Genomic DNA, 144,179 nt, shown 5'->3' on the forward strand with positions numbered 1-144,179 from the left:
GTACGCTTTGCCACCGCCCTCGCTACGCATTTTTGGGGTGGTTGCCGACGCCGAAAACCTGTTGTCAGGGGGACGCGAAACTTTCGGTGGAAAAAAGAGGGTGCGCGCAGAGAGCGGAAAAAAAATAATAATAACAACAAAGGCAGACTACCCGGAAATGCGAACGAAAACCCAACGCGTTTTATGCCGCATGTTACGAGTAAACCGAGAGAAAAAATAAAAGCTACAACGCAGTTACATTTATTTTTATTATTTATTTTTTTATTTTTTTGCAAATCCCACGAAAATCCGACGGCGCAGACTCGTTCGTTGTTATTTTCCCCGACGAAAGCTACGCTCTTCTTATTTACGAACACACCGATTTGGGTTACGAAAAACGCGGGCGTTGCAAAATAATAATACAATATGCGGTTTTTGTGGAAACCTGCTCGTCAGTCTTGTAACGTGCTTTTCTCTTCGTATTATTTATATGATACAAGAGCTTTCGGAAATATTGAAAATCCGCAAACGTCTCGCGGCGGTGCCTGGGCGGCCAACGTCCATTTCCATGATTTTATACTATTGACGTGTGTATAATGGTACTTATATTTTTATATTGTGTACACGTTTTTTGAAATGATTGCATTATTGTAATACCAAAATTATCGCACCAGAATGGAGGTGGGATTAAATCAAATCACCAAATTTCAATGTTAACATTTTCGTCATTATATTAATTTTATTATAACTAGTTACAAGGTGAGGTATTGGAGGCGTGCATAATATAATATTATGCGCTTAAGACTCAATACATAGTTTAATGCTAATTAATTTGATACATTAACTCTGGCATAACAACTGTTGACGTAAGCGTTATTGAATGAATAGTAATTTTTAATACATAATAATTAGTATAAAGCTACGGATCTATACAAATTAAATATATTTTTGAAAACATAAAAATATATTGTCTAATATTTTTCCCTTAGCTAGTGTAAATAAATTATAATAATAAAATAACAATATTATTATATTTTAATAATTTTACGTCAAATTATTGCGATACAACCGAATAAGAAAACTAGTCTGTTTTTTTAACGATCATTTAAAATTTAAAATATTCAAAGTAGATACAAGTATATATTGTATACTTAATAATTCGTTCTAGTCCCATTAAATAAGGCTGCTAAAGTGTCTAACTTAGATCATATACAATTGATGGAGCTACTTTAATCATTTGCTGTGTCCAACATAACCCCCCACTTATTAGTTATTTTATAGTGATTGTTGGCGAAACGCATGCGTAATAACTCGTTGTACCTTGAAATCAAATGGGTGATGGGGGGTTATGTTGGACACAGCTCGGTATACGAGAAATACACACATAGCTCCATCCATTGTATTTGTATATGATCTAAGGTGTCTAAGCCATACGATGATGGTTATTAATCTCCTAGCGGATGTGTCTAGAATCTATTTGAATAGTAATATTTTCAGTAGGAATTCGAAATATTATTGGACAGATGTTTCAGACATACCGTGCGGGTCTTCGATGTCACAATTCACTGTGCATTATATGGAACCCGTATTTAGGGTTGACATGCCCACGAAATGTACACCTAATCCCAGTAGAATAGATGTACAGCACAAAAACATTTCATAATTGATTACGATTGACAGTCACTGTTGTGGAAGAAAAATAAACGCACAAGATTTATCATTCCTCCAAAACTAGCCCCCAACACTGAACAATACACTATACGGAAAAGACCATTCAAGTGTTAAATCCATTAAATACCTACCAACATATTTAGGGAATATAAGATAATATATGATACTTGAAAAATGATAAATATTTGAAAAAATATGTGCACAAAAATATTAATTTTACCAATGATTATTGCAAGTATAATAAGACGTAAAATATTAAAACATAATAATTAGTAGTACTAATTTAGTACTGTATTGCACTTGTATATTGTACTTTTCGAAAGGAGATATTTCTTTTATTATATTATTTCCTAAACCGTCTCAATTAAGTTACTAAACATGAAATTCCACTGAGCCACATTCAAATGCACTTTATTATAACAATTCCATAAGAATACATTTGACGAAAATACGCATCTTTTGTAATATTGTGCATGTTGTACCAAAACTTAGAGGTCTAGTATATTACTATATAGCGTATAAAAATAAGGAATGTTGATACCTTCGTATTATACGAGTTAAGAAGACGTTTACACCATGCAAGATGTACGTTACCTGCAAGGTGAGATGATGATTATAAAATAGTTTGTAACAGTCAAAAAAATATTTTTTTTTTTTATTTTATTTTATACAAGCAGTGTAATAGGTACGTCCAAATTTGTTTTTAATAACTTGACGTCAAAATGCAATTAAGTAGCTCACAACCTTGAATATAACATCCGATACACTTGTGTCAATTGTCTCTTATCGCTCAGTTGACTCCACGGAAATTGCCCCTCGTTCCATTGTACATTAGAACAATGTTCATGTCGAATTCCATTGAATCAGAGTCTACACAGAAAATGTATTTGTTCAAAACGTAGTTCGTAGACGCTCAGACCAAAAGTGAAATACAGCAGTATATTACTTAATCACGAACAATCGTTTTTGTAATAAATTTAAATTTTTATCATTTTCAAGGACCGCAGTCGTTAATATTATATACGTTTGAAATCGAGACGCACAATCGAAAATAACAATCGTCGAGCGAGGTAAAATATGACACAATAATACGACATGAATATTGTGCGATATTATTAATTTAAGGTTGAAGTTGGTAACCATATTAGTATCGATAGCATAGCACTGTATAATAAATTGAGCGTTTGAGGCGGGCAAAATTGTTTTTTATTATATCGCATACCACATTTGGACGAAAAATAAGCAAAGAAGAAGAATAAAGTAGAGCAACAAACTTTCATGCCAAAAAATACGAAAAAACAACTCGAGCGGAGACCAAATAAAAATTTACTGTGAAACTCAAACACACACAAATAGCGGTTTGTTCTGAAAACGAACCGATATCCTCGGGTCGTATATAACAATAATATGATGTCTAAAAAGGCTAAAAGTCTGTATAATAATAATATTGTTGTTGCCAGTTGCCACGGGGTAGGTATATATATAGTACGATACCCGGTGTGCAGCAGTGCTGGTTGACCGAGTAAAATATTTTCGTCGGGAAAACAGTAAACCGTTTTTCGGATCGGACCAAAGGCTCGTGGTGATTAATTATTATATTATACTATCGCTGCAATACGACCGCGACCGAGAAGAGGGATTTGGGTTGTGCGAGTGGGCGCGCGCACGCGCGTACCGTGCAGGACGGCGGGCTGTCGGAAGAACGTTTGGAAATTAATTTAAAGCCCGAAGAGGGTGGTTTTTTCTCTGAAAAAAATCACCCCATCGCAAATATACCGTGTATAGCGCTATAACAGTGCAGTGCGTATCGCCGGGTTTTGGTTCTGGGAAACGAATAACACAAAACCGCGTGCGTACAGCCTGTGCATGCGGACGACGACGTGCTCACGTAATGGCTAAAATATGAGATTTAGTCGTGTGTGTGTGTGTGTGTGTGTGTGTGTGTGTGTAAAATATATAGGAACATAATATAATATATATACTTATATACAATATAATATTATATATTATATATAAAGGAACATAATAACAGGACGTGTATATACATATAATATTATGTGTTATGTATATAGGAAAAAGACCGTTTTGGCGGACGGACGGAGATGAGTCGCTGGAGAAAAAGAGACCGCTGCAGCGGCGGCGGCGTCCGGGCGCAGTAAAAACCGCCGGAGCAGGTGCCCGTCGGCCAGACGAGATCTCCACCGTCGCCTCCTCTTCTGCTGCTGCTGATGCTGCCGCCGCTGCTGCACATGTGCACCACGTTTATGTGCGTTTTCGTCGGCGTTTTTAAGAGGCCGCCGCCGCATTATTTCCGTCCGTACGCGTCTCTCGATCCGTCTATTTCACACACACACACACACATACACGTGCACTTGTATAATATTGTGTACACGATATATATAATATAATATATAAAATAACATAATATAAACACATTTATATATAGTTTTGAGCTGCGGCGATGATGTCTTTTATGGGTATATTGTATACGTACACGACGACGACGACGACGACCGAGACGGACCCTTTTTATGCGCTTGTATATTATACGTGCTGCCCTTGACCCCTGCAGTCTCGCCGCACCACTCTCGCGTAGAGACCGATCATATCACTGCAGCCGTCTCCGATAGATAATATTATTATGTACTTATACGCGCGGGCTTTTCAAAAGTCAACTCCGCGATCCGTTTAAGCTTTCTCGGTGTCAGTTTTTTAAACCGTTTTTCGAGGTTATCTGCAGAATCTATATAATATTCTTATTATTGTTGTCACGCAAACCTTACGAATATCAAAATATATTCGTTACCTATATTATAACGTACTCGTATTGGTGTGTCATTGACGGTGACGTTTAACGATTTTCGACTGCGACAGTCATAAATCCATGAGTCATGTAATAACATGTTATAACTTATAAGAATAATAGTTATTTTTCATGAGTTTAATTGCCTGCATAAAAAAAAATCAAAGGTCATAGAATCCACAGAAATAAGTCAGAAACGGTGTAAAATCTTCTAATATATTTTCCACTCACTACCATAGTCCATGGACCATAAGCTTTGATGTTTGATCGATAAGAATTAGGAAAGTAACGATTCTCTTCCTTAATTTTTTCGTGGAATAAAAATAAAGTAAGGTACCTACACCGAGATTGTTTATGTTGGTCTTTAGGAAGAGAATATTTTCTCATTTTTAATAATAATCATTATTATTATTATCTTAAAGTACATGTTTTTTTTACACCATTTAAACAGTATAAACTGTTTTTATACTACTATTGATCACACATACATTTTACTACTCGTATTTTAGTGACTTTATACACTTATAATATCATTGTTTTTATCAAATCAATAATTTATATTTGTTAATGTAGTGTGCACTCTATATCTCTATATTTCTATGTAGTATGTAAGACAATTTTATAGACATTTAGTGACCACTGGCCAATGCGCACTGAAAATACTTGAAAGGTCAAATGGCTATAGTATGTAATGTGTACTTTTAGTTGCCTTATTTCACACCACAGGACCTACGATTGCATTAAACTCAATGAAATAGTACACGAAGCCACACGTAGACTACTTTTATTATGTATATAAACTAAAACAGTTAGGTAACTATACAACGACCATGAAAATAATGAATTCAGAAATGAGATGACATAACGAATTATTATTAAATCTGTGTAGTGTGTCAATTAAAATTATAATATAAAATATGTAGGTAACTGGTCAAAATTTAGCAAATGCCAAATACTAATATCAGAATTCTGTTAATTTTTACTTGATAACATTTTCTTTATAAATCATGAGTTTAGAGTTACCTACGTGTGTAATGACTATGGCAATTAAATGGCATACAATTTGGAAAACGTACAAAAAACATTAAATTAAAATACCTCAGCAAAATAAATGTTAACCCATCGTATTTTATAATTAAATTCAAAACGATTATGATTACATAGTACTAACCGTAATTACAACATGTTCATAAACTTTACGGTATTATTTATTTTTCGGCATGATGTATTGAAGTGTGACCTAAAGTTTCTTAGTATTCTGTGAATAGTACGTATAAACGGTGATCGATCAAGCACGTTGTAGTTGGCACGTTCGTTTTATGGTGAAATGACAAACGTATAGATTGAAAGACATACAATGGGTTTATATGGTCTGTTTGCGGGATTTAAAGAATATTTTACCAACATCGCCTGTTTTATAAATTCGTTTTACGATGACAAAATACTATTATATATGGTCCCACGTTTCAAACATTTTAGTATATTATATTATGAATCTTTATGATTTAGTTCAAAATAGTATAGTGAAAATATTTTTATTCAATTTGGGTACATTTAAAAATAAATTATGAAAAATCATTTACCGAAGTTTGACTACCTACCTATTATATTCACAAGAATTTAAAAAAAAATAAAACGTTAAAATATAATTATGATGCGTTAGGAATTTTTTCAGTGGAAGGTTCCTTTATTAATAACAATCGTTTATTATTTTTCGACGTATACTTTATTATATGGTAAATTAATAGGTATATAATGTACCCACCACAGCCCAACATAATATAAGTAGTTATTAAAAAAAATGTATACTTGAAAATGGATTGGTTTAGTTAGCTTAGTAGTTCACTATAGTCTATAGTACCCAACAGTAAAATACAATCCAAATGATATCCTTTCCACGAATAAATCATAAAATCGAGGTAAAACGACAGCGTTGTCGAAAATATCTATACAGCATATCTATATAATATACTATGTTATACACTTATATACTACTATATAATAATATATACTAATGGTAAAAATAACAGTGTACGCGGTTCAAATAAGTATACTTGAATGATTTTTTTTGATTTTTTCGTTATTATTATTATTTAAAAATCAATTTATTCGTGTTGCTGGTGTATACCTATATAATTAAGAAGATCGCGCGGTGTTATTGTACCGACGCGACGTCCACAATTATTATGCATCTTCAAATCTGTTCGGTGCTCTTTACCAAAATAAATGTACCGCACATACCACGATACCTATAAAACATAATATTATAATATTTTATCATCAAAGCCGCTGCAGCGTCCGTCCATCTGTGCGCCTGCGCAAACGCGTGTGTGTGAGTTTTGTGTGTACTGTGTGCATTATATGTGTGTAACGACTTTCACTTTCGGTCGGCCCCATAACCGTCAATTACGATCCCCCCCCCACCTCCCGCACGATCGTTTCAATTACCGACAATAGCCCACACGGCCGATATAGGTATGAAAAAATAAAAAAATAAAAAACCAAAATAATAGTTTTGTATAGGTATATCATATACATATATATAATATATATAATATACAAGTACACCTATATAGTATATAATTTTTTTTTTAACTCTCTTTCTTCCGAACAATGCCAGGAGCGGATTTATCCCAGAGAGAAGGCATTTGTATAGCTGCTCCGCGTGTACCTATACCTAAGTGAACGCGTGTGTGTGTGTAGGATATATAATATAATAATTCTGTTGGCAGCCGGATTCGGAGTCAGCGCACACCGTCAAGGACAGAGCCTTGAACCTCGCCGGGCCACCAGACGACCGCCGCCGCCGCCAATACTTGTCAGCATTCCAACAATGCGATATGTATAATATTATATACATTTTTTTATTATATATATTTTTTTTTCATTATTATTTAATTCTCGTCATTTTCGAATACGCGTAAGTGTCTCACTGCGGTGCGCGATCGGCGAAAATGCCGTAGAGTCGTCCCGGGAATTTAGGTTTTATCTCGTCTCCGGCGCGCGTCGGCGCAGACGCTGGAAGGGCGCCAATGTTTTCATTCGACGCGCGCACGTCCCGGCAAAGTTTGCGCGAAGGATTTCGTCGGACCGCTGTTGTAGCACTGCTGCAGAAGGGGAGAGAGAACCACGCGATAATAATAAAATATTCGTCCGTCTTCGGAGGGACGATTCCGCGCACATGGTACCCGAAAACGTGCAGGTTTCCGCCCTGAAACTTATAATATAATGCGTCTTTTCCCCGTGGAATAACGTCATATATGTTTTCCAAAAAGACGATCGATGTGTTTACACAACAACACCGTGCACTGTGCGTCGATTGTCCTCCGTTCTAATATATACCCGCCTACCTGTGACCTGCCTATATAATATATTTACTTATACCTATCGATACTATACCTAACTACCTGCACTACAATGTATAAAAGAATATTATGGGTAAATGCGTGTATAAAAGTACATACGTATACGTGACGAGAAGCAAGCGAGATCAGTTCCATTCGTTTGTTGTTCGATTCTCGAATGCCCACGACGAGGGTAAATAATAATAATATTCGTGGTTTTTGTGTACTGTCCGATAAGGTTTTGGCCGTTCGTAATGCTCTGGCTATCGCGTTATTTAAAACGGAGTTTTTGTGTATCGTGTACAATGTGCAGAAAAAAAAGTTTTACCCATAGACCTTATAGACGGTGTGATAGTGTCCCTGTGTGATGGTGCTGTCAAGAGAAGTAGATTTACAGTGATGCCCATTCTTTGGAACAAAATTATTTGTTTACATTTCTACACAATAATAATTGTGATAATATTGTATTTGAATTAATAGTATTAAAGTGTTCAATTCACATTTATCGCAAATAGTCAAATAGTTAAATAATTCCATTTTTGAATATACTCAATAATTACAGAAATTATAGGGATAATTGTTGACAACAATGCACAGTATACAATATTATTGTGCCACGTAAATAATTATCATGCATTTAGTGCTTCGGTATTTCATGAGACGTTACCTGTCGTGAAAGGTGTGAACTACACAATGTTCCGTCTAGAAGTATAGCTGTATAAGGTCTATGGTTTTACCACACAGAACTCGAACGAACCATACATAATGTAATATGGACTGCTAGTACGATAAGCGTAATATAGTTTCAAGCTAAATTTAGTCGAAGAAAAACACAGAAACTCGGATAGCACTATAGCAGAGATGTTGTACGTGTATCTACTTCAGGATTTCAAAAAATAAAATAATAATCATTTTTTACCCGTCGATATTTAAAGCGCCAATCTATTCCGGTGTCCAAAGTATAGAAACACATCTGACGAAGGTCAATTATTATCATCGACTAATAACATGTACTTAAAAGAAAAATAAAACAATTTTTCATCTGGAAAAATATCGTTGTTTCACGCACACGCAATGGTCGGTGAAAACAATTTACGCGCGATGCATTATAAGAAACTTTTAATAGCTTTCCTGTCATGAGACTTATTGGCATTCTTCGTCTAGTGCAAGCTACATAATAATATTATGCTATCGGCCAACGACAAAATATTTGTAATTTTGTATTAATTTATTGAACGTGTTATTATATATAATTTATATTGAAAGTTTCACACTATAATCGTAAATACTTTTTTAATAATGTTCATTATAGAGTATTATAGTCATTAATTCTGATATCATTATATTATTATATATAATGGCGTCGTAATCGTGCCATCATTATGTAGTTGATTGAAAATAATCCGAATTCCAAAAACAGTAATTTGAAAATGTAAAAACAAATATTCTTTTTAATTTATCGAGTTAACGGATTATGAACTGGCCAAATTGAACCAGATAAAGTCGTCAAATTTTTGGAAGTATTCCATAATATTGAAAACATCAACGCAAGTAAATTGTCTGTAAAAACTGTTTTAAAACCTTGAAACCCGTAACAATCCAACATTAATAAAACAAACGAGCCAAAATGCTTCGGTTTTTATTATTATGACTTGTAAATTAATTTTTGGTACTCTGGATCAAGTCCAAGGAGCTGACGTAATTCTAATAAGTAATAAGTAATAACCTTAGATTTCAAAATACGTACGATAGTATCACAAATTTATTCTATGCTATTCGTGACATCTTAATGTTGCTCGAAAAATACTTCACGTCTAATAAAATATATATTTAGATCCTTTCTTTTAAACCATTTTTTATTCAACTTCAATTTTTGTAAACACAACTGAACAAATCAACAAACACAATGAAATGATCGAACGTGGTGGTCTATACAAAGACTTATGAATTACACAAATTTTGTTTATTTTAATCAAGCTTGTATATAATTAATCTACTATTTTACAGTTATACAACGCACTACTGAACGTATTATCAACAACCATATTTAAACTCACGAATAAATTTACATAAAACGTCGCTACTATTTTCGACATTTTCGTTTGGGTTTTCATTGAAATGAATTCTGACTTCTGAGAAGATGACTTACAAAAGCAAAAAGTCTAAAAAATATTTCTTTTGCTACTCACGTATTTCCAGATACGATGAACATATTATTAGAATTTAGATGTGTTATATTTTATTCCATAGGAAATACGCATTACCTTATTACACGACGTATCCCGCCCGCAATAGGTATTCAACATTTTACATTTGAGTATTAACTATAATTCCGTACTTCAACGTATCTGTTATTTTCTGATTAAAAAAACTCCGAATAAAATTACGATTTTAATGAATTTTTTTCAGATTGAAATTCGTTCAACCAATAGCATTAAATTGTTTTGAATAGTTACTTTTTCAAAAAAATTAATTGTTTTATTAATAAAAAAAACAATAACCGTGAATGTAATTTTATTTTATACAAATAACAGTTATTATTTTCAATATTACATCAATTACAGAATTTTTTTAAAAAATCATATAATTGTAAAAACTACTAAAATAACCATTATCTTTATATAAGCACGTCATATTATAAAGCAACCGTCTGTTACAAAAGTATAATCATTCTCGAATTATAATAATTATTGTTGTTAATTAATAATTCGTATTGCCCTGCAGTACTGTTCTAATCATTATATTTACAACTAATGTATTAAAATAATATATATATTATGACGGCAAGTGATAACTGATAATACGATATTCTAGGGCTTACTGGTATACCTCTGTTTAGTGTTTACACTATAATACTATATATAGGTAGATAATTTTTGTCTACACAACAATTTGAACAATTGGGTTCGACTAAAAGTTCAAAATGATTTCTGTGTACTTGTTAACATGACACTAAACACCTTAACATCTAACGAACACGAAACTCTTCGTGTAATGTCATTAGTAGTTTTACAGAATAAAAAAGACGGGTCGATAGACTTTTAAAAATTACACATCTCTTGTTTTTACGTGCTATGACTTCATTATAATACAAAAATATAATAGATGCACGACTAAACATTATGTGTATATAAAGTAAAATATTGACAAAACATTTTATACCATTTTATAGCCCCCGTAGGGTTTGGAAACTAAATTGTATGGTGGTCCAGATAATTTGAAAAATAATTTTCAAGTGCCAGAAAAACTTAAATAATAAGTGATAATTAATGTATTTATTTTTGTGTTAAAAATACAGTTCAAGCTGTTTAAAGAAAATTATTTAATATGATAGGTAGGTATAATATTACTTATTAGCCAAGTTTTTTTAAACTTGATACCTACCTAGTACCTACTTTTGGTGAACAACTAATACGCAGAGTATTTTCAAGGTGGAGAATGGAGATCAGTTAATCTTGAACGATATTTATACTTTAAAAACGTCATTTTGGAGAACGAAATTCACATATGTATGTGGAGCCATAATACATTCAAATACGTAATAAAAATTAATCAAAAATCTATTATGTGCACTGTGTGAAAAGCCAGCATTGAAAATAATATTTTTGGCAGTCCAGTTATTTCCTCTCTGCGGGCCGTCTATTTCCTACCCCTGTTATGGCCTATATATATTTAAGCTAGTACTGAAGGTATATGCTATTAGGCTATAACCTAAATGTTTATAATATGTTTATAACTAAATATACGAAAACCTGTGTTTATAATTATTATAAATCATAATTCCATCGTATATGCAAGTATGTTTGTTTGTTTTTTACTTAAATGTCATAATATATATACTTGAAATGATAATAAAATAAAATGATTTGTATTAAATTGTCTGGGTTCACACGAACACAATACACACCTAAATATAGTGTGAATTCAATACTTTAAAGTTGAAATCCATATTAAAGAGTTGTTTGTGGAGACTACACGAGATTTTCGGGGCGAAGACGAAAAAAAAGGTCACCGCTATATTTTATCGATAATTCACTGAACGCAGGTGGTGATTGTCGTGGTGATAAAACCAAGAAAGGTTATAAAAAGACGCACTACACAGCAGCGTTGTTGTATATTATAGTCGTGATGGACGCGAAGCAATAACACCAAGAATGGGTACGAAAAAACCATTCGATTATTTTCGTCTCGTTGAACATTCCCACTAAACAACAGAGGTTGTTTTGTGCACGGACCACTGTAGTTGTAATATGACAGTCCAATTTATTTGATATTATAGGGATTTTATCATTTTGTTATTTTTTACCTTTGCGAAGGCGAGTGTAAAACGGTGCACGCGCAAGTATACATAGGTTTGTACTTAGTATAATATTATAATAGGTACACGGTATACAAAACAATACGTGAACTGCATGAGGTTAATGTAATATATTATATAAAACCGCGTGCGCACAAATAATAATATTAAAATATACGCCCACGACGTTTGTTTAGCGAGCAAATTAAACCATTTACAGGAACACCCCGCAATATCAATTAAAGCATTATAATATTATACCAGGCCTGCAGTGAAGGCTATGCGCGTTACGTAGTTGCCTTTTGTAACTGGAAATTCGGTCAAAACTCCGGACACACGCCACTACAATAGTTATTATTCCGAAACAATTAATAATATACCACCTGCAAAAAAAACTACGGTTTGATAAGAAGTGGCAACCCTTTTAATAAGAGTTTTGACATGTTTATGATGGAAAAACACGCGCCGGAAAAGGTTTCGAGTAAATACCTTTTGACGACACATTTTGTACCATTGCAGGGATACGCATAATGTATTGCATATAAAGCCATTTTCCCATATAGTTATATATACATAATAAAATGTGCGACTGGAACACAATATTAGAAAAATAAAATATATTTAATTGTTACATTCATTATTAGGTATACCAATATTTTTTTAAGCCTCAAAATGACATCTGTAAACTTTTTTGAAGTTTGTATTAAAAAAATAAATCCATCCGACAGTTAAAATGTTTAGATAAGCTAAAAGTTTTCAGTATAAATGCCTCTTAAAGTTAAAACCATTTCTATATTTCAAATCGTCCAAATCCTCTTTAGCCACTCGAATGATTTCGAACACTCTTTTGGAACCATATTTTTCCGATTTCATCCCATTCCGACCCCTCTGACCTTTCTGTATGCTCACCGACTACACCCTTCGAAGAAACAGGTAGAATATACTCGAATATTTCATATTTGCAGTGGTTACCAAAGCTAAGAAATATAATTCTTAACGTTGTACCGAACAAGTGGTTCGAATTTATCTCGGTAAATATTTACTGCACTAGTGCAGTTTATCAAAATATGAGTACAGAATATCGATTGTCGCTAAATTTAAAAACGTTTATAATGTCCGGCCAATACAACTGATGAATGAAGTAATTTATGTGATGTTTAATGAAATACTTTTAATACCTTCCTTAATTTATTACGAAATACATAATTAATTCAATATTATTTTAGTACCAAATTTATATTGAAGAATGATAATTACTCATTTTTAATTTTGTTAATTTAGTAATATTATCAGAATAGGTATACAATATACATATTATATAACATATTGTTTATAGGTTACATTACTTTGTTTTATTATCGCTACTATAGGGCATGACTATAGTTCAACTAAATATAAGCTCAGGAGACGTAAATAATATCGAATAAGCTTTACGATCACATTTTGAATTAGTACATAAGTAACTATAACAACATAAGTAACAATAATAGTACCAAGGTATAAGTAAGTAGGTAAGTATTTATGTAGAAAATTAAAAATCGATTTGGTACACATATACAAAAAATACGTTGCTCAATGTTCTTAGTACACCAGGTGTAAATATTACGTAAATGAAAAGTCGTAATGTCCCTTAAACCATCTCATCTGATGTGTATACCTAACCGGTCTGAATAAATTATAATTTGTCTAATATCGTTAAGCAGAATGTAAACAAACACACGAATATTTAATGAAAAGGTCTGTTGTGCGTGCGATGTTCCAATTAACGTCAAACATCCCCTATGTAATACATACATAAATATATATATGTGTGTATGTGACGCGTATAAACTAAACTCATAGTTGCAAAATACGACTTCATTTACCTATCACGAGCACCTGGCCTACGGTTAACTCAATTCAAATAAAAATGATAAACTAATATTATGTTAAACACAAACGACGTAATATGCTTATTACATATATTATTATAATACCTATCAACTGTTCCAATATGATATCGTTACATAAACTACAAAGTAGGCAATAATAATTGAACAGCATTTAAGTACTTATATTTTTATGTGTTATTATCATAGATTTTAATAAAAACTAATAACTATAATAACTGACCGACGTTGACTATATTATAATATTTATGATAATAACAACAATATTATGTTCCATAATTATAAGGTGTCTATCATTTTATCAATAATAAACACACTACACAGGTAGATTAATAGCTATAACTAGAAAATAGAATATAAATATTCAGTACTTTTATTGTTTTATTTTAAATACATAACGAAATCAGAGTATAATACAAATTATTACAAACCAAATAAAATAATAATTATTTAAAGGAATATTTTTACTTTTAAATACATATTTTACTATATTTATTTAATATTTGTGTATATTATACATTATACATTTGTATTCATTCTTATTAGAGGTGTATATCTATATTAATATTATACAGAGTGATTCACCGAACATGCTCACACCCTTTTTTCTTCAACAGGTAATATGATTATTTAAAATCTTTAAAAAAAAATAATATTGTACGTAGGTAAAGACCATATTTTCAAATTCTCGAGATTAAGTGTAGGTATTACTTAAGGAGTGCTCTGTAGGTTAAACAATACAAACTTCTGTTTTTAAAAAGATAACCCCCCTCCCACGTATTCTACGATAAATTGTTTATCGGATACTGTTTAAATGAAGTGAACCAATAATTGTATAGTCATTTTTTGAAAATTGATTATTTGAAAAATTATTTATGTAAAATAGATCAATTCCATCAGAAAAGCGTTAAATAGAAAATATTCAAGTTGCAGACTATTGCTGTTAAGAAATATTAAACATAACTCGTAACATTTATAAACACCTCTACAGATTACTGCTGCGAGCAGGAAAGGCAATTTCGCTCTTGTCGGCTTATTTTTGAGAACTCAATATAATTACTAAGAAAAACATTTTATTTTATACCCAAATAATATAAAAAATACATATAATCACACACATTCATAATATTATGTCGGTTTGATGGGATTCAAACAATTAATAGTTTCGATCTCAAATGGATTATATATTTATAGAGGTATATCTACCCAATTAATTTTTTTGGATAATTTGTAGCTAATATCAACGCATGTTTTATTTTAGGTCGTTCCTGTATCGCATCAACTCGAAAATCGTCCTACTCAATTTTGACGGTCAGTTATCACGGCGGCGCAACAGTCACTCGCGGATAACGAGTCAATAATAATATTACTGTTACGCAGATAAGCTCCCGTCAATCCCGATTCCCGAAACATGGACACTACACGCATTCACTGTAAGTCAGCGATTCTCAACCTTTTTATATCCGCCTACTACCTATGCACAGTCATAATATCAGACAAATCAAATAATATTTAATCTAAATAATAATCCTTTTTTTTATTAATGGACATTTTCTTCATGTACCACCTATGAGCTTTTCGAGTACTACTAGTGCCTAGTGGTACGCGTATACCACATGTTGAGTAAAGCTGCTGTAAGTTGTACGTCCGTACGCATAATAACTACAACTTTCAAGTACCGGAGTACCTATGCGTACCTAATCTGCATTGACTCCACTCACGGATCGCCACTTACTGTGATCGTCGAACAACCGCCATGTCACCACTGGATTCGCGGGGTGGAATGAACGCTTGGACCACTACCTATAATACACGCGGTGGACGGGGGCACCGACCGATATGGCGTGTTACAGTGCGAGCGCGCATAAACTTCGGACCGGTAACAAAGTTATCCTCGTGAATATCTCCGTTAATTTATAGACACACGAACCGTCTGTCAACTGGTCACCTCGCACTAATGCATAACATTATATCGTCGTGAACTCCACGTACTATGTCGTATAGGACGTATATATATATATATATATTATATCATATATGTTCGTATTATTGTGAGCATATAATAGCCGTATAGATAGGTACACGTATATACCGTATAATAATAATAATAATAATATATACTGCACGCGCAGTGCGCACCGTCTTCGCGATAAGATTGAAACGACCACCGGACGGTGTAGTTTATTTTTATTTTTAGTCCGTTCTCGGTCTGTTTTATTCCCATACAGGCGATATTATGTACGCAGCCGACATGTGGTGTTTTTATAATATAATAGTAATAATAATATTATGATCTCGGAGACCACAGTTTTTTAATTGAACCGCCGTTTTCCCGGTACGGACTGCAGTGTTTTTACAATAGTATAATATAATAATATAATACCTTACATCATGTATCTACTTCTCCTTCTGTTTCCCGTGTACGGTGTACGCACGTGGTCCGGAGACGAAGAAATCTAATCAGCTAAAGCGATTTTCCCGCACTGGACAACGAGAAAAATGCTCGAGCGAAACGTCGCATTAATATATAATATCATGCGCGAGTGTAACCTGTCCCAGGTGCCAGTACCATAAAATACTACGTTTGAAATCAATATAGCGTTTTCATGATACGTTTTCTTTTTACGCACTAAAAATTCAAAATAGGTATGTGAATAATTTTTATCAGAGGGATATTCAATATTCAATACAGTCAGGAAAAGGAGGTTACCTATTCGTTAGACAAAACTGCAATTATTATTGTCCATCCACGTCTATAATGACATTGTTATAACACTAGAACGTACTTACGTAGATAATAATATAAGTACTTGAGAAACCAAAATCCGAACTATCCGTGAATTATCCACGATTGACTGTGATCTATACTAATGCTTATATTATATACTTTGCACTACACTAACATTTATAACATTTATATTCCATAGAAAAGCTGATAAAAACGATATTAATTAATTAACACGTTGAGCGTTACGGTGTTTTGCACAAAATATGGCTAACCGCCATGAGACCCAATTCCGAGTCTCAACAAATTACCAAAAGTTGGTTTTTGAGACCCATTTTTGAGTCTCACTAAAGTAATTTTCAGCCGATACTCCTTTCTTTTCTGGGTCTCAATAATAAGTATTATCTCGTCTGATTTAAAATCTACAGTGTTGCCACTTTCAGTAGTTGTTACAAGTTTGCAAATATGATAATTCGTTTTTTTAAAATCAATATTTGTTTAAATTGTCAAAACCGTATTTTAGTAAACTTTTGAAAAAACCTGTGGTGGTGGCCGGCGAGGACAGACTTTGGTGAGACCCAATTTTAAGTTTCATGGCGCTCAATGTGTTAATAATTTTATTACTTACCGTTAGAACGGTTTTGTATCATAATATAAGCAATCGTATCGTTTTTCATAATATTATAGTGTTCTTAATTTCACGATACAAATTCAATTGCAGAGTTTTCGAAATTATAAGATAATGACTTTCTATTGCCACGACTCCCGCGGTCGTCTAGAAGTTGTTTCGTGTTTTAAACCAAACCCATAATAATTTATTATAAAATATAAAACATAATATATATTGTGTATACCCATAATATAATATCAGCAATACCTACACAGCATACACGATAGGTATAATTATACCCATATAATATATATATATATATATAGGTACCGCAGCTATTATTATAATATTCAATTTTGGGTTCATTGAAAAATATCATTCGGATGACATTATCGTGTGCGTCGTTAATCATTCCCGGTGATATATGTAAATACAATACATATATATGTATATATATATAGGGAGACTGTGAATATAATAATATAATCCGGTGAAAGGGATAAGAAACACGACGCGTCATTTGACTCTAAACATTAATAATAACATTATATTGTTGTGCTCACGGAGAAAAATATTCAGAAAGGGTGGGTTGACTTTCATAAAAAAATTTAACGTTTTCTTTAAGGCCGATTGTTGTAACATGACTATGTAGGAAGTTCACATGTATCTCATTTGTGTGACGTGTTTTAAAGACGTGATGTCCATTATGATCGTTTAGAGCAGATAGGTACCATATATAATATACAAAATATAATATACCGTCGTCGTTGCCTATATGTAATATTATGTTTATACAGCTCCGGTGTGCGCCTATATAGTCAGTGGTTGTCCGAGAATAACGAATTCCCGCGCGTGCACCTCTCTATATATAATAATATAATATATGGATGCCATTCGTTCTCATCATACTGTACGCTTGCTGACAAGGATGATGTTTCGTCGAGTAAAAAACCATTTTTTTTTTATTGTTAATCGTTGTCGACCCATTAAAATCGGATCCGAAATGAATTATTATTGTTATACTTGTATAATATGTATATTGTATAGATAATAATTTAACTGCAGTAGAAAAAAAATATATAAATTATACAACGAGAAGAATTAATATGTATATGATGCACCGATGCATTCAATGGTACCTATATTAATATAATACACCTAGGTACCTGGTACATGTTTTTATAATATTATTATCGTGTTCGATTCTTGAATCTATTAAGGTTTGTAAACGCTATCCATACGACAAAGGGTAGATCATACGTAAGATGTTTCTCACATATCAAATAAATGGTTATAAGCAGTAAATTGAAGCACATGCTTTTACACTATATTTAATACTGGTATACTATACATATTATAATGTTATTAATCAAACAGAAATTGAACACGTATATTTCTAAATAAGTGTATTTTTATATGACGTTATTATCTGTATTGTAAATGCTATTATAATATTATTTCGATTTGTAAAAAACTGTACATTCAACTTTTTAATCCCGTCAAAAAAATAATAATCGTCAGACGTTTGGTATAATTGATTATTAAATTACGTTTCATAATGTTTGAACAGTTGCTACATAATAGTAATAACAATAATAGTAATAAATAATAATATTGAAACGTATTTGCTATGTATATAGGTGGAAGACCCAGCGTATAAAAAAACTAAAATAAAGAATTACGTCAAATCAATTTTCGGACGGTTAAAAAAGGTGCACCTATAATAAACATTATAATATTATATATACCCACACGCAGTTTATCGACGACGAGGAAGAGGGTCGAAAAAACGGTTGTGGGATCTATAGATTCATATATTTTGACTATATTTTTGTTCGTCAGGTACCTATATAGTATATATATATATATACCTAATACTATATATATAATATGGACCCCATACGGTGAACGCACACACAAATTATATCATTATAATAATAATATGCATATACGGGTAACCTGCGCAATCGCTCTGTATGACGCTGGCCGAGACGACCGTGTATAATAACTATAATATAATAATAATAATATGCATAATGCGATGGCGTTGACGACTAGACAAGAGAGAGAAATAGCCATTGTGAAATAACGCGCGCAGATTATGACGGTAAGATAAGCAAAGGTAAAACGAATAAAAAGAACGAAAGAAAAAACGGTCGCCTCTTTTTATATTTTAAAATTTTTTTTTTTTATTATTATTATTATATTCATTTTTTGCAGCTCGCGGAGACACATTCGAGAAGGGCTGCTTTTGAACGCGTCGCGGCGGACCCGCATTTTTCACGTACATACAATATAATAATATATAATATGTCCTTTTGTGCACACACAAGGCCCATCTTGTGAGTGCCTATATAAAATATATATATATATATTATAACATATTATACACTGCACAACAAGTTTGGCGTGTACAATATATGTACATATATGCGCGCACATGAGTATATTATAATAATATATAATGATCACGGCGATCCTTCTTCACCGCCACCACCATCACCAACCAATGCCGCCGAGTCCGCGATGAATATGGACAATCGGTCGGTCCCTTCGCATTGAGTATTTCAATATAACAATAATAACAATAATAATAATAATAATAATAATAATAATAATAATAAATGTGTTTTATGGCCACCTGTGGCGAACCAAGAAATTCCGTCCAGTAAGGAGGAATATAATAATATGTATACATCCATAGGATGCGTGCCTGCGTACTACTCACAGATGGGGTATAAAATAATATTGTGTATAATACATAATATTTAACATAGGTGCCCAATATTATAATATTTTAAAAACTATTGAAAAAACAAATTCATCTGTCGATTACACAATATTACATAATTTATAATTCATGTTAATTATTGCATACCGCTCGGTCGAGGGGAGGGGGCAAAGACAAATAACCCTCATCGTGTGCGGTATATATAATATATACATTCACTATTTAGTAAAGTGGTTGTAGGGTAGGTTTAAGGTCTGTTTTATTTTTCGTTTTCCGGCGACATAAGGAGCGTTACGGTTACGCACGAGTTGTTCGTCGAGACAGCCTTGCAGCGACTACAAAATGATTGTAATAATATTTAATAAAACGTAGCTGTAATATAGGTGCGATGTGCCCTCATACATAATATTATTATAAATATACATTTCTCGGCGACAGACCTCTTTAATTAAACAATTATTATTATATGAACTGCACATTTTACGCTAGTATAACATCTATGGTTATGGTATAATATAATACGGACAGCAGATATGTCCATCTACTTTTTAATATATTCCTGGTCCAGACCAATGGCAATACTATATAATAATCATCACACTCCGGCAATACAATGATACATCGCAGGTCTTAGTAGTATTATATTTTGTACACACTAATATACAGTAATACAGTATAAAAACTCGATTAATCGTCACTCTTTTAACCATCATCCTCCAAAAAAAAACGGCATTTGCAAGACAAGTCTTACTTCTCCATAAAATACGGAACGTTGCCGTTCAAAAAGTTCAAGCCTCGAAAAAACAAAAGAGAATGACGGATTATTTTGTACAGTATCTATGTATGTTTGTATAGTTTTTGTGTGAAAATATTATGTACACACGTTGTAAAATATGTACGTTTATGGCTGATTTTCTGCTAACCGTCATAGTTCCGACAGTGACGATTAATCTAGTTTCTACTGTACTACTAATAAAGTGATAGGTACTATACATGTAATAATACTAATAGGCGTACATGCAAGCAGCCAGCATTGCACTGTCATATAATCGATCGCTCACAATTATTATGATAATATTATTGTCATCGATATTATTATATCATTATAATATATTCTAAAATTTGGGTATAAGTGTAAGTGTACATACATACGCCAACCACGGAAAACGAAAACAAAATCCCTCATCATATAACTTCACAAACCCAATACCTTAAATCGAATATCTTACTCGATACCAAATTCATTCTCTGCAAACAAACAAGGCGTCCAATGATGACCTCTGTCCAGTGTCATGGGGTGCTGCCATAAAATATGAAAAATAACGGTATTTTTTGGTCGTTTCAATCGATATGCCTTAACACCAACGCTCCTCGATACGTTAGAAACCAGCTGTCTGTCAACACAGACCTTTAAATTCAAAAAAATCCTGTGCTAGTGGCATACTATTACAAAAATGTCATATAAACACGTATGACATATACATAATCATCCTAACAAACTTATATCCAACCTTTATTCTATCACTCTCCCTGATAATCTAACTGATCGGCGCAAATGGCCCTGCAGAGACCTTATTAATAATTAAACCCATCATCCTTCCCACACAAATAAATAAAACCTAAACAAACAAAAACTTTCTTTTAAGTAGGTATAGTGCCATTGGACCACTCTCTTGGCCCAATCCGTCCTGTCATTGTATATTTATTAAATGTACTGCAGTACTTATTGTATTAATTTTATAAAAATTAGAAATATTCGTTTACTAATAAAAAAAACTTATACATCTTATTCTGTTATTGTTTCTGACGATGAACGTTGTATTTATATATTTTAATAATAAAAAAATATTATGACGCGTGCTTGTGAACAATAAAGAAAACCTATAGCACAACCTCCGATTTTCCGTGATTTCTAATTATAAAGCTAAATCATTTTTAATGAATATTACCAGCAGCCTTATACAAATTGGCTAACCCGTGCGTTTTGGGTCAAAGCTGTTTGACAGAGAAACAGAATAATTTAAACGTTTACTACATGAAAAATTACCGTCGTAAAAACAAAATATTAAACTAATGAAAATTAAAATATTAAACACGACTAGCCCATAACCACAACAGTAGCTTATGGCTAATGCACACTGTTTGCCGTCACCATTATATAGATAACGTAGCATCAGTGGAAAAATTAAATTTTTTCCACCCTAATGGCTTTTCATAAAATTGTATAATGCGTACTATTCGTTAATAAACCCACAGCATAGATTTTCTGATAAATTTTAAATCATCCTTAATTTGCTAAGCAAATTTTAACATTGAATAACCACTAATAATTGTGTATAATATTTTATATCAAAACTATAAAATGAACAACCATTATACTAAATGGCAGCCGTCACAGTAATTAAGTTTTACATATTATATTTTAATTATTTTCAATTATTTATTACAGAAAAAAAAATTCCATCAATCATGTATGTGTATGAACCTACCTACATACCGATGAACATGTAAAAATAATGTCTACATAAAACCAACTATCAAGTATGCAAAATGTATATTGATATGATAATATATCGTCGTTCCTGAAAACATTATAGCATACTATAAAGATAAAACAAAAAACTTAAAATATTATATAAGTAGACCACTTATACAATGAAAAATTTAGTGATTTAATTTTAATGTTTTCGGACTTTTTACTCATTGAAGTAGAATCAACTTTTACAAAGTTTTAAAGGCCGAGTACATAGTGACGCAGAGTTACACACTAACTAAATATTTAGGTCTTTATGTATGGGTTTTCGCCAATATTATTAATAGAATATTGTTACGCTCTAACTCTTCACATTACCATATTATTTCAACTATCGTCAAATGTTTTTTTTTTGGTTGACGACATTCCACTTTAATGACACTCATTTTCTGACGAAAAAAAAATGAAATATATTTAAAATATAGACGACCATTAGGTAGTAGCTGCACCAAACATAAACTTTCATAAATGTTTGAATAATTAAAAGTTGATTCTAGGTACCGAATCATAAATAGCCAATATGTATTAGGTAGGTATACTGTGGGATAGTGGGAAAATCGTATATAATTTTCAACAATTATAATTGAAAAGTTTTATACAAAAAAAAAAACGAAATAAATTGTTGTTTATAACATATAAACTCAATTATCAATGATAATATTATGTGACATACATAAATACATAATGCAAAACGATTGGCAAACAACATCGCAAAAAAAACATTAAGAAATAATATAAAAAGCTTCTTTTAAATTGTCAAACATTTCAGAAGTTTTCCAAATATTATTTCTAAAAACATTTTGGAATTATATCAAGAGTAGTAATTTATGTAGATGACATTATGGCGTGTGTGGATACATTATATTAGAAGACCATGATAACACAGTAAAAAAAAATTAATTGAAAGAGCTTGTACGATATAAAATTCAGTTTTAATGAAAATGCAATATTCTGTAGAGGTGGTTAATTATCTTGGAATGATATTTAAAAAAAAAATAGAATGAAATCAAGTCCAGGGGAAAAAATGGTTATACAATAATTAAAATATCCAAATATTAAAAATGAACTTTAAATTTGGTAAGATAAATTAATAAATTATACCATACTGCATGTGTTATGTGCAAACTAATATAATAAATAAATTATAAATATAAATTATGGATTTGGTTAAATGTATGTTCCATGTCAATCAATAGTTTAAAAAACATTTTTACCAACAATAAACTTTTAAAATACCCATGATGGATCTAGATGCGTTGTAGCCTGTAGGTAGCTGTCTATGACAAAACGGTATGGACCTAACCGTATTTTGTGATAAGGTATTTGAACAAAACATAAATTGAATATGTACAAATCGAGAAAAAGTTATTGGCCATAACATTTTTTTTGCAAACAGTATTATGCGAGTATCATTAAATTTGTTCGACTAGTAAATTGGTGTATAACGATTTAATGACACGTTTTGATTAAATAATATCTAAATTAATCATCAGTGATTAGTAATTATATACTTACTGTTTACGCTCGTTTGTCGTCAGATAACACTGACAAGTATAATATAAAGAATTATGAATGAAATCATATTGACAACAGTGGGTAATGGACGTAGTAGACCAATGCGTAATGATGATAATTTATATGTATTTTTTTAATTATATTTATATAATATGTAACTAGAAATAAAAAAAAAAGCCGAGGAATTGTCTAAGTTTTAAGTAGGTCTTGCGTGTACTTTGAGTGGGTCATTGTAGGTAATAAATGTGTTAAAATCGAATTCAATGACAAATAGGCAATTGTATAAGAAATACGATTCTGAGGCATCCAGGTGTCTCTAACTTTATTTCTAAGGATATTTTCATAATTTATTTATCTTAATATTTTTTTTCTATTGATATTATGGTACCTATTTTAAGCTAATTGTTTGAAAAACATCGTTTCTATCGTTCTTAAATTATTATAAATACTAAATATTATATCTTATTATATTATTATTATTACTTATTAGGTAACTTATAAATCAAACAAAAAGATTCGTAGCATGTATACCTAAAATTAATCCAAATATTTTGAAAAATTCATTGTGTATAGAAAATAAATAATGATGTTATATGCATAAAAGCAAAACGTTTCAATCACAACAAAATAAATAAATTCGTTAAGTACTTATTGTTTAAAAATCCAATTTCGTCAAAATTTAAACTTCAAATGTCATTTTACAAAATAAGATTGTGCATAAGTGTTTTTGATATTTTTTAATTGCTGTAAGAACAACTTATGGGGAAAACAAACATCGACTTGTTAAATTTATGGTGTATCTGTGTAAAGCCGTCAACAGTAATGGTAATTTATTGAAAAAGTATACAACAAAATCTCGGGAAAGATATTCATCATAATTAAATTTATTATTTTAAAGTTTACCTCAGCCAGAAATATTTCTAACAATATAGTGTTATAACGATAAACCACAAATCAACTCAACAGATTTCTCACCGATCCCACAAAAAACTTCTAACCAAACTACCACTTCCTCCAAGCAGAATAGTTACTCCAATTTTAGCGAATTTAACCTAACAAACCAACTTACTACATATTCAAAAATGATTTAAAATCATTAACAAATCCTTTGATGTCACTACTCACCACGGCTAAAGAAAAACTAATCTTAAAAATTATCATCTTTATAACCATAGAACACCAACGGAATCACCAATAATGTAAATTAACTTCAAAATAGTGCTGAAACTCTAAAAGAAAACAATATCGCAATTCAAAAAGGCGCATAAACCGTACATGGCATAAAGATTTACTCAGCATTAAAATAACAAAAAAAAACCATGTGATCACAGCTAGGTTAATAATTCATGTTCAGGTGGCACAACTGTGAGCCTCCTTTTTTCACGTCTTTCGTGTCAAATTTACTTATTATTGTACACAGACAGAGTATAGATAGTAAATAAATTATTAAACACAAAAAAAAAATGATAAACGGAATTAAACATTTAGTAACTTTCAAAATTAGTATGTTCACATACTTACTCAATATTTTATACTCTCATATTGAGTCCAGATTCATCAGTCATCAAATATCTAATGTGATTTTTTTTTAAATAGCCGTTGAATTACATTATTTCATTAATTATTTTTTCTTATTGAAGAAGAAACTTTGGCCATCATCTTTTAGCACAAAGAAAATTAATATTTAATAGTTATTACTTATTACTTGTTATTACAAAACTATTCATTTTTTTTTTATTATTATTTACAGTATTAAAACGCATTAATTATTTTGTCTGTAACCAATAGTACCAATATGGCTATACATGAGCATAATAATACATTATGTAGTTTTATTGATATAGGCAGATGGTCATTGTTGGTAAGTTCCGTTTCCATAAAACCATTCCGCAGTAACAATTAAATATTATCGTACATCAGTTAAAAGGTAAAAGTCATAATTAACAACCCACGCTTGAATTTTAACAATACAAGTATACAACATATTAATTTAAAATATATATATAATACTATTTAAGTGGGGTAGTTTTTGTGCACATATTGTTTGTACTGTTTAGTAAATTAGAAACTCGTAATCTGCAAGCACACATTCTATTAAAAATTAAAAGTTTAAGCATTTCATTCGATTTATAATTGCGTTTGAAACAAGATAATAATATAATATTTTAGTTTTAACCAAACAGGATTTAAATTCAATTTTGAATTTCATTGAAACAATTTTGATTTTAATTTGAAAACTGTATTATAAAACTGAAATAATTTTATATGATTTTATAAAATACAAAAGTTCAGTGAACAGCAAATGTGATTATTTCACAAATATTATGTAACCATTTGTTTTCAAACTTCGTATGTGTAGTTCAAGGTATACAGCGACCATAATTTATTAAACGTCAAGTGGCGCATGCCGAGTATATAGAATTATTAAAGTTTAAAAGAAAATGTTATGAAAAGACATTAAGAAGGTACCTACTACCTATTACAACTATATACAATTATTTAAATAAATAATTAAAAATATTTCTTACATACCTTGAAAACAATCTATGATTGCTCAAAAAATATATAACATAACATACTTAAATGTTAGTGGGTATTATTCAAACGAAATATAACGATGCTTTTTTTATGAGCTTGCAGTTTCACGATAAATTATAATTAATAGATAGATGATATTATGTTTGTTAGGAATTGTTTTCAAATCTAATTCCCCAAAAAATTGAATTCTATGGTTCGATATGCGTTATTTATTATACGCTGTGGAATAATATTATTATTTTTTAACGCACAAAAAGTGATTACAATTTTCGCTGTTCTGCTATTATTTTGTTTTTGGCTTTCAAAAGTTAAAGTAAAATTAAATGAAATACACTCAGACTGTTAATTGTTTATACTTTTTCAAGCGTAAGAATTAATTTGAAGTAGGTAGGTAACGTAGACTATATAATATTACAGCCATTCTACACAAAGAATGAAATTAAATATATATTTTTTGTAAACAGATTTCCTGCAAAGCTTCGTGTAAGAACTTGAAAACATGCTTTATAATATGTATGAATAACTAGCAAAAAATTTATAAATAATTAAAATAACCATTATGGTATTCTTTATTGCCTGAAGTGTTGTAAATGTCCAAATATTTCCAAAGCAAAGTAAGATTATAAGAATTATGTATATTGATTGTGAGGATTAAATGACTAAACTGCATTATTTAAATCTAATCAGTGTTTTTAATTTCAGCAATAAGGTTCATATTATGTACAGAACAAATTATTATATTTATATAATTTTATCATAATTAGGTAATGCGCATTTAAAAACATTATAAAAATGTTTATATACAGGCAAATACTGTCAGACTCATCTTAATAAAAATATTGTTTATGATTTTATAATTAAAAAAAAAAAGGTGAGCAAGTGGCTGTCGCTCTGCTATACAGTAGGTTACAAGTGTGTCACTGTAATGGATGGTTTTAAGTTTGAATTCAATGATATAAAATCATTGTATAAGAAAAACAATTCTGAGCAAAGACCGTCTGTCAGATATTATTAAGTATATTTTATGATATTATTGTAATATTTATAAATAAATTTATATATAACCTATTTACGTGGAACCTTGTTTTGCATTTTCAATTCTTAGCTATAAAAGTTGAACATTTTATAAATTTAACTACAAAATCATTTTTAAATTTTAAATTTTCTAAAAACTCGAACTTTAATTGCTTGTAAAAAAATTGTTCCTATGATTTTTAATATTTTTCTACTGCTATTGTAACAATATATCAGGAGCCTTGTATTAAATTTTCACGCTTTTTGACCAAGCAAGTAAAATTTAATTAACGATTATAGAAAAAAAACCTAAAAAAGTTATAAACTGAAAATGTCCGTAAACATCTCAAAACAAGTCAAAATATTTTATGGTGTATAGCAAATACTAATATAAATTTTCAGTGAAAATGTCATGAACCTACGGTAATTTATTTTAGAGTTATGCCAAAAACTCAATTTTGCATAAAAATCCCCGTTCTTCCTTAATTTGCTTTTGTTTTTTCTGTGCTTTTGAAAAATACTGGGAATTTTGGCCTCCTCAATGCACCAACTAGATTCACTTTCCCATCAAACAAGATACTGAAGTTGAAAATCGAAGCATTATTTCGACTACTTATTATATAAACAGACACAAATAAAAAAACACATAATATCATTGTAAAATCAATACACTCATCACTCTGCTCAGAATCTAAAAGTTCAATTTTCTGAAAAAAAATAAGTAACTCGGAGCATAATAAAATTATTCACAATAACAAAATCACATACTTTATACTTATTGTAACACTATATTATTACTACTCTTCATTTATTTTATTATTTGTTTCCATAAAAATTGTTCAAATAATTTATTACACCATTAAAATATAAGATAACATGGCTGATTCGTTATAACTTATTATAAGTATAACAGTTAAATGTGGACAAAACTAAGAAATAAAAATAACAAATGTTTTATTATTTTTCTGACCCGAGCACACTCATACCACCGCCAACCGACCACTACCTCGCCACTTGAGACTCGTATTATCACCCACGTATTTCTGCAATAATCTGTTATCAGCTGTTATTATTTTTTTTCTTAATTAATTCTTTATAAGAGGTGATGTGTTGATTTCTTATGACATTTAAACTCATATTATATTTTGTATAGTATTCACGTGCATTTGATTGACATTTTCATTTTAACTTAATGTTGTGTCCAAATACAGGTCCAAACAAGCTTGAGAAGTGGTTTGTAAATGATAAATTTTATTTTAAGGTTTGAATATTTATTATTTATAAGTATAATATATTTTGTACCTATGTTTACTAGTAGCAAACACACATAATCTATTATTTAATCATATTCGTAAAAGAATAAGCATTGTTGATGTTGTACTACTTTTAAAAACAACTATATTGCAACAGTGATCAATATAAAACTATACCTATACATAATATTACATTATACTCGTATATTATATTACATATTGTACCTATACAAAAAATGCAGCAATAGCATCACAGTGATTAAAAAAACAATTAAATATAATTTAATTCCCGCACACACAATCGGACAGTCTAACTACAGCAATTTAAAAATGACATGTCAATATTTTTCGAATTTGTTGCTTTTAAATTTAATATTGAATTTTCTTCTCTTGATAACAATTATATATTTAAAATTATCTAAAATATGAATGTTTTGCGAGACTCTTTAAATACTCATCCCGTACAATGTTGGTAACTAACATCCATTAATGATGAATTATTTTTAACCATCAGCGAAACAAAACTTTAACAAATAGTTATAGGTGCAATACGAAAACGCGTTAGAAAAGTTCATTATCTTTTAAAAATCATTAAAGCATGATAAAATAAATGTAAAAAAAACATTGAAAGTTCAAAATGAATTATTATAATCTTTTACGATTATAATTTAATTGTTATATTATCTGTCAGCCAAAAGAATATGGATACGCAAAAACTTAAGCTGGTCTCTATATACTCCAGCAACAACAGTTTAGTTGAACCTAAACTATACCCAACTCGATTTTCGCTTACCACAATATCGTTAAGCAAAATAACAAAACTAACTGCGTTTAATTGTATCATACATATTATTTTTCTACGATAATTTACTGTTACAACAGTAGTACCTCAAAACAACCATAAATTATTATAGCTACTAATGTAGACTATGTTCGATATTACTATTACAAATTCTATAAAAATTCTAAAACATTATACGTATATTTATCTGTGTGGTTTCGCATTTGTGTGAACGATAACGCATAGTGGATGTACCTACGTCATCGATAACAGAGTATGCAGGCACAGCATAATATTTTAAATTATATTTAAAAATTAGCCGATGTATAAAAATCTTCCTGCACAATCAATAAAGTATATGAGTACTATTCGTCGCAACAATATATATATACAACAACTAGATAGCCGTCTTTAAACTTCAGTTGTGACCAATGTTGAAGTCGACCGCCATTTATAAAGCAGGCAATGTTTACATATTTATTTTACATATATTCATGTACATAATATATACTTCTAAATACATATTATATACTGTGATAATATTATTTTGTAAACATTGCCTGCTTTGTAAATGGCGACCGACTTCGATGATAAGGAGAAGGCTATCTAGTTGTTGTACCTATATATATCTATGGTCGCAACATTTTAAGTAATTTTTTATTGCATTTCGTGTCGTTTGTATCAATTTCAAAATATTTTATAGGATGCTGCTAAGATACGTCTAATTATCTTAAGCGTAAATCGGTGTCGGAGGGGGGGCTGTAACCCGCGTCCCAATGAAGTGTTTCGAGAATTGTTTTGGCAAATTGTCCCGGAATCGAACTTTAATAATTTTATTTCATTTTAAATAACAATGTGACAATAAATAATGATGTATGTATGCCTGCGGTGTTCTTTTTTTATTTAACATTTTTAGTAGAAAAACAATATATCATCTCATGTGTGTAAGAAATTGAAACTACGCCTATGCTAATTGCTAATTATTGATTTTCACAAGATGTTCACTAGTGTGTTTTATTTTATTGATAAAAAAAAGTTTCAGAAGAGAAAAACATACAAGTTTGCACATTTCTTTAAATGTGAAACAATTGTTTGAATTGTATATAATATATTCATTTTTTATGAAGTAATTTTACTCGCATTGTGTTTGTGTACTTATACGTTTATGCTTATCTTGTACAGTGTACACTATAATACAACACAACGGTGCCATACATATTATATGCGTATATAGTATGTATACAATAGTCACTACTCACATGCACTGAAGCGATCGCTTCATTTAATAATAATTTTAATTACCTATTCAAATATTATCCTTTTCCAAGCCAACAAATTTGACTTTACAATATTTTTTATGAGTTCAGCTGCACTATACACTCAGATACATTTTTTTCATTTTAAGTATATACTAGACACGACTAGATGAAAAATTAATAAAATATTGAATTTCTATTGTTTTACTTAAACAATTGTTTTGATTTGGTATTGCAGTTTTTGGGAATTTAAAATGAATCCTATAGGGTTTTATCACAGTGTATTATTCTTACAGTCTCAGAAATCATCGGACTCAATGCATATCGTTAATAGGTAATATGAATATAGGTATATGTCTTATGTCATATCTAAATATAATTTATATTACGTATTATAATAGATCGAGTCCATTACCGACTCGTTTATGGTTTATATAGTGTACACGAGAGAGGGAGTGGGACTTTTGAAATTGCTCACAGAACCCAAAAGCGTCCTTACCGTGGGACTCTGAATGACATTAAACTATACAAAGGTACTTTATATCACCGTCACGTGGCAAACAAATCAGCTGACGTTCGCCGCCTTTCTGCCGGCTACATTATAATCGTTTTGCGCACAGTTTTATGTCTATCAACTATCCTCGCAGTTATTTGCTTAGATCATAATATTATAATATTATAATATTATGATCTAAGGTTTTTTGGCGACGAGTCTGCAATTTTTATTGTCCGAGTGCACGACTTGATAATATAATACCATATAATAACAAATAATAATTAGTAATCGTTTTCATATTTTTTTTTTCATTTCACATTAACGCGCGTGCGTGTCGATTTGTGCTGCACAAACGTTTGCGTGTCTCCGGTTTTCGACGAAACATTTAACACACGACGGTCGAAGGTAAGTGATCGCATATTTTGCACCACGAGATTTTTATATTTAATTCTCTTATTCGTTATCATACAACCAAGAACCGATATAATATTATATACGCACCGAGACATAGTAACCATTATTTAGTTCATAAAAGCATTAATTGACAGAAGCGGGCCGCAGTACCCCAGTCCAGGAAAAAATAATTTTTTGGGGAACATGTTTCCAATAGATACATTTTTGTTCAAAAACTCTAATATCCACGATATAATTTTTGAACCATCCTTGTAGTTTGAAGTATTTAACACAGTAGGTAGGTACAACTAATCTATTTGATATTATCTATAGGTATAATATTTATCTGTATCTACCTATATATTTCATAAGAACATGTCAATAATTAGGCACTTTTTTATCATCAAAAGTAAAAATAGCCATGTCTTAAAACTCTTCACATATTATGTTAAGTACTTAGTCCCGTTTAAGCCTTAAACCACGGTAAAATTGTCGTAAGATTTAGATTTTTAACACACGTTTTTCGATTAGATTCATAAGAAAATGAAATTTTGTACTAACATTTAAAAAAAATCAATATTACTATAATTGAAGTCGAAATTGAAACGTTTTCACAATTATAGGCTGTAAGTACACGTTACACTATATCTACCACGACAAGGTTATATTTTCACTTCTCCAAGAAAGTTAATATCTATCTAATATCTATATATACACAATTTATTAGATAATACACTCCGTTAATAAAGTTTTGGAAACGTTTAAACGTAGGTAGTAACCACTAAGTACATATGGAATTCTAGACATTTTCCGTAACAAAAATAATAATACCTATAAGTATTAATAACACGCTGAGATGTATAAGACGCTATTGTATATTTTTGTATTATGGGTATATAGTTTGGTAAGTATATAACCAATGTTATTTATGATGATGATATACGGTATATTGTAGTTCGTGTAGGTACCACAGTACTTAATTTATAATATTTCTTTGATGTCTATATAAGGAAGAACAGTCAACAGAACGGTGAAACTACGAAAGAGTAGGTATATTGTGATAGTTTTTGCGTCCTCCGATATGTTTTGATATAGTGATGATGAAAAACGTGACGTGCGTACGCATATTATTACTGCGACGAAATGCAATGGGGATTTCGTGTGAGATTCCATTTGAGCGATTAAAAGAAAACAATTTGAAAAAAAAAATAGTAATAATAAAAGAGCGCTGAGCACAGGTAACATCACAACAAAAGGGACAATGCACCAAACTGCATACTGGCAACGGAATTTCAAAACGTTCAGCACAATAATAAAACAATAACTTCGAAACGTATTTTCGGTATCTACTTACATCAACTATATCCACACACTTTTTTATTCTTTCTTTTAACGATATTGTTTTCGAAAATAATCCGAAAATAATAAATTATTATATATATTTCGTGGATCGGACCGACCGCGAATAGCACCTGCAGTAGTCTTTCACGAAAAACAACGAAGACTAAAGATAAAAACGTTTTAGGCTACAAGCTCATATCCAAACTCGTTAGGTTTTTTTTTTTTTTAATCACTGTAATGATTTATTTCTTTTTTTGCCTTCATTCCGGACAAAAAATGAAAAAAACAAATATAAGTGTATAGTATAACACGACGAAGGTATTAAACAATTATTATATACCTATAGAGAATATACAGATGCATTGAGGTATATTACATATATACATGTATTATACCAGACCGAGATTAATGTGCTAAACAAAAACATACCATATTTTTTTAGGGTTATTATTTCGACAAATTCACACGTTAGCCGTATGGTCTGCGTCATTATAATATACTGTTCCGTACATATAAATAAGCGTTTTTTTTTCCCCGTCTCGATATAATAATATAAGCTATTTATATAAACTGATTAAAGAAGGGGTCAAGTCGCTGACGTCGAGAAATTCTGTATGTAAACCGTATGCCCAAAATGTCGTCCAACTCGCGACGATTGATGAATCATTGCGAGTACACGTGTGTTAGGTTAAGTCAGATCCCGCATGTATAAATGTATATAATAATAATGCGTGCCCAAAGCACACTTCGGACACAACTTACTAAAATGTATTATATTATATATAAACAAATATCCAATTTACATATATATATAGGAATTATAATATTATATTATATTATTATAAATGAATAGGTAGATACCATAATATCACCGTTAATTTCTTGAAAAAATTTTGACTTTGATGTGATCGACCAACCTAAAATGATCTATACGTCAACCATAAGCGTTTGTAGACCTGAATTTCAGATGGTTACCTAAGCATTTTTGGAGCCCCTTCTTTGTTTTTGGCTCCCTCCTGAAAATCAAATAACAAATAAATTATTGCCTATGCATGTTTAGGTATTAATTACATTTTTTATACAACATAGGTATAATTATCATAATAACAATTTGTAGACTTGTGATAGGTAGTTATAAACTTATAGGTACTTCTATTATAAAACATTGGTTTTTACTCGTAAATGTAAAATGTGTGTTAGGTATATTATTTATAACAACACGGAACAATTGATTATTAATTTTTTTTTATCACATATTTTATAAAATATTACGTTTTATTTAGTAGCTAGGTAACAACATGTAAAATAGTTAGTATTAAACCCCTGGGGATTATCTTTAAGGGACCTAATTACAAAATTCCAGGGGGCCAAGCCCCCCCTGCCACTGCCACTATGCACAACAGTCATGCCGACATATGTATATATTATAACTATTCACTATTTCCACAATCATATCCAAGTTGTATCTTAATGTAGGTATTCACGTTCAGTATACTCACAGTTTCACACACCATTAGGTTTTAATTTTATATTATAATGCATCGTACAATTAATACTTAATCAGAAAAAAATGTATTTCACACGTCTTGAACGAATTAAAATTGTTTACTACATATTTCTCTCTCGCACGCATGTTATTTGGTCTGTGTACAAACTATCAGTGTTCATAATTAATTCTTTAAAACTAAAATAGATTAACATCAGCGCAAATTTTTAAACGAATGTTCAATGCTCAACTTACGTAAGGATATGTTATCTTTCAATCGCAATTTTTTACTGAATACATTTTAATATTTACTATTTTTCAGTAAGATAATGACGCTAGGTATATGAAACTGTTAAAGATCAACATTGAAGTATTTATCAAATTTCAAAACATTTTAAATTGAAATAATCCAGGGTCGTTTCAAGACATCTACAGTCGACATATTAATAAACAATAAAAATAATTTATACAGCCAATAAGCGTTAATACGATAATACACATACGAACTGAATGCATATAACTATATTTATATATGTATATCAGTATATGTATAATGTATATTCATTGGTTAACACTACAAGTTAACACTTATACTAGTTATTAGGTATATTTAATGATTTTATATAGAATTTTAGTATAGGTAGTTTATTGTTTATATTGATTAAATATTAATTCAAGCTATGTGTACATAATATAAAGTTACACGGGGTATGATTATTATTTATATGACAGGCAAACGACTCCTAAAATTGTATTATATAATATGTATTTTATTACTCGTTCAAAAGCAACTCACATGCGCTTGTAATTAAATTTTTCTTATTATAAATGCACTTGTTACATAATTTATTGTTTCATGTTCAAACTGTACAGACCCTAAAAATATTCGTTATTCGACTTAACGGTTTTCCCTCATGGACGCTTTTTTTCACTTTTGAATCTTTAATCTTTCTGGCGTTCCTTCGTTATTTCCTTTTCGCCAGGTCTACGTGACTTATCATATGTATCTTTATCTTTATTACTTATATAGTTTTTCGTTTTTAATACTTCTTAACATTTTGAAAAAGCCCAACACCGGATTTTTATACACAGATTTTTACATCTATTTATTCATCATTTAATTTATGCTTAGGGATGTTTTTGACGTTTTCATAATAGTTTTGGCAATTAATTTTCAAGTATAAATTATTCCTTATGTATCCAAATAAGACATCAACCTTTCAATCCTTTTCAATAATGCTAATGAATTGATGATCAATAATTAAAAAACTAGTTAAGTGGGTACTATAGCTATGAAAACTCGCGAATCCATCCAAGTAAAACCATTTGACTGATATGCAAAGTATAGTATGTCAAAGTAAATCTGTATGTATATAAATTAAGCATAAATAAAACTGAACAATTATTTCAGAACTTTGTATTCATCCAATAGTAAACCTCTTTATTTTTAACGACACATAGAAAATATTTGTATCTTTTTAGTTGAAGCAGTACAAAATAGCTGTAACATTTTACCAGAATCATACAAATCCACTCATAAGTGTACTGATCTGCTTATCAGGTAATCCTCGTCGTCAGTTTAAACGTAGATAGTTTTTTTTAACCATAGACCATAGTGAGGAAATAAAATAAATCGTCACTAATGGGGGAACCATTATCAAATCAAATCTTTGTTAATTACCATGAGATTATTTTTTTATTCGAATACTCAGCTTGTAATATTCTAAAAAAATAATAATAATTTACTATATATATTATAGTAATTTACATATTTTAGATTCATTGTATCGGTGTTGGTAACTCATTAAGTATAATTTGTTTTATAAATAATATATTATATGTAGGTATTGCGGGTACCCTCAAAAATATATTTTTTGTCATAATATCTAATTGCATTAAATGGGGAAAACAATCGTAACAGGTACATTCATATAAACTTGTATTAGATTTATAATACGAAGCCAACCAAAAAATTGTCTGTATTGGGTTCCTTTATAATAAGACAAGAAATTATATTTGTTAGTTCCTATTATACACTTTTTGTTCTACTACAAATTATTTCGGTAAGAATATTCAAAACATGAATAATTGAGTCAATTGTTCCGTAATATATATTATGTATAGTTCACTGTGTCCCAGATATGTAAAAGCTATGACAAATCTGTTTACAAAACATCTAACTCTTCATAATTTTAAACGTAGATATAATAGAATAGATTATATTATGATGGGAAGAATAAAACAAAAATACAATGTAACATTTACTAGGTATCGTACATTTTGAGAACTATAAACAAAAATGTACCTATTATTACAACCTTTTCTTATATTATACATATAACTATATAAGTATGGTATAATAAATTTAATACTAAAATCAAATGTAAATTGTTTCTGAAGTGCATTGACCTTTGTAATATATAATTTAAAAACTAATTTCTAATGCCCATAAAAAATAATATATTAAGAGTCGGGCAGTCGGCAATTTTAAAATTACATATAGGTACCTATACGTTAATACAATTTATTCACAAAGACCTTTGGTATAGGTAATATAATTTTATAATATTATATAGTACCTATAGCTACTGTATATAGCTAATAAGCTAGCCGTTTGAAAATAATATTGTAATAATTATTGGCGTGACTTTTATTTCGTGCCAAATGCCAATATGCAGTGCAAACAATATGCATAATAACGAATGCGAATGTTCGCGAAAATTATTCATTATTTCTCTTTTTTTTTTTAATTTCCGAACGGATACTGCGTCATTAATTCTTGGATTAATGTCGTCCACGCAGATTTGTCGACTACAACGGGCCGTGCTGACGACGGGTTTCGTTCATTAGTTAAAACGTTTTAATGAATGGCCGAGATGAATGTTTGAGAGAGGGGGGGGCATCGCTCATCGTACCCTGTGGTTGGTATATAGTAATCATTACGTTCTGCAGCGATTGATGTTCCCGTTTTCAACCCTTTGAACAATGTGCGTAATTAATTCGGAGGCATATTAGTTTATCATCGTGTTTTACGAGTGACCACTTATTAGAACCAAACTACAAATACCTAGAGTGAATGTACTTTTGTGTATATGTATAAATGTACAATAATAATAATACATTAAACCCATTTCAGAAATAATTGTAATTTTGCTCTTCTGAAAGCGCTCAAGACAACAATAAACATTGCATATAAACGTAATAATCCATATACAAAATGCTACTAACACATTCCGAGCATATTATTTTTTACCAATAATCCTCTCCGCCGATGCGTTCATCGGATTTGCACACGTTTGGAAAAATAAATAAAGTTCGGTTCGAGTTGACTAACTTAATGCGTAAAGTGTGTGTGCAGTGTCGTTATGTACCAATTTCCCCTCCAAATACTGAACAGTGTCTGTACGAACGGCAGACGGTCACGAAGTTTTCAGGATATTGCTTGTTCCGGTGTCTGAAAACCCTGGGCCTGGACGATTCCGGACGGTAATTATCCGGAACTTAACGGGTCTTCTCGGGGCATAACTGTATAGGAAAATAGTTGGCAATGCACTAACTTTACGGATGTAAATATATGTAATCCTATGGAAGTTGCAACGGAACTACGTTCAGTTGCGGTGACAGTGACGTTTCCTTTCAGACTGTTATCCAATATAATAACGCAATATAATTTGATTGATTATAATATAAATATATTTATATATATATATATATATATATATATATTATATACCAGCATGATCTATAAACTAAAAATAATACTTACAACTTGTAAATCTTGAATTTGAAATACGTAAAAAGGTGTATAGGTACATTATATTATATTATGATAACAAGACTTTTCTAAATGCGATATCCTATTTCAAGGTTCGTGAGTTATATTATATTATAATATATTATATATAGTGAAACAAACCTTCGCTCAGAATCATGATCGTGACATCGTAAATAAATAAATAGATTAAATTCTTCGAATGGCGTGTTATTAGTGTAACCAAATATGAAGTTAAAGCTACTAAAGGTTATTTTACCTAACCGTTTTCGAAAAACTGGATGACTTAATAATTAAGTTTTACTTTATATTAGATTTAATACTCAATAAGAAAAATATTGCTTTAACAATCACTAGAAAAAGTAATTTTGATCAAATTAAAATGTATAGATTTTTAATTAATATTTATTATTATGCTAATTAAATAATATCAATTTAAGAGATTATCGATTAATATATTACTGTGGAAGGAAATATAAAAAAATATTAAAAAAGAGAATTAAAACAAATTATAAAATAACTTGATTTCGTCTGTGATTTTACTAACGTCTTATAAGTACTTTAATCCTTGCCGATTGTTTAATAAAAAAAACCATAGAATTTTACTGTTATAGTATGAATTTATCATTATTATTGATATATTTTTGTTTGCTAAATTTTAAAAGAAATTATTATTTAGATTTTTTGTAATTTTCATAATATACAAGTATACCTATAACAGCTTTAAATTATGACCATATATTTTCACATGCAATTATTTTTCTTTGATAAATAAAACAACATTAATTATTTTACACTTAAGGACTCTACTCATTACATGTACATCGCCACAAGTCCTACTAAATCGATATAAACTTTACAATTTTATTAAAAGAGTAACCGACGTTTATTTTAAGATATCACAGTAATTCTGGATATTCACTTAACTACTTAAACCTAGACTATATTTAAATAATTTTTAAATAAAAACCTATCTACAAAAGTAATATCATGTATAATATAAAAAGAATATAAAAAATATAAAATTGAAGTATTTTCTTTCAACTCGAATTTCTTTCTAAAAGGATCAAATATTATTTTTAATTTTAATGTACCTATATATCAACAATTAATTTAAAACCGTGGACTTAAAAATATTGAATAATTATAAAATTATTTTTATTGCAATTTCGATGATAATATAAAACCAATTTCATCGAACCATTATATTTTGTTTAAATGGAATTGCTAAGTCTGATGAAATTGAACGTCAAGAATGAACTAAATAAAACCCTCACGTAACATAGGCACTCGAGCCCGAGTGCCCAACAAGTTTACAATGTTCTATACAGTAAAGTCCTAGAAAACGGCATGATGCAGCAGCAGCAACAGCAAACACTTGTTTTGGTATGTGTAATGAAATTCTGTTCAGCCGTAAGTTTATTGGCGCACTTTAGATACATAATATCCTAACTGCAGTACCGAACAGCGAGCTGCAAGTGGGTTGGTGGAGAGGCGCGTTTTAAAATTTCTTCGCAAAGTTAAATTATCGCGGCAAGCCCAGGTGTGTTCCGGAGAGAGCGTCTCGTCGCAGATAAAACCCACTACTGCTGCGGCGATTGCGAAGGGATCCGGTCCATTTCCACCCCCTTCATTATGGGGACCGAATAATTTATATGTGCGTAGCGTCGTGGCCGTTATGTGTATTTGGCGAGAGGGTGCGAGTTTAATAAGGGGCCAAGCTCCTGGCAATATTCCTCCTTACAACATTGGTGCGTGCACCCACGCACAGTGATGTTGGCAAAGAGAGAGAGAGAGAGAGAGATAGAAAGTAAGTGCAGATTGAGAGTAGACGGGGAAGAAATACAGTGTGAGAGAAAGAGAGAGTTGTATATGGGGGTGAATGAGAGATGGATATATACAGAGAGAACTGTGTGGTAGAAATAGAATTCACGTTTGTCTGCGTCTGTGTGTGCGTGCGTGCGTGCATGTATATGTGCGTATATGTGTGAGTGCATTCCCCTCTCGGTCGCTCATAAAAGCCACCCTAAAAAGCTCAGGCGCAAGCGCCGTTCAACCCCTACATTTATTTTTTCGTTTACCCTATATGCCACCATGGAGTATAATCTTAACCGTATACATACCTTGGAAATATCGTTGGAAGCCTACGTTACACGAAATTTCACGACACCCAACTTATTCAGCCTACAGAGCGATTGGTGTAACGTGCATGGTTTTCACATTTGGCCCATCTTTTATCATTTTTGACGTTTTTCATGACATCGTGTACAAATAATATCTTTAAGGATTAAAATCGTTTTAATTTTAATACTATCGTCTAGAGAAAGTCGAAATCACATTGATTCTTGATTTATGATCTGTACTATGTAAAAATATATTCATATATTTACGGATTATAATATCAACTATATTGACATTGTTTTAAAGCGTAACTTTCAAACTAGAGCTTCTATTTGAAATTTAGATTGAAATATTTGTTTAATCGACTCTTTTTTTATAACCAATAATCAAAGATATTTTCAAACATCTCGCTCGCTCAAAAAATAACCAAAAACCAATATTTGGATGGATATTTTACGTATGTTTCATTAATATTAAAATGTACACGTACCAAGTTAGGTAAACCTATATATATTTTTAAATTATTAAAACAGTTTCAAATAATAATAATATTATAGACGGTGTGTTATTAATAGTATGAGTCACTTTGTTTACCTGATCCTTTTCGTGTATTAATGAACTATTAATAATATTACGTTTTAATACTCAGTTGTATACACTTACATTGTATACAAACTCTTTTAAATTTCCATTAAATTAATAATATTTTACCATCATATAGGTAGTAAATAAAATAACAATGTTTATGTGATCATCTTTATATAACACTTTTTAGTTATTATTGATTCAATTTTAAATTAAAGGTAATAATTGTATAGATAAAAGTATAAAATATTTTATCGAGTCGGTGAAGTTTCAATTTGCAAAACGTGAACTACCTAACTGACAAGAATGCAGGTGACACATCGTTCTAAATTTTAAATCATACATTCAGAGCTGAAATTTTCTGACTGAGATTTCAGATTAATATTACCATTACATTAAAAAAAATCACTTTAAACATTATAAGTACGTTAACTAAGTAATCGAAGACCTAAGTCATTTGTTATAATGAAGTTGGTACCTATTGATTTTAGTTGGTAACAACACTTATTTTTACATAGGTTTGTAAAACACTAAAATCTAACTTCTAATATTTGGGAAACCTTGGCGAAAGAATCACGTTATGGCACATCTCCGACGATTTTCATACCACACCATATAAATATTATGTACTATTTGTATAGCTTGACAATACCATCATCTTGTATGTTATTATGATAACTAATAAGTGTAAAGCTGATTAGACATTAATGATCACTCTGTGTATCGCAGGATTCTACACTTCAAATTGTGTACATATTATAGGGAATTATAATGGTGTAACGTACCTATGTCATGAGTATATGACACACGGTTGTTGACTGTGTATTATATAAATAGAGATATAGACGTATAGCATACATATTATTATTATTTATTATTTATTATTATTATAATACATTAGAAGCCAATATTATACGGTCTGAACAAATTAAAACGCTCAGCGGTGGTAGGACATGATATTTAGATTGTGAACAAGGCTTCATTTTTAGACAGCTGTTCAAATTGTGACTATTATTTTCGCCATGACGCATTGACGCGTTGTACTATGGAAAATATAATATAAACGGCCAACTATATTATTATAATAGTATAACATCGATTATCGGCATAGTTATTATAACGTTTTGTATTGATAGTTCATATTTTTTAATAATATTATTATGTGGGTACAATTCGATTGATTACATTTTATGACATACCAATTAATATATTTTACAACCGACGACTAAAGGACTCAGGACTTAAGGACTGCAGGACATCCGCGGATGGTATATTTACACATTATATGCTTATTATATTTGTGGTCGAAAGTCGAGATAATTTAATGTTATAATAATAATATAATATTTAATTGTTATTATTTGTGTTGTTGTACTGTCGTCGTGACGAACGTGCGAGTATGGGTGTCTTAGGCCTATAATATTATTAGTGTGCTTATAAAATATGTGTACACAGCGCGCGGGCCGCCGTGAAAAAAGTTCGGCCGGCAGCCCTGTCACGCTGCACTGTCGGCGGCTAGCGATGTAAGCGCGGCGGCGAGGGGGTGAGATGCGCCGACCGCGTTTTTGACATTGAACTTGGGCGACGCGCCGCGCACTCCGGAGTCGTGCTTTGTGCAGTCGACACGCCTTGAGAGTGAGAAGACGCTCCTCCGTACGCGTGATAATATTATATACTATTATTATTATTATTATTATTATTATTATTACTATTGTTGTTGTTATTATTACTACATATTATTATTATTTTTGTTATTATTATCATCGCCATTATTATTGTTGTTGTGCGGCCGCCGCCGTCGCAGGCTGTATTATAAATCGTATCACTCTGTGCTGCGGTTTACCGGGTTTTCTTTCGCATCCCCATCCCCCCCTCACCCCCATCCGACACTCGTCTGCGTTGATATTTACCGTGCAGGTCCGTCCTTCCCCGCCCACCACCCGTGCGCGCACGCGCCAAAATTCGCCAAGTTGTCGGTTGTTTTTCTTTTTATTCGCGATTTCTGTTGCGCCGTTTTACGTCCATATAATATTATGTAATAACTAATAACTTCAATAATACGTATATACAATCGCAACAATCCATTACTACAACAGTCGTCCGTTCCGCGCTCCCGTTTCGTCGATTGTCGTTTCCATTTCGTCTGTCTTCGATATAGGTAAGTGTAGTAAGTACCTATTTATACTATTACTACAATTATTACATTTATATGGATCTAACAATATTCTTACTAAAATATAATAACCAATTTACTGTAATTGTATTATATATTTTATATGGATCTAACAATATTGTTATTATGATAAAATATCATCAACAATATTATCAATTATATTATAATATACTATCATACGGAGTGCACGATGGCCCACTTGTTGTGTATGACTTAAGGCGGGCCTGTGGGGGTGGTCGAACGCATAGCGGATAAAAATTCCGTTTAGAGTGACACCATATTATATACCTATAGATACCACGATTGATACATTTTCTACGATTTCTATATAGCCAGCTGTTTTTTGTTACCAACCCAACTGTGCAGGCACGGATCCAGGGGGCTTTGCCCCCCACCTTTGAAAATTCAATATAATATATTCATGTATTTATTTATATAATTAATAGTTCATACGTATTAAAAATATAAATCAAGTTATTAATATTACAATCAAATCTTATCCATAGCAGTTAGGTATCTAATCTGTAATGTACCTACTAAAATTATGGTTGTATTTTATTTTTTAAAATACGTTCCCGTTGGCCATTGAGGTATTACTACGACAAAAGTACCTAGTTTTTCTTAATGAGTATTTCAGTACTTGTATGCAACGGCCGTCGGCCTAACCTCCGGGACCACCTCTGGACGACTGGCACTGTACACCGCACACAGAAATCATTAATAACATTTAGTATTATATTAGGTACAGCGAATTGATGTGGGTGCTGTACGAGAATCTAAAATATACTGTGCGATTAGTTATAAAAAATAACAGGAATCGTACTTACTATATAAAAAAATCGATCGTCGACACGTCAAACCTATACATCGTTTTCCATTATAGGTAGTGCATGTCAACTATCGCTAGTTATCACTATCGCGCGCATAATATTATGACATCGCCATAAAATCGTCAACAATGAATCGACAAAACGGATGGTTCATTACTCCGTTGAATTTCAATGACCTCAAAATGTATTCCATTTATACAAATTATCTTTAATTTTAATTCTTTCGGTATACTATTACGAAGAAAAGAGATAACACCTATCTCACATTATGATAATATTATTTATTAATGATTATGTTTATATTATCATAACATCATTATATGACAACATTGACAACTTGTTTATGTTTTCTTCCTTTTTGATAAAACAAATTAATGTACCCATACACATTTATTATTTTTAATATAATTTATTATATTTTACTATCAAAGAAATCATTATATCTTATCAGATTTAGTCACTACCTAATAAATAGGTACAAAAAGTGTAAAAAAGGTACACCATTATAGCATATACTATTAAAATTTATCTTTTATATAAGTAAATTCGGTAATCAAATTTTACACGGAGATTAGTAGTACCAACGTATAATAATACATTATACTAGATACGTTATTTATTTTAATTTCAATATGGAGTAATGTTTTAATGTTTTTATATTTCTTTTCGTAGTTTTACTCCATCTTATCCGTGGAACTTTAATTAGTACATTTTGAATAAAGTTACTTGAACTTTATAAATCAAAAATAAATGGTGCACCAATTATAATCAATTTGTGTATTTCACTTAAATATTATCTTAAGGAGTTAAAATGTTTTGTAAGCCAAAAATGCACTTACTTTTATAGTTTTGGATTATATTTTCTCATAATCCAATATTCTTATATAAGTTTCAACAGTTTAAATTCTAAAAAACAATGTTTGTACACGCATTTATAATAACGTATTTTGTTTTAATATAAGTATAGGTACACATCTATATTCGATATTTTAACGTGTATGATAAACAGTTTTTCCAGAGTCCGTGGACTGCAAAGTTCTGTTGTTCTGTATTTAAACGAATACATCGCTGGAACATAAAATGTTATTATTTTAGTATACATTTTTCAAACTATGTTAAGCAAGGTAGAAATTATTTTTTTCTTAACAAAACCATCAAAAGATTCTAAAAAATTAAAAAAAGTTTTTTTACAAATTAAAAACTCATTAAGTAAGTACAATTATATTAAAACTTTTTTTACCCAAATGAAACCACGAATAGTTGAAATTTTAAAAATGTTTTGTTTCCGAATTTGCAAAGTAGTGAGTACTGCAAAGTACAGATAATAAGAAAAATAAAATACTTATTTAATTAATATTATAATTTAGTTAGTACTAAAAAAGGGCTTCGGGTATAATTGGTTAAAAATATTATAGCAATATAACCTTTAAAGTTTAAACTACATATAATCTTCAAACAGTGACAATTACAAAAATATTTACTTATATTATAATTCACTTAGGTATTAACATTTATTTTACATTATATAACATAAAACTATAACAAAAACCTGATTAAATTATTGATTATAATGTCTTACTTTTACGAACTTGGCACCGATACCTATATTGTAGGTATAATTATATAATGTAGAATTGTAGAATACAGAATATTAATTGTTCTAGTAATAATAAAATTGTCTTGTCATTATAATTTATTTATTTTTATGGTATGAATGTGTTTTATAAACGTGTTGATTAAATATAACCGTTTGTTCTGTGATATAATCAACCCTAACAAGTACTTAACAATTTACAAAAATAAAGTTCTACCATACCTAGTCATTCTAAGCATATACCTACTTAAATTGATAGATTGTGATGCCTATGTGTAATTCAATTTCTAACGTTATGTAAGTATGTAACTAACTAACCATGAAAATGAAATCATAATTATTTTTGAAACCAAATGGTTTTTATAAAAGTTTATAATTATCATTACAAAATTGAAAATACTATTGCCTGACAGCGTTTTTAAAGGGTTCATCTTTTTGTCATCTGTCATCTTTGAAGAGATTGTATATCTTATCCTTTAACCCAATACCCTCTGTACTTATACAGCTTGTACAGATGTACAGATGTGTGTTGAGATCCCTTAATATATATTAATATAAAATATATACGTCATGTATGATAATACTATCTAGATATTATTAACTATCACATTTAAATAGTAAAATCAATGTCTGTCTGTAGAGAACTTATCTATCAAACATATAGGACTATTCATATAAGCCCGACAAAAATTACTAACTTATGTTTAATAAATATTTTGTTAATTAATGCTAGATCGTAGTTTATGAACAACGAATTTTTATTAAATCAAAACATATTATAATTAATTAAGAGCTTAGGTAAATATTATATTAATATCTATAGTATAATTATAGCAGATTCACCTGCAGGTAATTACTATAAAATATTAAGATATGTAAATTATTTAACACAAAAATAAAATACAATACATTTGTTATGCTTATCGATGTGATTAAAGAATATTATTCTAACTCGTTAATGTATATTTTAAATGCGTTTTAAAACGAAATTTTGTATGATATAAAAACATGTTTTATTTATATAATTTGCTCCACCGACAACCGCATTCAATTATTAGCTATTTGCATATGTTATGAGTTATGACATAAGTATTTACTCAAAACCACTTCAGCCTGTACGTGGTGCATACGCGTATTTCATTTTAGAAGATCTTGACATACTCATACCAGTCTTACCTAATTTTCAGTATAATATTTGTTTTAAACATAGTATAAATATTTTTTTACGTTGCCTCGTTGATAACAAATATTTGATAAATTCAATTGTTAAAAAAACAGAATGATAAATAATTTTTAAAATAACAAACCATGCCTTTTGTATAAATTAAATTTAAAAAAAATGTTTATTATCTTATACAACCCAGAGATAAAAACACTAAAATAAGCACAATTAAGTTACTTGTCTAATCTATATGAAGTTATGAGAATATTTGTATTACTTTTTCTATTATTTTAACAATTTAAATAAATTGTAATCGTTATAAAGCAAATTATTGAAAAGTTCATTATCCGAATGTATATTTACACCAGATTGGTTTGATTTAAATCAGTGTTTAACTTTATTAATACATTTAAAACAAACTGTTTGTATCCTGAATGTGATTTTCTTTAGACATAGGCGTATAGTAAATTTGATGATTATCGTATAAATTACTTGAGAACATTAAAAGATATTTCAGTCAGAAAATATATTGCAGCGAAGACTGATTGCAATGCTCTCACTCCCACCAAATTATATTTCTAGTTTCGTCACTCAAAGAGTTAAATTATTATTACTTGTGTATAGAAAAGGTTTTTTCGGTACATTTTTCGTTAGATAACTTTATTTACAACACAATAAATAATTAGGGCCATTATATCTCTGCAGGTGAAAAATTGTATACCATTTTTTACCATTTACTATTTTTTTATATACTTGGAATGGAAGGAGGGGGGTGTTTAAAACTTCCCTTGGCATTTTTTTCGATGCTTAAAAACGTGAAAATGTCTTAATAGTAGTTTTTTAATAAATATATTTATATTTCTTATTTCTTATCAATTTTTTTACGAAAGTTTTTAATGAATAAGCTAATAACTATAATTATAAAAAATAATATATAATATTAATTATAATATAATATATTTTTTAAATTTCTTCCCCCCCCCCCTTTGTTGAAAATTTCTGTGTACACGACACTGCTATTACTTGACGTGAACTGGTGAACTGCTGGACGAACCTGTAACGAACATATGCAGGCAAGGGAATAACTATACATATTATTGAACTCCGGTAATATACTGTTTCACGAATTTTCGATGATAAGAAAAAAAAACGATCATTTTAGGCTGGATATACTATACTTGACTCCCAAAAAAGGTCTACTCGTATTAAACGGGTATTAAATTCAATAGCAATCTTGTTTCCTTTACTGCAGTTACTCCAGACACGTATTGGCTATAATGTTACACTACTATAGTATAAATTATAAAACTATCGATGTCAATAAAACATTAAAAAAAAAAAAAAAAAATCATACATAAAAAATGTTTGCCTAAAATTGTATTAAATATACTTATTTACGAATTATTATTATTGACAGTTTATATAGTATATTGGATTTTTTTGTTATTACTAATAGTTATGTAGATTGCTGCAGTTAAGCCTTACTATTGTAATTTTTTCAATAGGTAAGATAATAATAACAAATAATAATAATCATAAATCATAACATCAATTGGTTATTATATACATGAAAGCATAATGCGGTTAACAACTCGTCTAAATTATAAGTGTCGATCATGGTATAGTATGTAGTATCATCAACTATCATGGTAATATTACTAATCGAATGGTATCGTTTGGGGACGCAACTAATTGGGAAAAACAAAAAAAGCTAGATACCTACGCACCGGGACGCAAATTAGCCACGAGAGTGCCAGTGACCATTGTTTTTTTATCGTGGTATAATTGAGCAGACCATATAGTAATGATATAATAATATTATATCTTATACCCGTAGGTACCTAGGTATAAAGTTAGATGTGATAACTGATGATAGTAACTTTCATACCGATTAAGTCGATTACGATTCGGGACGCGAGTGGCATATACCTATTATGCGTGTGCACCGCCGCCGCGTCGAACACACAAAGCGTGTGCGCGCGTGTGGGACGATGGCGCGCCGCGCGTATGCACAAAGATAGAGACGACCTTGGCGGCGGCAGTGGTCTTGTTTACGCGGCCGTTGCACATCTCGCGTGCGTTTTATCATCGTAATATGTATGTACACAAATACGCGTAATGTTACGCGAGACGTGCACACATGGCATTCTTTTTGTATTTATTTTTTTTTTTCAAACTCGCCGCTGGTCATCCAACTCGGTTACCGACGCCGCCGCCGCCGCCGGTCGTCTATACACGGCGACTCGGTGCAAATGTCCAGGAGACTGCTGCTGCCGCTGCAGCGGGCTGGCGGGCGATCGGGCGTGGGGTCAACTCGCGCGCCGCGGAGACGAAGGAGATAATAATATGAAGGAGTAGTAGTAGTACTCTAGTAGTAGTAGAAGAAGAAGAAGAAGAAAATAATATAAACTCGCGGCGGCGTTGACCGGGTTTTGTCGTGCGGCGGCGGAGGTGGGTGACCTTGTTGCCTTGCGCGCGCGCTCGCTCGCTCGCACACAGCACCTTCAGCCGCCGCGCTGTATAATAATTGGATTGGCTGCTCACGATAAATCAACCTGAGCTCTCTCACGGTCGTGACGGCGAGATCTCATTATAATACACACACACACACATATCTACATATAAAGTCTTTGACTCGGCAGACAATGCACCGGTGCAGGCGGCGGTGGTTTTTCACCGCCCTGAACGTAAACACGGTGCGAAACTTTTCCGTTCGGTATGCGTCCGACTCCTCTACGACTGTTGGGGGAGAGTATACGGGGCTGCGATATTATGAGGGAGACCTCCTCCCCGAGACGGATTGAGAGCTAATGTGGCACTGTATAATATGTCTGCGAGTGAATTCGCGCGAAAAGGTTGTCAAGTCGAGGTCCTGTATGCATAACGAGTAGTTAACACCAAAACGTTTAGGAGGATAAAACGACTATTATACACTGCTGTATAATTATTATTATGTGAGTCGACGGTGTTTTTGTGGATTCGATAGACACTATTTAATGACTTTGGCGATGGGTTGATTTACATCTTGTTTGATTTGAAAATAAATTAATGGACAACAAGAAACGATTTAGCAGTTTACGGAATTCACTCAAATCTATTTAAACCAACACTTGTGTGATAAAATAAAGTCGTTCCCAATTTTCCTCCATGCACCACTACTATAATCGTGTTTCTTTTTCCCTTAGTAGAGCCTTTATATATATATTATACTCAATACTCATGCATATAATATAGTATTGTTGATATATTTTATTAATTTGAATTATTTATAATGTTTATAGTTTAAGGTAACTCAAAGTTAACACATTACAGTATGACACATATATACCTATATTTTAATACAGAAAATGAGTTAAGGGCTTAGAATAGTAAATTGTTTGTGCATTTTAAAATACTCATAACTTTCTTTAAAATTAAAATCTAAAAAAAGTGGGAAGTGGCTGTTGCTCTGCTGTACATTAGTTTACAAGTGGGTCAATGTAATGGATGGTGTTAAATTTGAATTCTTTGATATAATATCATTGTATAAGAAAAACGATTCTGAGCGAAAACGGTCAGTCAGCTTATGCTATTACTAAGTATATTAATTGATGATATTATTGCAAATAAAGTAATTTATATATTACCTATTTACGTGGAACCTTGTTTTAAATTTTCAAACCTTAGCTTTAAATTTGAACATCATATAAATTTTCAACTACAAAAAAATTATTAAATTTTGTCAAAATTTGAACTTTAAATCCTTATAAAAAAAATTGTGCCTATGTATTTTTAATATTTTTCACCTGCTATCGTAACAATATATCAGGAGCCTTGCAATTTTCACGCCTTTTTTACCCAACAAATAAAATTTGATTGATATTTATCGGAAAAAAACTAAAAAAATTGAAAACTGACTATGTCCGTACAAACAGCTCGAAATGAGTTCAAGTATTATAAATTTTATGGTGTATAGCAAATAAAAATATATACATTCAGTAAAATTTTCATGTATCTGCAGTTATTCGTTTTTGAATAACAATAAAATAACAAAACCGCTACATGAGAAATCGAGTGAATATCCAATATTGTAAAAATATGAACTTCAAACGCTCATAAAAATTTAATTTGACTTGCTTGTAGACATTTTTTTTGATAAAGGTAGAAAAACTTATGAATAATCTTGTATTACATTTTCAAATCTTAGATTTAAAAAGAAAAATTCAACTCAAAATAATTTTATAATTTTCGTGATTTTTCCTTATTTTGTCAAGAATTAAACTTTAAATGCTTATAAAAAAAAACTGTGACTAAGGATTTTAATATTTTTCAAATGTCATTGTAACATTATAGTAGGAGCCTTGTATTAAATTTTCAAGCTTTTTTACCAAACAAATAAAGTTTTATTGACATTCATAGTAAAAAAGACTAATAAAATTGGAAACTGAAAATGTTCCTAAACAGTTCCGAACAAATCTAAATATTTTGAAAATTTCTTCGTGTATAGAAAATGCAAATATAAACAACCAGTGAAAATTTCATATATATACGTTCATTTGTTTCAGAGTTACATCAAAAACCAAAATCGATTTTGTGGTAAACCGATTTTGCGTAAAAATTCCCGTTTTTTCTTAATTTTTATGTTGTTTTTCCCGGTGCTTTTGAAAACTATTGGGAATTTTAAAATTTGACCTCCCGAATGCACTAACTAAATTCACTTTCCCATCGAACAAGATACTGTTGAAGAAAATCAAAGCAGTTTTACTGCCCCAAACCGTGATGACAGACACAAAAAAAATTTTTAAAAAAAACATTGTATAATCAATACATTCATCGTTTCACTCAGAATCTAAAAAACCCATGATAGTACTACTAGTAGATAATATTCTTACTTCTAAATTTGAAAATAGGCCAATTTGCTCCAATATTAATCATAATAGAGTTAAATAGATTCAGAACGTATACAATTTGCTACATTATATGCGTTTGTAAGACAGAGACAACGCAGGCGGGTGTGGCGCCCTCTTAAGTTGATTTGTAATTTTATGAAAGTTTTAAAAATTTTTTTTTGACTTAATTACAATGTTACATTTATTTATTTTGGTATTTATTACAATAAAATTATGTGTTTGTTTAATAATCTACAATCTACATAATACATTCCTATTTAAACCTAATAATTCTCATCCATAGTCTTAACTTTTAAAATATATTACTTGTTACTTCAAATGTTTATTTTTGGTTTCTCAAATACTCACTGACAGAACCCCTATTACAGATGCACTCGCAATATGGTATGGAAGAAACCGTATTTTGTTATGCCCTCTTCGTAAAATACGTCCTACACAATATCTATTTATATTATATACGTACTTATATTATACATGTATAGGTTTCTCCCAGACCCCAGTGCCGCAACTAGGATTTTATAGCCCCAGGACGGCAGACATTTTAACGCTCAAATAATATGTAATCTACCCAGTCACCCCAAAATAAAACTAAGACGGTAAGCACGCAGAGCTTATTTTATACTTGAATTCGGCTACTAGATTTATCGCATTTTATGTAAGGGGTGCCTTCTCTTGCCAGGGCGTCGTTTTTCATAGTTCACGCACTTTCTCCGACAATCCAACCATCATACGTCTTGTGTGCGAGAACTATAAATTATATGATAATATTATAGGCACTACCACTTTGAATGGGACATTGTGTTAAAATGTAAACGAAAAAAATTCAAAAAATCATTTAGTTTAGACGACCGTACATTTTTCCGGCTGCATACGTTCAATATCATTCATATTAATATTATAGTGCCCCGCTCAGCCCCTCCACTATCAAAAAAACTACTGAATTACATATGGCCATAAGGTATACATTGTATTCTTCGTCTAACATAATAATATACACAACTATTATAATATAGTATAATTAAACCTGTTTATTCGTGTAAACTCGGCAGTGTTATAATAATATCAATTAATAATTATGTATACATTGCAAATAATATTGATAATTATGTACTTAGGTTTTTCGTACAGATAATATTGTAATAATGGCATCCGTAGACTATAATAATTTAAGATTTTGTGGAGGACAGCTTAAAAATAATCAATACCCTCTCTGATTGAATATACACGACAAATAATATTTTTTGCTTAACGATGTTTTAGTCAACTGACCTAACTATAAAGATTAAAGACGTTATAAAAAAATTAACATCAAAAAAGGATTAACATAATAAAATAGCCTACAAAATAAATTATATAAGTTTCGAAAACATCATTAGGTACATTTATAAATTCAAATTTGGTCCATATTTTTATAATAACTATACATTTAAATATCTTAAACTTGTATTTTAAATATATTTATTCATAAGACAAATGGTTATTATTGTATTATAAATATTATAACTACTTTAACTTGCTCTTTTTTGATTTTTTCTGTACATATATTTACATACATTTATTTTATACTCGACATAATTTTCATAAGAATATTGATTACCTATTTTTAAATATCTATATATTTGAATAAATATTTTCATTTTGGTTTTGTGTATACTGTATAGTTATTTTTTATGGAATTTCAAAATTAAATTGTCCAGTGTATATACTTATATTATATTATGTAGATAAATGTATAGTTATTAGTCGTTTGAATTTTTCGAGAAAGAAAATAAAGCAAGTTTCTTTATTTGTAAAAAAGTCCATAGATACACCTGTTATCTAATATATACAATAAATTATAGAGTTTGAAAGGAAAAGGTAACATTTCTAAAGGTCCAATTGGTATGCTAGATGCGTCGTGGATAAAAATTCAATCAAAATCCGTTCGGTGCCACAGTCGTGTACGTACATATATAATATAAGAAGTATACAGCTTTTCAACAAAATGTTTTGATCCTTTAAGCAGTAGGATAAATAGAAAAAAATGAATTCCTCTTTAAATAACTTCCTCACCCCGTGTGATTTAACATAAATATATCTTATAGTTTCATAACAGAATGATGTCAATGTTTACTTTTAAACTGGCTCGCGTATATTATTTTATAGACGGGTATATAATATTCTCATCAATAATTAGTCCGTTCTTACATAATGAGACACACAATTATAACTATATGTAATATGATTTCCACTGCAATAGAAATTGTAATCTAATGATAACGATTTAATACATATTATTTTATAAATATATATAATAATATATATTATTATTTAATATATTATACACATATTCCGATGAAAGCACACTCTGATTATTATAAGCACTAGAAAGATTGTTTCAAATAAATTGCGTGTATTCAGACGAATGCTACATTAATTTATTTTCACCAATACACCATAATAATATAACAAACGCCGATTGTTGATTGTTTATTTAAAATATGATGATTGATGAGTCTTATTACCAACTACTCGTAAAATAATGGATAACTAAAGATAGATACTATGGATTCATAATATAGCACTTAAAGTATAAAGTATTATTGACATATTATAAAACAATTTCATAATAAGTAAAAGAAATTTATTTTAGGTATGTTATGGGTACTAAATAAAAAAATGTATATTTAGTTATGCACTTTAGTTATATGGCTAAATTCAGATATTCTATATTTAGATTTTACTTACCTACCAATAATGGTAATGAATTATATTATGCAGCATCAATATTTTTTTTTAATCTGAGACAGGCTTGGCTCACATAGGATAAGTATAATAAGTATATTCTATATATAGTATAATATAATAGGATAAATCTTTATAAAAATTAAAAATATTTACTGGATAGTTTATAATTTATATTTTATATTATCTGATTTAATAACAAAAATGAACTACAGATTTTTATTTTTAAATTAATTTAAATTTAAGTGCAATTGAATTAAATTATAATTAGAAATGATAAATCGTTGACTTGAAAAAAAAAATCAAAAAACAAGTTTGTTATTCTATACATAATACATATTATTATATAAATTGTACTGAAAGTGTATAAAAATCCGTATAATCGATTATATACTTCCACAACCTAAATTGAACCTAGTAAGATTCTAAATCATGTAAATTTCGGCAATATTATATGATTTTAGAAAGTACAAGTTATAACTTCGATATACTTGAACAAATTTTTATAAATATATATAGATATTATAGAGTATTCAATAAGAAAAAATTTAGAAAACGAATCCAATGAATTGAAAACGGATATACAATTCGACCTTGCTGTATAGAAGAATAAAATAACTTGAATGATGTAACGCTTTTAATTTCTATGTGTCGAAAAACACAAGTCATTTTGTGTCATTGACTTAACACTGGACATATTAAAAAGTAAATTCAAATAAACTTAAATTTTGAAATTAAAATAATGAACACTAAAATATTGGATAGTTATGGACACAACTCAAGTCCAGCAGAAACTATATCATATAAGTACCTACTGTTTATTCAGTTACTTAATTCAATAACTAACCAAACTGTATACATAATAAGCTTTTAACCGGGTCCAACATCCATTAATTTTTTCCATAAATATTGAAAATACTATAAATCCAACTAAATTACATTATACAAAGTACCTACCTACTTAAATTAATTAATTTGTGAATTGTATAATGAACTAAAATGACACACTATAATTTCATTATATTTTTTTTATATTCCGCACACTAATGTTTGATGAATAATAGAATAATAATAATACAATTATTTTAAACGCATATTGATGCTTCAAAAAACAATACTAGGAATTGTTATACGGATACACTAATGACTAGTAGGTAATAGGTACACAACGACTACAGAATATCATCTAAAATGGAATTTAGTTATTGAGTATTATTTGTTTATTACATATTGCTAGGCATCATTATTTTAACCAACAACAATTATTATTGGGTGTATCGGCCACAAATGAAATAAGAACTTCTTAGACATGTGTATATAGACCGTATTATAGTCGCACATAAATAGTGTGTATTCAACCGTTGTAATAAAATCACTCAATTTTATTTTATTCAGTTTTTTATAAACCATGTTTTGAAGGCCAAGTTCTCATTGGCCTCTACTATCGTGTAGTTTAAATTTGAGGTTTTAAAACTATTTTGACCTTAGAACCAATACCAAAAGAATTAAAACCACCATAGTGTCATAAAAATAACATAGATAATACAATATAATGTGTATCTATACAACGTATTTAAATTCGTAGCTAATTTTTTATTTGTAAGTTAAAATATCTGTTAAAATAAATCCACGCATTAGGTATCTATACAAAGATATTGTTGGATTTTATATTATTATTTGACCATATTTTGTTAAGACTGTTGTGAATTATGATACATTTCAATGTTTCATTTACTTACCCAGTTACCCATATAATTTATAATCCTTAACAGTTTCTTCAAATCCAAACTTTAACCTTGCTAGTTGTTTTCACAAAATACCTTGATTGTTTTAAATCAATTAATCTTCCTGTATTTTACCTTCGAAAATATGATTCTAATAAATGAGAACAATTAGTAAAAAAAACAAAGATCGGCTCAGTGATTCTTGTGTTAAGCACCATGGTTTCACTTCACTCGACTTTGGTGGAAATTTCACGGAATTTACTATTGGTCTCCTTGGGCTAGCGTGTAATTAACGTATATTTTATTTACGTTAAAAGAGAGAATTTACTCATTTTAAAGAGATATGTTAAAAGAAGATAACAATTTTATAAATATTTATTGTAAATTTCTGGTTTTTTATTTGATAATTTTAAAAAAATAAACATTTACAATTTTTAAGAATTTGAGTTCAATTTATAATAATTACTCTGAAATCACTTAATGGGGGGAGTGAGTTAATGCTATATAAATCACTAAAGAACTTTTTATACACACTAAAGTAGGTCTTAACTAAACTAAAACTAAATCTAATAAAAAAAATTAAAAATAAGAAGTAGACAATTTAAGTTCAAATTTCAAATTAAAAATATTTAAATTCATTAAGTTCGAACGTATACGTAAATATTATGAACCAGAAATGAATAAATTATATTAAAATCTGTACAATCAATAATCATTATTTTTCATTTAATTAAATTTATAAATATTACCTATATAATGATAAAATGTATGATATTACCTATATTACCTATACATAGTATATACTATTTATGTATAAATCATTAAAATTTAAAATTAGTCCTCTTATTAATATTATTTTGAATAATTAATAAAATCAAATTTATTTTTATTTTTGTATACTTGAAATTATTGGTTATATAGAATATAAATAAATTATGATTGAAATAATTTTAACATTAGAAGTGTGATGGTTGTGTTTGCGGGTGCGACGTCCTCTTAACAAATTTTTATACTTATTTGCAAAAAACTATATTTTAATTACTAGCCCATTTGGTTTTTTGTATAAATTAAAATATAATTTTTTTAATTTAAATTATATAAATTTAACAGTATAGGCACCTAGCTATATCTACAATTGGGATGTGTTTTAAAACAGACGTATTTACGGTTTTGATTTGCGGTTAAAATAATTCTCAAAGTCCTGTATTCCGCGGAAATGTAGATAACGTAACTTTGACTTTACGTAACAACGTAGTATGTAGTATTTGATCCAAGTCCCCCATACCACGCGAATAACGATGGACAGACGGTCGACGGGGGAAGGCGGACATTTACTGGACAGAGGGATATTAAAAAAAAATCATTAAATATAATTTTGGTCGAATATACCCAGTAACGGACGTACTTAGGAGGTGGTATTTTTTACGAAGTCGATACAGTAACCTCGACATGAACCGCGCTCGAAAATATTTCTGCAGTATTAGAAATAGTATTTTTTTAAATAAACACTTTTCGAGGAGGGGTAAAATATAGTGAATTTATAATACGTCCTTGTTTTTGGCGCGAACGAAACTGAATACATGAACTATGAGTCTCGTATATTATAGTATTTGCAGTATACTCACATTACACAGAGCTATTACGGGAAAAAAAAAACTCGTATGCGAAAATTAAGTAGCCCGGAGGGGTCCTTGTACTCATTCAAGGTTCGAAGACCGTGGCGCGGTTAGACCCAAGACTAATTTGATTTGTTCAATGTCAATGTTAAATCAATTCTGTCAATAATAACTATTCCAAGTTCGCCAACAGTTTTTTGAATTTTACCGACAATTATGTTTTATATCCGGTAGCCCATATCATTATAATCCACATAATAATAATTATACAACATAAAATAATATTATAATATATTTATACAGCAGGCGTGTAGGCGAGCTATGCGTATTATACGTTATAATTTATACATATTATCGTCGCGCTGTTAATTGTTATTACTTTGTTGTTGTTGTCGCCGTTGTCGTGTACGGTGTACGTCTTAACTTTTAACCGATACATCTCGGAGAAGGAGTGGGAAGGACGTGATATAATACATATTATTTCGATTCGAGACTGTGTTCTGATCTCGCCGAAATCCCGGTACCCACAATTATATGGGTCACAATTAATTTCAGAACGACATACGCCGTCGTATTATGATACAATTATTAATTGTGTTGGTGACATTATTTATGTATAATTTATTATGGTACCTATAAAAGACGTATACTATAAGTACCTACACGGGATTTTTATTTGTTTAAAAAAAAAGGAAATATCAATATACTTGAGCATGATTTTATTATCATCTCTTATCATTACACTTCACGGTACAACAAACGTCAAGCACATTTATTTTTTTGGGCGACTAAGGTAATCTATACCTATGTGTAACATAATACTACGATGATGGTAATATTATAATGGTTACTATGGTTATTCGGCTGAAATCAACAATAATCATTGTCGTCCGGACGTCCGGCATATTATTATTATTATTGTATCGATCGAAGAGTAGGGCACAACAAAAAATTACATTAGATAATATTAATAATTCATAATATATTTTGATAAATTAACGATGACCTCTATAAAGCGTGTGACTGCAGAGCACTCGATCTCAATGGGCTCGCCGCCGCGACGTCTGGAAAAAGACGGTGAACAATATTTACCAAACTCGAATTGTTAATATAATATATTAATTTAATATTATTATTCAGGTGTGTTTCTTAAAAGTATAAATCGCACGCCGCCGCGAAGGTCACGTGCCGCGCTAGCTATACACGCGTAATACCAATTAATTATTATTTCGCGGATCACTCCACCATCCATTGTCATTGATTTAAATCGATTTTTAATTCGCGATTTCGGATTTACAATGTCGAATATCGATATCAATTGAGTAGAAGTTTCACGCGAGCTCTTATAATATTATAGTATATTCATTGGCCGTTGACAAAAACGTTCGACCGCGCACATAAAATATAATATAAATAATATAATAAATAAGCATGGACATTATTGCGCGTACGCAAATAAATAATACGGTTCATCGACTCGGGTCCGACCTCATAGAATCGGATGTGCACACTCTGACCGATATTGGTTTTATGATAATGTCGTGTTCAGAATCTATTTATTTCACATTTTTCGAATAACGACGGCGATGACGTTAAAATGATTTGCAAATTTTCTGAGATAATAATATCATGCAGATCGTAATATCAGAATAATGTTATGATTTATGATATCATTCCAGCTGTAATTTGAAGACATATATATCGAAATCACCTATGTTCTCTCCATCGACGTTTAAATTGTTCAAGTTTAATTTGCGGCAAAACGTCTATCAAAAAGGTTCACGACCGCGACGATATAACATAATGAATTATCTTAATATTTCATTCGATTCGTCAACGCTTTGAGATAGGCCTCTAACCTAATCAGAACGCGGTACCGTGGTAGTACACTTATTTTATTGATTTTCGAACGATCATTTTGATCGAACTTTTATCATTCGATTTTTGCGTAAAACCTAATAAAAAAAAAATTAAAAACAAAATAATTAATAATATGTACACCGTATTTATCGTCCGTCGCAGCGGGCTTTTCCGGTACGCACAAGTGGACAACTATACTGTCGACGAGAAAAATTTCGCGACGGTGTGGATTGCGAACTTTCTGCTTTTTTTATATAATATATAATAATAAATGTAATTTCCGTGTGCGCGAACACACGCGTTGGCAGTCGGCAAAATATCTAATAATATATATTTCATATCATAAATTTATATATATTTATATAATATACAAGTGATCGCGCGCTCGTGTGTGACAGGTGGTGGAAAACGCGAGTGCGTAATGTATAATAATGATGATAGTATTAATAATGTCCCCGGTGGGTTCGCGGTGGACGATGGCGAGGTGGAGACCTAATGGAATTGAACTTGTGTACGCGACGCGTTTTAAATGTATAGTCGTTTTTATTATTTTATTTTTTCGTTCTATCGCTTTTTTTTTTTTCGGAAATACGTGTCCGGCGCACGGTCGATTTGGTGCGGTCGCTGGGCGTTCGAAGTTCGATTTCACCGCCCGCCGAACGTGACAGTTTTCCGTAAACACCACGCGGTCGTAACTATACCACTGCACGATGTAGGTAGCCTATATAGCGTGTAAACTCTTTACTCACACACACCCACACACGAAAATATTATAATGATATTATAGACTTCATTATTAATAATAGTAGAAGGTTGTGTCCAACTTTAATATTCTCAAGAACGCTATGCGTCGATCGAATTTCTCTACAGGTACCAGTGGCGGTTAAATGATTTTGTCTGCAAGGGGGCTGATTTACAGATAAAATGTATGGATCTCAAATATCGGAAAAAAAGGTCATGGGGGATCTATCCCCTTACCCCCCCCCCCTCCCATCAACCCGCCGTTGTCCACCACTGACGGGTAATCTTTTGTGCGTTAATTGTCGATCGCATATTCCAGGTTCGGATACAAAAGCTATTTGCCTATTTTCCCCTTATAATCGGTTGTGACGAAAAAATTAAATACAAAACCTGAGAACTCGGCAAACTTCCAACCGTTCGAACGTCTCAATAAGTTCAAGAACCCTCCCCGATATTAATTAAACATCGTCGTTTGGACGGATACCACGTGATACCATAATCATAATTTATTGTAATATTATAGTCTGCTCCGGTTGGAACCCGCTACGATTATCTCGATTTCTGATTTTACGGGTTTTCTATAGGAAATTAACTCGGTCGTCCTACGGCTAACCTTGGAAAAAATAACGCACGAAATCGGATGTTCACACGCGTCAGCGCTCGTGGTTATTATAATATTATATACAAATATAATACTAGATATATGGTAGATAGTTTAATATATATTACCCAAGCGGCTCATATATAGACAGTACGATCAATTTTTATATTATAATTTATTTTTTAACAAATTATAATTACATATTAATAACAACTACCTATCGCACTATTAGAAACGAGTAGATTCAGTTTCTCGTTTTTATTTTTTCGAAACGCGAGAATAATATTTTTACTCGTAGAAGTGCTACGGGTAAACAAAATTACCGACACGAAAATAATATATAGCACTCATTATTTTATTACATAGCTCTGTATGTGCTCGAATGTGTGTTTATCTCCGACGACGGTAATTTGTCAATAGCCCACTATCAGAAATTGAAAACAAATGACCCGACATTTAGATTAAGTAACGTTGTGTACACTCCATTATCGCCTTTGCCGTGTACTTTTTCTGTTCAATTTTCCGACCACTAACAAGGTAATTTATTAGTTATTTAATCAGATAATATTTTGAATTGAGAATTCTAATCTCAAAATATATTGACGAGAACGTCTAAACTCGCCTATATCAACCCACTTTAAAACTTCGAAACGAATCTAAACATTTTCCCACTTTTCGATTACTATATAATAACGCGAATATAATTTCTACAAAAAAATGTTTATAACGAGCATTTGTGCTAGTTCACTACGTTTATATGATAATGTAGATGATATTTATTCATTGATATGTGTTGTTTATTTGATTTTACGCCTCCAATATACACTGGTATTATGTGTGTAAATAGCATTTCGAAAACATTCAGGTGTATATAATAAATAATTGTATTCGTAAACTTAGTTAATGAAGTATTTACGAGCCTCGAGCACATCGTCAATATCAACGTAGACATTTTCATTAGTCATTTGTCGCTGCTAATGATTTTTAGTGACCACCTGCCGTCTTTTTTACTCAATAAACAACATTTAATACGAGCCTAATGATTAATGAGAAGGTTATTATCATAATATATACATTATACAAGCACAATTTATTTATCGAGTACAAGTAGTTGTAAAGATAATTCTATTTCTACGATACGACCTACCATGTTTATTCGAAAATAAAAAAACTAATACAATATTTAGTTAGTATACCAAACACTATTCTAACAGCTACTTGTACAATGTTACAAATAATTTTACTATACATAATATTATAATATAGAAGGTATTATATTATACACACAGAAAACTGCAGCTGTAGTACAAAGATATATATTGATCAAGTATAACCCCGGGAATTAGATTTCCAGAGCATTTCAAGTGCATACATTATTTAGTGATACTAGATATTTTAATAGTACAGCGACACTAAAATGTTACACGTACGCTGGTAATGAGAATAATACCGTATTCTGTATTTGATGTAAAGACAAAACATTCTATAGGTAATTATTATTAATTATTATAATACAAAATAGCACATTATAATATAGGTAATCACATTTATTAGGTAGGTTGGTATTATAATATTAATATAACACCGAACTCGCGGGCTGTGTAATAAAAACTATACAATAAAACACGACAGAGAAATAAATCGATACTATAGGGCCGTTACTTACGGGCACCTTCGTCAAGCTGTAATAACAATATGAATATAATATGATAATATCATATTATGGCCAACAGACTGAACAGGGGCAGAGTGGGATTTAAATTCATAATTCGTTAAGGTCATTACTAATACAGACATACTTAGAGGGCGAGGGGACTTTGGCCACCCAAAAATTATTTATGCTTTCTATTAAAAAAAAAAACTGGTTTTTATTCTTTGTTTCTTATAACTAGAGTAAAATGAAAAAAATAAATATTAAATCCAAGAATAAATTAAAGCGTATAATAATAAGCTTATGTGAACTATGGTGATATTCAAAGTGAATTAAATTGTAAATAAATTGGGTTTTTGTAACTTATTTGTTATTATTAAGATCGTTACTAAAAAAATGTAAATAACGACTGTATAGTCGTCTTATTATATTTTGTTTTCCATGACTTAAGTAGCCAATTAAGGCATTCCTTTTTTTTATTATTATATTTTTAGCTACCGTTAACTAGAGTGTTCTTCTCAAATTTTATTTATTTTTTTATACATATATGATAGTTATAGAATTAAGATTACTGTAAGTACAGTTGTTGATCGCGCTGCAGTAGCCAGTAATAAACGTTCGGGTTTCTACATTGATTAGAATAAGTCCTAAAAGTAGGTATAAAATTTCCATTTCATCGGTTTAGTTTTAGTGCGATGAATAAAATATAATGAAACAAGATACAAGTGATACAACAGTGCCAATTAGTGGCAATTACGACTATTTATAATGTCAATTAATATAATATTATTACATTATTATAATCAGTAAGACATAAATCAGAATAGTATTTTCACAATAATATGTCTAATCAATATTATAATCATATATTATATACTAATATATGAAATAGTTTTATAAATGTATTATGCGTATAATATATTATTATTTTAAAGGCTAAAATCAAGTTCAGTAATTGAGAAATTTGTAAAATGCATATACTTTTAATTATCAATTATTCCAAACACGCAGGTACATAATAATATAATATATATAATACATATAATTTATTTTATAATAATTATACAAATTATACATAAAACATAAAATGGATTAAATAAATTAAAATATTTTAAGCGTAAAGTCAAGTAGTTATTTGAAATACTCTACTGTCAATTAAAAACTAATGGAATATTTAAATTAAACATGAATATTAATTAAATGATACATTTTTAATATCCAAAAGCGTAAACTACCCATACACTACCTTACACTAATATATTAGTATAAGGTCTATGAAACTACCTCACTTATCATATAGCACCTATCCATAACGAGTTAATATTATATTTAGTTAGTGTATAAGATGTAATGTGTAATTACTGTGATGAATAATTATGAAATTGGTCAGGAAGCATTTTGTTCGTATTATGCCGAGAAAAAATAAATTACGTACAGAAACAAAACGTGAGAATCTTTTGTTTTTGTAAATTAATCTTTGACATTGTTTGAGTAAAATGCATTTTAATTTCAAGTAAAGGTGTAAAACGAAATACGTAATTTTGAACACTTATTCCATAACATATTTTGAGTGTAGTTTGTTTATTTTGCATTCAAAAACATCGCCTGTGTCTCACTATACTTGATTATACTGACCGATTATTTATATCGTATACTAGCCTAACCTAATAACCTAACCTAACCTATACTAAATTGTGATATTTTTTAATAGGATATATTATAACGTTTATTGAATACATTATTGTATTAGAAACTATATTATTATTTATTATATTTAATTATTTCTGTCGACCCTGTAAAGCGAGAAAAAAATTGAATTAAAAGCCCTGTATTGGCCTTATAGATTTTCAAAATAATAAATATTTAGGTCATGAATGTCGTTTATTTGATAAACAATTCGCCGCATAATAATATTATATAAGGCCATCACTACGTTTTCGCCTGCTGACAGGGAAACCGTGACCCATCACAGGTGGTTTAAAGAATATCGAGGGTTTTTTTTTCCTTTAAAAAAACTGATGGAAAAAAATTACATTAATATTTCAGGGTATAGGTTGAATTGAAAATATATGGTAGATGGTAAATATTAAAAACGATATTTTTTCCTTTTTAAATATAACCTACTGCAGACAACTACTGTAAAATTTAAAAGATCGATTGGAATACACCATTAAATAAAATTATTACTATTATTGTCTCTTGCGTGTCATCGAATATATTATGTTTCCGCTGTACAAGTACGTCTTAAGTATATGCAATATAAACGATGTGCATACATATACATCAGTATTCACTTAAATAGCTAAATAATCGTTAGAAGTACGCCATTTCGTTCTTTGTTTAGTCACTTGTTGATTGTATTGTGAGAACACCTCAATTATTAATGTATTTTTATTCGTGTTCAATATATTATATTATATACGGTGATGTGACTATGTGAGACTATCTATGTGTATGATATGTACGTGCCCATATAATAGTCTCGCATAACAATATTCAAGATATAAACAATTTATACGGCAATTTAGGCCCTGGTTTGCACTGCCATTAGTTTTCTATTCACAACTTCAACACGTTTCAATAAATCTACCACGCTGCGTCGGTGAGGGATTATATAGTGATTAATCGAGAAGCTACAGGAGTTGAAAAAAAAAATATTATGCGCACACTATTGTAGCTCTTCAGCTGTCATAGCTCGGAGCTAAACGATGCGGTTATTGATAACCCGGAGCACGTACATAATACACTATTTAAACGCACACATTGTCAAATCGAATTCAATAACCATAAGTATATATGCGACATTTATAAATTGTTGTACAATTTCAAACGATCGGCGTCGGTAACAAATCGCTGGTATACATTGCAGGCTGCAGCCATATAACAGACAATATTATGATATTATAAGAGTTTCGTCCGTTCTGTGCAGACAGTATATAGGCACCGATATAATAATATATTTATATTATATAATATTTTAAACTATAATGCATACATTGTAGTATACAGTCAGAGCAGCAAAATGTTCCAAATTATTGTCGCCACACATCCGACCCGCGTTTAAATCCCTAAACGGAAAAACAACCGTTGCCACTGTTTATTACGTGTAAACATATAATAGTGCGTTATATTTTTCTATACAACCGTCGAGACTATTAATTATTATACATAGGCGTAGCCACGTAGTTATATTAAAATATGTATAATTTATATATACTTATATACATGTGCGTAGCGCGTGCAGAAGATTTATCGTGACCAAAAAATGTCTTAACTATAAAATCCGAAAAACAACCTCATTATTGTAATTTGTAGCGGCACAGTATTCATGTTGCACACATGTATCTATATATTATATTAAACGTATATACGTACATAATATTATATATTATGTTAATATAAAATACGCGACGGCAATTGGCAAAAGCATACGACTTTATGGTGAAAAATCAAATAAACGTCCGACGACATTCGTGCAACTCTGTTATACCGCGGCCGGACCGGAACAACACGCGGTATGTATAAGCTTGGACTGCGGAAGTACATCAAACACGAAAGTATATCTTCCACCACCGACCCCACAGTCCTCGTGCATACAGCAAATACGAGTGATATAATCATAATATGTATAAAATAGGAGGAGTGGTGTATAGTTAGTCTATCCACGTCGCGTTGGGAAAATAACGAAGAAAAATAAAATACAAATATGCGAAAAAAGTGTAAAGCACGGTGATAACCGTCGGCGGTCGGGTGTGTGCGAGTGACGAGGGAGAGACGGCGTCGGCGATAAGGGGATGGTTTCGCGTATCGACCGCGCGCGCGCCCCTAACCAGTCGCGAGGGGGCGGCGTTCCCCCGGCGCGACGGCCTGCCGCGCTACCGCCGCCTCCGCGTGTCCCTGTCAATCGCGCGCGCGATCGTTCCACCCCACCGCCGCTGCAGCCACCGCCACCGCCGCCACCCTCGCCCAAAGCACCCTTTAGGGGAGAGCGCCGCCGCCGCTACCGCTGCACAGGGGTGGGTGGCCGGCCACCGTATCGTGGCCGGCTGGTGTGGCGGTGGCAACAGAGGGATCCTCGAAATCGGGTATAATATTTTTCCCGTCCCGCGGCGTCGTATATATAGGGCTGGGCGGGTGGGCGTTCGGACGGGCGAGCGGGGAACGCGCGGACGGACTCTTCCCCTCCGCGACGCGAAAAAAGGGGTGGCGGCGGCGGCAGGGACCCCGTCGGATAAAACAACGCCGCCGGCAAGCAGTTGTCGTGTGCGCTCACGCCGATTTAGTCGTTCCCAACACGAGAGACCGAGCGCGCCGTCCGAAAGTTGCACACACAACGTTCGTCCAATAAACAAATATTGTATACGTGCGCACAGACTTTGTTCAGACGAAAAACTTCACAACAACAATCGTGCAGTAGTCGTCTCGCGAGTGCGTCGATACTGACTAGTACGTACAAAAACGAATTATTCCGCGGTACTTATAATATAATACGTTATTATTATTTAATTATTTATATATTTTTTTCAACCGATTCTAGTCCCTTGTGATCCCCGTACGAATTAACACTATATAGTTTAATACTTTTATTGTTGTTGCTGTTGTTATTGTTGTTGTAAACAAAAGAGTTTTTTTTTTATCGACCGGTATCCGTTTTCAACGTAATCGTCGTCGTCAAGAAGATATTGCCGCACACAATATCGTTAGAATACCGTCGTGGTCACGACAAGCGCGTTTTTAAATAATATCCGTTTAGCGGGAGCGCGCGCGTGCGTGTTCCACCGGCAATCTCACACCGCAGCGGTGATACGGATAACGCTGCAGTTGTTTTCCAGTCGATTTCTCAGCGTCACTCCGTTTCCTTTTGATGAGTCAAGGTGAGTGAAGAAAACATAACAATAATAATCATAATCATAATAATAACAACAACACCTGTTCGACGTCGTACACGGTGGGGGAGTCGACGTGTGTGTAGTCGCTGCTGCCGCTGCTGCTGCTGCTGCTACGCGCTCGCCGGCCGGTCGTATAATAGTCGTCGTCCCCCGCCCCCTACCCGCGCGTCATAACTCCTCCGCCGCGACGCATTCTTCTTCAAAGCAGCGTTCTCCTCCGGACTTGAAACAAAAGAACGGATAGGGACCGAGTGTCAACGACCCACGGTCCTCGGACGTAATTTTTATTTATTTTTTTCCTACGATCCGACTTTTTATCTGCTTATATTATGTGAGCGTGTGCACACAGACACAATAATAATAATATGTATAATAATATGCGATATTGTCGCTCCGCACATTACGCGTGTGGTATCCGCCGGGATTTATTATCAGACCGGAATTAATAAATTGTTATTAATTAATCATAAGGTCATTTTAATGACATCGTATACGAAATATAGATGATTCGAAAATTACAGCTGCAGTACATATTATTATTATTATGATATGATGCGCATAAAGTATTTCGGTACCTTACCACGCGGGAGTTCAATTCGAATAATTATTATACAAGTGGTCGCCCGAAACATGCATACTATAATGTAATGTTATATAATTATAATATCCCTCCGCAAACGTGATCGAACGATTTCAAGTTGAAAATATATACGATTCGATACAAGTCTATATTTTATTGTTGTTTTTCTCAAGGCGGCAATCGGTGTTTGATGTAAACTAAAATATATTGCAATTAAGTATCAATATAATGATGTCAAAGTGCAATTTTATTTTTATTTTCGACGAACTAATTCCATTAAATGTTCTACAACCACAAGCGATTATACACAATATTTTTTAATGATAATTTTTTTCTATATATTAGATGTTTACTTTTATTATTACGGCACAAGACATAATATTTTCAACTAACGTATATTTTAGTTTGCGACGTTAGAAAAAAATTGTGTGGACTTGAAGTGTATAGCTATTGAACTATGTTGTTTCATGACAATATTAATGTGCTTAAAACCTTCGTGGCCCCCACTTCATATAACATAATAATATTATAATCTTTATAAATGTTGAAAATGATTTTCTGCTTGTAGTGTTTTAATCAAAGTTTTGAATTTTTTTGTTTATTCGCAGTATGATGGTAGTAAAAATCTCGATGAAGTAGACTAATTAAATTAATAATATAATTAGATATACTGTGTACTTCAAAACTAACTGTGCCAATCATTCAAAAAGTAAATAACAATCCAGAAATTAATATTCTAAATCATACAATATTTTTTATTTATCAACTAACACGTATTGATACTTTTTAAAACCCGATAAAAAGAAAATTATTTATCAAACTATTTCAGGTGATAATAATTAATAATATATAATATTATACTGGGCTTTCAAATATTGATTTCATTAGCGATATAGGTTATCCGACGATTATGATACTTTTGTCAGGTTTAAGTACCACATATTTTTTACTACAGCGAGCGAGTGCAGCATAATAATACGCAATTTATGGTACGATGTCGTAAAAATAATAATAATATTATAACGTGTACCCCATAATATGCGACTCTCGACGCGGCGTCAACCGGTAAGTCTCGAAGGCGAACAGTTCGTTCGTATTATTTTAATGATTTGCAGTCTGTCGTGCGATGATGATTTATGCGCCACCGCCGTACGTATAGGAAAGTTTTAGAAAAGTTACAACTTGTGTACACTCATAATAATAATATCGTACTAATATATTATAATCGCGTGACCCCGCGATCGAGCCGGCTATACACCATTACTCCCGTCTAAATATATACGATTATGCACGCAGTGTGTACAACAGGATACAGTGCGCGTGGTATATATTATACAGCGTGCACCAATTAGCGACAAACACAATAATAATTATGATACACGACAGGTCGAAAATATGCTCTGCGTGCCTTATACCTAATACAAATTATACAATAATAATCGGACCGAAATCCCGGGGAACACGACTTTGTGATACTATCATGACCCGAGTGTGCGTAGGTATGATATGATATGATATGATTATTGAGTTATTATTATACCTATATAACTCTAATTTATTAAAATATCGCATATTATCGACAGCGTCCCACGAACGCAACTATAATATATATGTATATATATATATGTATAGGTGTCCCGAGACGAATCGACCAGTCGTGCTCACCGCCGACGGACACGTTCAAGTACAATACACGCGCTTCACGTGTATATAATAGTAAAATAATAATATAATATATCTTTGTGATTTATTACCGACGGTATAATATGTTTTAATAATAATTATTATCGCTATTATTATTATTATGTGTCTGACGTCCGTCATTGTTTCACGGCGCTCGTTCGTCACTCGGTGGGAACAGCGAAAAAAATAAACAGTCTGTTTCGCGTTTTGTTGGGGTTTTTTTTCTCCTGTCGTCTTACCTGTACGGAAAACGGAATGGATAAAAAAACGACGTCTCAGACACCGAGAGACGTCCCGGATGACGTACGACATTAAACGACGGTAATATGACGACGACGGTCGTGTTGATAGTCCCTCGTTTTTTATACTACCGTTGATCGATGGCCGCCGGTCGATTTCGCCGCGTGGCATTTTTTATACCTAGCAAAGTACTTACATATCGGTGGCACCGATCCCTGTGCCCATGTATTGCCGTCACCATGTATAAGTATATGGGTGGATGCCGGGTGGGGTGGTCGGTTGTTATCAACCTATAGAACCTGGCACCCATCAGACATTATCTTTATGTTAATAGTTCTACCGTCTAAACTCTAAAGAATATTTAGTAATAAACTAATATAGCAGATAATTTATCGTAAATCAAAATATTTCAAACGAAGTTTATATCTTGCGGTCATTATTGTATCTTTGATCATTAGTGGTGACTGGCGGCTTTCCTATGTGAAAGCTTTAGCAACATATAAACAATTTGGAGGGTAGTCGAATGTTGGGTGATTAACATTTATTTATTATACCATGACTCATTATATTATAGTGTTAGTGTAACATAATTTTTAAAAAAAATTCACTATAATGAGTCATTGTAATATTCAATTAATAAATTATTAATCATAATAGTTAACCTATATTATACGTTTAGTGCAAGAACGACTCAACTGATATGGGTATTAACCAAATAGGTAAACATTAATTTTATGTTATACCCACTATTTTAACTTTTTACAACAAATAAAAATATAAAAGGGTTTTTAAGCGGTTTAATACAAAAGGGTCGCTGAAGGATGTGTATAGTGTGTGTTGGAAAAAAATTGTGGAGGTGGTCCATACCGATGAGTTATTAATAACTGACTTCGACGCCACTGCAGCAGCAGTTGCATTATAATTCCTTACCACGTCAAGGCAGATACATGGTTTTTGTCTAAATCAAATGGTTCACCCTGTACCAGAGGTGGCAGAAATCGCTTACGCTTTTCCGCCACCGTTTTTTTTTTTATTTCGAGAACCGGCGATATGTCTCCCGCGAACAATGGGTAAAAAGTTCACCAGCCTCATTAGGCGCTCATCACTGCCGGACGGACGGACAAAAGACAGGAGAGATTGCGGTATTCACCCTGTCACACGTGTGTTATGTGCGTAAAAGAGGAGAACATATGGAAGTATATGGGACAATTGCCGTCAGATCGGTCTGAGAGCGTATAAAATAAAGTGAAAAGCGTGCAAAGTTTTCCGTCAAAATGGATGTGCCACCTCCCCCCCCCCCCCCCACTCTTCCCGACCACCCTTGTAAGTTGTAACGGTCGAGTTGAATTTTTTTATTATTCATCCGAACGGAAACTTAACGGATTTATATAGTCTCGTCAACCAATCGACATTCGATTTTTTTAAAACGGCGGTATAATATATTTAATATTATATATTATGTAGTGACTGCCCGGAAAAAAAAAACTAAGCGATACGGAAATACATTTAACTAGACGTTGTGGGATTCATTTTATTCGAAACATCTCGACACAACTCCCCAGACTATTTCCTTACGCGTATGTGTATTTATACGTCCAAATCAAATATTGCTCGAAAGCCGCATGCGACATGCGTCCCTTTGAAACCGAACACCCTAGGATCCGTGTCAATAGAAAGAACCGCAACAGGAAAAAAAAACATAATATCGGAAAGCGAAATTGTTTACACAAAATGTAATAATAATATTGTATGTTGCTGCGCACGTAAACGAATTTAAAAAAAACGATGGCGATAAACAACATATTATATAAATAAACGAAACCGTAAATCATCTCTAATAAATCTCTATTACATTGTAGTTATAGTACTTACCTGAAACATAGATACTCGTTTTTTCCTATTTCATATCACCATTATACGAGTGAAGGTGCTTGATTCGTGTATATAATATCATATGCCTTTATAGTACGTGTAGACTGTGAAATAATAAATTATATTCGAAAAAGATGTTACCAAGTTCGCAAGACGAACTGTGTTCAAAAAAGGTTAACACCATTTTTTCCAATAATGTACATCGCATATCCATATAGTATTATATAAGTGAAACTTCCATTTAGATAACAAAATATTTTTGAGAACCAAACCAAATTAGAACCAAATTATGCTCCATGAGACTTCGTAATATGTAAGTTTCACTGTATTATGTTATATTGTTATTATTATTTTTATACATGGTATATTATTGTCTTCGGCTCACATGATTTCATGCTTTCAAACGTTCGTCATCAATTATTATACGAAGTGCAACATCTAAATGATTTTAGTCTTTGATTGAATTTTATTAACCCGGATCCGGATATTAAGGTTTTTTTTTATTATAATTTACAGCATATAATGCTATGCTCTGGCGCTATGCAGTTTTACAATAATTAAAAATGTGAAGTTCAACTGGAAAAAGTTTTTTTTAATATTTGTGATTAGCCGAGGTGGTAAGGGAATATTCAGTTCCATTTCCATAATATTTTGTAAATTGTGGGAAAAAATATTTGTGTAAAATTTTAATTTTCTATTATTATTGTAATTATAATTTTGAGAACTACCTTTACAAATGTTTTTATGTCGTTTACCAATAAAACCATTTGAATTACGTATCAAGCATACATAGTGATGTTCGTGAGTTATTTTTACATAAGAATATATATTTTTCTCAAACCTAAATTTCCGGTCCGTAATTTTATAAAATATTAATACATTAGGTACGATATTAATATTATGTCGAAGAAAATAATATTTTTATAAATTAATTAAATATCTTACGTTTATGGGTTTTCAATAGAAATTCGCTTAGATCTGTTAGCCGTTTGCTTATTCCCCGAAACCGATGTACATAATATATCTATGTAATTATTTTGTGACACACCGCAGTTGGGTTCTATAGTTACAACTGCAAAATCCCATATTAAATTCTCAATTCCCCGTATACACACGACTCTGATGACGGTATAATATACGTACAGCAGTAATAATAATATGCTAATGACATTAAGTCGATATTGGAGTATTATTGGAATCATTTGTGAATCGGAGAAACGTTCATTAAACCCGGCAAATGAAACCGTTTTATCGTGGCCTCTCGTTATAGACATACGAGTCGAATCTGTGGTATCGTGTTTGATGAATTTTAATAATCATAATAATTATTATGATTATGCTCACATAATGCGCGTAAAAATTATCACCGTTCCATAATAATTTTTGGGGATTTCGATTTCACGTTACCTATTTCATTAAACTATTGTACCTATATAGTCTCCAAAAATATTACGGAGGTGTATAATTATTAATGTAGTCCGACGGTAATAACACGCGCATGTAACATCATAATAACAATAAATAATATCCGTGAAAGGGGTTGTTGTTCATACAACCCTGAAATAAAAGGCGTTCCACGAGATTTGTGCAAACATCGACGGCGTTTGTTGGTATTATTTCGTATACACGCCGCGTTGTGTTTCAATTATTACCTATATTATTATTATTATTATTCACTAACGATAAGAACACAAAAACCACCGTCGACCAGCAATGGACGCTGGTCGCTGGTCGAGTGGATTATATTATTATAATAGTGTGCGCGGACGTCGTTCGGATGCGAGCACAATATAATATTGTCGAAGGAGGCTTGGCACAATATTTTTCTGGTGGAAATAATACGACGTTGACAATGGGGATGATGGACCACACCGGTTCTCCGAATCGTGAGGTTCGACTGATTTCTGGGATATATAGGCACACAACAATTTCGAATGATGTTCAAATGCACATAAAGTTTCAATATTGTTCTCTCCGTTTCCCGAGAATCCCCGTCGGTCGGTCGGTTACACGGTTTTACGATTTTCTCGGAATTCACCCGACGGCGTAGGTGTATAATAATAATAATAATAATAACAATAATATAAGACTCGCAAACAAACAATAAATACTAAAATAATACAACGTACGTCTAACGTCCAAGTAAAATATTGAATATTTTCGGAATCGATAACTGTGGACACTGCATGCTGCACGGTATTCGGAATATTGTGTAATATAATATTCGGCTTATTATATTATTATAATTTTACTAATCATTTTTAGATTAGAATCGGAAAATTGAAACAGCGAATATAATATTATCCCCTATAATTGGCAAGGCTGATGCTCCTTATATTTTAGAGGTTTCTTATTGAATTTGATTGACGCTTTTTTTTTAACTCAAATCGCAATACATTTTGATTTTTGATGTTCTTTTTTTTTTTTTTTTTTTTTATTGATCTGAAATATACATCGACAACTAGGCCATTAGTACATGAATTTTAGATTACATTGTTAGTATTTTAGCATTTACATGGTTACATTAAATTAAATTGTACAATTCTGTTTTTTTTAAGAATAAAATTAAGTTTTTAACGTCTTGTGGGTTTGGTCCTAGTGCTTGACAAATTTGTTCTGATATGTGGTATTGATTTCGATACATGTTGTATTTTTGACATTCTGTGATGACGTGGTTGACCGTTAAAAGTACATTGCACGCGTCGCATAGTGGAGGATCGTCTTTGGTCATCAAATAGCTGTGAGTTAGGTGTGTGTGACCAATTCGGAGACGGTTTATTATGGTTTCTTCTTTTCTACTGTTCTTGTTCTTTATCAATGATAAAAGTGATATTTTCAAATTTAAATGCTTCTATTAGCTAGATAACAGTATATTATTTGTTGCACATTGTAAGTAAAAGAAGCACCTTTTAAATTGACTATCTCATTATCTTCTTGGTTTATTCATGAAAAAGATGTTGCTATTCTTTAATTCTTTTGAATTTTGCATTATGTATGCATTTACTCGCTTTCGGTTGTATTAAAAAAGAACCGATAAATTATTCAGTTATACTTTCGATTTCGTTACCTATGTTGTATAACATTTTTTTAATCTAACGAGAGTACCTATTTTTCGAGCGGCTCTTATTATATGTTTGGTCAACGGTAAATTGTTGCAAAATTCTGAAATGACACCTCTGCTTCTAACACTAATATAATAGTAATACCTATGCGGTTGTAATAATATTGCACGGGATACGAAAAATCAATAATATTTCTGCAGTAAATCACATCGCGCGCAACAGCATTGTGGTCACGCCTCAAATGTTCACAGATTCGTTCATGTCGACAACGATGATTTACACATCTGTCCATTGATCGATCGACGTCACGTATGTATCCGCGGACACGTATTCATCGGCTATGTATTCGTATGAGTTAGTAATACTATTATTATTATTGTTATTATTCACAGACCAGACCGAGTCTACGCGGTATTCTGTACACGTTAACGTGCATTTTAATTACGTCATTTTGCCAGAATTCGACTTGGCAGCGGTCCAATCGTGACGATTTTTCGTTTTTTTTTTTTTTCGGGCTCGGCGCGGTTAACCACGCTATTTTGGAGGAAAAAAAAATAATAAATAATATTATTTACCGGCACGGTCCGAATCGTTTCCGGGACGAGAGGTTTCCGGCCATCTATACGCGGCAGCCCTAAATAATACGAAAGCACAATATTATTATTATTTTCATTGGCACCGGATCTCGGACGAAACCGATCGCGACAAACTATAGGGTTTTGCTGGTTGCAGCGAAGTCTCTTTGTCTTGCCCGGCCGCTTTCTTGAATGGAAACGCGTCAGTATAGAGCACAATATTATTTCAAGGAAGTTCCTCGTAGGTAATATTGTCGGCTAATCTATATTATTAGTATGTAGGTATATGCATAATATCTATAATGGAGAATAGCTCAATTTTTTTTAGGGGCAAGAGGGGGGGGGGTATTTTTCAGAATTGTAATATTAATTTGATTTATAAAAAATATAGGGTGAAACCATCACTTTCACCACATATTATGTGGAACAATTTAGCTATCGAAATGTTATAGACTAAGTATTTTATGCAAATACTAAATTCTGTAATTTGTGTATAAACAGGTACAAACTATTATTTAGATCAAATTATTATATTATTTACATTCAATGTATCTATTTAAAATCCATTAAGTAAATAGGGTCGTAGCTGGTAGATAATAAACACACATAGGGATTAAGGTATCTATGATGGTAAATAATGGTATGTAAAATATAAATATTACATAATCATATTATTCTCTTACCACATTTTCTACCAAAAAAACGGTTTCTTATTGTCTGTGTGTTTGTATCACCTATCAGAAATACTAAACCACAAAACCAAAATGTTAAATAATTGTTATTGTTTTCAATGATTTTTATTGGGTTTAATTTAAAAATTGTGGAAAAAAATTATTTTATTTTACTTAAATACTTAATGAAGATTAAATGAGGGGGACTTGATATAGTTTTAGAGGGTCCAAGTTCCCCTCCCTAACGCCCCCTATATGCACCGTGTGTATAATGATGCGTGTGTGCGAGCGCGCGAAATAATATTATAGTCTTCGATACAATCTGGTGCGTGGCGTAAGTATGAATGTCGTATGACCTAAGACAAGATATTTTTAGAACACGCCCAGACGCCGGCCACTTAAAAATAAAAACCGATAATTCACCTTTGACACGCTACTTCGTATTATAATATAACCTCGGCACTTCAGCAGTTAGCATAATAGTATTAGCCCGCAAGGCCGTAGATATTTATTTTGGGGGTCCAAAATATGTATATATTTTTAATAATTTTACTTTTTAGTCAATACTAAATTTAAGTTCTGACACTTGGTTAAAATATGACATAAAATATTTATTATTCTTTTCATAAATGTTAAAAAATTCTCTGGTTGGGTCTGGATCCCACGAGCCCCCCTCTCCTCATCAAGAAACTTACTTTTAGCGTGACTTGAGCAGCTTTCCTCGAGGTATGAATTTCGAACATTTTTCAGCACTCGCTCGGCTTTCCCTACACGTATATTATGTATAGATTTTACACTGCAGCATCAACGCGTTTCGAAACGAGTTTTTCGCCCAAAACTTAACGACGAAGTCAGTTTGGCTGCGGCGACGGTGGTGGCACTCGATATGTGACGGTACGGCTCAGTATCGCGATATCAATGTAGATTATGTATATTATTATATTATATAGGTATGTCGTTTATCCGCGTGTGTGGTATAAGGTCTACGGTATTTGGTATATATATATATTATTGGTACATGTATATCGTATGGTCGCAGGTAGACGACGACGACGACGCTGCTTGTTGTTTCGCTTCTCACTCCCATGCGCACGAACGGGCCACGTGACTCGACGAGTGAGTGAGAGCGAGCGAGCTAGTGAGAAAAAAACAGGGTACATAAATTAACCAGGACGAGCGCGTAGACATTGTATATGGGTAATATGTGCGCATGCCACTGCGGCAGTTTAAGCGTAGACGCCGTTGTGCAATCAGGTCGAAAAATCCTATTGAATCAAGGTCGGTGAAGGGGTGGACGAGACGCCTCCATGAGAAAGTAAAGATTTCGGTTCCTATTGTCGTCGGTCTCTGAGGTCGAAAAAAAACGGAAAAAAAATGTTCACCTCATCGTTCCTGGTCGACCCTGCAGAAAGAGCACACAGCTCGAACGTTGTGCCGATACAACATAGTACACACTATATAATATATAGTGGCTTTACGTCTGTACTTTATGTTATTATTACACGGTGTGTTATATAGGTATGCTGTTTTGGTCGGTGAAAAACGCGTAACGATTGAGACGTCGGTGTAGTGGAATGTTTGTACAATAATAATAATTGTATCAAAATATCATCATAATATTATTATTATTATTATGTTCTGCTGGGGCACTGTATGACTGTGTTATTATTATACCTTAACGTTAAAACGTATACCTATATAATATATTATATTATATTCGAGTGGTGGGTATTATTATGTTCGTCGTTCAGTGCATATAATAACCCGCGACTTTTTTTATATGCGAATCCGTATGTACCTTATATATTATTATATAATATATATACACGACACTTAAACTGTATAGGTACAAACCCACTCTTATGTCACTCGCTCTAGATCCAAAAGAACAAAATTCAGGCTCGCACTATGGCTGCTGCGGGCATATTACTATATATTATTATGGTGGAGAGTATATTATATTATAGAGTTGGAATTTCGTGATTACTGCAGCACCTCCTTGACAATATTTCTCGTTGTGTTGTTTACCTGCAGTAGCAATGTAATAGTACATATACACGTTAAATTATTATAATATACATATTGTTTACAACGTCCGTCATTATCCTAGTAGGTACTTCATTAGATCAGTCATCCTGCAGGCATCCGTAAGTCGTAATGTCCGTAACCCGTATAAGTATTAAATCATTTTAATTAGACCTACTTAATTTGTTGTACTTGATTTTTGTATCCATTCATACTCCTTGATAATATACCCACACCTACACAATAATACAATATTATATTTAATAAACAAAAAGTCCGTTTTCGTTAAAGTGAAAAATTCAAGAAGGTAACGTGTAGTTGACACCATACATATTACATACGCAGCGTTTATTATAATAATGATCTACTGAACTATAAGAGGGGATATATGGGGTCCTACTCGTGGGTTAAAAATAAATTCCACGCTCGTCAAGGAAATTAATTTTGTTTTGTGAAAATAATCGAATTACGTTAACAATATAGTGTATATACATTACATATTATAATATGTACATAAAAAATGCATATCCCTCCATGAGAAATTTCTAACTGCGCTACCGACAGTGGTAAATATTATGAATTTTGCATTCGCGGGGTTGTAACTGTACATTATTTCATAATATAGAACACTACGCGTACGTACATAAAATAATATAGGTAATAATATATAAATGCACTACAATGTGTCGATGTTACTTACTGGTTGTACATCATTATTTTATCGATAAACTCGTGAACGTTTTTTTCGGATCCATTGAGCTCATCCGTTTGTTTCCGATGTATTGTATAATAATATCAATGCGTATATCATCACGTTTTGGAGAATATAATCGCTCGTCACAATGTGTACATACATTATAGAGTGTCCGGTCCACCTTGGCGCACATTAAAAATAATATATAATATGTTGCGTGCGACACGACGTGCTGCAGCAGCGTTACGCAACAAAGACGACAGTTATTGAAATCCTCTCGATTTTTTTTCATCACATTACTTATTATTAATATTATTATTATTTAGAGTTAATGACGCGTTCGATATCGAATGATTGGAAAGTGGGTATATATATTCGGTGGTTCTCCCTTTAACACGATATTTTTATTCACTGGAACATCTGTGCTAGTGTAACTGGTTTTGATGGAATGGAAAAAAAACAATCTATATATATATATATATATATTATATGCGCGTGTGTGCTACGTGTATCGCTACAATTCTGTGTCAAGTCCAATAATTATTATCATTGGAGACGTTGATCGATCTGGGGAGGGGAGAGTCTCATTGTTCGGGATTACTGTTGGCGGTATAGTATTTCGGTTTTTCGGCGACATTTGTCACGGACACACGGACACAATACCCTCTACGCTAACACACTATACATCGCCGCCGTCGAAATTTTGCCGGTTTAACTGGTTTACCCCCACAATAACAATATAATATGTACACGTATTTATGCGATATGCCCTCCACAGTGTTTCTGTGTCTCTACCCCCCTGCTTCACCCCCCTCTCATGGGCGGCCGTCTCGCTCGGCTCTCTCGTTTCCGAATAATGACGTTTTCGATTCAACAAGCTAAACGTTTCTATTATCGACCGGGTAGAGTCCCGCTGTGCAAAGGCCCACTGCTGCGGGCACAGGGTGTCCTAATGTCGGAATTATTAATGACGCCCCGAGTGCGTGCATGTATGTATATTGTATACACTACCAGCGTATTATACCTATATATAATATTATACTTGCAGCTACCTTATACATATATATTATACAATTGTACCTTACCTATACATATTATATATTTATATGTGTACTGTGTTTGCCGACTTCACCTGGCCGCGCCGCCGTCACCACCACCACCACCACCACCACTACCACCACCACCACCGGGTGCTGCAATAATTTTCTGCGTCTCCCCTAGCCATCGCCAAAACCGTGTCGCGTATTACAAAAGCCGCGTTATTAATAATCGCCGTATATCCTATTGTAAACCCCGCGCTTTGCCGCTCTGGTACAGTTAATACCTATCTATCTACCTACCTATATAAATACATATTATATTATACACATTATTATAAATATACCCATGTATGTGTATGCGGTGCCCACCGACCGTCAGTAGACCCTACCGCCACCGCCGCCGCTGTGGTGCCGGTTGCGAACAAGTCGTCCACGAGAATGCACACGCCAAAAAAATAAATAAAGTACTTAAAACACTAGACGGAGTGTGTAATATTATACGTAGCGATGCGGGTATAATAATACGCGCGATATTATTATGCTGATCCGTCGAGCGGGGTGGGGTCGCGGAAAGACTCGAAAATGGATATCGTACAATATGATGATATTGTGTTACCGCAGTCGTGCCAGCCCTTGTCGCATGCGACTATACTATGAATATCACCAGTACGAGAAGACCGGATGACCGGACGACCGGTTCGTCAAAAATAACGTACAAACCGACACCGCGGTTTCGGCATACCTAGATAATATTATATATTATATATATATTATATATATATTATGTATGGGTTTCGGGCTTTTCTGTGTACAAGTTATATTCTATTATTTTGTCGGAGACTGCGGTGCAGTGATAATATCTCATTCAGGTCACATCACTACAACTCTACTCACATTTACAAAGTCGTGGACACAAAAAATATCGAGAAGAAAAAATTGAAAGAAAAAACGTATAAGTAGGTACCTAAATACCATCGCGACAAGTACGTTGAACTTGTAAACATTTTTTCGTCTATATTATATATGTGTACCTATATATACCTATATATAACGCGTGCCTGTACCTACACCAAACGTCTCTTCGGTATAATATAATATATAATACATGCGATCGTGAATTAGAATTAACCATTGTGTGGTAATTTATATATATATATATATATATTATAGTATACATGTAATATTTTTGTTTCGTTCTACGACTGCTGCAGCAGCTGTAGCGGACAATATGTTTTCGTCGACACCCGATCGCTGCTGATACACGCACTTACACAATATCATACTACATCCCATCTCCGATACATTATTTCGTATCGCTGTGTACACAATATTATTACAATAATAATATAATAATAATGTGTTCACTTACCTCCGTATATTGCTATTACTGTACAGGTCGTATTCGTATTTTATACAGTCGGGTATTTCGTCACTGTTCAGTTGCAGTGTTGTGGGCTGCACACGACTGCGGGTGGGAATAGCGTGAACCCAAAGTATGTGCGCGCGCTCACTCGCTCGTGTGAGTGTGTTTGTATTACAGAGCTAAAGAGTGAGAGAGGACAAAAAAAACAATACGTATATATAGTGCGCTTATAGAAGCCTCGTGCTCGCCTATATAGATTTGTGCGTCGTACGAACAACAAGTGTGTTTGTATAAGGTTTTACGTGGCACGAGTGTGTGTGTGTGTGTGTGTGTGTCTATACGTGCGCGTGTGTGGAGTTCTGTGGAAAACGCGACGTCATTCGGTGGTCGAATAAAATTTGAGTTTAGACAAATGACCGAAACGCACATCTTGTTCGTGAAGTGTTAATATACAGTGTTCGTTTCTACGACCATTATAATATTATTTTAAATATTTTTATTACTCAATAACGAACGACGGTGATGATATTATTATTTTAACGTCGAGCAAACTCGCGGAGGGATTTCTATGACGGGCTCAGGCGCTCCTCCCCGCGGCACTACAAGTAAGGAGCATAATGTGTTTTTTAGGTTTTTGTGCTAAACTTTTTCGCTTCGTTTAAATTTTACGAAGAGATTACCGTCCGTGATCGATTTGATTGGATTACTTTTCCGATTCGTTTTAATACGCTTTTTATCTTATACACAATACAATAAATTATACGGAATTGACTTTTCCGAATGTAGGTAGTTTTGAAAAAGTTCTTATGTGCCTACATTAAATATTTTATTATTGTCGGCGGTCTCAACAAAGCATATAATCAATTGTAGGTTGTCGAGAATATTTGTTTTGCCATCTCAGGAATCACCAAATGAACTATTTCTTCAGTAGATAATGACTACATAAACGGCCACAAAGTACAGAATCGTTAAAGTTTACGCTACAAATGGATTTTTACAAATTTTAATTTAAAAATGCATCAACTGTTGCCAAACTTAACAGTAGATAAAAAACAGAAAAATAACTTTATTTAGTTATTAATAGTATTATTTTTATAAGCTCCTAATAGTAAAATATACAAAACTTAATTACGAAAAAAATGTTACCTTTAAATACTTTTAACTGACTATTTTAACCACCAGCTATTTTAATTGTAATGAGCCAACAGTGCGTAATAATAAAATTGAAATCATATTATATTGTTTCTGCTGCAAGTCGCTAACCATGGACAACAAATATCCACTGTATAGGTTTAGACGTATAGTACTATATAATATGGTAGATTTCAGTAAAAATATTTATTTCTATCGCATACCTACTGTCTTTGGTAGAATGTGTAAGCATACATTTATAGAAATATAGAATATATATGTCGAATAGCATGCGACCGTCGTATTTGGCGCAGTGCCTAAAAAAGACTCAAATTTCGTACCGTACTGCTTTGGTGCGATGGGACAACGTGTACACAGCGGTGGTACTTAATTATGTTACATAGGTAGGGGCTAGGGGTATACAACTATTACAACTGTACCTATACGGCTATACCTATAATACAGATGGTTTATCGTAACGTCGCGTTTACTGTCGTGATACGTTTCCGTATCTGAGATCAAAAATATCAGAGTTTGAAATCCGACTGAACACGAAACAATACGACGACGTGTCTATAATAATATATTATATTTTTTACACGATAACAACGCACGACGACAACGAGTAGAGTCCGAGATTTTGTTTGTTTTTAATTAACGGCGCGAAAAAAACAACTGGCAGATACGACCGGTCCACCCCGTTCGCGATCGTCGGCGCGAAGGGTGTGGCGGGGTACTATTATAATAATTAAACGGCGGCCGACGACGGTTTTGCTAAAGTTTAACGCTCCCCCCTCACCACAACGCCAAAATACACAGCCACTTCCCCCAGCGCGACGAGCCGACTCGGATAGAGAGAGAGAGAGAGAGAGAGAAAGAGATCACTATAATATATAATATTATGTAGCTCTATCGCTCTCACGCGCACGCACACCCTTCACCCACTACTACTTAGTGTGGAACCAGTTGTGTTGCCTATAACCGAGAATAGAATATTATTACTATATACCTATACAATATATACATGAGCGTATATTATCATTGTACATACATATATATATGTATATGTATGTGTAATATATTATATATACGTACGGATAATATACGTTGTCGATAAGGGGATGTGGAGGGGGGGGGGTTAAACTGCGCTGTTATATTTATACACACAAACACACATATATATATCTTATGCATAATAATATATTGTATATACGTAAGAATAAAACGCAGTTACTGCTGCAGAGCACTGTAGCTCGCACACAACTAAACACGTACACTGCACGAGCACACGACCGCGTACAAACACTGAAACACATACAGATCATCTGCGGGCTTTGAACCCGCGAGGTGTACCCGCGTACTCTGCTCGTGTACAGACCACCACTCTCTATAATAATATATTGTAATTATATATATATATTTTATATAATATGTCCTTTGTTCCATACGTCGCCCATGATAATAATATTATACCGTTTTGACGTCGTCGTCGTCGTTAGTCGCAATCGCAGATGGCACGGCGTGTTATACGTAATAACGTATACAGCCGCTCGCACATTATAATATGTATTTTTTTTTTTTTGTATTTCGGGGGCGGCTGGGAAAACCGGTCTTTAAGGCGGGGGAGCAATTTTCAAGGGTTTTCCTGTGGCTGCAGTGGTGCTGTGGAGTGTGGGAGCTGCGCATGGGTCAGCTGGAGCTGGAGGGTCAAGTGGTATATCTCCGGCGCGGCGGGGTGAGAGGAGCACATCACCCTGTGACCGTTTTCTTCGCGTGTTTGCACAATAGTGTAATCCGATATTATATAATATTGTAATATGTTTGTGGCGAGGTCAAAGGGACGTGAGAAACGAAACGTCTCGTCGCGGCCGTGTGCACATTATTTTAAGCAGCAGTCGCATTATACACGGCAAGAGCCGCTACTCGCTCGCACAACGCCTAAAAAAAGGGCGCGACTGGGATAAAACAATTTTTCGCCGACCAGCTTGGATTTTAAATTTCATAAATTCTATTCATTCTATTTCACGTAGGTATATTATTATGAACTGCAAACGCACGTACTATTTGCCGAACGAGGGTTTTCGAGAGGGAATTATAGCGTTAGTAGCAAAGACGCACTACTTCGGGAATCTAAAAAAATATTCTTGATTCAATAATATATATTATTATATATTATAGTATTTTCTAGACGGTATTCTCTTAACAAATTGTTATCAGGTGTTCGAAAATTTCAAAAATACAATTAATTGCACTATAGTCCGAACGTGTTTTTTCACGCAATAAGAGTGTAACTGCGTGTAATATAAGTACATTACATATTGTCTTTATAATTGACCTCGGTGTTACGCGAACTAGTTCATAGGATTTGTAAATTAAATTATTCGTTTGTTTGTTGTTTTATTTTTAAATTGAACTTGAACTATATATTTTTATTTGTAATCTCTATACACCTTTGTTATATGTTAATATCATAATAGTTACAACAATAATACATATATTATATATTATATATAGTCGTTTTTTGTATTCAATATTAAGATTTAGTTGTAAGGTTTCTGTATATCACCTTGTTGAATAGGTTTATAATGTATATTATGCGTATTGCGTACATATAGGTACGATTTAACTATAATAATCACGTCATGTCAACACGTTTAATTTCATTATATACCACCCATATTACGTACCCATCGTCATTAAAATAATATAGATACGCTCTTTTCACCTAAATCAGCGGATTGATCCCATTATTCATTGTTTGTTTATATATCCGAGCTCGTGCGCCACAGATCAAACGAATCGACGAAATACCTATATATTATGTTCGGTACTCCTATATAATATCGCGGGTAAACATCAATATTGTTCCGCTGAAGCGTATCCTCAATTTAATTCATATATTATATAATACATGGTATAGTGCTCGTACGTTAACTGTATAATACATACAATCGGTTTTCGGTTTATTATTTTTGACGGATGACAAGTACCAATTAACCTTGAACTACTTGTACGTTGAACTTTGATTGGTTACTGGTTAGGTATACTATAACCAAAAGTTCCGCCGTTGAACAATTTTGGGATAAACAATAGCTCCGTGTGCTGAGTACAGAAACAGAAATATATATATACGTCATATTGTGTTGAAAATACAGTATATACGTTTCTATTAATAATATGTAATATAACGAAACTAGCTGGTAAAACATTGATTTTATTTTTATGCATTCTGTGGGAATGAAAATTAGTATTATACGTCTCGTTTTTGTTTTACGAAACTGTGTAAAATGTAAAGGCACGAAAACACACCCCTGCAGGGTCTAGAGAAATCTTTTTATCCGCCCATTTTTTTCCCTATCTAAAATATTCTGACAAATCAATGGCGTTTGAATCATTACACGCGTGAATTTTCCATGTATACCCTATACGTTTATGCTGATTACTGTTAAGATTTAAAGATTAAATGAACCGGATTATATGGTAAAATGGGAATTCCACACCATTAAAAAGCCACGTTGTCTTTGTCCGCTACAGAATAATATAATATCAGTTATAAGCGCATATAACGTCAAGCCCGCTGCTGCAATTAGTATACGCAATGTTTTATTCCGAAGATTTCTTACACTGATGCAGTGGTGTTTGTGTGTGTGCGCGATCGACATTTCCGGAGCCAAGAGCGAAAGTAAAATCAATTGACCGAGTCGCATACATTTGCATCTATTAACAAAATGAACATTATTATAATCGTGTTGTATTATCGAATAAATTATACTACTCCGAAGACGGTTTTTTTGTCGTTTTCTTTCATAGTAGCCAGTAGGTATTATACGTGTTTCATCTTGTAGCGTGCAGGTGCTAACGTGCAGGTTACCTGGTTATAATACCGGCTATAGTATACAAGATGATGTATAATATTATACACAACGATTTTGTCGTCACTCTTTGTTCTCTGTGTTGTGCAATTTACAATAATATTATATGCGACGCTTTTCTAAATATATTCATTCGTTGGACCACAACCGGCGTAGGCGTCCGCTAACCGATCCGGTGGGATTCTTTGCTCGCGAATATTATTCAACGCGCCGGTCCGGGAGAAAACCAATACGTCTAGTCACGTGGACGCGAAATTACGTCGTTTGCCCCGAAAAAAAAATCGAAACTCGTCTGTCCTGGTTAATTGCCTCCCACATTGGCCACATTGCTTTGCCCGACGACGTCTCTTAATATATAATAATATGGTATACCGCTGGCTCCGGAGTATAGGATCTGACACGCATCCTGTATTAAATCGCGTCAAATCCCTGTATGATCTTCTGAAATCATCAAAATATTATTATAATTTGTCACGGATGGATCGATTATATTCCAAAATTATTGACACTCCCAGAGTCCGTGCCGACATATGGTACATTCTTTTTTCGTTTTTCGCTTGGCTAGAGGTAGGTATACTATACGCCATTCTGATTCTTAGAACTCGGCAGTTTCGTCGACCGCCGTCGCCGCCTATACCGGAACGTGCGAAATAATATATCCAAAAAGGTCGTAACGGAGTCTCGTGTGCCATGTATATACGATGTGTATAAAGTATGTATATTATAGGCGTTCTCCCACGTATACGGGCCTGCAGACCAGACGTAACCCGAACCACGTCGTGCGGGCACCACACGTGCAGTGTTTTTCGGCCGACGTTTCCTCTCTTTTAATATTATATATTATATGTATATAGGTAATGCACGAGAAACGCGACACTTACGCGGTATACGACGACACGTGTGAAACGCGCACCTCCCAAACGACCCTGCGGCGCCGAACCTCCCCGCAGGCATACGGCTAAGTGAGGACTGGTCTTTCTCACTCTATCTCTCTCCGACCTTCTAATGACTCGCCGAGACACTTAATAGCAGTGTGCTATCCGTTTTTTTGTTTTTACACTCAACGCGCGGCGGACGAGGGCGTATGTATAATATTAATATTATTATGCACACGGCGAGAAGCCCTGTGTCGCCGCGAACTATATATACGAAGACGACCGACTACAAAGCCGGTTATTTCCGCCGCCGTGTAACACTAGACAATATATTATAGTATATATCCTTCGGAGTATAACCATAACGCATTATGCACTGCACGCGCATCTTCTCGGTCGAAACATCGAAAACGATAATGATTATTATTTGTCGTTCGTAACGCATACCCTCCGTCTAAAAAAAACTGTCTATAATACTTAATATTATGTCCACTACAGACGAACCGCCACCACCGCGTTCCGAAACAATGAATACCCACGACATGCACACCGGACGCGACGAGCTCGTCCATATTTTATATCCACCTCCCTATACATTGTACGCGGATTAGGTACAATTTACAGTATAGCTATATTTTTTTATGTTATGTATCATATATTATAACAATAATATTGAATACAAAATGCGGAATTTCTGGTTTGTCGACGTGTGCGATCCTTATATACACGTGATTAGGATTTTCTTCTTCTGCGACTTCTGCTCCTCAACTGAACGCCTCAGAGAGACAATTTGCTGTACATGTCTGTTGTTTGTATATTATAATTTATATTATAATATTATATGCACTGCGATCAGTAAGAGGTTTTTTTCTCGTAATCCTTCCACTGACCGACACGTTTTTCCCGCACCACTGCGCAACGTTGAAATCATTGCAATTTTTTAATAATAATAATCTATAACGGAGGTTGTTCGCGCATACATGATAAATAATATACGTCACTATTTCTGCGTGTGCGCCGTTTAATATAATATATAATATTTATTATGTATACACACTGTATAATATATACACTATGTACACAAGGTACACTGTCATTAGTATATACTATAACGACAAACGCACCGCGAAAGAATATGATAATAATACATAATATACATAACAATAATAACAGTAATAACAGTGGGCTAATTTATTGTGTCACATGTCCGATCTCGGCGTATAATAATAATAATAATAATAATGTTAACCATTTGATAAGAAAAAAAGTACTCAGAAGTATATACATTAACACATTATTAATTATTTTATCTATTTTATTATTGTTGTCATTCATTATAATTATTATATCATTATACTGCTAAACTATAAAAAAAAAATGAAAAATAAATTGAGCATCCAATTATACGGTCCTCCTCACGCCACTCATGGGCTCTTCTACGTGAAATTGTGATAGTTATGTATAAATTATATTGTATAAATATTATTATATACACAGATTGAGTGTGGGTGTATTTATGATTTTCGTTCACCGCAAAGTCCGTTTTTGATTATCTATATAATATATATCAATATCATTATAAAAGGCGGCGACGGAGAATGGTAAATTAATGGCTCGTTGAACGGTTTTTCCGAAGAAGATTTAAGTCTTCTAGCCTCTATATAGACGGTGTCGCTGGTGTGGCGGCGGAGGGGGCAATGATTTATCGCGCGGGAAAAGAAACGTTTCCGAATGTATATACACCGCACAGGCACACCTACGTTATATTTACTGCACGGCGAGACGTTGCGCGTCGCCGAAGTATTAAAAACTTCTCTCGACTTTTTCTCCGGTTAAGTCGTGGCGGGGCGAGGGTCGGCGCAAAGTGTAACAAAATCGTAAATCCCATCGGCGCGTAACGAAAAGTCGCTTTCGGAGTCTCCCGAGCTTTATCCGTCGCATATACATTATGTCTGTGTACATGTATTATTGTAATTGGCGCGGTCGCGTGTACACATTATATTATAATATATTATTATTATTTGTTGCACACACGTTCATGCACACGATTGATGTCCGGAAGATATGGGCAATGCAAAGAGAGGTTTTCTTATTTTATTTTTTAATTAGAATCGTTAAATATCACTCTGGCGGCAATGAAGTCGGCGGTCGGTTCGTGCCAATAAACCACGTTTCTCTCTCCGCTTTCTGCGGCAGTATAGTTATTTCAATATATCAAAACATGCAACAAATGCGAACCATTTAGATTTATATTATAATATTATTATTATTGTTGTCGCGCCGACGCCGCTCTATTGTCTCGTTATTTCTCCATATATTATATTGTTGTTATTACTATCATCATCATCATCATTATTGTACGAGTTTTTATTGCACGCACAATGTGTGTTCTCCGGCGTTTTAATTACGACAGTAATAATGTAATAATAATATATTATCGTGTAATATAAAATATATAAAATAGTATATAATAATATTATATAAAAGTTGTATTTGTTTATCGTTATTATTATTTTTTTTATTGTAAATTGTCCGGATGTTTATGACTTTGCGTGTCATCGACGGCTACGACGACGACGATGACAACGACGTGTGTGCCTCTGAGCGAATCGTAGGTATATATAATATAATATTGTTGTCACGAAAATATTCTCTCCGACTCTTTCCGGTTTTCGTTGCGTACATTTTATTCAACATGATAATATTTGTACGTGTACAAACGCAGCAATTATATTGTTTATGTGCATTACAATAACAGTGTAGTACTGTAGTTGTAGGTACTATATCTTATTTCTTATACACTTAAAAGTTACTATGGCAGCGTACTCGCGTCCAATGTTCATTCGTCATTCTCGTTCTTTCGCTGCTTTTCTATATTATAATTTATTGAACAATATGTGCGCTTTTCATACCATTTGTTATAGCCTTATTCCACGAACGCAGTACCTATGTATTATAATATTCTGTACCTATTTGGCTATGTATTATAATTATTTATAATATTATTTTGTTGTACAATAGTGTCATTAGCGCTGGTACTCTTTTTGTACCGTACGTGTAAGTATCTACGTGCGTTTTTTATTACTTGTCCTTTCGGCAGTAACTTTTTAGACCAAACCTGTACAAACACTACAAACACGGTGGAACACTATATAGTAACGCGCGTATATAAAACGCCTTTTGAAACGTTGTAGACAGTATTAAATATTAATCATTAGATATTATCGATATGTTCGTGTTTATCCGTCTTCTGGCACAGAAGTATAAATACTTTTATTCTACGTATTATAATATCGTGTTTACAGCAGTGTACAAATTATAGACTCTTGTTCGGCGATGATAATAATATTATGTACACTCCCGTAGTCGCTTATGCGCTCGGTGTTACTCAGCCATTCGATAAAAGTTGAAATGTCAAATGAATAACAAATATTTGTTTTACAAACACGGGAAATAAACCTAAATTACATCCAGATAACATGCAGAAATAACTAACAGTGTATTAACTTTTTAATCTCATTATCGGAAACATCAAAATACCTTTAATACATAATATTTTTGAAACATGTAGGTGAATTGTTGTAAATCAAAAATAAAAATATTATTCGGTTTCGGTAACAAAAAATCATGTAGACCACTGTAGACTATAGTCTACATGATACTCACGCTACTGCATACCATATAGCGCGTCTCTCTCGATTGAAATAATTTACATTTTTTTTAATTAAAAATTTGGATGTTGTTGTCGAGACCAGTATATCTGCGTTTGTAAAGATAAAGCTCGTACAACTCGCAAGATTAGTTATTATCAAAATAAACTAAAATGCGTCGAAAATAAAATTAAAAAAGCGTTGACGTTCAGAAGGCGGATAGGCCCGCTGCAGTGGCCACTCTACACTGCAAATCAACATAATAATATTGCGTACATTAAAAGGTGTACTTTTGAATTATTACGAGTGGCGTGCCAACGATCAGAGTACTAACATAAAATTATTGGTTTTTTTTTGTATCCGTGTCACGTGTGAAGAATATTGGAGTATAACCACATGGGGAGGTTTCGTTAAAATTCCAGTTGTAGCCTAGCACAAAACCATTAGTTTAGCATATTTTACTGATGTGTACCAGTCGTACAGTCTACGGGGACGCCCTTTGCTCAACTCCCTCAAATCCGCGACCGACCATCCGGTGGTCTAATGCACGGGGAGGGCATATTTTTGATTTCCATTTCGTATTTTCGTCGGCGTGGAAATGAAAAATAATAATGAAATTACGACGCCGTAGCCCGCAATCAATGGCCGGTCGTCAACCGCGGTCGGACAGACGACGGTCTGTCGGTAGTCGGTACGACGGCGACGTCGGCGGTTGCAACGGGTGCCGCCGGTGGGGACGGAGAGCGAAGGAAACGCGTGTCCCGGTAGAGCGCGCTGCCGGTGGCGCGTAGCCGGCGCGCACTCGGTCCCATCACCTGGGCTACCGGGTCGCCGCCGTCACCACCGCGTCGCGGCAGACGATCACGCAGTTTAGTTGATCGGCCGGTTCCCATACCGTCATTCATGCAGACGTCGCTTACGTGCGCGAGCCGGTTCAAAAAAAAAAAAAAAATTCACGTTTATGTTTTGTTGATGGAAATAATAAGTTTTAATTTTATTTTTACTTTTAAATTCCGTACGTGTATTTTAGTCCGCTGTTAAGTTTTTTTTTCATTGATTATTTTTTTTTTTGATTTTCCTCGTAATATAAGAACTAAAAAAAAAAAATGAAATAAAAAATGTTCGAGTGAAACAAAAACGAATGGAAAAAACTGGAAATTTTCATTAATAACAAAATCGTCACGACAGCACGCGCGCGTGTGTAACAATTGCAGTGTTGTTATATTTTGTTTATTATCAAATAATTTTTCCTCGCTCGTTTGTTTGTTTGTTTTATTATTATTAAATTTTTATTTTATTTTATAAGTGTTAAAAGTGTTATTATTATTATTATTATTATTACATTTTTTTTTATCATTCGTTGAAGACTCGCAAGTGCGTTCGTTTTCGATCAGTGAGAAAAAAAAATTCTACACACAGAGCAGAATAATAAGAATAACACGCGCGCACGCTGTACAACCACAGGACTTTGGTGGTAAGTTTTGTTGTCGCCATCGTCACCGCCGCGGCGAGTGGCAGTCGCTCGCCGGCCGTAGTACACACTCGCACGCACGCATCATCTATTCCCACGTTTTTATCGCGCAAACGGAATTTCCTTGTATCCCGCTTAAATTCGCGCGTGTGTGCATTTTAACGTTCATTTATATATATATATATATAATTATATTGCGCGCGTGTACAGCGTACACCAACGATAATGTGACGCGCGTTATTATAGTAAATTATTGTGCACCATGTATATATTTAGCCCGACTAATGTGGAAAAATTTTTGTTCGTGTTTCAGAATGGAATTGAGACGACCGAATCGCTGTAATTTGTTGAACAGTGTCGAAGGTAAGAGACGTTCACACGATAATAATATTATTAGTTGTTTAGCTATTATTAAATATTTTTCAACGTTCGATTTCGAGTTGGCGTCCCTTTTAGTATACAAATAATAATCCCTTAAGTGCGTGACCGAAAAAATATTCGTTTGTATAGCAGTGGTAGGTAGGTAAAATTCTTCTTGTTGACCACGACGACGAACGGCGGATCTCAACCCTCCCGGTGTGCATTCCACACAAGGTGTATTGTTGTCGGTTTTAGGGGGTAGTTTCGGTCGTTGGCAGGTAAAAATCAGCTGGTCCTTTGTGCGCGTTATGTACACGTCCTCCTACTCGGCGATGACGGAGCGGCGTAGGGCCCTTGACACGTTACCAACACTCTTGGGGTTTTGCGCAGTTGGCCGTCATATTATTATATAGCCGTGCCCTTGCATCACCGCCTCCGAGGAAGTAAATTCATGTTTCAATACCGTAGTTAGTAGTTATTACTTATTAGTAACACACACATACACGTACACCATAATAATAATATAACACATAATCGTAATACATATTATCGTTGTCGGACGACGGCGATAGCGAGCACGTTTTGTCATAATATTGTGCCTCGGACGTCGGCAGATATGATAAAAACAAAAAAATCAAAATTATATACACATTTAAAATATAAAAAAAATAATAATCTGCTGAATTTCGATAAAACGTGTTTCAACAAATAAAACTATATTATGCGCTGTTTTGGAAATTGTATTAATCGTTTCTGTCGAATCCGTCGTTTTTATTCACTTCCCCTCTCTTTCAAATTTTCAAACCGATGATGCAACACAACATAATCACTGCGCGCGTTCTCTGATTTTCGAGAACCCATCATTAAGTACTTAATCTATGTTACCCGTCCGACGTCGGGCGTTCAATTTTTTTCTCAAAAGACTAAATCCGAACAATAAAAACTCGAAAAATAAAAAAATAACCTATTCAAGCGATTGCAACGCCTCCGCAATGCTCACCATCCCACCCCACTCCGCCATCACATCACTCTGGTTTCTTGAAAATTAGTTGTGGAGCTGTACCAGGTGAGTGTGACTCGGCCTAGGTCATTCCGGGTGAGAGAAAAACGTTAAGCCTCGTAGGGTAATTGAGAGGGGGGGGGATACCGCATGGCGTGGGCGTTAAACACGTGGTCTTGATGGTAGCCTTGTTTGTGGGACGCCAGTACCGAACGTAATATTATTATTTATTTATATGACTATTACTATTTTAAGTGCTCAACTCGGTCGTGTGTTGTAGAAAAATAAAAACTCGTGTACGACCGGTCGACAACCTTTTGAGCGGCGCGCCGATCCGACGGGGTCGCGTGCGACCAGTTTTTCGTCGAGAACGCTCGCGCGCTTTTTTCTTTTGTCGTAATAGCGGCGGCGGCTGGCAGACGCGACAACATTGCCGGCCGACCGACCGACATGGCCTGGTTGGATGGATGGGGTAGGGGTAAGGCGGCGGCGACGGCAGCAGCAGCAACGACGACGACGACGGTCGACCGAGGTTCTTTGTTTCGGACGGATGCTCTCCTCCGCCCGCCGACCGTCGTCCCACACCAATTATTGTTACGGTCGACCGGCGCGGAGAGACTCTGCCGCCGCCGACGTCACGGTCCATCTCTGCCGAAGATATATAGGTACCTTTGTCCTTCCAACAGGTCGACTACCCCAAGTTTATATCTATATATTTATATGTACATACCATACGCGCGGTACAGGTAATAACGATATTATGTGTATACCACGTTAGGTACTGGGTACTCCCACACACCCACACACATCGGTCGTGAGAAACCTAAAGACGTCTTTAGGTATGATCGTATTTTTCAAAAGGGAACAAAATATATCAGAGTTGTCCGTGACGGTGGAAGAGTAGTAATAGTATTAGTAGTAGTAGTGTAGTAGGGGGCGGACTTTTAATGACCCGCCGCCGGCTTGGAGGTTAGGGTCATAGCGATGTTTTTGTTTTCAAGGACGACTAGACTTTCTCCCGCTGTTGAGTAACGCGCTACGGACGATTTATACGCGTTACTATGTACATATTATTATTATTATTATGATTATTATGTGGGTATTCATGTGTCGTTTGTAATCTTCTCCTTTCGGAGCGTTTTTATTATTATATTTAATATTTCGATCAGACCGAACTCTAACGAACACGCGTTTTGTATTACATCGTACTTGGTCACTTGGATTTTTTATTTAATGCAGTTTTTCGGACGAACGCAATTTTGAAACGTCTGCTTCGCACACATGACCGGTGGTGGTGGCGGGGGCAGCATATTATTATGATATTTTCCTGAGAATTCGTCTGAAATCTGACATAGGTCCTAAAGTGATTTGTCTTAATGATCCGTCGTCGTCTGTATTCGTTACATTCGTCGTTATTAATAACTATAAGCAATACCATAATACATTAGAGAGGTACGCTGCTGCAGTGTAATATTAGTTGGTTGTAAGTAGTACTAGTTGTTGTACAATAAAGTAGTATTGGATTTCTTATTCGAAACACAATCGTAATAATAACGAGCGCGTTATATTTCATCATATCCTTAACGACATTGTATAATATCATCATCGTCGTCGTCCGCCGAGTCGCGTACACGTTATTATGTTTTTTTTTCTTCTCGTAACTTTTTAAATAATCGTATCGTAAATAAGAAATAAGGTACACACGCATAATACAATATTGTATATTATATCGTAAACTCCTCTACTCGACGTGGCCCTGGTTACGGCCGTGTGCGTGTGTAATAAATAGAGCGACAATTACGTGCCGGGGCCACATGTGAGTAATCCGTCGGGTATATTATTCTTTTTCGTGCCTGGAGGGGGGTGGAGAGGGGTGGTGGTCGTGACGAGGAGAGTGACGGAGAGAGAGAAAATGAACGGAAAAGGAGAGAAAGATTACTACCACGATACAAACGCGGCGGCGAGTTAATCCAAACACATTTTATATTCTTCTTTGGGCCAAAAAACAGCTGGTGCCAAGCGTCGTCAGCTACCGGGTGGTACACCCGTTTTCCTTCCTTTTTATTTATTTATTTTTTATTTTACCCATAGCCATATTTATAGACGCACACGGTCGTCGTCGTCGTCGTCTCGACGTGCATTATACTCCGGCGGCGCAACACACGTGGTCCGTTACTGCAGTCCAAAACGACGCCGTTAATTGGACGTTTTTATTTTCCCTCCGTCGTCGTCGTGTTTTGCCCCGGAATTCTTTTCCTTTTTGTTTACGGAAATTCATAATAATAAAAACTTTATTCATTGTTTGCTCGACGCCGGTGGTTTCCATGGCGTGTAATAGCCGTGTGTGGTTGGTTAGGTGGCGGTGGTGGGGTGACGAGGGGAGATTTGGAACGACTGCGACGACCGTGTGTGTGCGCGCGACCTGTGTCGGTTGTGCGTTTCTGATCGCCGCCGCCGCCGCATTTATTATTATTATTATCATTATCATTATGATTATCATTATTATACAAGTACATAACGTCTGCGAGTGTAGTGTTCGTGTGTGTTTTGGAACGACGGGGCACGGTGGCACTCACACAATATATTATTATATTATACATATACCATACACACACGTGTTGTGTTCAACGGACTACGTCGATGTCGTTTCTCTCCGTCTCGTTTTATTGATCCCCTTGCGTCGTCGTCGTCGCAGCAATATATAATAATAATATGCGACGCGTCTGCATGGAGGACCTGGCTGGCGCGCGTTCCCAAAATACCCGAGGGGTTCTCAAAACCCGTTTTTGTTTACAGTCGTTTCGATTTCATAGTCGTCGTAAATAATATTCGAGCTGTTGCTGCTGGCTCGACTTGCGTTTTTCTTTCCATATTTTGAGCATACGGATGCATATGAATGTTAATTTATAATTATAACAAATTGCGTCAAAGATGTTTGCTTTAAGAGGATGTCATCACACTATTTGTTTTCTTTCTCTGGCCCACGCGTAACATATACAAAACGCATTTACGCAGAATCATATTTTCTATATTTTTAGGTAATCATTGAGTAAAAGTACCCATTACAAAAAAAGATAGAGAATAATATTTTTGAGGAAATGACATATCGATTTGTCTAATTATTGTCACAAAACAATTTAAACATAATTTAAAATTACAATATTTTTTTGTCAAATAACAATAAAATATAAAATCGATATGTCATTCCCTCAAATATATTATTCTCTATCTTTTTATAATGGGTGATTTTATTAAGACTTTACTAAGATTACTTAAAAACATAGATAAAATAATTCTGCGTTTTGTCTATGTTGCGCGTGGGCTAGAGAGAGAAAACAAATAGTGCGCTGACATCCTCTTATTAATATTATTATCATCATTATTATTATTATTTACCTGATATTATTTCGTACAGACATTTTTTACCCTCGTAACACCACCCTATAATCGTCATTCGAAAACTAGTCTGCAACGCCGGTCTCTGCTGCTACCACCGATCCAGATGATCGTCATTAAAACTGGTCGGTAATAAACTCCTCGATCCAATGCTCAACACTCGTAAATGTATCATCCTACTGCGTTCGAGTTGTGTGTTGTAGTACGTACTGTTGTAGTAGCAATACCGTCGTTTTGGTGAAATCGAATCTGTTGCATAAAAACTTGGTAAACATTTTTAGTTATGTCGAATTTATTTTTTTTTTCCTCTCCGATATGTACTGTATTTAGAAATACATTTTTTTGTTCTGTTGGAAATACCAATCGTGTTATCGTCATATTTCCGTTCGACTTCTAGAAAATAATGATTATTGTTCAACGAATACACACGACCAATGATTTATTTATATGTTTTTATACTTGGAATTATTAATTAATATTAAATAATAATATGTATGGCGAAGTGTGTGTGGCGTTTAGTGACATCACCTGATGACTTAAAATTGTTGTCCGAACGTTTAATCACGTAGTCGCGTGCTTTCCACAAAAATTATTCGTTTTCCTAGTTGTTGAATTAAAAAAAAAATAATCGTATACGACGACGTCCACCCAAACACTATAATCTAATACGTGCACATTTTATCGCAATCCTCGGGCGGTAGTGCGCTAATACACGAACGCATTTTCCTCCCGTCGTCGACGTTATCTGTAAAAACCATCTATAGTGCCGGTACTTAGGCTTCTGACGTTTCGCTAGACTAATTAATCTGGATAACCAGCCGACCTGCCCGCCGGATACGTTAAAAGTTATCTGTCCCGTCTACTCCTGTCGGGTTTATTTCGTTTATTTATATTCTTTTCCGGCCGGTGACACACACACACACGCACACCCATCCGAAGTACACCATAATGATATAATGTTATAGTGTTTTAGCTGCAGGTAGGTTTATAGTTTTCAACCGTCGTCGTCGCCCAGCCGGGTCGGAAACTTTCGTGACGGCGGCGTTTTAAATTTATGCTAATATATTACACTCTGCCGATGCACATGTAATATTATTATCTAAACCCCTCCGCCGCCTCACCGTTCGCTTAACACGCGATTGTTGTTTTCCTTTCGATCACACGGGCGCGCATGTGTAAGTCGCTGTGTGACTCACCGGCGGGCCAGCCGAGCGTGTTGTCTCGTACTCTCGTTACTTACTCCTACGCGCGTGCGCCCGCTCGTATTAGCAATAGGTACTCGACGGCGTGTGTTGTACGCAATTACGTAAATTATGCTCATAATATTATTATTATGTATTAAAATAAGGACGGCTTTACAGTAATAATAATAATAATAATAATAATAATGTAATATCGGGTTTACGGATCGCGCGAACGAAATCTTTTCTGCGTTGTATTATTGTACTATAGTAGCGATTGGAACATATTTTACATTTTCGAATTATTTCGAAAACTTTTCGGTTTTTCCGTAACGCCGTGCGACGACCGACGAGATATCGTTGGTTTGTTGTTATACTTGTTATAGCGTACAACTAACAGTCATCGATCGCGATCGTGGGTTACGACACACCAAAATATGTTTATCATAATGTACACACACGCATGGTATTTATCACAATAATAATAATAATGTGTCGAAACTCCAGCTTGTTCGTATTTTTTCTTTCCACAGACGACGACGACGATCGTGTGCGTTCCACCAGTGGTGTGCTGTGCGCGCGCGCCCGCCGGTTTTATTATTATTTCTTGGCCGTGTTCGCACGCGGTCTGTAAACAACACAACAAGCGGCGGTAGGGCGGCGGGACCACTTTTATTTTTTTCCCGGGCGTTAACCGCCGCCCAGGGTAGTGGCCGCCGCAACCAGTATTTCCACTACTCGGCGGGTGTTGTCGTCGCAAAGTAATACTATTATTCAATAATAATCATATTTACAAAATGAGTTTTCTGTTCGTCGTGCAATAATAATAATAATAATAATGATTATGATTTGCACCCACGCCGTAAAGGGGGACTCCAGTATTATTCCATTGTACGCATTATAAATTATAATATACTAATACAAATTGCGTAACGATTACGCGCCGGATTAGGTTTTATTCCGACCTCTACAACAATCCGTTGTTCTTGCGACGCGTGGTTATGACATTTTCACTATAATATAATTTTATTATTATTATTGTTATGGTATTAAATGTTATAGTATTAGAGATAGTCGCTTACACTTGTCTGATAATAACCGGACGAAGAGGCGACGACGGTGCAGTAGTATAGAGTAGTGTGTGCCAAAAACGAAAATTGCGCAATCCGTTATGTGACGAAAAAAATTTGCGGTAGACTGCGGTTTTTTTAGACTTCGAAAGAGACCGAGAGGATGACTTATAACGAGAACGGCATTTATTTTGCTTCGGATTACGTCATTTTGTCTCGACGTCGACCCCGTTTGTTTCGACGCGTGTGTTCGAGAAATATATTCTCACCTCCACCCCTGCTCTCACCCAACATACAAAAATATTTATAATTTATTTTCGTTCAGGAATTGCTTATATAGTTATATCATTTATTTATATATGTTGTTGCGGCGGCAAACAAGCACGTGGCGGAAATGCGTTGTCGCGAATACACAATGTACACAATAATATCATCTAATTATTTTTATTATTATCATCATCATTTTTTTTATTGTTTCCCTTTATCCATTACACTATTACACGCGTCTCCTATACGAGTCCTTCGATGACGACCACCGTAGTCGTCGCCGTGTCCGTTTTTTGAATTCGACACGAGCTAACGATATTGAACGTGGTCCTCTAATAGACACACAAGTATTTTTAATGCGCTTGTTATTATGATAATGATTATTCATACTACGTCGTCTTCGGCGATGATTTCTTACGTGGGCAGCAGTAACACTGGCAGTTAATTTCGATGAAGTGGTCAATGGATTATTTTAGAAATATAATAATAATAATTTAAACGTTCGTGTGGATTGTCACGAAGTGCGGCCGATTCGCATAATAATACGTTCGAAGCGTGTGACTACGTCACGCAGAGTATTCCAATAGTAGGAACGTTTTCGCAACTCGTTCTCGAACGACCCAAATCTTCCGCTCGTTATACTGCTCGCGTAATACATTAATCGTATTTGCGATTATTATATTTTTCGCGTGCGCGCGTTTTAATTTCGAAATCGACGTCGTCGTCATACATAGAACAAACTACGGTGGTTGGTTCTTTACCTTGTAAAAATAATCATATCACACCACGACCGCGTTTATTATGTTAAAAAATTATATTAAAAATATTTTTCATACACAATTATAATTAATTTCTTTAAAATAAATATTTTTATCATTTTTTTTCCGAATGAACATTATTCATTCCTTATGGTAGGTACTACACAAAATGTTTGTCCACTACTCCGCTCATATAAATTTAAATACTTCAACTTAAAACCACTCAGCCTGAATGATAGGCACTCATTTCAAATTACAAGTTACAATGACACATGGGTTGTTTTTTTTTTTTTTATTGGTTTTATTGGTTTTTGAAATAATTGCTGTTCTTTGATAAATGAATCCCTTGGTATGTAATATTTTAAACAGGTAACGCCGCGGTGAATAATAATAATTACTAAGACGTCGACGGCGACGCGAAGATGATGGATTACACGCGATCCGTGAAGGCTGCTGAAGACGCGTGAAGGGTGGACGCGTATTATGATGGTAGTCGTCTTGTAGAAAGGAAAAGTCGTCGGGCGGCGGCGAGCAGGTCCGGGCGGCGTGGTTTTCCGGCCGAAGACCTTGCGCTTCGCGTGACTAATACGCGATTTCCCACTAGTTGCCGCCGCGGCCCGGTCGATCGCTCCGCCGCGGCGTGCACACAACATGTATCCGTAGGTACGCGTGTTTTCACGCTGTTGTCGCCTCGACGACGATGACCTTCACGGACCGTCGGTCGCATGGCTCTTCGGAAATCTAATTTTTTTTTCGTCGTTTAATTTCGATTTTTTTTCTCTTCCACGAAACGTATAGTGTCGTCGTCGTGTGATGCCAAGAGAAATACACACCACACGGCACACACGTAACTCTGTAAATCTTAATATATTATTATTATTATTATATCTGGGCGAATGGAAAGACATAATATTATGTCGTGCGGCGCACACGCCCGTCGTTGTCGCCGCCGCCGCCGCACACAATACGTAACCATAGGCGACGGACTTGTATTTTGTTAGAAAGTAGTCCGATCGCGCGCGCGTCTTATTATCATTATTATTCTTATATTATTCTTATTCTTATTATTATGTATGAATGTATAATATTGTGTGCGCGCGCTAGACTTATCTGTGCCAATGGGTCATGTTATGTTGTATTATCATCGTCCGTCGAAGGTTGGTAGCAACATAATAATAATATTATACTCTACACGCGCATTACGACGACAAGGAATATAATATTGGTTATATGGTTGGGTAATTCGCACACGCTCGGTCGTCCGCCACGCGATTCTAGACGCTTCCCGGCTGGATTACCGAAAAATCGCGTTTACAATATTCACAATTTAATATATCCTCCAGGATTGCCGTGCCCTCGTGGTGGTCAACGCGGCACAAAATGTAACACTCGTTCACGACGACCTCGGTCGGATTTTTGCGATTCCCACTTTGGTATTACAATTTTGCACCGTCCTCGCATCCGCCCCGCATAATCGCGCCGCGTGTCATTGGAAGATGCTTTTTTCCCTCGTTTTTGAACCGAATTTTGCGTGGTTTTTTGGGCCTTGACATACGTGTCGATGGTCGGCCGACGAGGACACTTACGATTGTTTAACGGACGCGCGAAATACGCCCGACGCGACCCAGTAACCCAATTCGTTCTTAATTTCGCTCAGATTGACGTGTGGCGCCGAACCGTACTCGAACAAATGTAAAGCAATCAGTTTATGTAATAATTTCAGCCGTTAATTACCTCTACGTTCCTAAAGCCGATCTTATACATCTTCTGGTGCGTTCGGTTTGTTAGACGTGCAATCGTCAATAATTTACGATGTCGTTTCGTATAATATATAAGCACGCAGCACAGTAAATAATGTGTGTTTTTCTACTAAAAAGGATATAATATACGTTTTACTGTGCGTTATTATTTTATGTACGCTTTCGGCCGTGTTAGGTCATCGGTTTGTGCGTGCGTGCGTGTGTGCGTTGTGTAACATCATAATAATATATACCAGACCGGATCTGAACCCCATTTATCGCGCGTGTAAATGTTTTCTCCCACCACACCGGCGTGGATATGCGCGTGCGTTTGTCCCTCGTCTTAAAACACGCGTGCACCAACCTACGTTGTTATTATTATCGTTTTAATGTCATTAATATTATCATAGTAGGGGTGCAGTTTAAAAACGCAAGCGAGCTTCGGGCGGTAATCGGGAGGACGCCGACCGTCGTCGTGTATAATAAATAAATATCATATTATTATCATACACAACGCACGCGGACGACCTGAATCACATTTTTTACATTATTATTTTTATTTTGTGACCAAACAACGTGCGGTATACCGGCCGACGCCCTGAAACCGTTTTTGAGAAGTTTGCGCGCCGCCTTTCACCGCGCGAAACCCAACAAAAGACCGAGCAGGTGACTGTTATGCTTGCCCGACCACCACAGCCGCCGCCAGGTGCTCCGGCACCCGCTGCCGACAAAAGACTTGTGTGCGTGTTTTTTTCCGTACAATTACCGCGTTGTTGTTTTGGCAGCGGTTTTCGTACGTCGTATTCTCGATTTGGCGCCACTGTGGAACAAAGGGGAAAAAAAGGTTTTATGCCTCTCATTTTCTCTCCGCCGCCGCTCATTAAATGTTGTTTTTTCGACGCACTTTCTCCGATGGGCAATGGGAATATATTGTATTGCACTCGCATATTATTGTTAAGATTATAATAATATAATATTTAAAAGCTCTCACCCGGGTTGGTTACTCTTTCGCGCAACGACGATCGTGTCGATTACCATTTACCAAGCCGATTATGCAAGGGATCACGCGGAATGCGTTATGTTAATAATATTGTTTTGTTACTTCATAACGAATTATATTAAATAATAGTAGGTATTGTGACGTTTTCGCCAACTCGTCTTATAACAAAACTCGCTTCAACAGCCGGTCGTGCGCACGGTATATATCGATATAGTATAATATATAATATTATATCGCTGCAATAGTCATTTAAATTCAGTATTCACACACACGGTCTGCACGTACGCCACTGCTGCCGTGTATACGACCACGTGTGTGCGGTGTACACGATTCATCGTATCGGTTTGTAAACGAAGACCCCCAACTATCATAACACGTTATTCAATATAATTTGGTATTATGTATAATTTAATGTAGGTGCATAATATATATTTATATATAATATTTATACCAAAGTTCTCTATGTGTAGCCGCTGGCGTAAACGCGACGCGTAAAACCGGATTAACACCATACTCACCGTTGTGTATATACTGTACGAATTTTCTCACTTTCGACCTACCGCAACATATACGCGCACCAAGGTTAAGGTTCGTATGGAGGTGGTGGTCGACGAATACTGTTGGTCACACTGTATGCCGTCGTCGCGCCGCCACAACCAGCCGCGGGTACTCCGCCGCCACACGTTTTCTTCATTCTCAGTGGAGTTGCTTTTTTTTTTTTACTCATCATAGATGGCAGTATAACAGTATTATAATGTTGTCATTATTTTGATTGTATTCACGGTAATGATGTGTGATAGATTTCGAAGAAAACAAATCAAAAATTCGGGTCAAAACCTAAACAAAAATATAATAAAACAAAATGAGGAAATTGATTGTTGAGTATCGCAATCTGTGTACCTATTACCTATACACATAATGTGCTCAGTATCCTGGTTAATTAGTAGTGTCAATATAATAATTAATAATAATTGTGAAATGTGGCTGCTTCCTATTAGGAGCCAGTATAGTCATGGTTTCACCTAATGCTTCCGCCAATAGACTAAATTAAATGTATTTTTCCGAACTTATAGTTTCCAATTTTTCAAAATGTCTGTACCAATATTAATAATAAATATAATAAATCACTTCTGATATATTATGTTATAAAACCGGAAACGTTTCGCGATCGCGTGTACTTGACAACGGTTTTAATATACAACCAGCATTTACCCATCAGCCGTCAGAGTTATAATAGGTCTCGGACCGAAACTATTCGAACGAAATAATTGTAGTTTTTATTTTTCCTCGAACCGCCCTCGATAGTTGTAAACGTATAGTAGTGTGTAAAAACCATAATTTTGCGAATTGCTTGGACAGAGTTTGCGTACTTTCTGATTTTAAAAAAGTACAAATTGATTTTTTTTGTTCATTCCCCCTTCAACAATTTGCGTTGCCGTGTTTTTTTAGGGGAAACTGGAAGTTTATTTTTTTGTCAGGAATTGCGGTCGCCGACCCCAGTTGTCTACACGAGCGCCCGGGCTCAAGGTCCTCCCCCAAGGCGAATCAATAATCCACGTTGTTTCTCCCTGTTGCTTATACAGATCCGACTTGTGCAGCATTAAAATAAAAAAATAATATTATAGTGTATTCTTGTCAAATATAATATTTTTTCTTGAAAATTATATACTGTAGTGATGATGTCGGTTGTTGAATATTGGGTAGGTGTTCACTATAATATTGTATTAGGTACCCACATAGTTAATTGCCGAAGAGAACGTGCCGTTTATCTGCAGGTTAGGATTTTCCAAGAATCGCACTCCAGACAACAATAAAAAAGAGCAATAATAAAAAAGAACAACGAGTTATACTGCTAAATAATAATGTGTGCGGGGATAACCCCGCCCGCCCACGTTTTGTACATTGCAGCTGGACTAGAGGAGCCAAAAGAATATAACGTCTAGACACTCTGCCAAGGTCGATTGTGCGTGTAAATGTGTGTGTATTTTTTTCTCCGTTGTCGTTATAAAACTTATTAAAGAAGCCTTCAGATTTTGGACCACCCGCAGTAAAAAAAAATGTTTGTGGCGAAATTTAGGGTGATTGTAATATTATTTATTACTGCCTATGCTTCGTTGGTCCCGAAGATTTTACGTTTTTAAATGTTATTTCTAGGCGAAAATCATAAAATTCCCTTCTGTCACAAAGTGAATGTGATTTGTGAATATTATAATAGGTAAAGGTACTTGAGATTATTGGAAATCTGAAAATTCGTAATAAAAAGGTCTCTTTTGAGCAACGTTGAATATTTTCGCTCAGAATATATTTAAACATATATAAATGTAATGTCTTGAAAATATTTTTAATTTGCTATGCATACACATATTACTATAGTATGAAAATGCGAATCTTGTCGTTGTATTATGTTCGGTATCCGGTAAAACGAAGACGATCTATGCACACCGTGCACATAATACCATTGTTTTAGTTTTATGTACTCGTACGCTGGAGCAACAACTAGTTGCCGTGGAAACGAAGGCGATCGACCCCTAGTATACCGTATTTCTCGCCCCCGCATTGCTGCGTCGTATAATAATGCGTTTTATTCTTGAACCACCCTCATAAACCAGAGGAATAGTAATATTACTCGTACGGTTTTTGGCCGGTAAATATAGGTATATATCGAGGTAGTACTACACTGCAGCCGTATCGGATTTGTAAGACGTGCGAACAACTATATGGTATAGGGAGTTTTTTCGAAGAACAAAAATTAGCAGTGGAGGGAAAAATAGCAATAAAACCGCTTAATAAAAAATCTGCGGGGCGTGGATCCTTTTAAAATATTTTTAGTTAATAAATATAAAAGGATAGGGGGAAAATGCGCACAAGGGAACCACCTTTCAGAAGATGGCCCCCCCGTTGTCACGTTATTTCTCACAAGTCCCGCCATATTATGTGTTTATACGTCGCGTCCTCACCACCACACAAACGCAAAAGCGGTCTCATTACCCTACAAATTGTTTGGTTCTCATACACGACGGTACAAGTTTGTACATATAGTTTTTCTTACTTGTATAGAAACCCATGTCAGTCATGTGTGTGTCCGAAAAATTATGTTAATCCTTATATAACGTTAATCGACGTATTAACAAAAGCATTTTTTTTTATTTCAACATTTTATTATTTCCTCTCAGGTAGGTGAGCAGTTTATATTTTTTTGTTGCCCCTTGACAAACGTGTTCACTGTTCAAGCTATTGTTGTGCGGAGCAGAAAAATAACGGCAAAACCAACAAACGGGCCACCTCGAGTGGTGTTCTTCGAGTCTTAAATTTTTGATTTTAATAGTAGGTATAATATTATGCTCGAGCATCGGGGGTGTCAAGAATTCCATGTTTTCTTTTGTAAGATAAATATCTGAAGTAGATTACCAAACTATACTGAACTTCAAGAGAGATACTTTATAGTGTTTAAATAAACATTTTGACCGCTTTTTATGTCAATGTACCGAAATATAATCACTTAATTATTGTACTTATTTATTTATTAATTATTATTAACTCCTAAAGGCCTTTTGTATTTACGACATTAAATAAAATTACAAATAATTTAATAAGTTATATTTCCTATTAATAGGTACATTTTTAGTTTCTTTTTTCTTCGTTTAAATTTAAATTCATAAGCTATCTAAATTTAAAATGATCGGTGTATAATATTTTCTTAAATAATTTTGTTTACAAGCTTAAACGGTAAAACGTTTGTTATTATTATAATAACATTAGAGGTTTAACGGTCGGAAATGTTTATGGTTCATTGACCCTTGTGGCGGTGTGTAGTCACGAACTGAGTGTCAACACAAAAGCTTTAGGATGCGCGTGCGCTGCATAGTTAGGGCCAGTCGGTGGGTGGACGCAGGTGATGGCAGAGAGGTCAATGGCGGAAGTGTGCGTTTTCTCCCCGTGGAATCGTGCCGATGATGCTGCGGCATCGGTAACCATGGTAATCCCGCACCGACAATGTAGTTATCGGTCGCAATGACTCATAGTTTGAAAATTTAGAAATACACCAAACGCTTGGGCCTTTTATTATCCACCTTTATTCTATATATAATATGATATAAACAAACGAAATTAATTGAAAACAGATGTATATATTATTATTGTTTTGGTGTTTGTTGTATTATTATTGTATTATTTTGCTCTCAAGCGTAACATTACTTGGGAAAATATAATATTATTAAAATTAGATCTATCGCTTTTCGTTTTAGTAGTATAATAATTTTATTAACCTGTCGATTTTGATGTGTTACAGATTTAAACCCGTTGGATTAAATGATGGCTTCTCCTACGCCGTCTCTAGATTCGTTATCCGGATTCAACACATTCGGCCCGGACTACAATAGATCGTTGTCATCCAGCCACTCACCAACCGACTCAGATAGCAGCGGCTCGGGCGTGTCCACAGGTGGCAGTGGAACTAGCAACAACACTGGTCCCCGCAAATGCCAGTTGTGCCATGAGATATTCTCAAACCCTCGAGTGCTTCCTTGTCTACATACGTTCTGTCACGCCTGCTTAGAGAATAACCAGGATCAACCGGAGAAGATCACGTGCCCTAACTGTCACCAGGAGTGCATCCTTACAAACCGCGGAATATCCGGACTGTTGCCCGACTTCACCGTTAACGGTTCGATCGAGGTCAACCCGGACAAGTTTGCGGGCGTGTGCAAGGGCTGCAAGAATCTAAACACAAACGTGGTGGCATACTGTTACGACTGTCAACAAACGTTGTGCGCAAACTGCATGATGGCCCACCAATTCATGAACTGTTTCGAAGACCACCGCCTGCACGGTCTGACGTTCGAGAATGGCGACGACACGAAGAATGCGTTCATACCGACCAGCGTGGGTGACCGCGTTGTGTTCTGCTCACGTCACAAGAACGAGTCACTGAAGTACTTTTGCCGCACGTGCAATGTGCCCGTGTGCAAGGAGTGCACGCTCAGTGACCATCAGTTCAGCATGCATGACGTGGAGCACCTGAGTGACATTGGCGTCAAGCTGCTCGACATACTCAACGGCACAGTGCAGGAGAGCAAGGTTAAGGCGACCGACATCCGCAATATGGTTAAGAACATTGAACACACATCCAACAAGCTGCAAGTGCAGTACCATAAGGCACAGAACGAGATTAACGAGACATTCGCATTTTACCGGTCCATGCTCGAGGAGCGCAAACAGGAACTTCTCAAGGAGGTGGAGAGCGTGTACAGCGCCAAGCAGCTGACGCTGAACGAGGCGTCGCAGAAGGGATTGGAGGTGGTGGACAAGATCTATCAGACCGGCGAGTTCGTCGACCGTCTGACTAAAAACGCCAACGTTGTCGAGTGCCTGCTGTTCAAGAAACTGCTTGACTCCAAGCTACAATCGCTTATGAGTTACGAACCTGATAACAGCGTGCAGAACATTTGTGACCTAGAATTCGTGTCCAACTACCAGGCCATACAAGTTGGCGTGAGGAACACGTTCGGGTATGTACGGTCCAGCACCGAGTTGGGAGTGATCGGGCCGGGCAAGCAGCCGCCGATCGCCCGTCCAACGAACGGGTCGCTGATGAACGGCAATTCGGCGATCATCTCCAACGGATGCATGAACGGCGGTGGCGTCCCCACGGACCTGTTACAACAGCACAATGGTGTCACCTGCACAAACGGAGGAGGCGGTAACGGTGGAGGCATCATCGAACGTCCGTACTCCAACGGACTAACGTCCACCAGCCCACTTTCGTCCGGCCAGTACGACACTAACAACATACTGTCCAAGCGGTTCAACAGCGTCAACAGCCTGGGACCGTTCTCGGCCAGTTCGATCGGTGACCTGAATTTGAACGCCATCGGCAACATGAACGGCATAAACGGTATGGGTGGAGGAAACGGTGGTGGTGGTGGTGGTGGCGGCGGCGGTGGAGGTATGAACAGCATCAATCCGTACGAGAAGTGGTCCAACGGCGGAAGTGGCGACATTTTTCAGAACGGCAGCGCAGACTTCCCATTGACCATCGACAACAATGACTCCATACTGGACCTGTCCAGCAAATTATTCACTGCGTCCATATTTCCACCTAAGTCGCAGATTAAGCGGCACAAGATGATCTACCACTGCAAGTTCGGCGAGTTCGGTGCCATGGAGGGCCAGTTCACTGAGCCCAGTGGCGTGGCAGTGAACGCGCAGAACGACATCATCGTGGCGGACACCAACAACCACCGTATCCAGATATTCGACAAGGAGGGCCGGTTCAAGTTCCAGTTCGGCGAGTGCGGCAAACGGGACGGGCAGCTGCTGTACCCGAACCGTGTGGCCGTGGTTAAGCCGTCCGGTGACATAATCGTCACCGAGCGATCGCCCACGCACCAGATCCAGATCTACAACCAGTACGGGCAGTTCGTCCGCAAGTTCGGCGCCAACATTCTGCAGCACCCACGCGGCATCACCGTCGACAACAAGGGCCGCATCGTGGTGGTCGAGTGCAAGGTGATGCGCGTCATCATTTTCGACCAAGCCGGCAACGTGCTGGTCAAGTTCGGGTGCTCCAAGCACCTAGAGTTCCCCAACGGCGTGGTGGTCAATGACAAACAAGAGATATTCATATCCGACAATAGGGCCCACTGCGTCAAGGTGTTCAACTACGAGGGGCAGTACCTGCGGCAGATCGGCAGCCAGGGCATCACCAACTATCCAATCGGCGTGGGCATAAACGCTTCGGGCGAGATACTCATCGCCGACAACCACAACAATTTCAATCTGACCATATTCACGCAGGAGGGCCAGCTGGTGTCCGCCCTCGAGTCCAAGGTCAAGCACGCGCAATGCTTCGACGTCGCCCTCATGGACGACGGCTCCGTCGTGCTGGCCAGCAAGGACTATCGGCTATACATCTACCGTTACATTCAAATACCTCCGATGTTAATGTAGATCTCATTATTAAGCATTCCTAAAAATTAAATCGTGTCGCCATGAAAAAAAAATAAGTGTCAACGGAATTTTTTTTTTTCATAGAAAAGAATCTGTTGACATTTTTTTTTTCTTCTCCACCCACCCAAAAAAAAAGTTGTTCGCTCTCTTTGTGTCCACTGCTCATCACACATTATTTTGTTATGCAAAAAAAAAAAATGTCGCAGGTTTGTGCGCGTTTATTATATACATTACATATACATATATTATCATTATGTCCTGAGCGTTTAATGCCTGTCAGGAGTACAGTTACATAATTATGTTTTTATTAATTGAGTAAATTATTATTGTTTCATTTTAGCAAATTCACAGTGTAAACCTGTTACATTTTGAGTACTTAAAACCCACAAAAAAATATATGCCAGTTAAAAAAAAACAAAAAAAACCATCTACAGTACATGTTTGTTTTATTATGATTTTTTTTTTTGTGTTTTTTACCTCTAACTTTTAACGTTTTTAATATTTTAACTTCGCGGGGTTTTTATTCTTTGGATGTTTTTTTTAAATACATATTTTATTGTAACCAGGTTAGATTGAAATTCTGAGACTTGTAATTTGTAACTTAAGGACTGTTATTTTGTATTATTATTATGTGAATTAATTATTATTATACATAACTTTTAAAAAGTAGTAGATGAAAAAAAAATAATTAGGCTAGCGAGTGTCTTTGTCCTCTTTAGTGCGCGAAACTTACTTATTTTTGTTATTATTTTTGTATTCATTAAAATGTACTGAAATCCCAGGATAGTTTTCTTACCAACATGCCTTTAAACTAAATTAATTTTAATTTTGTTTAATTGTTTTAATTTTAATATTTTTGTTATTACATCAAAGTATCTGCTCTGATTTGTTGAAGCGTTCCTTTCCATGGGACTTTGCTAGTCAAATTTCGGATTCCGAGTCTCCTATTTTTTTTTCGCCACTTAATGTACGGATACTCGCACCATATTTTTTTTAACCTGTATTATTTGAGAAAAAAATACCTACCTAAAAATATATTATTTAAGTTGTTTATCCTTTATTTTTCGTTCATTTCTATTTATTCGAACTCAAAAATATTTTAGTACGTGTACAGGTTTACAATATTTTTTGTCCTAATTATACATTTATTATACATAATTACTTATACTAGAATTATAATAATTACTAAATCAATTTTTGTGAAAGTGTGTATTTCTCATATTTTGCGTTGTTATTTTATATTAATAATCAAGCGTTGAAAACGAATCTTAATTATAAAACGTACCTACAAACAAAAAGTACGAAATCAACAAAAATTTTTAATTTTTTTAATTGGGAGTAATAATTGTTATAGTGGGATTGCTCACTAGTTTTTGTTTTTCTTTGTCTAAGTAGTTATTGGATATTATTATTGTTGAGTTTAATTTTAGTTAATTTTCATCTTTTTATATATAAAAAAAAGTAAAATGTGCGGTATTCCATTAGACTTTTTATTCTTAATTGATTTTTTGTACTTTCGTATTCTTATAGTTAAGGATAATAGTGTCTTCACAGTATTTAATTTTTTTCTTATTTTTTTTTTTATGCACCGAGAAATAAAATTAATATGATAATGTAGCTTTAATGTAGTGTTTGTGTTTGTGTTTTACGCGTTTATTATTATTATTATTATTATTATTTTTTATTATTATTATTATTATTATTATTATTTTTGCATTTTTAATGATATTTTCGAATTTATTATTATTTATTATTGACGATTATAATATTAATTAATAATGAGGCATTTAGTTAGCTAATAATAGCTTTGTAAACTTGCGCTTGTCTCTCCATTTAAGTTACATGTTTAGTTGCTAAAGTTCGTGTTATCTCGATTTGAAAACAAATTAAAATATAAAACATAATAAGTAATATCGTAATGTCCTCGTCATCATAATATTATAAGTTCAACAATATGAACACTATCAAATATATTATGCTGATCAGTGAATAATAACACATTATAATATTATTGTCTCCTAAAATTATTTTTTATACGGCAATGCGCATTTTTTGTTTTATTTATTTCTTATTATTTATTTTTATTTTTTTTTTTGTTTAAAGATAATTAAAACTTGTTATACATTTTTTTTAATATAATTTTTATAATACATGATAATTAATTTCGAAAACATATTTCCAAATATTTTATTTTTTTACTTTCCAAGCGATGTCGCTTTCCAATCAGTAACATAATATTAATATATTTATATAACGTGTAAGTTCTTCCAAACGTCCTACTAACATTTTTATTACTTCCTTGTGCATTTTGTACCTATATACGTTAGGTATATATTTTTTATGTGCTCATACGTACATACATTCCACAATTACTTTATTTTTCGTACCTATCTTGATAAGGTTAAAAAAAAAAAAAAAATAATTTGTCTAGTCAGTGTTTTTTTGTGTGTGGTTTGAATTATTTTTATTTATTTTTTCTTTAAGTAGATTTTATTCGCTTGAACATTAGATGATATTATTAAGTAAGTATTGTAGGTACCTTACGTTTGTATGATATATTTTATATTTCGGTTTAATTTTTAATTTTACAAATTTTATTCCGTAGTTATTAGAAACGTCGCACACTTACGACATATTTTATAATATTAAATATGGTAATGACATCAGTACGGTGTGTGTGTGAAAACAAACAAACCGTGCCTTTTCATATTGGTAATAATCATTCTTAGTAGCGTAAGGTTAGTGTTCGCCCCGCCCGTATTTGTACACTGGTTTCACGTTTCCTATGTATCGTTTATTATAATATATATGTCCATATAGAGTCGTCATTGGAACAGTATACCATTGACGACGAATGGCTTATATTATACTATTATAGTTGAAAGAGTGCATTTTTTTTCATTTTAATCGTATACTATATATAATTTATTATTATTATTATTATTATTATTATTATCATTACTATTAATAATATTATTATTATCATTATCATTACTATTATTATTATTATTATTATTATTATTAATTATTATTATTATTATTAATATTTTAGACTTTGTAGACAACATGTATTATAATGATATTTAAAAAATATTATTACTTTATAATAATGATCGTGCCAACGTAACTTTTATAGCAATAGAATAATAATAATAAAAATATGACATTGGGAACAAGAGGAGAAATATTCCCACCCCGGAATAGATTTACTATATTATTATTATCATCATCACCACCACCACCACCGATGACATGTGAAGTGAATTTTTGTTCGTTTTCATTAATCATCGCTCGCCACCAAGATTGGGAGCGTTTCCGATTTGTAACGGTTACAAACACTTATAATATTCAAATGTAATAATATAATATAGATTCCCGAACTCAAAACAATTTAATCAGGGTGCGTATTTTTCGACCGTGTTAAGTTTTGTTTGACATAATATTTACGATTGATTATATTTTATATATTTTACTATTTTAGACTACTATGGTAATAAATTTACTATACTTTCGGTTAATTCTGCTATTCAATAATTATATTCCCTTCCCCCCACCATCACCGCCAATAATATTATTTAATGTTTTTTGATCATGTGCCATTATTATTATTATTATTATTATTATTACTATTATTTTTGTTGTACCATAATATTAATTAGTGCGCTCATCCAGCCAAAATCAACGGCACACGCACACGTATCGCAACGATCGTGACAAGAGCCACGGCAGCGGTCCATGTCATGCGCGTTCTTCGCGACAGACGTTTTTCACTCTTCCCCTCCTTTCATACGTTATCACCAACATTATTACCTCGCTATAAAATGTTTAGGTACAATGTATTCTCTCAATGGTATAATGTATTGCATATAATATTATAATATTTTAAAACAGTCTTTTTTCTAACCGTATTCTTAAAATAATAATAAATTTAAAAAAAAAAACCCATGTCAATTATCGTGTAGGAGGTAGCCGTCTCGTGTTTGTTCGCGTTACACAACAATGTGTCATCATAATATTATATTTTACCACATTTAGAATTCGATCTCGATCACTTGCCCTCCTCTCCGTTTCGCCACCGGTTAATGATCGAAATTTATCACACACACACACACGCGCGCGCGGAGAGATTATTGTGGTTTTTACGTTAACGTAATAATGTACCCAATCGAGATCGTTCACCAGAGTTTCGAAAAAATTGTTTTCTTCTCGCGAATATTGTAGTTATATGTGCATTATAATACACATGACGTTGGTACATTATAACCGACCATCGTCAGCTTCGCGTCGGGAATCGTCGTCACGGACCCAATAACAATATAATATTAAAGTGGTTATATACCTTCCCCATGTGTAGGACAATACATAATATAAAATCGTTAAAAATGTGTAAACAGTATAATACTATCAGGGCATCTAAATTACTATAATAAATTAATATAATACTTCGAAATTAATGTGTTACTGCGTTAGAGAGGAGAGATAAATCGATGTATTATTATATATATTATATATTCTATATTTCGTATTGTATACCTATAAATTATAATAATATTTCACCGTCGCCGACGTGTTTATTTTTCTTATCACTTCGTAGTTTAGGTGTGTTGTAGTACCTATGTCGTGTCGGCCAAGCTTATGATAATCAAATGTGAAAAATCTGTGGCAAAGCACCAAAAAATAAAAATTGAATAAATTAACTGTAATTAATAACAATAACCGTTAATAAAATATAGAGTTACATTTTTCTACATAGGTCATCTCCGATGTCGCGTCTTCAATACGGTTTATATTGTATTACGCATGTGCCACATCAGGGTCCAACTCCATCCCTTTCGGGTACCTTTACATTATAATAATATTATATACGCGCATATTATATTATTATGACAATAATTATAATATACCATATGTGCATTTCTATGTAAACATATTTCGTGTCAATTCTCAATGCGTACAATTTTTATTTTCATTTCTCTATTTTTTTCGTTACCTATTTATTATTATTATTAACACTACTATCATTATTATTATTATTATTATTATTATTATTATATTTTATAAAATATTATTGTGTTATTATGGTACGTACCTATTTAGATGAAAAAATGTGTCCTCAGTATATATATTATAAATATACCTATCTATAGTTGAAACGATCGTGAAAACCACTGCTTCGATGGTGGCCGATAGGTATTTAATAATATATATAGGATAAAAACGTATGTCAATTTTATACATATATATTATGGAAGTTGAATGTAATTTTCTGTTTTTCGCTCACGATTTTAATTTTTTAATCATTTTCAAACAAACGAATCACATTATTACTCTACCACTTGTTAAAAATATAAAATTGAAAAAAAAAATAATAATAAATATTGAACGGGTCGATGAAAACCAAATGTCTGTCGGGCTCTATTTAATAATTATGCATAATATACCTACACTACTTGTTCGTGTAGTCTACTTTATGTAAATATTTTTATACTTTTTTATATATTATCGACAACATATATTATAGTACATATAATAACTATCTATTTAACATACAATAATACATGTATTACTATATTCGTATGTATCAATATACCTATATGTATATATATATACAACCATGTGTGTGTGTGTGTGCGTGCATATTATTATATATATATGTAAAGGTATATATATATATATTATATTTATGTAGGTTTTTAGTGTAATTGTTTAGCCTAGTAATATATTAATAATATTAATATGGTGTTTCGCGTAGAATGGTATGCCGTTTGACACTATACCTGTATATTATGTGTTTTCGATAAATCCTTTTTGCGGACGACCGATCGTCGACCATCCGAGGCAAGAAAGCTCGCGCGATGCCCCGATGCGTGTAGGTCGATAATATAGAAATAAAACAATATTCAAACAAACCTAATTAGCCACACTACGCATGCATACCCAAATATACTTCTAGTCACGTGGACGATTTATTTTGTACTATATAAGTGTATGCGATATTAAATTTTCTATAATAGGTATGTTTCGTCGTGACGCGGAGGTTTTTTCCCCCAAAAGATCGGAAGACGAAAACATTTATGCATATTTATGTATTATAGGTACTTGTAAAACACAATATTATTATACTCTATATGTATACATATCTTGCGGTGGAATACTAAACACCTGCAGTGTGTCGGTAGACTTTTTTTTTATTACTGTAATTTTTTTTTTTTTTTGAATTTCTATTTTATAGGTATATATTATATTATACAATATATATAGACTAGCTATTTATGTAATAAGACATTAAGTTTAAAAAATAAGGCGCGTTGTTAGTATTTTAAGCGCACGTGTACGCTAGTGCATTTTATATATTATTATTATTATTAAATTATTATTTGTGAAACGTAAACATAAGAAAAAAATTGAAAAAAAAAGTGAAAACGATACATTTATTATTATTATTATTATTATAATTATAATATTATGTAGACTTAAACAAAAACAAAGTTCATATTATATTGTATCGTATTTAATTTTTAGGTGCCTCACAACTGTTTATTATGTATAAGCGTTGTTTTTGTTAGGACAATCGTCATTTTTTGTATCCTTCAGACACAACTCTTTCTTGTTCGCGTGGAAGTCTAACTGGATGTTGTTCAGGAAAACCGATTAATGTATTTATATAATAATTACAGTTAAATCGAAAAACGCAAATTTCGATGCACAAATAACGGATGATAAAAAAATAAATATAATAATATTATAATACCTACTAACAATCAATACGATATAATACAATCAACACTGAATGTTGTACATCGAAACGCACTTGTAGACATTATAATATACGGTAGCGCCAAGAAAAATAAATTAAGAATTTTTTAAATGTTAAAAAAAAGTACTTGAACAAAGACTGATGATGTTGTTTTGGCAAAAAAGTCTATTTTTTCATTAAAACTATTTGAGAATTGTATAAAAGGAGTTAAATAATCGGTATTTGCTTATATTAGTGCTCAGATAATATTTGAACATTTTTGTTGTTGTTGATCAAAAAATAAATAATAAATATTAAGTTATTGCAAAAAACGTTTTACTACTTGTATAAAAAAAAAATTGAAAAAAATGGGGTTGAAACTACGCTATTAAGGACCAACTGTTTTCTTGAATACCTATTTTTACTTCTCTGTGTTGTAATAGGAGACCATATCTATATATAGTGTATAATCATATACGATTTTATAAATAATTGCTTTATTGTATCCCTCTACTGATTTCCTATATTATGTATTTAATGTGTAACCTTCGAGATGATTTCGAACAGTATTATATTGTTATACTTAATCGAATAATACCTAATTAATGTACAACGGTGAAATATCGATGGTAGCCGTTCGCGGCTCAATAATATATATAATAATATGATATAGGTTGTAGTAGAGCTGATCTTATCCAAACACCTAACGAATAAAAAAACCAAAAAAAAAATCTACAATACAATAATACATAATTTGTTTAAATTAAAATATTAATTATTTATTATTATTATTATTATTATTATTATTATGTTGTGTGATTAGTCTTTATAGTTCGTGTACTCAGGCATACATTAATTATAAGCGACTTTTTATCAATAATTTTCGTTTGTATGCATGTATACTTAATTTTTAAACAAAAAGTTGTGTTGAAAATAAAAATGTAAAAAAAAAACAAAAACAAACGAGTTATGTGTGTTTTTCATTTGTTTTTCCTCGTCCTCAATATATATATAGGTACATATATGTCACCGGCTGTCGTTTGCGCATCACTACTGTTCATTTTGACATTTTTATAAGACAGTTGCGCATCGTTCGATTTTTGGGTCATACATCACTTGCGCATCGACCGTTGAAAAGGTCGTACATCATTTGCGCATCAGTATTATTTAACACTAGAACTGAAAAAATGGTGTTTACCAAAAATCGAAAGTTGTTTTCTAAATTTCTAGTGGTATCTATCATTTACAACGGGCTCCTGAATGTCAAAAACTAGACTATAAATTAAATTAAATCTTTACTAATAAAAAAAGCGGTTAAGTGGATGTCGCTCTGCTGTACAAACTATATACATAAGATAAGACCCACTGTAAATAATATAAAGCATATAAAGCGCTAAAATAATAAAACATACTTTCGTACTTTCTATTAAATTCGTTTACAATCATTAGGTATTGTGAAATAAAAACACGCAAGTTTCCGTTTTTATATATCTCGATGCAAAACAGTTATGCAGTTATATCCGAAAACATTATTTATAGTTGCGAATTAAATAAAAAAAAAGCGGGTAAGTGGAAGTCGTTTTGCTGTACAGTAGGTTACAAGTGAGACAATGTATAATGGATTGTATCAAACTTGAATTCAATGATATAACACCATTGTATAAGAAAAACGATTCTGAGCGGAGACGGTTTATCAGTCTGGATTTTTTAAATTGTTATTATTTATCATAGCCTTTAAGTAGAATTAATATTATAATATTATAATTTTTTATTCGTTGCTACGATGATAAACAAATCGTAAGAAATTAAAATCCCATTTTAAGCGGTTTTTCGTAATTTACCAGTAGTTTTTTCCCGTGGCATTAAATAACTATTGAGAAAATCGAAAAATTACCTCTTTAAAGTACCATTTGGTATTTTCATCCAATTTGCTAAAATATAAGATATTATATGTTGAAATCAAAGCACTCCTCTGGTAGAAATTTTTTATACAGGATATAAAAAAAAAAAATAAATAAAAAATAAACACCATTGTAAAACCACTAGCATCCTCGCTCCGCTCAGAATCTAAAAATCAAAAAAAAATCGTAATTTTGACGATAGTTTTGTCAAAATTTGAACTTAAATAATGGTTATTTAACAAAAACCTATTGCTAGGTATAATAATTATTTTTAAACTTAAAAATCTTATATTATTTATTATCTATATTATAATATTATACGTATTTACATTTTATATAATTATGACTACAATATTGAATTGAATTAATGCAATTTATTTTTAATTGTTTGTATCTATTTATTACGTAGTATGATAGAATATCACGGAATAGAATAATTTGACAATCATTGAATTTTCAATCGTTGATGCGCAAACGATGTACGATATTTTGGCACAGGTAAACAGACGATGCGCAAATGATATACGGGCATACGGGCATACGGCCTTACACGTATACATTATTGTTTTTCTAATAACAAAGTTTCTAAGTTTGGTGTGTCGGTGTATGTGTACCTATATACGATATACCTATAGATATTATATCGTATTGGTAGGCGTGTCGAATTTCATGCGACGTATATATATAGGTAAGCATAGTCGTAACTCGTAATAGAGATATAGGTAAGAAGCTAAAGAAACTCACTCGCCATATAAATATTTTACTGCGGTAGTGCGATTTATTTGTTTTTCGTTTGTTGTTTTTTTTATCTAAAATCAATCTTCTGTTTAGTGTGGCTCTGTGAATTATTCAGTGGTGATTTTAGCGCATGGCCGGTGGCCGCTAGGGTGGGCAGCAGCGGTACCATAACAATTGTTGGTGCCCAACTGTTAAATATGTGACATTAAACATTTTGTGTAACGATAAAAATAAATTTACTACATTTGTCAATAGCTTACTAGTTTACTGTATGTAGTACCTACCTGTCCTACCTACCTAGATTCACACAAATATTACTGCGATAACTACAATCAGTAGGTAATAGGTAGTCTGATTATTTTTACATTTTTTTATAGTAAATGTATAATGTGTATAAAAGAGCAAAAAAAAATGGAAGATTATCGAATAGAAAAAATTATATACTTATATGCTGCACATAAACTATCTATAAGAGTATTTGATTAAGGTCTAAAATAAAATGTACTAACGTGGAAGTTAAATATTATTGAACGCGGCATCGCTGATCTAATTAAATATCTAATAATCTAATGATGATTAAAAATATTTATTTATTTATTTATCAGATGAGTGATAACAGGCAAGTCGACGATATCTTTCTCCATATCGCAGATTTTTAGCAATGAACAATAATAAACAATCAGGTAGGATGTTTTACATAATTGTACTATACAATTTAGCGTCCGTCTATAAAGGCGGGTGCTGTTGCATTCGAGTAACAAGCACGGCGTCATTAATGTTTTATTTTTCCGATTAAATCGTAAATGATGAATGAATCAAAATTTTCCGAATGCAAACTCATTACTCTGTGTTTTTTGTTGTGATTTACACACATTTAACTCTTGGACTACTGCCGTGACCACTGACCCCGTATACGTTACAATATTTAAATCAACAGTTCATCGGAAAAATATTGAAAACAGGAAGTTCCTTACGGGCCACAGGTACACAACGACAATATTATTTCACAATATATTTACACGAATAAACTTGATCGTATCTTATAATAATTGTAATTTAAACAATGAGGAACTGTTTTGATTCATAATATATTTCAATGAATTATTCAATTTATATTCAATATTCGTTTACGCGTTTAGATTCACGATCACGGAACAGAATTTTTTTTAAATATTCACAACAGTTAACAATAAAATACAATTTTTACGTATTAATTGCTTTTTAATAATATTCCACTAAAGTATATATTATTTTCTAATATGAATATGTGTAAGTACCTACTAGCCACTATATAAGTAATATAACTTAAAATTATAGATTTGTGTTTAAGGTATTATAAGTATACTTACACATAAGTCTGTTTGATTATTTAAACTAATCGATTGTTACATCGATCAATCGATTTAATCGATTAATTGTTTGTTTATTACCTACAACTTTATAAGTATTCACCACCAATTAATCACTTTTGAGGACGTCGAGGTGCATTGGCACAACTAGGGGGAGGACTAAGATTTAGCTCCCCCCCCCACAAATATCCCTTATTGATTTAGATATAAGCCCTCCGTGGGTTATTTTAAATAAATAGTTTTGTTAGCCCCCCCCCCCCTAGGAATTTTAACTCCAGTTGCGACTATGTGACGAGGGGTCGTGCTTGCATGTGTTGCCTCTGTTTCACTAACGCAATACGCATAGGATAGGTATTTACCAAAAAATACGTTCAGCAGTTCAAATTTGCTAGCTTTAAAGAAGCACACAAAAAAAAAAAAATAATTGTCTTCAAATTATTATTAAATGCTTAGTCATTGTAATCAGAACTACTAAAAAATGATTTTGTCAAAATCCAATCTAAAAAAAGTGGATGTCGCTCTGCTGCATAGTAGATTACAAGTGGGTCACTGTAATGGATGGAGTTAAATTTGAATTCAATGATATAATATCATTGTATAAGAAAAACGGTTCTGAGCGAAAATGGTCAGTTTAACTAATTATTATAATAATACTATTAAATATTATATAATTATAATAACTAATAATAATTAACTAAATATATTTAATGATATTACTATGAATAAAGTAATTTATATATATTTGATACATTTTGTCTCAAAATTGGAACTTTAAATGCTTATAAAAAAAATTGTGCCTATATATTTTTAATATTTTTCAACTACTATTGTAACAATATAGTAGAAGCCTTGTATTAAATTTTCAAGTATTTTTACTCAACAAACAAAGTTTTATTGACATTCATAGGAAAAAATTCGAAAATGTTCCTAAACAGTTCAAAACAAATCAAAATATTTTGGAAATTTATTCGTGTATAGAAAATGCAAATGTAAACGACCAGTGAAAATTTCATGTATACGTTCATTTGTTTTAGAGTTACACCAAAAACCAAAATCGATTTTTCCGAAAAACCTATTTTGCGTAAAAATTCCCGGTTTTCCTTAATTTTTATGTTGTTTTTCCCGGCGCTTTTGAATTTTAAAATTTGACCTCCCGAATGCATCAACAATATTCACTTTCCCATCGAACAAAATACTGAAGTTGAAAATCGAAGCATATTTCGACTAATTATTGTGTACAAAGACACACACAAAAAAAAAAATAAAATAAGAATCATTGTAAAATCAAAAAACATTCATCGTTCCACTCAGAATCTAAAAACTAGGTACAGAGAGAATTGAATTATCATGGAACTTAAAGGTAGGAACAATATCTGTGTGCTCTCGTTGGATTTTTAAGATATTTTAAACTTTTAGTATGAATTTATTTTAGTTTAGAATGAAAACTAAACAAATTATAAACTCAGTACCGAGGAATTGGTAATAAGTAGTGGTTTAGGTACTGGTTTCTGTATTCTGTGGCTTGTAAAATGTGATTTATCATTTTGTTTTGCGTTTTCTGAATCACCACACAAGCTTATAAATAAATGCAATCGTAAAAACATTAATGAACAATATCGTAATAATATTATTCGATACATTTCACTATTTCAATCCGCGTATTACTTACCATAACAATTTTCAATTGCATTTTATTTTACAATAAACTGACTTAAATTACTCATTTAAACGCTACGTAGGACACGTGCATCATTTGTACATAATTGTTTACCTATGTGGCTATATGCGTAGGTAAAGTTTTATTCATTGCACAAATATGTGTGTCTTTTTGTAATTTATTGTATATTATATAGGTATGTGTTTCAACGTTTGGAAAAATAATAAGTTAATATATTTCTACTCTTGAAGTTGTATCTCGGTAAGGGATCTCGCAATAAAACATGTAGGTACGTAAATAATATGTTACAATATATTATAAACATTTTTGAGAAATTGCATACGTACTTCATGTATTTTATATACACAGGCCAGGATTAAAAGTGGGACGTCCCTAACACCATCATGTTATTTAAATGACATAATATAGTGTTGTCAGCTTAAAATAATTATATTAAGTGGTAATTTGTACTTATTGTAGTATAGAAATTAGAAATATTACATTTTAACTTGTTAAATATTATATTATCTAGTTACTTTATTAGGCATGTCGCATGTATATTTATTTGGTAAAATATTAAAATATAATCCTGCAGTATAATCACTCAAGATCCATACATTTAAAACAATATTGGTTTTTATTATTGTATTACTATTATTAGTATTATTATTTTCACTCAGTACACACTCAGTACATTATTTCTTCACTGGCCCCGTGCCAGTTTTTCAAGTTTTCCGCAATTCTATACAGTTTGAAAATTAAATTTTATATTTTCGTTGGCACCTTAATTATAATACTTTTCCACTATTCTACTACCCAATACTTATTTAGAAAGGAGTTTATAAGATGTATTATATTGAAAAACGGGAATAATTCTCAGACCTTGTAGATTTTCGGATTTTGAAAACTATTTTATTATCTGAAAGAAAAAGACTTCTTACGGGCCGCATCGAACTCCGATTTTTTATTTTATTTCAAATAATATAATATAGTTTATAAAAAAATGCTTAAAATTGTATTATTTTTGAAAACATATTATAAAGTTTGAGATTAAAATATTGAAAAACGGAGTTCGATGTGGTCTGTAGAATATTACCCTCAATTAGTTAAAAAAAAAATTATCAAATTTGGTTGATTCTACAGAACATAATCATTATTCCCGTAGACCGTATTTTTGTGTACAAAATTACATTGGCATTGGGCGCCTTAAAATGTCTAAAATATAAAAAGATTATCTTTTACACACATATCAAAAAAAAATTTTAAAAGTACTTTACAGAAATGGTTTCTAAACATTAATACATTTTTCCTTCAAAGGTTTACTCACGCCATATATATTTTTAGTATTTATAGAAATTCATTTAATAACAACAATTTAAAATAATACTACTTAAGACTTAACATAATCATAATATTATAGATGTACTTAGATTTTATATTATCTTGGCTTTATGCCTTTATTAGTTTTGAAGTTGTTATTTTTAAAACTACAATAAATAAATTATACTGCTTTGGCTATTTAAGGCTGTCGGAGTAGGTTTTTCAAATTATCCGCAATTCCGTAAAATTTGAAAATAACATTTTATATTTTAGTTGCTACTTTAATTTTAATACATTTCCACTAAATATCCACTGCCCGATATCTATTTATGGCGAGGTTAATACGGTGTATTAAATAAAAAAAATGACTACACAGGAAACACTCTCACACCTCGTGGATATGTCGGATTTTAACTTTTTTTTTTATTCTAGAGATTCGGATCAAAGCCTGAATTTTCACTTTACTTTGAATAGTGCTTGATAAATATGTTTAAAAAATAACAAATATTGTGAATTATTCAAATGCATATTTTAGCTTCTATAATTATAATTTTTAAAATTAGGCTTTGATCTCTTTTTTAAATAGAAAAAAATTAACGATATCTGACGATATTCTACAGGGCGTGAGAAGACCCTGTGGCTTTTTCCTGTAAGACATGGTTTTGTTCTAAAAACGCACCGGCTCCGACACTATTCTATTGATTTATTAATAATTAATAATTTTTTTTTACATTTAACTATGACTTGTGAGCTAACTTCTAAATAAAACTAATTTTTATTTGAAACACTAAATTAATCTTACATAGTTACATCTTACATGTGCCTTTTTTGAACTCTTAAATAACTCCGTTTAATAACAGTAATTTAGGTACCATTGTGGTTTTTGTAGCTGTACATTATTATTAGCTGGTTAAATTTATAAACTCAAAAAGGTGATTCACGATAACTATTAATATATAACTATAGTGACTACTCGTATCGAGGACCGAGGTAATATGTTATTATATGGGTCACGTGTTAGCAATTTATCTAGATTGTATAAGTTACAAATTGTAACTATTACCTACATACTTATTATTTATTACTTTTAGCAATGAAAACATTCAAATATCATAATTTATCATAATTTTAAATATTTTAATGATTTATTCATTTTTACTATTTATGAAACAGGGTAAGGAGACAAGACATGAAATACGGTATAACAACATAATATATAATATATAAGTAAAACATACTTCTATTCTGTAATCTGTACTCACTAGTCACTACTCAAAAAAAAAAAAATAATAATTTAAAAACAGTGTAGGGTGGTATACAAATTCAGGAATATAATAAAATTGATTGTATATGAATTTAAATATTAAAAATTATTTCTAAAAATAATTATCATACAATTTTCGGTGGAAATAATAATAGTTCCAATGAACATTTTGAAATTTCCATTGTGTTTAGAATTCTACTAAATACTAATCAATAACGGTAAGTAATCAATCCAGGAATAATTAAAAGACTGCAGATTGTATTACCGTTAATAAACTAATCAAACGAATTTAAATTGCATATACAATGTAATATACTATGTACGATAAAATTTCGTTTATATTTGTCACAATATCGTTGGTATAGCTCATAGCTGTGTCCTAGATGTTTTAACTTTTAAATAATAGTAAATAGGTAGGTAGGTATATAGGTAGTTTGTACACGTATACTAATACTATACTAACAGTATTCTTATGCAACGCTATCAAAGCACATAGACATAAACAACGCCATTTGTGTTTGTAGTAGCAATGTAGCATTGATTATATATGTTGTATTTATAGTCAATGGTAGAATTAAACATTTAAACAAATAAAGTTACAAACATTTGATCACATTAAACCACTGTGCTGTAAGCAATTTGACCGAGTTGGAGTGAATTGTGAATAGGTGATAAACTGATAACTATACTTTTTTGTGGGAGGTATCCGATTGTTATTCGAGTTTATTTTATGATACTTGATTTTATTTAAAACCTATCAGACCATAATGTGTAATATCGATATTTATTATACAGGTACAGTCTACGTACATCGGCCAGTAGCACACATATGATAATATATCTGTTTAAATAACTTAAAGATAAAAAATTAAAAAATGTTATTCGTTAACGAGTTAACCATATACGTCCATACCAACACTATTGTCTATTATATAATATAATAATAATAATAATAATAAAATAATATATTATGTTAACGTTTGAAATTCACAAGTTAACGCTACTCAATCATACAAAGTCTATAAAGTATCAAATATTTTAAAAATTACTCAAAAAATAAGGTTTTATATTTAAAATCCACTCGTAAATTTAAATGTTAAGTAAGCCAGTAAGGTATAAATGTATGATATAATTCATAATAATGACTTTGTATACATCTAAACATATTGTAGAATTACTAGAATTGATGGTAATTAAAAATATAATTAATTATGTAAATTAAATAAATAATTCACCGATTAAAATTTAAAGGAGAGTTATTATTCCTGGCATGTGTATATACCTACTATATAAAAATAATATAATATATATTATACATAATTAATGTAAAGAGACTTAGACCTGTCCGTCAAATTAATTGTATTGTTATGCAACGTTTTTTTTTCGTTTGTACTAGCTTTGACACGCACACCCACATGCTAACAACCTAAATCATTCAAATACGAAGGGAAAAACACTTAACGTTTTCTTCTCCGGGTTCAATTCGAATAATAACTAAAATAGATGAAAGGAAAAAACTCTGATAGTGTTATCACATTGGCTTAGTTATATCGTATTATCGTGTGCTTGCAGTTTTTTACGTATTGCAGCAGTCTAGTGTAGATTTTAGATTCTGAAAGGAGCTGCAGGTTTTTATAATTTAACATTAATTTTCCTAATTTCTTAACTTCTTCTAAAAACTTTTTATTGGGCTGTAAAATACCAAAAAGTTTCATACAGTTCTTTTATGGATTGAAATTTTACTACATTTAGACTTATAGGTATTAACACAAAAAAACAGTTTTTTTAAAGTAAGTAAGTAGGTAGTATTTCATAGTAGGTTTGTCAATAATTCTGGAATAATTGTTAAAAACAGGAATACAAGCAAAACTGTGGAGAAATTTGTTAGAATATGATAGCCATTGCTCATTGCCCACTATTTTTAAGGTAAAAAAGTATTAAAACCAAGGCCAGTATTAGTCAGGTTACCACGTACTTATGTAATTCATCGCAATAATTGTATATTGATTGTTAAATATTCATAGATGGACATTTGACTAGAAAATATGACTAGGTACTAGGCCGTCAATAGCTTAAAATTTTATTAAATATTTAGAATGAAAACACTTTTTACGAGTTTAATGTTTATGATTGGATATCTCGTTTAGTTTAATATGCCATTGGTTTTTTTTTTAATAATATTGCCATTAGGTAAAAATAACAAATACCTAACAACAACGGTTATGTCGTTGCGTAGTACTTATGTGTATCCATATACGGCTATATATTATATTTATTTATAATATGCAAATCGATTTCATTATATGAAACGATATTGCGCACAATATTATTATTATCAAATGTTTACGTCGTTTCGCTGTGCCCAGGACGATGTTTATTATTTTTATCACAAACCTGAAAACTCACAATATTTTGTCCAAGCATTGTACGATTTTAATTTAATTTCTTCAAAAATATGTTAGGAACACAATATAAGTACACTTTAATACATAGTTTAAATAAACCATTAGTTTCGCACTTTCACCATTAAAGGTTAAAAAATACATTCGTAAAATGCACGGACACTATAGATTATAGATATAGTTATAGATGATATTATGCATTTTGGTACACGATAGAAACACCACTCTGTATAATTTATATTATATTCTTGTTTGACACGGTTATTTAAGTGATAAAACATTGATTTTATCATTTTTTTACAGAAGAAATCGACTATGTTCGTCTATACGTATACCACGAGACTATTAAGTATTACAAATACGACTATTTCTATGTATTGTATATACTATATACTACACCGATATGTAAGTACCGGCGTAAGAAATCGTTACTTATGAAGTTATGCCGTTATTTCGGAATAATAAAATGTATAATAATGATAAAATGGATAATAATTAACAATATAGATATTGGACACCTTCGTAGATACATTTTTTTACGGAAACGACCTATATAGTGTAAAGTGTATTGTAAATCCAGTCGATAGTTTAGTTTTGAAGACAGAAGTCTCGGAACAGCGACCAAAATAAGCCTTTTGTGTATGTACACAATGAACCACGAATTTTAGAACGCACGCCGTATAGTAATAAGCTTTGATCAACGCGGATATAATGTAGGCAGCCGCCTGCTGTAGTACAACCTACCTAACACGATGAACGTGGTCGTAATTTTTATTTTATTAATGAATGACCCCCGAACAGATCGCTGATTGACGATCTCTGGTGCGCGGACGATCATCGTATTACTGTAGTGTCGTAGTGGTTAGTATTGGTTGTAACTTATAACTCACAAATTACAATAACGTACTATCTATAGACTATTATAATATGGTCAATAATACGCGTAAATGCGTAATGTAATAACAACATTTTGTATAGATGAGAAAATTAACTGTGCGAATGGCGGTTGGCGGTTTGGCGCCATCTGCCGGTCAGTTACGTGCGGTGGCCCGGGGGATTACGTGTGATAAAACGGCGATCGACTTTATTAGTCTCCAAAGAGAATGAGTCATTGCGAACGCTATCAAGACGGAATTTGGCGATAAAAAAAAAAAAAGTAAAAAATAACATTTAAAACAGTAAACATTGCTTTTTACGAATTATAAATTTAATTATTAGGCGTTGGCGAAGAAATCGCTCAACAAGTAGCTAGAACCGCGTCGTTGTGACAATATACGTTGATCGTTTGAGGCGGACACACGTCGTTTCTTCGAAATCATGGCCGCTGTGATGAACAGACCGAAGGTATGTGTTGTGTCTTTTTTTTTAGTGTTGCCTGTCCAGTATAATATCCTAATTTACGACTTGTGTTGCAGGTGGTGGACGAGACCAGCAAGTCGACAATGCGCACCCTCAGCCTGAACGGACATGTAGGGTTCGACAGCATGCCCGACCAGCTAACACACAAATCTGCTCAAAACGGCTTCGTGTTCAACATACTGTGCATTGGTGAGTTTGATTAATATACGATCAGATGACAGACGGACATACAGCGTAATGTTATGTCTGACATGGATTTTTCGTTATGTTTTCAGGTGAAACGGGTCTTGGAAAATCTACGCTTATGGACTCGCTGTTTAACACCAATTTTGAATCCACCCCGTCCACACACAATTTGCCAAATGTGAAACTCAAGGCTCACACTTATGAGTTGCAAGAGAGCAATGTTCAACTTAAGGTAATAATGTTGGGTATTATTATTTTTTAAAAATCAATTATGCCTATTAGACACCTATAGACTCACTTCATAACACATTTGCTTATTATTAACTATTTACAAAAATGGTTTTGTTATAATCTAAAAGAGAAAACCTTATGTGAGCTTTAATTTTACATTCGGTTATTAGTGTAATGGTACACTTGGTTTAAGTGTAGTTCATATATAATCATACAATGCTATACTCATAATAACGAAAACATAACTGGTTTTAATGTTTTTTTAATTCTAAACATAAATCCAGTAAAACTTTTGTCAAATGCTTTAATCTATGTTCAAAATTTGGATGTTTACCAAACTAAATAGAGTTCTAGGTCCAAATAAAAATGTAGGTAGAATAATAATTTCTAAATTTTGTCTAGTTGGCATATTAAACAAGTACCACAATTTGGAGTAGACATTGACAAACTAGTTATTTAAAATTTACCATATAAGGAAATATGAATAAACAATGTCACTTTATCAACTCATTATAGTTGTTAAGTTTTATTGATGTGATTATTATATAAGGTTTTTAATTTATAATAATGAAAAAAACAAATATCACCGTCAATTTAGTTATTTCATTAAACTGTAATCAAGCAAATTATCTAACGTTAACAAATATATATTAATGTCAAATGTATCTAGCAGAACAACAATTATAATAATTATATTATTACTAATGGTGTTTTAATTACATTATATTTATTTAGTTGACGCTTGTCGAGACAGTTGGTTATGGTGATCAAATAAACAAAGAAGACAGTTTCAAATCAATTGTAGACTACATTGATACACAATTTGAATATTATTTACAAGAAGAACTAAAAGTAAAGCGTTTGCTGTCGACATATCACGACACGAGAGTTCATACTTGTTTATATTTCATTTGTCCTACTGGACATGGGTATGTTGTAATCTTGTAAAACTCAAAATTTAATTCTGCGTTTACCGAGTGATTTACATTATGTTAGGTTAATTGAATCAGTAACACAAAGTTTAATATATATAAAACTAACATATAATTTGTTCTTAAAAATAATGGAAGTACTTCATGTATTTGACATTTTTACTGGAGCTGACTAGTGGTGAGATTTGGGTGGTTGTATGTTTAGATGCAGAGTAAGACATGTTTTGGTTTGTTTGCCACCAAAGGAGTATACAATATTTTAATGGTCATCTATTATTTTATCATAATAATATTTACATTTTTTATTGGTATTTTTAATTTCACATTCTATTACACTAAATGTTCTGAAAATATTAAAAATTCAAATGTAATATAATAGATAAATCACTTGGTATAAATAAAAGTCTTGTAAACTACTTATTAATTATTAATATTACCATCTTGTGTTTATAGATTAAAATCAATTGATTTAGTATGTATGAAAAAACTTGATACTAAGGTAAATGTGATTCCAATAATTGCCAAAGCAGATACTATCTCTAAGTCTGAATTACAAAAGTTTAAGGTAAATTATTTTCAGTACAAAATGTTGTCCAAATATGCATGCTACCTACTATTGTTATCTTTTCTGCAGTAATTTTACATTGGTTTATTATGATGTTTACAAATTAAAATTATACATTACCTTAATAATGTAGTAATTTTATAATATTTCCTTCTTAATTTTAACTTTTAACCAAATTGATTAGTGTTCTTTTGAAAATTTAATTTGTCCATGTTGATGTTCAATGCATTGAATTGCATTGCAATTGTGTTTGCTTTTTTTTATATAAAGAAACAACACAATAGCTGGCCATTCATTTTATTTTATAAATCTTTAAATACAACTGAGAAGGTATAAATATTTTTTTAATTGTGTACAATAATATAAAATTAGATAATCTACTATAATAAGCAGTTTTTGTGAACGTAAAGTTTGCTATGTTGTATGTTTATAAGACTGAGACACACTTCCGTTTGTAGCATTTTGTTAATAAATTGCAAAATGATAAATTATATGTAATGATTAAAGACATATTATATAGCCATACAGGTAAAATAAAATTTTGCCTAAAAGGTACCTTTATTTTGGTAGATACCATACTAAACAATAAAACATGCAATAGATGTACCATATTGAACCTTTACTTTATTTTTTAACTATGTCATGATTTCATATTAAGGGGATCGTTGGCGGATAGTTTTTAAGGAATCCGAATTAGGGAATTTTCAAATTGCATGCGTGTGGGTCTTGTAAATGTGTGTGTAGTAAGTGATCATTAGTGTATGTAACTAGAAAAGAAATGGCAAAGCGTTCTCGCAGGTTCACGTACAAGTTACTGTTGTGCGTGTAAACGTTTAACAATTAATGCTCATTTGTATGTACTTTGTTCTATCTTACCGATCGACCTATTAATACGACAATTGTTTTAATGTCTAATTGAGATCGGTCAGTCCACTTCTTAAGATTTCTGATTTAAATTCCAAAAAAACATCGTTTGAAAATTCAAAAATTTTGAAATTGAGAAAAGTGTACTGACCAATCTTAAGTAGACATAATAACAAACTCAAATCAGTTTTAAAAAGTACTATTGCATTACAAGGTCGATAAAAATTGGTATGTTTTGGCTAAAATAACTGTCAGCTACTGACCCCCTGAAGTATAAAAATTAGAATATTAATACATTTTTTAAAAACTTACATAATTTAGACAAAAATAATCACTGAATTGCGATCAAATGGTGTAGAAATCTATGAGTGCCCGACTGAAGATGAGACTGTAGCTGATGTCAACTCTAATATGAATTCTCATGTACCATTTGCTGTTGTTGGAAGCACAGATTTTGCCAAAGTTGCAAACAAAATGGTGCGTGCTCGTCAGTATCCATGGGGAACAGTTCAAGGTTTGTTCAAACAACAGTTCAAATTTTGAAATACTATGTATTTATTCTCTATGGTTTTGCTAACTTATTTTAATTATGTTGACAGTTGAAAATGAATCACACTGTGATTTTGTTAAGCTGAGAGAGATGTTAATTAGAACTAATATGGAAGATTTGCGAGAAAAAACTCACGATAAACACTATGAGTTATACCGAAAAATGCGCTTAGAACAAGTAAAATTTAAATTTAATTAAATGAATCAATGTATCTTGTAAACTATAATATCACTTATTTTTTAGATGGGCTTTAGTGATGTGGACAACGAAAATAAGCCACTAAGCTTTCAGGAATCTTTTGAAGCAAAGCGTAGTCATCATTTACAAGAGCTACAGAACCGTGAAGATGAAATGAGACAAATGTTTGTTGTTAGAGTAAAAGAAAAAGAAGCAGAATTGAAAGAAGCTGAAAAAGAGGTAACTTAAAATGTTTATTGCGTATGTTCAAGAATGTGTTACATTCTGTTACATTTCACCATTGTGGTGGTACAAAGTTTCATGTAATATTCAGTTTGAACTTCATTAATTATGATATATAACTCGGATTCTATCAATTTAATAAAACATTACTATTTGATTAAAATTATATCCAATGTGAACAAATAAACATATAATGTACCAGTAAACTGAAGAATATACAAAATACAAACAATACTCAGAATTCTTTATGACTGATAACTGGAAAAATACTATTAATATGAAATAATATTGAAAAATATTTAAATTGCACTATCTGTTAAAAATGAATATAAACAAATTAATTGTGCAAGTAAATGTATTATAATCAATTAATTCAGTACTTCTATTATATTGTCAACCCACTACTCATAACTCATTAGTCAGTAATTTAAGAATATATACTTAAATTGGCAAACAATAAATATCAACTCAAATTACTGACCCTAAAGTACAATTTTTTTTTAGCTCAGAATTATTTCTAAATATGTTGTTGGGTTAGGTTAATCTGTTTAATATAACATTTAATATTTCTAACAAATGTTGAGTAATGTGTGTGTAAGTATGTTTGTTTCGTGATTCAAATAAAATTAATTATTATTTATTATTGTCATTCATAATTTATTAATTAGTACAATAACATTTACATTAATAGTTAACTAATCATTCTGTATGAGTCATAAAAAGTTTTATTACTTCATAGAATTCTTAATGTCAGAATGTGGCAATAGAGCATTGATACCATATATAGCTGTATTTTGATAAATTGAATAACATAAATAACATGAAATCAAAGGTGATAGGTAAACTCAAGTAATCTTGGTGGTTTTCGTTTAGGCAATTAATTTGTTAGTTTTTTTATTGTTAATTAATAGTTAACTTAAATATAATTATATAATTTTTGATATCCTTGTATTTTATAGTACACATTCAAACTATATATTGCTACATATGTACGTTTTACACTAGAATATACATTCTACTCCTTATTTATAAGTCATAACTTGTTACCATGGTTTCCATTTTATGGGTTTTCTAGCCTACATTCTTAGCTGTATAATTATTTTTAATAATTTATGTTATATTGTTCAGTCAATATTAAACTAATTTAGTCTACTAATAGTATTTTATACACCACTTAATATTTATCAAGTGTTATTTAAATGGGATAACTAATTTAATTAAGTCTATTAAATATCAAATCTTTTGAATAATATTAACTAACATAGTTTATTGGTTACCTAAATTTAATTTTAGTTTTAAACTATATAAACCAAGAGAATAGCAATATTGTCATACATACACAATAGAGTGCGAGTTTCCTTAATTGCTTGACAAACTAGAAAATATTAGTAAAATTAATTGCTGAATAAGTCTTAAGAAGAGTTTTTCAATTGTATGATAATTTATAAGAAGTATAATAATATGACATTTTGAATTTACTTTTGTAGTTTCAAAACTTGCCTTGCAAAAATAATTTTACGCCTTGCAAAATATTCAGGTTTTGATACTTTTTTTATTTTAAATGTGAAGACTATGCATATTGTATTGTATTGTATTGAACTCTAATTAAAAAAAATATATTCTTGTAATAATCGTCCATATGTAATATTTTTAGAGTATTTTGAAATATATTTGTCAGGCATTGTTTAAAGTTAATTTGAGAATAGGAGTTTAGTGCAGCTAGAATAAAGTTTTCCACTTTAAAAAAAAATATCAGAATCTGACGGGTCAATCCTGTAACATAGTTTTTAATAGTTAAAATGGTTTGATTAGATTTTTTTGTTTGATTTATTGTATGGCTCCTTCAATACATAACTTAACTTTACTATAATATGCCTGCATTTTTGCCTCTTAATAAATATCTGTTTGCGACAATTATTGACATAGACTGATTCTAATATAATAAGTTAATATTTGTTAACATTTTCTGATGTAAATATTTTTCTTTTACAAAATCATTACATCGTAATATATATTAGTTGGTTGCATTATGCTAATTTTTGATTAATGTTATATAGGGGATTTTCAAATAGCATCGTTCTACATTATATAACCATATGTTGTTAAATGATACTATTATAGCTGTATAATTTACATAACGTAATAACTTGCAATATTACAAATATTAAATTAAAATTAATTTGCAATTGTTCCTCCTTCACGCTCTGAATAATAATTATTGTTTGATTTTTAGAAGGGTCTCTCAGTTTGCATTATATTCAGCTTTAATTAAAAATGTAGTGTTGTATGCATTACTTATCTCTGATCTATATTTCATGTTCTTTGTTTTAATAAAAGAATGTTTATTTTATTTATTTGTTTTCTAATGATAATTTAATGACTTATGAAAAAAATGTTTCATAGATACAAATTATAAATCATTACAACTTAATAACTACCAAGTACATAATGTACTTATTAGAAAATGTTTATCATACTAAATATTAGTATATCATTATATAAATTACAATATGTGTATACACATTACACATAAATCATATTTCTATTCAAGAATTTTTACATTAAATAATATAAACTTATGAATTGCAGTTACATGCCAAATTTGATAAACTGAAACGTGATCAAGATGACCAGAAGAAGAGGTTGGAAGAACAGAGAAGAAAGTATGAAGATGATCTTATGGAGTTCAGCAAAAGGAAGCAGCAGTATTCTAGCATGGGACATCATACTCTCACTTTAGGAAAGAGTAAAAAGAAATAAATATTCTCTCTAGACGAATATGGTAAACTATTATTATTTTAACTTTATGAAATAATCATATATATTATCATAAATTATTTTACTTTTATTTACTAGACTAATATACACTTATTAATTTATCTATTCTATTAATAGATACTGATTAATGAATTTATACTTACTATTTTGTGTGAGATTAATCAATCAATGTGATTAATAAATAAATTGTAGATTTTTGGAATAAAAATTACATTTTTAACATTCCAATAGCATAAAATTTAATGTATGCATAAAAAACAAAACTATTTTATAGTTATTACTATTTGCTACAATAATGTTTTATCACAAAAAGTACCTATATAATATTGTTACATGCTATTATTGTATCCAATTCTTAATATATGCTATTTCCTTTATTTTAATATGAATAGGGTTTATTGGATATAAACCTCCCCGTGGCTATATCTAATTATTTTTATACTCCTTTATTTGTTATTATTTTACCTTTATAAAAATAAATCAAAATCCATAGTTAATAATTTATATTAAATTATATTTTTTAGTCTTATGATAAAAAATATAGTGGACACCACAATTATTTTTGCTTGTGCCAAATTTTAAATGAATTGAAATTAAAATAGTACATGTTTGTCTTCCTAAATATTTTTTCTCTACAAATTATAAAATAAGTTTTAATCGTATGAACTATTTCCATTTTTTTTATTTTGTAATTGATTTTTTTTAAGGTTGTGTTTTGATTTTTATGGGCACATTTTTTTCTTCAATTGTTTGTGTTAATTGCTGTATTGTTTGGTTGGGAAAAGTAAGATTATAATTGTGTAATTTGGTTTTAAAAATACATTTTTTTACGTTTATATGTACCTAGCAAATAAAATATTTATGTTATTATCAAATCTTAAAGTTTTGAATGGTCTAATATTTGCATTTATGTACATGGTAATTGGTATTTTGAATATGAAATATTTTATTTATCTTAATACCAATGAACTATTTATTCTCAGCTGTTTATTTAGAATGGTACATTTTGTGTTGTATAAATCTGTAGTCCTTATTTTACTTAATAATACTATGTACTTGACCTTTTATTTTTGTCCTATTTCATATAAAAATATTGTATACTTATTAAAATTTGTATTCAGATTATGTATAGATTTTGTCTGGTGTGACCTTGATAAACATTTTTACAAAAACAACAATATCTAGACCATTTACTGTCCTCGTTCAGAAACCGTGTAAATTAACTACTATCAGCTTTCATATTATATGCTTAAATTAATTTGTAAACAAATACTGTGACTAACTAATGTGTTGAAAACTGATTTAGATATAGCAGTTTGATGGATTTTGTTATATCATCGATGTGTGTAATCTGTAAGCACTAAACAGTAATAATATTAAATTATGAAGGGTTAAGTTTATTATGTGGATAGTGGATCCAGAATTCCAGAATGATTTTATCATGTGTGCTGACCATAGGCGCAATTTGGGGGGTGGGGGTCTAGAGAAGCTTAGCCCCCTCTAGTTTTATTTAAGCCCCCCTAAGTTTTTAAATATATTCGTTCTTAAATCCACCTAATAAAAAAAATTATCCAATTAAATATGGAATTTTTTAGCCAACTCGATAATCAGTGTACGTATGTTGTCTAATAAGTAATAAGTAATAATTAACATCAATTTATAGAATATATAATCAATTGTTGTTAATATAAGTTAGTTTTAATGATATGAATATAATATGATAAATCATTGAATAACAGCTTGAGTATAGTATTGTTCTATGAGTATAGATAACCTGCTATCATAGTAGTAACACGGGTGAAAATATTATTATCGAATATAAGCTATGTTTAGAATATGGAATTTACGGAGATGTCATCTGTATATATAAAACGGTAAGCTAGCTGACTGATATATCAAAGTACAGCACAAACCATTGGATGGATCAGGCTGACATTTACTATACAGATAGCTATTATGATGTAGGCGTCCGCTAAGAAAGGATTATTGGAAATTCAACCCTTAAAGGGGAAAATAAGGGGTCTTTTTACCTATGAGGAAGATAATAATTGATACGCATATTTATGCATAAAGATAGATTTTCAAATGTTTCTGTGACATATAAAGAAAAGGACATTTCTGGTAGTATTAAAATTAAGATAAATTAAATAAATTTGCTATGTCTAATCACTGTTTGCAATTATAAGATTTAACACATGGTAACTATGTTATTTTATTTTTATAGTTACAAAAAAATAATTAATTATCATTGAGTTGTTGAGTACTTGAGTTGTATATTATTGTATTTCATTTATCAAGTATTTTGTTTTTACTGTTGAGTACCAAACTAAATGTTTTTGTAATATATTACTACCGTAAAAATTATAACAAGTGGTGAGGGGGTGCAGGGGGGAGCCCCAGCGGGCCTGTATTGATTTTATAAATTTAGCCCCCTCAAATCAGTTGTCCAAATTGCGCCTATGGTGCTGACTCATAGACACAGCCCGTGATATGGGCTATACCTCCATAGTAATATTGTTTTAAAATTTGAGAATAATAACTGAAGAAAAAATTAAACCTGATTAAACGAATCATTTTTGTGTTGCTGTCCACGAGAGCGTCTTAATTATTATTAATATCAGGGCGGCTTGCCATGACAGTGTGACATTTTTGCGGAATGGGTCTTGTACATTTTTTAATAAACCAAATGAAAATTTAGTAATTGAATAATATATTTTCATAATAGATCATAATATATGAATGCATTATATATTTATATCTCCATACTTGATAATTTTTGCTAATTTAGAAATAATAAAACCTACTCACCATATCATACAAAATATTTTTGAATATAATAAATATTTTAAAATGTCATAATAAAAATGGTACCTTCTTGTCCCTTGATAATTCTGATAAAAAATTGGTCGTTTTCAGTAATTCTAATTCTACTATAAATTATTATAGGTACACTATAATACAAATGTATCTAAATTATAAATATATAATAGTTATTATTTGTCTTAATGAATATACCCCATGAAGGGTAAATTGTTGAATTTTTTTTATATTCCATCATAAATTGACTTAGAAAGGGGACTGAGACCCAATCATAATATTATGTTCATTATAGTATAGTACCATAACTAAAACATTTGATATAGGTACTTAGTTGTCAAATTTTTGAAATGTTGATCTAGAAAAAATGTACATAGTACATACATGAATGAGCTTGACTTTAAAGTTTAAACAGTGTATTGTACCTCACTCCTCCCTCATTCACCTCTCTGCCTGAGGACGTCCATGACGTATAATAGTCTGGAAAGTCACAATATAATTTATATATCGAAATGCCAAATGGTAAATATTTAAAGTTGCTACCTACTATACACATTATCCATCAATGTAACCAATAAATCGGTCAAGGTTCGTTGCAAATAACTGCTCTAATCTAATATTTACAGAAAAAATCGTGCATGTACCATGCCCACGCAGCTGACATTGTGAGCGACAACCTTGTGGTTAAAAACAGAAAAAAATGTCTCCCATACACAGCATCTCGAAAAAAAACTGAACAAAACCTCACGCCTCACACAACTGACAAGTTGTAGGTAATAAATTCATCCGTAGCTATATATTTTAAGAAGAATATTATTCCGTGGCTGTTTTAGCGTATGGGTTGGGTGTGCAGCTGCCCACCAAAATTTCTGGTGTTCTTATTGAAAAGTTAAATAATATACTTATTGGCTAATGGCAATTACTAAAAAAATTAAGGGGAGTTTTATTTGCAGTTGAGGCCTAATTATAAAATGTACTGTTGCCCGTATGAATATTTAGTCCACAAGCGTAGACACCCTGAAAACTCCTGAAGCCTCCCCCTAAATATTATCTAACTTAACCTCTTAAGTATAGTACACTATGTTAATACATGTTTATTTATATTTCTAGTCCCCCCCCCCCCAGTTTTGTAACCAAATTTACGTCTATTATTTAGTCCTAGAATCACGTGTGACATTTATAGTATTTGGTGTACCTATCTATATATGCATATACAGTATAGGAAATTGAAATGCAGTAGGTATTTTTTTTACTGGTATAATCAGATTACTTCCTCAAAATAAAATGGTATGTAGTTATGTAGGTATACATTACCTACTTGAAACGTGACGCCCGAATTATTTTATGATTATTTTTATTGAAACGATTGTGACTTTCAAATGTCCTTTAATATTTACAAAGTTTATTAGGATTGTAGCCTGAAGGTGTAATGTTGGACGTAGGTTGTTTTGAAGTAAAAATTATATACATGTAATAAATAAATAATAATTATATACTATACATATTATATTATACCTAGCCGATTGAGATTTAATAAATCGCGATCGGAAAGTCTGTGTATGCATTTCTTTATATAGGTACGGAAACGATATCAAATTAAAATGTTACCTACATAGGCCGAAATCGATCTATATGAATCACAGAATGTCAGAACCTATATATAAGCTAACTAGCTAACTATATCTGTGATATGAATCAATCTGTGTTGACAACTTTTCAGAAATCGATATTCACCTATATTATATGATATATCTATTATCTACTCTTACGTGGCTACATGAGGAAATACTTTATTAGTGGCTAGTGCGCAGGACTAAAATAGTTTTGAATTTAGATACATGTTAGTTTTAGAACAGTGCAGTTGCAGTATAGGTATAAGGTCCTCAAGTAAGGACTATATTAATATAGTCACAGTGGCTGGTTGAACTTTTTTTTTCTTGACTCACATTTAATATTTTTACACCAACCACCCTAAAAAAATTTTCACTGCTCTCCAAAAGGTGAATTCATAGTTTTTTAGTGGATAAGTTATGTCAGTTATAGGTATTTAATTGGTATACATAGTAAATATTATATAACCCTGTATCACCCCTGAACCAATTAATAATTGTACTTATATTACATATCAATATATGCATTATATTTAGAAAACATTATATAATAATACATTATATTCTAAATGTTAAGTATTAAATGTAATATTTTCAACAATAATCTAAACTAAAAATTAAATTTAATGATATTAATTTAAAAAAAAATTCATGTGATACCAGTTTGTACTTTGTATGCACTAACCTGTAGTTATTGAAAATTTCAAGATAATTTCTTATTTCTTACTTATTTTAACGGTTTAAAGTCAATTGTGAAAATTGAGTGAATATAATAAAATTAATTAATGTGGATACATTATTAATATAACCATGAACCATGATCCTCATGAGAAAAAAAGTTAACCGGCTCCAACTTAGTAAATTTGAATATTTTTTTATTGAAATAATTGGAATTCTTTTAAAATAAAAGTAAATACCTAATAATTTTATTGTTGATACATAATTACCTAATATATTTTTATGATTCAATATCTTATTGTATAAAAGTTAAAATAGGTAGGTAATATATTTAAAAGAAAACAGAGACGGGAGCAAATTCAATTTAATGCATTTTGCATAATATAAACAAAAGTTAGGTATTTTGTATTTTAGATACATAAGTTATAACTAGTGCTAGGATTTATACGTAATAAAAAACCAAAATTAAGTACATTTATATGTAATTAAAATGGCCAAAATCTGTAGTATAAAATAAAAAATATGTAATAAGAAAAATTTAAAAATATGTTGACGTGTTAAATTAAAATACAATTCTAAATCATTTTTAAATAATGCAATTCATTGTTTTTAATTTCTAATCAATACTACTACACTACTACTACTACTAAACCACCAAAATTGTCAAAATGTACGAAATATGTAAAATTAAAGCAGACATTTTACAAATTATGAAAAAATATGTAAAATTATATAAAATAAAATATTTATTTTTTATCTTTTTTATTGCAAAACATGTGAAACGAATCTATCATTTGCAATAAATAATTTATCATGTTTTAGTAAAAATATGTATTTACATACAAATCCCAGCCCTAGGTTTAACTGATAAGTAGTTCCTGGACTTATAGGCAATAAAAATCTATAACCTTTGTAGATTCATATTATAATTATTTAAAAAATATGCAATATTATTATGTTTTTTACAAATTGTATTAAACTACGATTTTGACCAAAAATATTAAACCATCTACCTAAATAGTGATGAACTGATAAGTCATGAAGACATTAAGTTACTTATATATTTAAAAAAATCCCTTTAAATTAGGTATCATAATATTTCTGTAAATTTTGAAATTAATTGTAATACTTTAGCACTATTTTGGGTAAAAAGTAAAAACAACGTAATATTTTGTTAATAGAACTTATAAGTACTTACTTAAATGTAGTGAAAAAAAGATTTTATATCTTGCGTTCGTCCTGCACCATTTTTAATGTTATTCAATTTACAAGCCTTTAAATGCTTGTTCCAATTCCATAAGTTCATTGATGCCTTAATTTTACCACACGCACATTTTGTTTCATTTTCATCCATACCATATATTTTAAATGTTTACGTTTTAACTTTAAAAAAACACAAGTTTATCCACTGTAAGTTGCAACTGCCAATACTGCAGTAAAACTAAACAGTATTATTATAAACTTCAAAATGTATAAAAATTGGGTACTACGTGGTATCTCGACTAGGTACTTTAGGTTCACAACCGTGTTATCTCGATTACCAAAATATTTCCAAGACTACCTATTATATGATCAACCGTGTTATTTCGACTACCGCAGTAAAAATATATAAAATATATAGGTTAAATCTATTCTGAATAATAATATAAATCTATTTTGAAACACGATAAAATGGCATAAAAATGTGTATACAAAAAATTGTAATAATATAATATAAAAAATAAATAAAAATGTAGTTAATAATTTTTTTGAGGAGGAAAGCAGGTTTTAATATCCATTAAAATCTTATTAAACGGTGGATCGTTACCAAGGTTTTGTCGCCAAACAAATTCAGTCAGGTATGAATCTAGATGATGGCGAGCTGTTCCCGTATGGTTTTTGTTTCGCCACTTTGCCGATCCCCAAAGGCGTTCAATTGTTTGGGTGTGTGCTCCTGTGGTTGGGTCAACAAAATTGATTGACAGTATAGTGATGGAAGCCGGATGATTTTAATAATTCGGTGTTAAGTTTTCTTATAATTATAAATAAGTCTTTAAACATGATTCAAAAAAAAATTTGAAATTAATCATATTGTGTGAATACACATTACAAACTTCAAACTAAAATGTCCAGAATCTCAAACAGAAAAAACTATTCAAAATATTTAGTTCGTTAAAGAAGGATTATTCGTATGGCACCAGGTTATCAATGTTTAAAAATTCAGCTAGAGTTAAAATCATAAAAAAAATTTGAAGGGAGGTGTCGGCGCCCTCAGGCAAATGCGTTTTAGAAAACAAAAAAAAATTTAAAAAAAAAATATTATTGTAGGAATACACATTACAAAGTCTATACCAAAAATTCAACTAGTCACATAACTAAAAAAAAATTGAAGGAGGGTTTTGGCGCTTGCAGGCAAATGCATTTTAGAAAACAAAAAAAAATTTAAAAAAAAAGAATATTGTAGGAATACACATTAAAAAGTCTATACAAAAAATTCAACTAGTCACATAACAAAAAAAAAATTGAAGGAGGGTGTTGGCACCCGAAGGCAAATTAATTTTAGAAAACAAAAAAAAATGGAAATTAAAAACTTCAAACTAAAATGTCCAGAATCTTAAACAGAAAAAAACTATTCAAAATATTTGGTTCATTAATGATGGATTATCAAAGTGCACCAGCTTATCAATGTTCAAAAAGTATATACAAAAAAGTCAACTAGAGTTATAAAACAAAAAAAAAAATTTGAAAGAGGGTGTTGGCGCCCGCAGGCAAATGCATTTTAGAAAACAAAAAAAAATTAAAACAAAAATATTATTGTTGGAATACACATTACAAAGTCTATACAAAAAATTCAACTAGTTACAGAACAAAAAAAAAATTGAAGGAGGGTGTTGGCGCCCGCAGGCAAATGCATTTTAGAAAACGAAAAAAAATTAAAACAAAAATATTATTGTAGGAATACACATTACAGTCTATACAAAAAATTCAACTAGTCACATAACTAAAAAAAATTTGAAGGGAGGTGTTGGCGCCCTCAGGCAAATGCGTTTTAGAAAACAAAAAAAAATTTAAAAAAAAAAGAATATTGTAGGAATACACATTAAAAAGTCTATACAAAAAATTCAACTAGTCACATAACAAAAAAAAAATTGAAGGAGGGTGTTGGCACCCGAAGGCAAATTAATTTTAGAAAACAAAAAAAAATTGAAATTAAAAACTTCAAACTAAAATGACCAGAATCTTAAACAGAAAAAAACTATTCAAAATATTTGGTTCATTAATGATGGATTATCAAAGTGCACCAGCTTATCAATGTTCAAAAAGTATATACAAAAAAGTCAACTAGAGTTATAAAACAAAAAAAAAAAATTGAAAGAGGGTGTTGGCGCCCGCAGGCAAATGCATTTTAGAAAACAAAAAAAAATTAAAACAAAAATATTATTGTTGGAATACACATTACAAAGTCTATACAAAAAATTCAACTAGTTACAGAACAAAAAAAAAATTGAAAGAGGGTGTTGGCGCCCGTGGGCAAAAGCATTTTAGAAAACAAAAAAAAATTTAAAAAAAAAAAAATATTGTAGGAATACACATTAAAAAGTCTATACAAAAAATTCAACTAGTCACATAACAAAAAAAAAATTGAAGGAGGGTGTTGGCGCCCGCAGGCAAATGGATTTTAGAAAACAAAAAAAAATTTAAAAAAAAAGAATATTGTAGGAATACACATTAA

General features: G+C 32.3%; 2 protein-coding genes across 5 annotated transcripts; both read left to right on the forward strand.

Moving 5' to 3' along the window:
• The first annotated feature begins 42,767 nt into the window (after positions 1–42,767).
• LOC132944239 (brain tumor protein) lies at positions 42,768–112,285 on the forward strand. 4 transcript variants are annotated; one of them, XM_061013481.1, is made up of 3 exons: positions 42,768–43,291; positions 92,705–92,754; positions 107,451–112,285. In XM_061013481.1, exon 3 carries the CDS (start codon positions 107,471–107,473, stop codon positions 110,108–110,110), a length of 2,640 nt encoding a protein of 879 aa, XP_060869464.1. In that variant the 5' UTR covers positions 42,768–43,291; positions 92,705–92,754; positions 107,451–107,470; the 3' UTR covers positions 110,111–112,285. The 4 variants fall into 4 exon arrangements, with proteins under 4 accessions (XP_060869464.1, XP_060869463.1, XP_060869465.1 ...); XM_061013480.1 differs by lacking the exon at positions 42,768–43,291 and adding an exon at positions 66,952–67,572; XM_061013482.1 differs by lacking the exon at positions 42,768–43,291 and adding an exon at positions 81,868–81,997.
• A 16,284-nt stretch (positions 112,286–128,569) lies between these two features.
• Positions 128,570–136,487, forward strand: LOC132944240 (septin-2-like). Its single transcript, XM_061013483.1, has 9 exons — positions 128,570–128,821; positions 128,893–129,025; positions 129,112–129,254; positions 129,989–130,182; positions 130,639–130,750; positions 131,936–132,128; positions 132,214–132,341; positions 132,408–132,581; positions 135,174–136,487. The coding sequence occupies exons 1-9, from the start codon at positions 128,795–128,797 to the stop codon at positions 135,342–135,344; spliced, it is 1,275 nt and encodes a 424-aa protein (XP_060869466.1). The 5' UTR covers positions 128,570–128,794; the 3' UTR covers positions 135,345–136,487.
• Positions 136,488–144,179: the final 7,692 nt, after the last annotated feature.

This window comes from Metopolophium dirhodum, chromosome 5 (genome assembly GCF_019925205.1).
Source record: "Metopolophium dirhodum isolate CAU chromosome 5, ASM1992520v1, whole genome shotgun sequence".
NCBI lineage: Eukaryota > Metazoa > Arthropoda > Insecta > Hemiptera > Aphididae > Metopolophium > Metopolophium dirhodum.

Coding starts and splice junctions, on each gene's coding strand:
- LOC132944239 (XM_061013481.1), top strand. CDS start 107,471: ATGATGGCTTCTCCTACGCCGTCTCTAGATTCGTTATCCGGATTCAAC.
- LOC132944240 (XM_061013483.1), top strand. CDS start 128,795: ATGGCCGCTGTGATGAACAGACCGAAG. Junction 130,751..131,935: donor CTGAATTACAAAAGTTTAAG/GTAAATTATTTT, acceptor TACATAATTTAG/ACAAAAATAATCACTGAATT. Junction 132,129..132,213: donor TCCATGGGGAACAGTTCAAG/GTTTGTTCAAAC, acceptor TTATGTTGACAG/TTGAAAATGAATCACACTGT.